We start from the raw sequence: 144179 nt of genomic DNA on the forward strand, positions 1-144179 counted from the left end.
ATCGATGAAAAGAAGACCGTAATGGCTTTTTTTTGGTAGCTTGCCTAGTGCAGTTTGCAACTGGTCTCACAGCATTAGCTAAAGAATTCCCATTAGTATTAATATGCGCTTAAGTTCTAAGTGTCCAGCATTTAAGCATTAATTTGAGGATCAATTCAATTTCATGGGAATTTCCCTATTCCAGGCCAGCCCTGTGGCTTTGTGCGCAGAGAACTTTAGTTGTTGAGACACTGAAGTTTTCACAGTCTTTTGTGGAATAATTGAACACATACACACCCACCACACACATGTCATTAAACTAACATCTTGGATGAAACCAGTTATCAAACAAAGGTAGCTTCTATGGTATGGATGCCCATCAGCTCCACACCTTTCTTCTCTTGAATCCTAGCTTGTCTGCAGACACCATGGCGAATAGGTCATCCAGGAAAATATCAGGGTTAGTCCCTGAAGAGATTTAAGAGACACTTAAGGAATACTTGAGTCCCTATTCCGTCCAGTTGCTGTCTTGGCTTAAGGCATTTCCTCTAGAAGGTCTCTGATAAGACAACAGTTTCTGACCTGGGAGAGTTAACAGGAACTCATTAGCAGGGTTCCCTACATGTAGTAAGAATATATGCTCATTGAATTGAAACAGCACCCATGAGATCACGTCCATGTAATCTGCCCAATCAGTAATAAGCAAAAGCATCACAGGACGGAGCGAGTCCTGAGTGCTGGGGGTGGGGGGGGGGGGGAGAGCAGAAAATAAAAATCCCACCTGAAAATACAGAATTCTTATGTAACTGAAAAAGGTTTAGAAAGAGGCTTCATTGTATACTGAACAAACTATATTCTTGACACAAAAATTATTTTTACTGGTTGTGGGAAAGTTCAGAGAAGTCACCACTATAAGCTTAGGCAGCATTTTATATCTCATTCACTGGAAGTAGAAGAGGCTGAGGAATAAGAACATTGCACCAAGACTGATAGGTTGTGAGACTTCTGAACTTTGACACTAATAAACCCACAAAAACTTCAGCAAGTCTCCTGGCTGATCTTGGAACTTCCTCCTGTTTCATTCTTTTTTTTTTTTTTTTTTTTTTTTTTGTGGTATGCGGGCCTCTCACCGCCGTGGCCTCCCCCGCTGCGGAGCACAGGCTCCGGACACGCAGGCTCAGCGGCCATGGCTCACGGGCCCAGCCGCTCCGCGGCACGTGGGATCCTCCCGGACCGGGGCACGAACCCGCGTCTCCTGCATCGGCAGGCGGACTCCCAACCACTGCGCCACCAGGGAAGCCCCTGTTTCATTCTTTATAGATAATCCTGCTCCAACCTTAGTTTAGCTTCTTAGGACAAACCCTGAACATGATCAGTTATAACAGCCATGCAACATGCATTAAGAAAATGAAATACAAGTTCTTCTACTATAAGATATATATGTGTTTCAAGTGATACTTGCATTTTGCAAAATCACAGGATTTATAGGGGAAAAAAAGTAGCAAACCACTCAAAACTTAAGCGACTTTATAATGAAAACACCAACACAGAGAATAATAAACCTAATAAAAATATTTTCAGTTTTTTTTTTAAAGTCATTAACTTCCTAATTTAAAATACTGCAAACACAGGAATTTTCACCTTTTAAAAAAAAAATGGTGTCTATTTCACCACAATAAAAAGAGAGAGAGACAGGGAGAAAAGACAGCTTGATGGAAGGGATGAAATGAAAGATAGAGGCTACTGATTTGAGAAGACAAGAACCAAATACCCAAAGATCAGAGAGAACCACACACTCAGCACTTCTAAGACAAAGCACATGGCCACACTGTTCACAGGTTGGTCTTCTCTTTAACTTAGTTTGGCTGTAGGTTCTATATTCTCTGTTCTTCTAGCTTGCTGCATCCAGCTGCTGTTGTTTGCTGATGCAAAACATTAATGATCTGAGGAAAATCATGTATGACCAACATGACTTCTGAGTTATACTCGCCTCATTCTCCTAATTACCAGTTGCATAAGAGCTAATTCCTGTTACAGAAACATACTACAGACTCCCCTGGAAAAGCTGTCATCCAAGTGTTGACATGGTACTTTCTGAGAACATAGAAGACATCTGAGAATCCTATGCATTACTTCTTTAACCATCTAAAGGCAGAAGCCTGAACCAAATAACCTCCAAGCCCCATCTAGCTCTTCCATTTTAGGAATATTCAATTTTGGAGGCTCAAGAGCAATTTAATTTTTTAAATGATACATAAATGACAATAACAGTAGATGAAATAGATGTGCATGACAATAAATGTAGATACTAATTGGTAGGAGACCATTGCCCAATATCTTACATGGAAGAGGAATTTTTCATAGTGTAATGATTTTGAAATTCCAACATAACAAGGGAGCTTAGTCAAATGAGAGGACAGTTAATCAAGTCAGCCATCAGGGGTACCCATGCTTTGGGGAAACAAGTGTCCAAGGTCTATCAGAGTTTTAGGTTCAGGAAGGATCACTTTGTTTATAGCCCTTTGAAGACACACTCGTGGAAATCAAAATTTCCACTCTTTGAGATTATTCAACTAATGCATGACCAACAGGCTATACTCTAATCTGTTGCTTTTCACCAGAAGGATTTATCCAGGCCTCTTTTCTTTTCTTTTTTTTTTTAAGTCTTAATTTCAGAGTTTTATTGTATTGCACTAAAGGAACAGCAGGATAGTTATACAATGTTCTCTCTCATTCAGTTTTGAAAATCTAAAGTACTTGCAGACTCTTAACAATATCTTTACCACCAGATTAGAACACTAAGTATAATAACCAATTTCTTAATAAGTAATGTCTCACAAATTAAAACACATTTAAAATAGCTTTAAATGCATTCTTTACAAGTGAGTCAGCATATATTTTTGTATCATGTTCACTTATGCTTAAGAATTAAAGCAAGTATATTACTCTGGTGGAAATATGGGAAATCTCTCATTCATGCAATATACAGGGATAGTATTTCAAGTCAAAGGGAAAAAAATCCCACTCATTTTTTTAATGCATCCATATATAATCACCTACATGATAGATGAGGAAACTCAAAAGTTTCCACAGGTCAGATATATATTTTCAAATCATCAGAAGCACCTGATATCCACAGCTAATTTATAATTAAATGGCATTTCAATAAAACCAAAATGAGCCCTACAACTTCTATAAACAAAAGCTTCCAATGGACTAAGGACAGTCAATAATTAATGCAGTCATTCAAGGGATTATGGCTGTTCTTTAAGGAGTGTAAGTTCAAACCTGTCAACACCAGAGGTATCATTTTATATTAATTTAAATTCCATTTAAATTCTTTATCTGAGTATAACATATGAAAACAGTCTTTCCACAAGCAAAAAATGTGGAAACATTTTTAAAATGAGTCATTTTTTAAAGTAACTGATCAGATTCCATAGGCTACTCTTGGAAACAGGATCTTGCTGGATAGAATCCCTTCGTTTGGTGGCTTTTTGCATGCACTTAACTGGACCAGTTCTTCTGAGTGTGGTTCTAAGAGCTCACCAAAACATAGATCATGCCATATAGGTAGTAAAAAAATGCTAGAAGATAACAAGCTAATTTGTACCATCCTTCTTTCTGACAATATGCTAGAATATCTGCATTCATGATGGTTGTAGGGTCATGGAGTCCTGGTCCACTCATCACTGGTCTACTCATATACCTCCAAATATGATATGCCAAGAGGGGCATATTGAGACCCAGTGGAAGCCACTCTACTACACAAAAAAACATGACACAGAAGAAAGCATGGGTGAGGTACTCTGGAAGGACAAGAGGATTCAGAGTATTACACTGGTCTATAGGATTCTTGTAATCAGCCTTCAGCTCATCAAATGCTATAATATGCCAAATGGCGAAGAAGATGAGTGCGGCAGTGAGCAGCAGTGCCAACATGTAGCAGAAGATGCGAATGTGAATGACATGGCCGGGGCAGGCCTCTTTTCTTTAGGCTCTTCTCGAAGCTAAACAGCTCACCCTTTTAATCTGCTTATTCAGCACAAAATATGAAACACAAAATAAAAACAATGGTTGACTTTCCATAACTGCCTTTTGTTTTACCTTGTTGGCCCCCTTTTGCCCTATTTGAACAGTAGTGTATCTCCTTCACATTCCAGTCTTAATGAGGTGATTTACCTTGCATACCCAATGAGACTATACCTTATATAATAAATTCTCTTCTCTGAGATATATCTGAGAGAGCAGCCTATTTAACTATTAAAAGGATTAACCTTTTTTTTTTTTTTTTTTTTTGCGGTACGCGGGCCTCTCACTGTTGCGGCCTCTCCCATTGCGGAGCACAGGCTCCGGACACACAGGCTCAGCGGCCATGGCACCCGGGCCCAGCCGTTCTGCCGCATGTGGGATCCTCCCAGACCGGGGCACCAACCTGTGACCCCTGCATCGGCAGGTGGACTCTCAACCACTGCACCACCAGGGGAGCCCAAGGATTAACCTTTTAACTGAGAATGATCTTAAGGCTGGACACAATTTTCATGCTGAGCTTTCAATTACTTAAAGATGTCGCCACTGCATACAGAGGTGTTTACATTTACATATACTAGTAGATCAACCTTAAAAATAGCCACTCGTTAACTTGCACAATGGCTTGTTAAGAAAGCTCATTTGTTGCTATGTGTGTATTGCTCTTGCTCACGTGTGTTAATGAAATACATGTGAGCTAAAAATGCAAACTGGGAAGTAAAGAATATCATTTTTAATGCATTAGTATTGCTATCAATTGTATATGCTAACAAAATACATAGAGGGACAATCCATATGGACCCTTCAAATTTCCTTTTAGCCAATAATTGTTTTCTTCCTCATCCAACTTTTTACCATAAGTGATAACATTAATTGCCTTAATTCTTTTCATATTGTCATTCCAGGTGGGGAACAATAGAATTGGCCAGAAGTCTATAAACAGAAAGGGCATGAGGAAAAGCAAACGACTTGGGTAATCCACCATTTGGACAGTAAGTTTGGCTTTACTTCATCGATTGGGGGATGGGGATGGAGATGAGGGGGGAGGCAGTTGGTGGTTGGGGGTTAGGAAAAATAGGAAAAAAAATAGTTACTTATTTAGCTTATCTAGATCATTGCATTCAGGTAATAATAAAAAGAATTTTCATAAATCGATTTTCCTCCAAAATCTACTTGACCTTTGCACTATGGCACATCTCACTCTCAGATTCTCATAAACATTATAACTTAATCTGCTTGATTAAATGTTGTACTGACCTAAAAAGGAACTGTTTATAGTAATGTCCAAGGCACTGGGAGAGCAGCTCTCTTAAGTCAAAACAATGTGGTCTCTATTCTTAGGAAAGGAATAATTGAAAGGAGAATCTCCCCTTGGACATAAACCACCTTGTCCATCTCCCCTGCAAAAGTCCCAGAAAAATCTAGTCTATTTACTAATGTTCTGGGGCTCAAGGATTATTTCTGGAGAACTCAAATATTTATTGATAACCTACCAACTGCTGTGTACTGGGAGTACAGCAGGGAACAAAACTTTCAGAAATTTCTGGCAACATGGATTACTTTGTACAGGGGGAAAGGGTGCAATAAACAAAGATGCAAAATATACACACGTTAGATGGTGATAATACTGTTATTGAATATTAGTGATAATAGAGAAGTTTTAGACAATTTTAACAGAGGAAAAAAGCAGGAAAGGGAATGGAGGGATATTTTAAGGAAGGTGTTGTCAGGTTAGGTAAGGCAAGTTGATATTTGAGTAAAGACCTGGGGATGGGGGATCCAGCTAAGCAAAAATGTTTAAGGCAGAGGGACAATTAAGAGAAAAGGCTCTGAGGCAGGAGTATGGCTGGCACGTTAGAGGAAGGCCAAGGAGGCCAGTGAGGGCAAAGAGAGATGGGATAATAAGAACAGAAACATCAAGCAGGGGGTGAGGGTGGATAGTGTAGGACTTTAAAAGCCATTGCAATGTCTTGGGCTTTTACTCTAAATAATATGGAGAACTGTGAATCTAAACTATGGACTTAAATGTCTGTCAACAGATGAATGGATAAAGAAGATGTGATATATACACAATGGAATATTATCCAAGCATAAAAAGGAAGAAATCCTGCCCTTTACAACAACATGAATGGACTCTGAGGGCATTGTGCTAAGTGAAATAAGCTAGAGAAAGACAAATACTGTATGATATCACTTGTATGTGGAGTCTTAAAAAGATGAACTCAGAGGAATAGAGAGTGGTTGTTACCAGGGATTGGGGGGTGGCGGGAGAAATGGGGAGATATTGGTCAAGGGTTACAAACTTCCAGTTATAAGATTAACAATTTGGGGGATCTAGGACTTCCCTGGTGGTGCAGTGGTTGACAGTCCGCCTGCCGATGCAGGGGACACGGGTTCGTGCCCCAGTCCGGGAAGATCCCACATGCTGCGGAGCGGCTGGGCCCGTGAGCCATGGCCGCTGAGCCTGCGCGTCCGGAGCCTGTGCTCTGCAATGGGAGAGGCCACAACAGTGAGAGTCCCGCGTACCGCAAAAAAAAAAACCAATTTGGGGGGGGATCTAATACACAGCATGGTGGTTGTAGCTAATAATACTGTATCATATACTAGAACACTGCTAAGACAGTAGCTCTGAACTTTCTCTACTGGTAACCATGTGATAGGATATAGGGGTAGCCAATTCTATGGTGGTAACCATTTTACAATTTATAATTATATAAAATCAACACGTTGTACATCTTAAACTTACACAATGTTATGTGTCAGTTATATCTCAATTAACCTGGAAAAAACCCCAACAACAAGAAGAACAAAAAAAGATGAGAAACTATGGGAAGGTTTTTGAGTACAGGAGTCATCATACCCTATGAACAGGCTTACTTTGGCTGCTGCTGGGAATGGATTGTGAAGCAAGTGGATGAGTGCCTGTTACAATAACCCAGAGGAGAGATGAGAGGGTCTGGGGTCTGAAAGAAGAACAGACACAGAGCTCAGGTCTGAACAGCATGGAGTGAGATTAGAGACTGCTCACAGAGACAGCCAACACCTAGGTTACAAATGAATTTATTTTATAAATTCTGATTCATAAAATTTATGTACTGTGAAATCAATCCATCAGTGAGAACACAACTTAGTGGCCTCCAGTGTTAAAATTTGTTATAAAATACATTGTGTGTACATTCTTTAAAGTCACTACACATCTGCATTAGAAGTTGAGTCAAATGTTCGAGGAATGACAGAAGGACCTGTGGAGTCTAGGGGACCTGTGGAGCACAGCATGAAAACTAGAACTCCCTAGGCTGCTAGGAAAGATGCCATATCCTGTGAAAACTGACGGAGGTGGCCTCAGAACACTCTTGGGAGGCATCAGGAGAGCCGGGGGCTGTTGAAGTGACGGGAAGAAATAGGACATACCAGTTCCTCATCACTTTTCTGGGAGGGCCTGAGTCTCACAGCCCTGAACTACTTACTTACTTGCCTTCCCAAACATCTGGCAATAATGTTTGACAGCAACATGTGTTAGTAGAAGTTTGTGTAGAACGCATGTTCTTTGTGAATAGAACCATCACAATGCAGGAATTACACATAAGAATCAAGAGTCATGAAAACTACATGCAAAAGCCATAAAGGACTAGGAGAAAGGTTGATACCAACCCCAAATTCAATAGAAGGACATGCAAAGTACTGGGGATACAGGTGCTGGGTGAGCACAGGATGATCGCAGAGGAGGGATAGGAGAGGAAGGGGAGAGGGGCCAGACAAGGCAGCTGACTAGTGTGAGGACCTTTGTGGGGCCAGTGCCTGTAACCAAAGGTTAAGTAGAGAAAGGCAGCTGGTCATCAATGCCTAGACCTCTAGGTAAAGCCCAAGGGCATGGGAGCTGTGGACAGCAGCAGTCTGTACCCTTCCCTCCCTGGCTTCAGATGAAGACCTAGATGCACAAAGAAATCCAAAATCAAGGTTTGTTCATTTCATTCAAAAATCTTAAATTTCAGAGAAGATAAGCATCTATATGAGGGGCACAGTGTCCTGCTAGAAACAATTCCAATTCAACAAACATGCATGGAGAACGTACTGTTTGCCAAGAACTGTTCTAAGTGGAGAGTTGAAGGTACATAAGAGACAATTAGTCCCTCAGTGAAAGTGCAATCCAGGAAGAAATCTGCATCCTTTGTACAAACCAAACCAGCATTTGACATGTACTCAGAAAAACATTTCAATAGACAAGAAATATTAGATATTTTTCAGTACTTTCAGTAAAAATCTCATTGGAGAGACAAATTTTTTAATGGCACAGAATCAAAGAATTTAGATGTTGGTTTTAGAAATTCACTTAGTACCAAGAATAGAAAGGTAATTTATGTACTGAGCAACTTATAATCACCTTTTCTGCTGTTGTCACAAATCAAGTCAACTCTGTATGGTAGCACAGAAGAGACACAACTAACAGTGAAAGCGGAAAGAATGCGCACTGCTCCTTACTAAGTGGAGGAGGAGCCAGCAAGAAGTACCATATGCTTTTTTAGCTTCTGAAATAATAGTAACATCTCCAATACTGTTTCACAAAATCTGGGCAACCCAAGGAGTGAGTGTCTTACCAAAGGGACTCTTCAAGATTTCCTTCAGAATATTACTATGGTACATTTTTACAGGATATTTTAATCACTTTAAAGTATATAAAGTAAAGAGAGTATTGCTGGTAAAAAGTCAGCTTGAACAAATGGATAAGACTGGAGGCAGTGTGATACAGTGAAACATTTATGGATCAACCTAGGTTCAAATACTGCCTTTCCCACTTAGCAGCTGTATGACCTTACATGCATGACTGAATTTCCTAGAACTTCAGTTTCCTTATCTAAAGAATGGAGATAAATAATTTTCTATTTCAAAGAATTCTTCTAAGGATCAAATGACACTGTGTATATGTCTTACAGCAGGCTGGGTATATATTAAGTATTTAGTCGACTATGGTTTCCCCAGTAGGAAACCAGCACATTAGGGGGGCCTCCAGGTACACTAGCCTACATAAATAGACATTTAAAATAACTACCCATAAAGTAAATATTTCTACAAAATCTTAAATGTATTCTAAATTTACCTATCTAATTTTCTAAATCATGAAATTCATTCTCATCTCTATTACAAATTGCCACAAATTCTCAGTTTGGGAAGCTTGAGTCAGATTTTGCTATGATCGCTATCATATGACAATTCCAGAGCAACCTGCACTAAGATACATTACTGCATACTGTACTGTGATTATTTCTAAATGTTTATCAGAACGCAGATTTAGGAAATTATTTAACCATCCATAGGAAGCAGTCTCGACAACTTGTGAGATTTCCAAAGAAATACATTAAGGGAAGATCAAAGATTATGGTGCTATATTGCATAAAATGAAGCAACTGCTTATTAGAAGACAAAAACCTTTGATTCATTCCTCTTAATTAAAGGAATTAATGAGCTATGTATGCCTATGTGCAAAGAAAGGAAGGTGGAGAAAGTACGTGAATGCACAGGGGCTTTCATAAAAATCTACAGGCTGAGAGTACTTTATTTAAGCTGCTGTAAGAAAAAAATTACTTGAGTTTCTCAGATTCCTTCCTAATTTTTAAGTCCATATTTTTCATAAGGCATTCATTTCTATTCTTTATTCCAAAGTAACAGAGGTCTCTATATTTTTATTTTTTCATTTATTCATTCATTCATTCATTTATGGCTGCATTGGGTCTTCGTTGCTGCGCATAGGCTTTTTCTAGTTGTGGTGCGTGGGCTTCTCATTGCCGTGGCTTCTCTTGCTGTGGAGCACAGGCTCTAGGTGCGCGAGCTTCAGTAGTTGTGGCTCGCAGTCTCTCGAGCGTAGGCTCAGTAGTTGTGGCGCACAGGCTTAGTTGTTCGGTGGCATGTGGGATCTTCCTGGACCAGGGCTTGAACCTGTGTCCCCTGCATTGGCAGTCAGATTCTTAACCACTGCACCACCAGGGGAGTCCCTCTATATTTTTACCACCTAGATAAACTCATTTTTTCTCTGCCTTTTGAAGTTGAACTCTTTCCCAAGACTCTGCATATACGAAAATGTTCTGAATTTGGAAATAACTGAACTATTAATTTGAATTTAGAAATCCTTCTGTAACAGTGATCTGTTGTAGCTCATTATTCTAGATTTTTAATTTTTTACTTTAAAAATTAGACTTGCTAAAAAGTAATGCACATTCTTGATATTCAAAGTACAGGGGGAAAAGGTGAAAAAACAAAGTAACACGTATACTACAACCCAACTATAATTAGTTAAAATTTCTTACATTTTTATAACACTTGTTATATTATATTTTTATAAACTCTTCTCTCTCATATATCTATATACTTGTAGATAGATCTATATTTACATATTTATATAGATATAGATTTATCTCCACATCCTTGTATATGAGAACAGACTATATACACCATGTAACCTCATATCCACTTTTCTCTTAATATTAAATCTTCAGCGTTTTCTCACATTATTAAAAATACTTCAAAAATATTTAAATGCATTATTTAAATACTCACCCACTTCTGAGCATTTTGATCATCTATTTTTTTCACTATCATAAATAATTCTGTGATGAACTTCATTTTACAATGCAACAGGTTTAGACCTACAGGCAAATGTACAAACTCAAACTTGAGGTATATTCTGAAGGAGAAATAGAAGAGGAGATACTAGGGTAAGGAGGGAGACCAGGCATTCAAGCGCTCAGCCTGCGTTTGCCTGAGTGTAAGGGGAAAAAACTCATTACCACTTGACAGCTGCTTCGTGGTTTACAAAAAGTTAAGGGTTCAAACCTCTTCCCAGTGACCAGATGCCCATGGCTTCAGGTGCTACGGAACGGTCAGTAATTGACTCACAATTTTGATGACAGTTCATGTGAGAGAAGCTACAGGAGGCAAGTGGGACCCCACACAGAGCACCTTACTCAGACAGTTTGGTTTAAGAATACAACTGTGTACCTATCAATTTATAAAGCATGTAAGCTAAAAGGACTAAAGACTAAAAGAGAACCTAAGGAAGAGAAAGCAGTTAATGTATTACAATGACAGAATGCAGTGAAATAGCTTCTAAAATTTTTATCATTGTGCTTTAGATTTCTTATATTAAAAACCAAGAGAGAGGGCTTCCCTGGTGGCACAGTGGTTGAGAATCTGCCTGCCAATGAAGGGGACATGGGTTTGAGCCCTGGTCTGGGAAGATCCCACATGCCATGGAGCAACTGGGCCCGTGAGCCACAATTACTGAGCCTGCGCGTCTGGAGCCTGCAACAAGAGAGGCCGCGACGGTGAGAGGCCCGTGCACAGCGATGAAGAGTGGCCCCCGCTCGCCGCAACTAGAGAAAGCCCTCGCACAGAAACGAAGACCCAACACAGCCATAAATAAATAAATAAATAAATTTTATATTAAAAAAAAAAAAAGAGAGAGAAATAGACAAGTATTGGTGAAAAAAACTAATTTTATGACATCATTGCATGAACAGGAAGTTCCTGGGTTGTGGGGAGGGAACAAGTAGGGGGTTGGGGGGGAGGGTGGTGAGACTTTAACATTTATAACATCAAACTCCAGTAAGATCCTTTGGGATTCCTTACAATACCCCTACCTTATTTTCAAAATGCAATCTCACTAATCTCACTAACACTGTCGTTTCAAGCAATTCTCCTGTCTAAAAGTGATCACTGATAAAGCTATCAGCAATCTAAAAACACTCAAGACCCACACACTAAACTATAGTTCCTTTTTTATACTAATTTTGCCACTGCTGTGGCCATTGCTGCTTTGTACCTGGCATATAGCTTCTGGCCATGGGGATAATTTGATGGGTTCTTTAATGCCCAAAGAAAAGGTACTTGAGATTCAATTGTGGTTTTTTTTTAACATCATTAATTTAAATATTACAGTAATGTTAACTGGTATCTTTGATAGTTAGCTATTCTCCTAGAAGAGAGCTACAGAGTTCCTGCCCTACTGACTCACGGCCGGTCCCCTTTGAAAATTAGATGAGAGCTATGTATTCTCTTCATAGAAAAATGTGCATGCACACATATAAAATTCTGCAGAAAATTTCCAGAGGTCCTTGGACTCCCTGAATCCCCGTTAACCTCTATGTCAGAAAGAGAAGAATTTACAGAGAAATAGTAAACAGGCTGAGAGGTGTAAAGGGAGATAAAGGAAGGATGGGAAGCAGACAAGGAAGATTCCCATTCTAGTCCAGACTTGGCCTAGACTTTCCCTATTTACTTTTCACAGCAGCTCTGTGTACTACATATCATTTTCTATGGTCAAGGAAACCAAGGTTCAGAGAGGTTACCTAACTTCCCTACAAGCTCATCCTGCTGAAAAGTGGCAGAGTCAAAATGCAAGCCTGGTCTCCTGACTTTTTAAGTCCCATGTACATTTCACTTAGGACTTACTAAGTCAACTTACTGCTTTTTCATCTTTGACTTCCTAAGATAGAACTGACCTATTAGAATAACCACCTAGTAGACTATGAACTCCCTGAGAGTAGGGTCCATGTCGCAGTCATTTTATATCTCCAGTGCCTGACACACAGAAGGCACTCATCAAAGTAGAAATGAATATCTAAATTAACACCCTGGGGCAACAATCCCTTAGACAGTGGGAGAAGCTACATGCAGCTGTGTGTGATCACAAAGATCCTTATCATCACTAAATATTCCTTTAGATGACCACTGGGCACAGACTTCAATACATTTTAAACTACAAATGGTTAAACTCTTGTACAGAACCAGCATTTAATCCTTTTGAAAAATAACCTATTTATAAAACACAAAGTAGCTTTACAACAAACCTGTCTAATGTTATCATGTCAACAACATCTTTTGATAGTGAACTATTGCATCTTATGAAAACCAAACTCATGTTGAAAATAAGTGCATAAATTAGGACTGTTTTCAAAAGATACTTAACTTTACAAATGTTATAAGAACTTAAATGTATTTTTGTTGTTTTTGCAATAATTGCTCTGAAAATGAAAACGAAAGCACCATTTCAATGTAGTAAAGGTAATTGCTGCATTTACTGCTCATGTCATATTGATGTATGACCATGTTATCAAAGGTCATCCTTCTGTACTCATACATTATCAAATTTGAAAGCACAATATTTGATTCTGGCCAACCTTTAAACTGCCCACAATGTGTGTGAAAAATAGATGGAGTTCTACCTTGGGTTTAAAAAAAAAAAAATGACCCATGTTTCGGAAGCAGAAGGGTCAAGAAGCCAGTGGCGAGGTTAGATATCAGCAGCATGAACCTCGCAGTGTCTTAGCTTATCAGTGAGGTCTAGTACAACGATCACAAGCTAAAATTGCTATACTAATGAAGACAAAGGTCTAAAAACTTAGATAGCACAGGCCCTCTGACAGAGGGCAGTATCTTGTGGACAATTATGCGAGATGAGGACATAAATCACCCTTTAGAGACAATAAAACCTATAATGCACAAATTGAATTGTTTACATGTCTACTGGAGACACTGTTAAAAACAGAAGTGTTGGCTGCCATACCTCTTGTTACTCATCTGCAACACAGTAGCCCTGAATTCCCCTTCTTCATTAGAAGGCAAGTCATCTGCTCCCCTTTTCCTCTTCCTGCTCCAAACACACAACACTGTCCAATTTAGTAGTCCTGTGCCATCCTGACCTAAAAGGAGTGCTGAACATTCATGCTTGCTTCAAACTATTGCTTACAATTGTTTGCTGGGAGGACAAATTGGTTTTATCAGAATCTCCTAAAACCTGAACAGCTGCTGCTCTTGCCTTTGCTGGTTGGGGGAGGGGAGGAGGTGTGGCAGGGTGGGGCATCAGGCAGCAGGGAAGGAAGAATCCCCACTCTTCAGTAAGGATTGTGGCTGTCTTTAAATAAATAAAACGCCATTTAATTCCATCAAGCCCAACTACAGGAGACTGCCTTATTGAAGAGAAGAAAGATCATACAAACATACAAAAAGAATCCAGGTCTTCAAAAACCAAAAGAAAAAAAAAAACATTCTGAAAAGAATATACAACGTCCACCCAAAACACATTTCTAGCATATCAATTTTATTTCAGCCAATTCTCAGGTTAGATTATTTTCTAAAATTCACAACATCCTATACTGAAAACTCATGTATTCTTTGGCTGTATGAACACTCATAATTGAGAATACAAATTCACTCCAAAATTTGATTCCTTCTTGTTCCTAGGAAAAGGGGTTTTTTTAAAGCATACCACTATAATTTAATAAAATATGTCAACACTTGGCAGGTAGGCCAATCCTTTAGAATTCTTGCTATAGACAATAAGGCACAAGTAGCCTTTCTCATTTTCAGAAAAAAATAACATAGCTGACTATAATTCATAAAATATACCACACTAATGCAAGTTTTAATTATACTTGCCATGTACTGTAAACTTTGCCTTTAATGATCTTTTGAGGAAAGTAATCAATTTTAAGGTCTGAATTCCTATAGCTTATATATTGAAAGAGGAAATATAGTGTGTGTGTGCGTGCGTGTGTGTGTCCAGGCTCCATCAATGTCCAAAAAGCAGCAACTTAATCCAGAAAATTCCTAACTTAATGTCAGTTGCAACATTAAATGGTCAGAAATGAGATAATGAATAAAAATAAACATAAAAACACGGCATTTTTAAAAACCCCATTCCACAGGTAAGAAAATATGGGATTGGGGGCGGGGGGAGTATAGGAATCTTCAAGAATGGGAGTTTGCTAAAGAACACAAATTATACATACAATTTAGAAATCATACCCAAATAATGGACTCACATGAGTCAAGGAGGAGCTCTGACACTGTGGTCCCCACCAGCACACCAGTTCTTAGGCCTTCTCCAGGTCTGTTCATTCACAGTTATTGAACATCTATATCAGGCATTAAGAATTCAAAACAAATGAATCCTCCCCACCCTCAGTGTGCTCACAGTTCCCAGTTTCTTATATCTTGAGCCAGTCCTTCTCACTTTCTAGCCCCAATTACTATATTTGTAGGAGTTTCAGATGGAAGTAGCACACCACTAGTGCTGATCAACTCAGGTCTATCACTTATAGGAATCCACTCTCTAAACGTACATGTAACAGAGACCATGCCAGGTTTTAGTTTTTTTTTAATTTGTGCTGTTTTGCTTGAAGAGAAAAAAAGTGAGAAAATAAAAACTGAGAAACATGGCCTTTCTTCAGTGTTTACAATCAAATGAGGGAGGCAAACATCAGGAGACTACAAGTTACACCTGGTATATAAAGTACAATGGGAACAAAAGGCAAGTGACTGCTTAGGAAGGCTGAGGAAATCACTCAGATTAGAGTTAGTTCTTAAAGAAATGAGAGTTGACAAGAGTAGAGTCATGTAAGATCAGTGCAGGGCATCTCTCAGAAGTATGAAAGCAAAGACTCACCTGTGGTCAGAGAGCGAGGGAGAATAGTGGGAGACGAGGCCGGAAAAGTGATTTAGATTCTGAAGGCATGCTTACAAGCCACCTAAGGAGTTGGCCATACACAAAGGAGATTTACAATAATTTTTAAAGTCTGTGTTTTAGAAAACTCCAACAACAATGTGGACAATGTATTAAAAAAAAAAAAAAAGACAAAAGTGTCCGTTGGAATTTTCCTAAATTGTGAGAAACAAGCTTTCTGGCCCTTTCCCTTCTCAATAATTCAAATAATTTGAGATTTGCAAAATTCTTCACACTATAAAATCTGCATTAAGACTGCAGTGGTATTTCCCATTGTGTGTGTGTGTGTACATGCACACATACTACCATTCAACAGATAATTTATTATCTCTTCTATATGCCAGGCACTAGGAATATAATAAGCTAAACCAGACATGTCCCTGCCTTCAAGGAGTTCATAGTCTGGTGCAAAAGATAATATTATGAAAGAATTTCAAGGGGAGGGTGTGTGTAAGTGGAAAGTCTGACAAGTGTTACGCTAAGAAAAGATTGCCCTGAAGAAGTAACAACTGAGTTATCACAGAAATGAGAAACCCAGGAGCCTGGGTATATTTCTTTCAGCTACCAAGGAAAAAGAAGTATAGGGCTCGTAGGTAGTAGCAAAAAGGACAGGACTTAAAGATCCTAGGTTCCAGTTCCATTTAAAATATCCATAAACTAAGTGATCTTGGGAAATTAATTTAATCCCTGCTTGACAGGATTCCATCCTCTCACATAGCTCATAGTCTCACACAGACTGTAAGGGAATGTATATGAAAGTAACCAGAGCACAGAGCCTGACCAAGAATAGGTATTCAAAAAGATGTTCATTTAATTCCCCACTTTCTTTATCCTTCAAAATCAGACTAAGACAGAAATATTTATTTCCACAAAAATAAATGATTTTTCCCAGTTTTCCTAAATCAAGTGCCAGGGATCTGGTAAAAGTCTTTGGCAGTTGAAGATTTGGCCTATTCTCATATAATCCTGGAATAAGAACTTAAAAAACTAATTTATGAGGGAGATTTTTGAGAACTCTTTTTAATCTTCTCAGAGTGCTTCCAGATTCTATCGGTTGTGCTGCCAAAGAAAAAAGGAAGGCATAAATATCTTTTTAAAAAGAGAAAAATGTATAAAGCAGAAACTCTAGGTTTTAGAAAACATTAAATACAGAACTATATAAGTGGATAGTATTTTCTTCTCCTAAAACTACATGAGTGGTATAAATTAAACTACATATAACAGGACCTTTGAAGGAGAAAGAATGGGAAATTAAATGGAATCTAAGTTTCATACAAAGGCAAACCAATAAAGGTAACTGGAGGGATATCTACTATCCAATAAATGCAACCATTTTTTAAAGGAATTTTTAAATAGTATTAAAGTAGAAAATGTAGATTAGTTTCTGAGGAGGAAAGAAATTAGACAAATAAATAGTTTATGGATTGATACAATTTAATAAGGTTTAATTCTGTACTCATTTTAATTTTTATTCTTATGATTATATTCTCATAAATGTACTTTCTATATTTATATGTTTATCTTTCCAAACTCAGAGCCTCAATCTGTGGACATTAACCAAACATTTTAAAGGAGGTCACCAGCAAACTTGTTAACCAGTCTCACTGGCTTCCATCTTTTTTTATGCATAATAAAGTCAACTGACCAAGTGACCATGAACAAAGACTGACTGGGGCTCCTGTTTTTTAGCAGCTGTTCCTCTTCAGCTCTGACCATGTTGTTGTGTGATTATCTCAACTGGTTTTAATCAAGACAGAAACTGAAGCTCTATCACTGAACTGTTTAAAAATAAGACACTAGTTTCTTGTATTAAAATTGTTTGCAACAACAATTGTTGTTGCAACAGCAACAACACAAAATCTGTTTGTTTTATGTCCACATTTTACTTATTAACTTGGTAGAGTTAATATATTTAGGTCTTTAATAACTTTGAAACAAGTCAAATTACAAATTGCAAGATTTAGCAGATCATTGATTCACAACTATCTCTATCTTGGTCTATCTTTACATAAGTACTTTTATTATTTTTAATAGCTCTTTGGGAGTTCACAAACTATATCTTAATCCCTTCTATAATTTTTACAATGAATTGAAGTTATAGTAGATGACTTACCACATTATTTTTCTTTCAATTTTCTAAAGCAGTTCTGTTCTCCGTAACTGTTTCAAAATAGCTACCATAATTCCATAAATTACCCTCATTCTTCGACCCTTCCACTAACTGATCTGCACACAAGCCAATAGGTAATACTGTAAAGTAGTATAAAGAAAAAAATAAGGAAAAAGTTTTAAGATAGTTAAGTAGTTACTGTCAGCTGGAAATAGAAGAAAACATGTTACGTGTTTTAAATAATCTTTAACACCAATATTGATTGTATATAAATGGTGTGTAAAATGTATAAAAATGGTGGTTTAATATAATGCATCCTACATTAAGAGCTGAGATCTGAGTTATGACTTGGCTCAGGTGCTAGCTCTCCCTATGACTTTATATAAATCATTTAGTATTTCCAACACTCAGCATACAATATTTAATGAAAAAAATCATTATATAATTAGAATCTTCCCTCCCACCTCATGAAACGGTAGCTCTCCTGATTCAATTATGTTCACCAAACAATAGTGATTGTGTCTGATGCATACAATGAGAAAGACCAATTACAAGAATAAAGGGCAAAAAAGCTTAATAACAATACTTAGCAAAATTTCTAAACTTGGGTTCTAACTGGAACTATTTCAATTGAATTCAACAACTAATTACCGAGTGTCCCCATATCTATGTGAGTGGGAAGATACCCCAGGCAGAGAAAGAGTACCAGGAGACTGGGGGATTAGAGAAAAAAACACTGCATATGCAAACCACAGAAAATGGTATAGCTACATTAAAAGCGTGGGGGAACAAGGGGAGAGGTACAGTGGCAGCAGTTATGGTGAGAAATGCCAGAGTTAACTAGGAGCAAAATTACACACGCTTTGTGGGCCATATGGGTAAGTTTGGACCCCATTCCAAGAACAATGAGGAATAATTAAAGGGTTTAAGCAATGGCATGACATGATTTGTTTTCCAATTGTGAAAACTCTTTCCGGCTACAGTGCACAGAAGATAGTTGTGGGCAAGACTGGAGATGAGAACACCAGTTAAGAGAGTTTTGAGACGAAGGAGGCTTGAATTAGAAGGCAGTACAACAGTAATAAGAAGTAAGACTTCTGAAGTCATTTGCCTGCATTCAAACCCCAGATTTTCCACTTACCAAGCTGCTTACTCCCTACACCTGTTTTCTCATCTATAATCCAGAGGAAAAAATCCTCACAGGGTTCTTGCCAAAGAATAAATAAAATAATACTCATACAACAGTTGGTATGTTGACTGGCACATAGTTAGAATGCAAATGTTTACTATCATTAAGTAATGTTAATGGGATGGAGAAATGAGAATATAACTGAAAGATGTTTAGGATACAGAAATTGACAGTTAAGGTACAGGAAAAAGGGTAAAGGAATGAGTGAACAGAATCTAGTTTCTGGCTTGAATAGTGGCACTATTTGATGAGATGAGAAACACAGAAAGTTTGAAGGAGAAAATAGTGTTCATTTGTTAATAAATTGATTGAGAAAGACATTCCAATAGGCAGATGAATATATCGTTCTAAAGTGAAGGAAGCAGATCAAGGGTGAAGATCTGAGAATGAGAGAGACAGATGGTAATTAAATCCATTGGGGTTGACCAGAACCTCTAGAGAGAGAATACATAGAGTGAAGAAATGCTGACAAGGTAAAAAGTATGAAACACCAACATTTACAGGATGGGCAGGGGAAGACAAGCCTGTAAAGGACACTGAGAGAAAAGGGCCAGAGGAATAAGAACAATAGTGTGAGAAATCAAAAGCCAAAAGAAAAAAAGTGTTTCAAACTAAAGGAAGTACTCAACAGCGCCAATACTGCCAAGCAGTGGAATAAGTTAAGGACTGAGAGCCTCCACTGGATTTAGCAACAAAGTTATTCATTCACATAATAAATGTGTCAAACATTGTGCTAGGCCCTGGGGAAACAGGTAAATAAGACAAGAGCCTTGCACACACAGACTCTAAGTCTTGAACAGATACAGTAAACTAGTAAACAGATAAAATACTTACACATTATGATAATAAAGTAACATGACAGAGTAAAAGGCAGAGGCCAGCTTTAGATGCGGAGCTTGGGAGGGCACCTCTCTGAAGAAAGAACATTTAAGCTGAGACCTAAGAAGGGAAAGGGTTTAGCTTGGTCAGAGAACTGAAAGAGGCCCTGAGACTACAGCATAATGATGGAAGAGCCAAGGAGAGAGAAGCCAGGTCATGACTAGATTATGCTGAAGGTATAGTGAGAAAAATTTAGATGATGACCTGTTGAGCATTAGTAAGTAGGGAAGTTAAGATCACTCTAACTAACAGCACTTATTAGTTTGCTTTTCCTCATTTATACTAGTCTTAATAATCAGAAATAGGACATTTTACCACTCTTTCAACCATTAGCTGTTTATTACAATGTCAGAATAAACTTTTCTATTTTAAAGGGTACTATATGATTACAGTATGTTACCTGTTGCATTAATTTACCTTTTAACCTTCTTCCATAGATACTTCTCATAATATCTGCTTAATTCTATCATTAAATTATATTTATCTGAGGTACTCCTCATTTTCCAGTAATGTACATCAGAATTTGAATGTTTTATAACAAGACGACTCAGCAAGGTGTTACTAAAGTGTAATGGGCCAATAACGCACAAAAAATCTGATGGGCTTCATCAAAAAAAAAAAAAGAGAGAGAGAGTGTCTATATTCTGTAGTATTATATTCCACAGTTTCAGGTTCCTATTTCCTTAACCTATGCATTTATATTCATGTATATGATAAAGAAAAGCTGATGCAGAAAACTTTGGCTTGATTTTGAACAGCTGAATTATATGTGCATATAATTTATAGGAAGAATTTATAGCCCTTCCATATTTCACAAGGCTATCAATAGTATAAAACGCTACCATTTACTTAATATCTATTAATTATCAGACAGTGAGCTAGGCACACTACACAAATTATTTTTAATTGTCCCCATACCTGAAAAAGTAGGTATTATTCTTCCCATTTTACAGATGAAAAAACAGTCTCAGAGAGATCAGCTGACTTGCCCAAGACTGAAGAGCTGGAATTTAAGCCCAGTCCTGTAATCTTGAAAACTCTGGTCACTATACCATGATGCCTCAGACTATTAACAGATTTAGGTTCCTTAAAAATACCTATCAGATATAAGATATTAAATCATAAAGATGAATTTTAAAATGATAACAAATGGTATTTTATTAAATTTTTAATAAACTGTGTACAACTTAGAAATATTTGCCATATACACCATTCCTATATATTCCTCCCTTTGGCATGACTTGATTTCAATTTTTTTTAATAATAGAGAAGAGAGATAAAAGGAAGAGAGAAAAGATAACAACACTGTACTTAAAGTACAAGAATTACTATTCTGGGTCAAAAAAATTTCCCAGTTAATCCTTAATACACATATTAAATCCAATGAACTACTAGTAATTAACTGTCTATTCTCACAAAACTATGTCTCTCAAAATTAAAAACAATGAATAGCCTAGGGAGTTCATGAATCAGAAAAATCTAACCTCTGATTAGAACCTCTAAATGTCACTATTTCTCTAAATTCGAAAGGCAACAATTCTGAATAAAAAGAGCATAATTTGCTCTTAGCAGAATCTATTGATTTGTTGAATTGTGAGCTTTTCCTCCTAAGACTTTTCAGGTAGCCATGTCAGCCACCAAGATACTGTCTGAAGAAGTCTAGGTATTTAACAAAAAGAAACTGCTGCCAGATCATCTTTATTTTCCTTAACAAAATACACAATAGAGCACAAAATTCACTTACAATATCATTATTTTACAAATATAAATAATGCTCAAAATTCAACTACAGTCAAGTGCAGAGATAGTTCCTATATGTTAATATGTAAACATAAGCTAATTATATATATCAGGTACCTCTGGCCCAGGTGCAAAAAAAGAGACATCAAAAGTAACACTGCACTTGACTGTTCGACTGCATTCTTACTGAGAATTCATACCAATGCCTATATTGTTACTGTAATAACTTTCATACCTCTTAATATAAATGCCTAAATAGACATTTTACCCCCTGGAAAATATCTCAAGAGTTAAAATTCTATCCATTTTAATGATGTAGAATTAAAAATCTTAATTGAGTTTCATTCCTTAAAACAAATGCCATTAGAACTTATTCCTAACCAAAGTTCTTCCTATGTCAAAATGGATAGTATTTACAGGTCACAGATAAAAAACAAAACTGCTATCATATTTGTTTACATTTAGAATGGAAAAAAATACCTAAAAGCTGTCTAAACAGTGTGGTTTTTATACATTAAAAAGGATTTTACTTTACTGATATTACTTGCTTTTAATTTTAATAGCCAGTAGACATAACTTTGACATATTGAAATAGCTAGGCAATCTGAAATTCAGATGACATCAAGCATGTCTTTAGAGGGGAAAAAAAAAAAAGAAAGTACCACCTAAGAAAGCAATAACTGACATCAACAAGACTACAAATATCCAGTTGAAGGCACGTGGAAGCATTTACTACATTGTCGAAGATTCTCCACTTAGTTCAGGATTAGGAATAGCATCAGCTGTGGGAACTGTTGATTTGGCTGTATTCACTGAGGTTTGCTCATTCTCAGTCTCTTCTTGCTTCTCCTCTGGTTTCTCTGTGCCAGATGCTTGTTCAATCACTGGGTCTGTCTGCTCTGTATCCTGTATTTTGTCATCTGTCTGCTCTGTACTGTTATCTAGAACATCTTGTTCTTCTAAAGATTCTGAAAAGATAAAGAGTCAAGACTTTAGGTATACCCAAATGTTAAAACTACTAAATAAGATAAGCACATGCAAACATGGACTAAGAAACAGTAGAATGGTCTAACATTAACCTTAAAATCTTAAAAAATATGTACTTAACTCCCTACAGCATACCATACATGAATTGGTATGAATGAAGGAAAAAAAAAATTGGGGGAAAACAAACCCATAAACATACTTTTACCTAAAGACCCATAGTTCGTGAAATATATGAACTTTCATAACATTTAAGAACTTCAAGATGGATTTGAAAGTTGAATGTCCAAATATATCAAAGTCCCAACAGAATTATGTGCTATAAGACAAAAGCCCAGCAAAAAAAGCAAACGTATTAACTCCCAGATTATGTTTCCTGAAGGAATTGGTCTCCCTTGCTTCCAGGCAACACTGTGACCAATATGTAAATGTGTACCTTTGTGTGTGTGTGATTTCCCACACTGATTTACATCTCTATTATCCATGACTGGGGAGGTCTGGATCCACCTTTTCCAAAGGCATGACAAATCTTCCCTCATCCCTCTGCAAGACAAGTCCTCAGGATTTAAACCTCTGGGTCAGAATATGCTACATATTCTACATATACCTTGAATGCAAGGGAGAGAAAGGGAAGGGTCTTTTGCCTCTGTCTCCATAGCGGAGGCCAAGTAAGGGTCTTGGTTCCTACCTGAAAACTTATTCCCTTCAAACTCTCTTTTGAGTTTCATTAAATTCAAATCTCTTAATAATAATTTAATAATAACAATAATAACTTTAATTCTTTAAAGTTTATAGAAAGAGATAGGAAAGGGAATGACAGGAGCAGAAAGCTTGAGCCACCCAATTTCCAAATCAAAGATAAAAACCTAACTTTGAGGTGTTTCTTTGTTTTGTTTTTGTAATAAACAGCAACTAATATTATTGTTAGGAGAAATATGGTTAAACTACATCGGCTAAGCAAATAAGCCGATTTTCATACCATCACAGAAGATCCCTTGCAATAAACTACAAATGTTACTGATTCAAAAAATCTGGAGGGGGCTTCCCTGGTGGTGCAGTGGTTGAGAGTCCGCCTGCCGATACAGGGGACATGGGTTTGTGCCCCAGTTCGGGAATGCAGCGGATCGGCTGGGCCCGTGAGCCATGGCCGCTGAGCCTGAGCGTCCAGAGCCTGTGCTCCACAACGGGAGAGGCCACAACAGTGAGAGGCCTGTGTACCGCAAAAAAAAAAAAAAAAAAAAAAAAAAAAAATCTGGAGGAAAGGTCAGTCTACACTAGTAAAAAGTTCTAGTTTTGTTCCTTATATAGTACAGGCCAGAATTTTGCTAAATAAAATTAATAGTTTTACAAAGAAATTATGTTCTATATGCACACATATTGACATGGAGGTCTTACAAATTCATGGTTTTATCATATCAGTTTTAATAAATACAAATTATCAATATATCACACACTCTATGCCAAGAGTTGAAAAATATTTTTTAAATTATATTTAAAACAGATATCTTAGAGCCTGGTTTACAGAATTAATTACAATCTTTTTCTCTCTTTTTATATATAGAACAAAAGGCCAAAATTGCATAGTTAGGGACATCCAAGTTAATGAGATTTTACTGTATGAAAATTTCACATGCTCACAAAAAGTAGTGAGGAATGTTCACATCACAAAAATGCTATTTTTATCTTAAAAGGAACTTAAAATGGCACTGCTGCACCACTTGGAATCTTACAAAAATCCAAAGCAGAAAAGCAGTAGGTCATTTGAGTTGTGTTACTTGAATGTTCCAGCGCTCAAAGAAAAAGCAGAAAGTGAAATGAAACTCTATGGACATGTACAGATCATTTCTGCTCTAAGGGCAAGCAAGCTCTTCAGTGGAAAATTTCAGGAGTCACTAACCATTTGTAATTCTACCTTCACATATTCATCCAGAGTAGAATTTTAAGAGTCATGGTTTTCCACAACTCTCTGGCCATAGAGCAATACTTACTTGCCAAGAACTTTACAAGTGGTTATAATTTAGTAAGCCCTCCAATAAAGTCACATGAAATGAAAAAACAAAAAGCTCAAAATTCAGGACTCAACTCATCAATAAACGTGCTTAAGTGAACATAGGCCCACATAGTTTGTCATACTCTATTTGACAGATTGCCTCAGTACTAAACTTAAAACAGCAGAGGTATCAAAGTTCATGATTTATCATATTAAAGCTCTGTGATGTAACTATTTTCAGAAACGGATACATCCCCAGTCAAATCCGATTTAATTTTAAAATTCTGGGATCTTAAAAGTAGTTAATACAAAGAGGAGAACTATAATACTTAATTTTTTAATGTCTATAGAGGTGAATTCTAAGAAATACCATGTGCTGGCATAATTAGAAAATAGCATTATATATAAAACTTGCTTGTCAATACTGCACTGTATTTCAGAAAATATACAGAAGACTAAAAACTGGTGAAATGATGAGTGGGGCTGGAGAATAATCAAAAAGCCTAGTAATGACTACTTTTCTTCCCCCAGGTCAATTTTTAGAAAAGTAATTTTAATACCAGTTAACACTACAAAAATTTGGTATGTGTCATAATATCTATAATGCAGATATCAGCTAGTCTAAACGACATAGATATTCAGTGTCTGGATGCCAATGCCATTTTGTGAGAGGTCATCCCAATAAGTTTGAAGTAAACTAGGTGTGCAAGATTAACAGAGAATTAATTACATGTCAGTTTAATAACTAAACCACAGAGCTTTATAACAAGTTTATTAAACATATTCCAAAAGTACTTACTTTATTTCTGTGGGGGTGTATCATTTGCCTATTCTAATAAAAACAGTGAATTTTTTCTGTGAAGTTTAAAATAGCTTGGTGGTATAAAATACATTACAGTAGATGTCAATATTTGAGCATAAAATACCAAAAGAGAAACCAGCTTTCATGTTCACACTAATAAAACAGGCCTACTCTCCCTGTGCAGCACCAGTTTAAGACTAAAATTGATGCAAGTTACATGAATGACCTAATTCAATCTGTAAGAAAATTTTAAAAATCACCTTTGACATCTGTAATGCCAAGAAAACAACAGATCACAATGTGATAAAACAAAAATTACCCAAGGGATTTCCTCCTTACCTGACTCCTACCCCTGCCCAACTCTCACCCCAATATCCTTGAGAGAGAAGCTTTTTCCACAAAATTGTAACAACTGGCTTCCACTCGTCTGGGCAAAGCTTCTGTTCAGCTAGACAGAGCTCAAACTCGTAAAACTGAGTGTAACTGTACAGTGAATACCACTGCCTCACCTGTAAACCACACACATGCAAAAACATCTAAGAAGATCACCTTACCTTTAGGTTTTTATTCTAGCTCTTAAAAGAATAACTTTCTAAGAAAATTAAAGAATAGTCTAGCAAAACAATTGCATATATCTCCAAAAGAAACACATAGCTTCCACAGCAAAATACATGATTCTATTTAGATTATGCCTTCCAAAAACCCCTCATATTTTAGTGATTTAGATTCTTACTTCTTATTCCTTTTTACAGTAACTTAAAAATTTTTTTTTGCCTTGCTAACACATCAGTACCTACTATATGCATAGACTATAAAACTTACCCAAAGGAAATTTGTTAAATTAAAATGGACAATTTGTCTTTGAACTCACAGATTTTAAACAAACAGTTTTTGCAAGATTTTTCTGCCTTAAGAAAAATGGCCAACTTATATTTAAGGATCAAAGACATGAATTTCATCCCCAAACTCAACTCAATGGTTCAGCGAACAAAATTCAAATAAATGATAACCAACTATGAGAAAACAGCTTATCTTAAACACACAGAATGTTGTGTAATTATTTACCATTGGTGAACAAATCCATTAGATGAGACTTTAGAATGTCATTATTAATAATGTAAAACTATTAGGTGAAGGTGTTTTAGAAAAGGGAATCAAAAGGCTAAAAGATCTATATGTCTAAAACAAACGTGCAAAACCATACTACAGGCAAGTTTACATCTTGAGTAAGCTATACATAGCTAAATATAAATAAAGGTATAAGTTTTTTTAATCTGATACACAGAATTCAATAAATTTATATTATCAAATAGTTCAATTTCCTAGAGCATCATAATAAGCAATACTAAAAATAGAATTTTCCCCAGTTCAACATAACCTAATGGTAACAGTATATTGTTTAAAAGAAAGGAAGAGCAGAAATCAGATTATCAAGATAAATTTCACCTTATATAAATTTTAATCACTATTTTTGATAGTACTGATTAGATGCCATGAGTTTTATTATTAGCAAGTTATTTCCAGTTGAATAAAAGCTATATTCTACTAAAATAATTACATAAGTTCTAGCCAAATATAACTGAACAATGAAAACAATATTAACATTTTTCAAACATGCTAACTCCAAATCACTTTACTAAAATACTAACAGTGTAGATACCCTGTACTCTAATTATTACCATATCTAACAAAAGAATGCTATGTATCAGTTATTTTGGAAAATACATTTTTTTAAAAAAGCAAAACTGATAAACCCACTTTAACATGGCTTAGCAGAGACTCAAATATTACTGTACTATTCATTTCACAGTAAAAGAAGCCGAGGAACCAAAAACCAGTTCATTAGTTTGGCATACCATATCTAGTACGCTTTTAGATAAAATGACAATCCTAGTATCTTGCTTTCTCTAATAGTCTATTACCAAAGCATCTGTATACACAGTTCTAGAAAAAATACTAGGAATTCAAACGAGCAATTAATGGGAGGAATTTCTTCTAGGTCTCCTTCTTTGATGAAAACTTTCCAAGGTTTCATATGTTGTTCTAAAGAGTGGTCCAAAAATTTCAAAAGCCTTGTGCCTCATCCTAAACGTAAAATCTTCCAGTAGCAGGATCAAGACAAAACTTAATTTCAAAGTCTTGCATCATAAATTGGAAAAAAAAAAAAAAAAAAGGTTTCTTCTAGATTTATATAAATTGGTTGTGGAATATTTTTTTTTCAAATGTTTTTCCATTTAAAGATTCTTTTAATAATAGCTCTGGGGAGTAATCGAGGCTTGTACTAGATTAATTCTTTTTAAAATTTTTTTTTAAGATGTTGGGGGTAGGAGTTTATTAATTAATTTATTATTATTTATTTTTGCTGTGTTGGGTCTTCATTTCTGTGCGAGGGCTTTCTCTAGTTGTGGCAAGCGGGGGCCACTCTTCATCGTGGTGCGCGGGCCTCTCACTTATTGCGGCCTCTCTCATTGTGGAGCATAGGCTCCAGACGCGCAGGCTCAGTACTCGTGGCTCACAGGCCCAGCTGCTCCGCGACACGTGGGATCCTCCCAGACCAGGGATCGAACCCGTGTCCCCCTGCATTAGCAGGCAGACTCCCAACCACTGCGCCACCAGGGAAGCCCTGGAATATTTTTTGAAAAAAAATTCACATGGAAGAAAGTTACCTTTGGGTTCCATCTGTAAATTCAGTAATGCAATTTCAAGGAGCTATTTCAATACTTTAAAAAAATATTAATATTAAAACAGGAAAGTTTTTCTTTCAGACCTCAAGTTTCTACGTCAAAAGTGTAGAAATCAGCAATCTAAGCCCTTAATCACATTGGCTGTCAGCAGAGAGAGTAGCTGATTGAGATGATATATATGCTCCTTACTTCATAGTTCAATTTAATCATAAAGGTATGCTACCAGCGTTCGAATAAATGCAGCTTCATTCGTTCATCAGAAACACTTCCTGTTGCTTACTAATAGAATCCAGCTTGGAATTGATAACTGTATATCAACAGTGTTGAGACAGGAGTCTTCAAAAAATTTTTCAGTCTTCTGGAAAGCCAAAGAAGTAAAATGGTGCTCATAATAGCCATTTTGATGAATCCAAACAGAAGAATGAAGAAGTTACTACTCTACAGACTATCTTAACCACATGGAATGGCTTCAGTTTCTAGCACTGTGGAACTATCAGACCCTGCCTCAATGTCTTCACCTATTAACGTTACCTTATTAGGGTTGACTTTGAGCCAGTTAGACTTCATTCTGGAGACTTCTGACAGAAAATGAGACATCTGGGGTATTGCTCCTCCTAGATTAGATGAGAAGGAAAGGTATAGCTGGGTGTTGTTTTGCTAACTGTGCATCTTGACCTTAGCAGAAGATATAAAGTGTGGGACTCATTATCAAGATATCTATTTTGTTGGCTGTTTTTTCTTTTCTTTTGTCCCAACTATTGGCTTTCAAATATTCACTTTAGCTTTCATAAGCAAGGTTACTCATGGAAAGTACTCCAATTTTTCCTCTAGGCATCTTCAGTATGGAATTCTTTAATTTTCAGTTCCAAGAGGCTTGCAATGGCAAAGCAGATGATTTGCATGTGACAGCATGCAGCTCAGAGCATGACTTAAGCAAAAGAAAAAATCTGATATTGTGTTTGGAGTCGATGTTGCAGACTTGGAGAAGACGAATGCACTGATTCAGTGTTGGAAGTACACAGGCCTCTTGTCATGGCTATCTGTATTCAAATTCATTTTGATATTTGTTAGTAAGCCAAAAGCCAAGCCCAAGTCAACACACATATTTTAGGTTCATTCTTTGAAGTTTAAAAAAAAAAAAAGATACTCAAAGTTTCATACTAAACTTTAGATATGTGAAAATTCACTGCCTCATATATTATTCTCAGTTTAAGCACTTTTTCTACTACTCAGTGATTTTATAAAGAAATCAAATACAGGTAACTGATAATTTCAAGAAGTTAAAAAGATGCATACTAACTACTACTTAAACTATGTGAACTAAACTTCCCATATGGATTTTTTTTTCTGTACCAGGTAAAGCACCAAAATATCAGGGCCTTTGTCATAATTTTAGCAATCTTCATAATTCAGAGCTGCTTAACAAGCAGCTCCTCACCCAATATTAATAACAAGAAATAGCTGGCAATTAATAGTCAGATCTTCCATCTCATCTTTTCCATTTTTTCATGAAACTTCCTCAAGAATTCCTAAAACAGAATTAAAAGATAAGTTCTAAAACTCAATGAATCCTGATAACTTCTGTTTCTCTAAAATAAGGTTGTTTTACAACAAAGGCATTCATCAGCAACGTTAAATCTTGTGGACTCAATAAATTGTCTGTTTCAAAGGAACACCAGTCCTAACAACATAGTCTTCCAAAGAATGTAAGGCTGACTTTCCAACTCCAAAGTTTCCGGCTTTCGAGTAACTTCTATTCATTGAAATGGTAGGCACAAACCTATTTTTATCAATGTTAATTACAAAGCTTATAAGAAATTTACCCTTATGAGTAGTAGTTTCATAATTCTCATAATCTGCTTCATTTAAATAAATTAAAAAATAATTCCATGAAAACATTACTAGTTAAATCTCCCGGGCTTCCCTGGTGGTGCAGTGGTTGAGAATCCGCCTGCTGATGCAGGGGACACGGGTTCATGCCCCGGTCTGGGAAGATCCCACGTGCCGTGGAGTGGCTGGGCCCGTGAGCCATGGCCGCTGAGCCTGCGCGTCCAGAGCCTGTGCTCCGCAACGGGAGAGGCCACAACAGTGAGAGGCCCGTATACCGCAAAAAAATAAAAAATTTAAAATATTTAAAAAATAAAAATAAATAAAATAAAATAAAAAATCTCCCAACAGTTATTAAAAGAGGTAACTCCAGAAATAATATTTACCTAGCTATTTCTAGATGCTGCTTAACACAATATAACCTGTATTTTAAAACTGAAACACATCATACCAGTTGCACAGGAGGCCACAGTATCAGAACGACAGCTGATATACACATGCTGCAAAATCTGATCCATTCTTATCTAAAACATTATTAAGAGACAAAACTTTTTAATTAACATATTCATACCTTCAATGATCTGGTTCTCTGATGAAATCACACTTCCTGAGGGCAAGGAACCAACTGTACTTGAGCCTTCCAAAGTCTGCCCCTTCTCAAAACTAAACTCTGGAAGTCTTGGAGCCTGGGGTCTGGTTTTTCTTGCAGGATTCAAGAAAAAACAGTAGGCACAACGAAAAGCTGCAGAGAATTTAAAAAAAACAAAACAAAAATCATAAAACCAAAGAAATTTTAAGGACTAATCAAGTAACTCTCAAGATTACTTTTACAAACAGTCAAAGAACCCTTCAAAAGTTACTTAGCCCTTGTGAAATTACTCGTGGTTGTAATAATATTGTGGCAGGTGTTCTAACCAAAGTTTATTTGAAAGCATACTTTCTAATTATTATTAAAATTACAATATCAATTTAAAGCAGAAAAGATAATAAGTTACATAGCAGGTTAACTAACAGCAAAACAATATTAATAATGATCTAAATGTGTTACAGAAATTACTTTTTTTTTTTTTTTTTTTTGCTGTATGCGGGCCTCTCACTGTTGTGGAGCACAGGCTCCGGACACGCAGGCTCAGCGGCCATGGCTCACGGACCCAGCCACTCCACGGCATGTGGGATCTTCCCGGACCAGGGCACAAACCCATATCCCCTGCATTGGCAGGCGGACTCTCAACCACTGCGCCACCAGGGAAGCCCAGAAATTACATTTCTAGTCACTGGAATCATTAGGTATCTTAAAATCCAGAACTTTGCTCACTTGACCCAAAAAATGTAGTATGTCATATTTGAGAAGCATAATTAATTTAGTTCAATATTTTTAAGTACTAGTAGCTGCACTTAAAAATATTCTGAGGAGCTTTAAAAAATGCTGATTCCTGGACCCCAGATCAATTAAAAGCAGATTATTTGTAGGTGGGACCTGGGCATCACAATTTTTAAAAGCTCTTCATGTGATTCTGATGCACAGTGAAGTTTAAGAACTGGCCTAGGGACTTCCCTGGCAGTCCAGTGGTTAAGACTCTGTGCTTCCAGTGCAGGGGAAGTGGGTTCGATCCCTGGTTGGGGAACTAAGATCTCACATGCCATACCACATGGCAAAAAAAAAAAAAACAAAAAAAAACTGTATACTGTATGAAGAAAAAACCCTGAGTTGTCTTTCCTGCTTTGCTCTGTGTTCTACAATATGCCTGAACAACATATAAAAAGTAGTACCTAAAATAAAATGGCATTACATGGGAATTGGCATAGAATGAAATATTTAAAACATTTAAATCTAACTGCCAAATAATTCTTACCAATGTATTCAAATTCTTCTTTCAAAGCCATGCCATTGTGAGAAAAACACTGCTGACATATAAGGGCATACCTACACCAAAAGGAAAAATGAATAGACCAGTTACAAATGCAGATAAAACCCATGGGAGAGGCTACTTTAGCCATCACAGCTAAAGTACACAGTACATAGCATTTAATATAGCTAAATGTGTCATAGTAGATTAGATATTACTTATAAAACAATAAACAATACTCTTTAAACATGCTAACAGTCAAAATTTCAACTATTTTAAACTATAATTTAAACATCAAATTAAAAATAAACTAAGAAACACTCAAATGAAAATATTCTTACTAAGTAAGCAGAAACATATTTGATAACAGAACACTTAAATTTTAATGTTTTCTAACATATTCCTGGGGATGACAGACCCCAAATCTGTGGTCAGATAAGACTGGAAAAGATGAAACCTCTTAGAGATTCACAGTGAGTATTATTAAAACCTCTGAGATGTCTTGTAGTAAACAAATGAATTTAATTTTGTTTAGTCCAGTCCAAAGGTTAATTTCTGTACATCATGATTCCTGTATCTATCCCAGTTACACTTAAACATCTTCTGCATTTTCTACTTATGTAATCTTTCTGTTCTCTGCATATGTACTTAACAAATACTTGGCCCTATCAAACAACATTCTATCTGTTTTGAATAACATATAATTTTTTACATTAACATTAAATTCTAGTCCCTTGATTAAAACGATAATATTAACCAATAACCTTGTCAAATATCTACTCTAAGAATATCCTAAGAATTACTTAAAAGTCTATACTATGACAATTGCTCTGCTCACATCATATCTATAATCCTAGAGTTATTATAAGGATCAATTAAGATAATAACTGGAAAAGCATTTTGGAACTGTAAGTGCCAAATACATGAAATTATCCTCACTGTTATTAAAATTATCACCATCAAGTCCAGTACTCACATTTATAAAACTCCATTTCTTACAACCTACCAACTTTTCACTATTTACATGCTCTTCAAGTTCAAAGGAGTCAATGAAATGATTCAATTTCTCTAAAAATTACCTTATAGTACGGTTATAACACAGCAGAGTTACAATATTTTTTCTGTTATACATAATACATTTTTAAATGTTTTATCTAGATACTTTAAGCTACTACTGAAAAATAATTGAATATGTACTCTTTTGCAGGGCTATAAAATACTCCATTACATTCTAAAATCAGGAAACAAGAACCACAAAGTTGTAGAACATCTAGTACATGTGCACACACACATACTCTAACCAATAAACTTTTCTTCATTTTCATTTATCTACCACCCTAGTAAATGTTACCTGTTCTGTGGACCATCACCAACTAAATATTCAACAATTCTATCCAGAGCACCTCGTTCTCGGGGCAGAATAGGTCTTGCTAAAGGTGGACCAGGAGGATGAAGACCTAGTAAATAAATAAATATATATATAACTTATATGTATAAAGTACATTTAAACTTTAATTCAGTTGCTATAAACGACCTATGCTTGTCAGAACTTTTAAATGATTTTAACAAAACAAAAATAATATTAACCTCTGTATTCAAATTTTCATTAAAAATATTGCACTACAAAAAATATATTTATACATGTGCTATATTAGAACCAGGAACATAATCTATTAAGGAATAAAGCTATGTTGAGTTCTGTACAAATTAATTTTTAAAATGCTCAGACTCTTAAAAGTTTATGTAATAATAAACTAGGGGACTTCTACTTTGTACCACAATAGGATAACCAGGGTCAGATTTAATCTTCCCACCTAAAACAACTAAAATACTGTGTAAAATATATGATGCAATGGTTTTAAAGACACTGGATATCAGGCAATGTAGGATAAAGATCCCTGAAAGACAAAAAGCAAATAAAATGAGCCCACTGCCAAGTGCCAACAGCCAACTGCCCCCAACCTGTTGCCTGGAGAGAGTTTCCAGGTAGCAACTCAGGCAGGGTAAATCCAGGTGAAGTTCATCAGTCTCCTTGAGTTGAGGAGATAAAGCTGGAACTCTGGGGAGGCCAAGACAGGTTGAGTTCACTGGAAAGAGTACCAGAGAGGAGAGAATGCACAGAGCAAGAACACCAAAATCTGCCCAGGATGCATATGAGGAAGACTACCTGAGGACAGAGAAATAACTGCCCCAAAATACTAAAGCTACCAGTGATCACATGGGATCAAAAATGTCACATGTTCCCACCAGTCAGGGTGGAAAACTTCATAACTCACAGGTCATCAGGTAAGTATTCAGAGGAGCTTTGTATAGGAATATGAAAACATCCTGTACCCAATTAAGATTAAATCTACAATGTCTGACATCAGATAAAAAATTATTAGACATGCAAATTAGCAGGAAAATACAACCCATATGAGAAAAATCAATCAAAAGTGACCCAGAAATGACAAATATGACAGCATTAATAAATAAATATACTAAAACACTTATTATGAATATATTCCATATGCTTGAGAATCCAGAGGAAAGATTTAATATGTTAAGTAGAGACATGAAAAAAATTTTAAAGATCCAAATTGAATCTCTACAGATGAAATCTATAATATCTTGATTAAAAAATCCACAGATGAAATGAACAGCAGTTTGTACATTACAAAAAAAATTAGTAAACTTGAAGACAGAGCAACAGAAACCATACAAAATGAAACACAAAGTCTAAAAAGATTTTTAAATGAACAAATCATCAGCAAGCTGTGGAACAACCTCAAGCACCTAGTATACATATAACTGAAGTTCAGAAGAGGAGAGAGAGGGAAAGAAAAATATATTTGAAGAAATAATGCACAAAAATTTTCCAAATTGGATGAAAACTGTAAACAAACACACAGACCCAAGAATATCAACAAAGCCTAAGCACAAGAAATATAAATAATACTGTGCCAAGGCACAGCATACTCAAATTGCTTAAAACCAGTGATAGAGGGAAAAATTTTAAAAGCAGTCAGAAAAAGATACATTATATACAGAGAAACAGAGATAAGAATGACAGATTTCTCATCAGAATATAAGCAAGCCAGAAGACAGTGAAACAGTATCTTTAAAGTTCTGAAAGAAAAACAATAAAATAGGAACTCTGTATTAATGAAAACATCTTTTAAAAATGAAGGCAAAATGAAGACTTTTTTTGGACATACAAAACTGAAAGAATTCATCACTAGTAGAACTGTACTACAAGAAATGTTAAAAGAAATCCTTCAGGCAGTAGAAAAATGACATGAGACAGAAAGCTGGATCTACACAAAAGAAAGAGGAGTACCTGAAATGGTTACCATGCGGGTAAATATATAAAATTTGTTATTTAAATCACTTTAAAAAATAATCAATGGCTTAAAGAAAAAGTAATACATGATTTCCCTTCCTGTCCAAAATTTCCCATGAAAGCTTTTGTAAGCCAAAATGGCATAAAGTGAAGAAGCAATTACCTTAGGATACATCTTGCTAATGGATGCACAAAATAAATTGAGATAAAACACAGATGTTCACAGACAAAGTTCAAAGCTATGGCGGCTTGATGCTGAGATGCTGAGTGTAGTTTCCAGGGAAGGAGCTTGGTGGTGCCACTCTTGCTGCTCAGGATGTGCGCTGCCTCTATAACAGCTCACTGCAAAACAAACGCTAAACGCTATTTTTGCTTTCCACCTTTTTCTGTAAAAGTGAAAACCCTCTTCCAATTTCTTTCAGTTAGTGAAAACAAGTAATAATGTAGGTCTTTCATAAAAGCAAAGTGGTATAAAGTGAACTTTCAAAATGTGGGGGATATCTGTAATTTCTTCTGTTTATATATGTTTATAATACATATATAAGCAAAATGTATGACAACAATAGCACAAAGGCCAGAAGGAGAGAAACATAAGTACACTGTAGTTTGATTCGTAAACTATGTGACAACTGGTATCATATTACTTGAGATGAACTGTGACAAATTAAAGATACATACTGCAAAGTCTAAAATACCTGCTAAAATAACAAAAACAAAAAAGCACTATAGCCGATAAGGCAACAAAAAAAATTAAATGGAATCATAAAAGACACTCAACCCACAGGAAGGCAGAAAACAGGAGAAAGGTAGCAGAATAGATGGGACAAATAGGAAAAAAAATAGCACAATGAAAGATTTAAACTCAAACTTAAACATACTAATCAATGCATTAAATGTATATGGCCTGAACATCCTCACTATAAGGCAAAGACTGTCAGAATGGATAAAAAAGACCCAATAGATGCTGCTTACAAAAACCCCATTTTAAATATAAGGACACAAACAGGTTAAAAGTAAATGACAGGGGCTTCCCTGGTGGCACAGTGGTTGAGAGTCTGCCTGCCAATGCAGGGGACACGGGTTCATGGCCCGGTCCGGGAAGATCCCACATGCCGTGGAGCGGCTAGGCCTGTGAGCCATGGCCACTGAGCCTGCACGTCTGGAGCCCGTGCTCCACAACGGGAGAGGCCACAAGAGTGAGAGGCTCATGTACCGCAAAAAAAAAAAAAAAGTAAATGACAGGAAAAATATATAAATACCCTAACACTAATCAAAAGAAACCTGGAGCACTTGTATTAATAGCAATCAGAGTAGATTCTGGAGCAAAGAATATAATCAGGGATAAAAAGGGTAATTTCATAATGACAAGGAGTCAATTCATCAAGAAGACCTAATAATCCTAAACATATATGTGCCTCATAACAGAGTTTCAAAAACTAACAGAACTACAAAAAGAAACAAAGACACAATTATAGTCAGAGATTTCAACAGCATTCTCTCAATAATTGACAGAACAAACAAACAGAAAATCATTAATGACATACAATACTATCTACCACCAACCTGACCTAATTGACATTTATAGCCATTCTACCCAACAGGAACAGAATATATATTCCTTTCAAGTGAACATAAAACATACACCAAGACAGATGATAGTATGAGGTATAAAACAACTATCAATACGTTTAAGAAGATTCAATAATACAAAGTATGTTTTCTGATAACAATAGAATTAAATTAGAAATCAGCAACAAAAAGACATCATGAAAATATCCAAATTTTTGGAGACTAAACAATAGACATATAAAAAATCCAGGCTTTAAAGAAAAATCAAAAATGAAATTAGAAAGCATTTTTAACTGAATGAAAACAAACAAAAAAAAACATGTCAAATTTATGACATGCATCTAAAGCAATACTTAGCGGAAAATTTATAACACTAAACACCTACAAAACAGGATAGGCCTAAAATCCATGAATTCAGCTTCCACCTTAAGAATCACAAAGGAAACAGCAAATGAAATTTGAAGTAAACAGAATAAAGGAAATAATAAAGATCAGAGAGGGAATTAATAAAAGAGAAAACACAAAAATAATAGAGAAAAGGTAGTTCTTTCAGAAGACCAACTGAATTGATAAACCTCTAGCCAGACTAATCAGGAGGAAAAAAAAGGAAGATATAAAATACTAATGTTAAGAATGAGAGGGACTTCTCTGGTGGCGCAGTGGTTAAGAATCCATCTGCCAACGCAGGGGCCACAGGTTCGAGCCCTGATCCAGGAAGATCCCATATGCCAAGAAGCAACTAAGCTCGTGAGCCACAACTACTGAGCCTGCGGTCTAGAGCATACGAGCCACAACTACTGAGCCCGTGTGCCACAACTACTGAAGCCCAGGCACCTAAAAGCCCGTGCTCCACAACAAGAAAGACACTGCAGTGAGGAGCCTGCACACTGCAAGGAAGAGCAGCCCCCACTTGCTGCAACTAGAGAAAGCTCGCACAGAGCAACAAAGAACCAATGCAGCCAAAAATAAATAAATGAATAAATAAATAAATTTATAAAAAACAAAATGAGAGAAATGACATAAATTGAGATAGTAAAGATATTAAAAGAATAGAAGTGTATATTATGAATAACTTTATGCCAATAAATTCTATAAGTTAGATGAAATAAATTCCTTGAAATACTACCAAACTACCACAACTCACTCAACAAGAATTAAATAACTATTCAATTTGTTAAAATTTTGTTAAGAATTTTTGCATCCATGTTCATGAGGGATATTAGTCTGTAGTTTTCCCTTTAAAAAGTTGAATTTTTAGTTAAGTAAAAAAAAACCTTCCACAAAGAAAACACCAGGCCCAGGTACTTTAACCTGTAAAATTCTAATTTATTAAGAAATAATACCAGACCACAGGACAGACAGCAGAAGAAAGAAGAATTACAATCCTGTGGCCTGTGGAACAGAAACCACATTCACAGAAAGACAAACAAAATGAAAAGGCAGAGGACTATGTGCCAGATGAAGGAATAAAATAAAACCCCAGAAAAACAATTAAATAAAGTGGAGATAGGCAACCATCCAGAAAAAGAATTCAGAATAATGATAGCAAAGATGATCCAGGACCTCGGAAAAAGAATGGAGGCAAAGACTCAGAAGATGAAAGAAATGTTTAACAAAGACCTAGAAGAATTAAAGAACAAACAAACAGAGATGAACAATACAATAACTGAAATGAAAAATACACTAGAAGGAATCAATAGCAGAATAACTGAGGCAGAAGGGCAGATAAGTGACCTGGAACAGAATGGTGGAATTCACTGCCATGGAACAGAATAAAGAAAAAAAAATGAAATGAAATGAAGACAGCCTAAGAGACCCCTGGGACAACATTAAACACACCAACATTCCCATTATAGGTGTCCCAGAAGAAAAAGAGAGAGAAAGGATGTGAGAAAATATCTGAAGAGATTACAGTTGGAAACTTCGCTAACATGGGAAAGGAAATAGCCACCCATGTCCAGGAAGTGCAGAGAGTCCCATACAGGAAAAACCCAAGGAGAAACATGCCAAGACACACAGTAATCAAACTGACAAAAACTAAAGACAAAGAAAAATTATTAAAAGCAACAAGACAAAAACAACACATAACATACAAGGGAACTCCCATAAGCTTAACAGCTGATTTCTCAGCAGAAACGCTACAAGCCAGAAGGCAGTGGCATGATGTATTTAAAGTGATGACAGGGAAGAACCTACAACAAAGATTATTCTATCTGGCAAGGATCTCATTCAGATTCAACAGAGAAATAAAAAACTTTACAGACAAGCAAAAGCTAAGAGAACTCAGCACCACCAAACCAGAGCTAAAACAAATGCCAGAGGAATTTCCCTAAGTGGGAAACACAAGAGAAGAAAAGGACCTAAAAAAACAAACCCAAAACAATTAAGAAAATGATAATAGGAACATACATCAAAAATTACCTAAACGTGAATGGATTAAATGTTCCAACCAAAACACACAGGCTTGCTGAATGGATACAAAAACAAGACCCATATATATTCTGTCTCCAAGAGACCCACTTCAGACCTAGGGACACATACAGACTGAAAGTGAGGGGATGGAAAAAGATATTCCATGCAAATGGAAACCAAAAGAAAGCTGGAGTAGTGATACTCATATAAGATAAAATAAACTTTAAAATAAAAACTGTTACAACAGACTAGGAAGGACACAATGAAATGATCAAGGGATCAATCCAAGAAGATATAACAATTATAAATACGTATGCACCCAACATAGGAGCACCACAATACATAAGGCAAATGCTAACAGATCTAAGAGAGGAAATCGACAGTAACACAATAATAGTGGGGGACTTTAACACCTCACTTACACAAAAGGAAAGATCATCCAGACAGAAAATTAATAAGGAAACACAGCTTTAAATGACACAATAGACCAGATAGAGTTAATTGATATTTATAGGACATTCCATCCCCAAACAGCAGATTACACTTTCTTCTCAAATGCACATGGAACATTCTGTAGGATAGGTCATATCTTGGGTAACAAATCAAGCCTTGGTAAATTTAAGAAAATTGGAATTATATCAAGCATCTTTTCTGACCACAACACTATGAGATTACAAATCAATTAAAGGGAAAAAAGTAAAAAACACAAACACATGGAGGATAAACAATACGTTACAAAACAACCAAGAGATCACTGAAGAAATCAAAGAGAAAATCAAAAGATACCTAGAGACAAATAACACCGAAAACACAATGATCCAAAACCTAAGGCATGCAGCAAAAGCAGTTCTAAGAGGGAAGGTTATAGAAATACAATGCTACCTCAAAAAACAAGAAAAATCTCAAATAAACAATCTAACCTTACACCTAAAGTAACTAGAGAAAGAAGAACAAACAAAACCCACAGTTACTACAAGGAAAGAAATCATAAATATCAGAGCAGAAATAAATGAAATAGAAACAAAGAAAAGAACAGCAAAGATCAATAAAACAAAAAGCTTGTTCCTTGAGAAGATAAACAAAAATGATAAACCTTTAGCCAGACTCATCAAGAAAAAGAGGGAGAGGACTCAAATCAATAAAATTAGAAATGAAAAAGGAGAAGTTACAACAGACACCGCAGAAATACAAAGCATCCTAAGAGACTACTACAAGCAACTCTGTGACAATTAAATGGACAACTTGGAAGAAATGGACAAATTCTTAGAAAGGTATAACCTTCCAACACTGAACCAGGAAGAAATAGAAAATATGAACAGACCAATCACAAGTAATGAAATTGAAACTGTGATTTAAAATCTTCCAACAAACAAAAGTCAAGGACCAGATGGCTTCACAGGTGAATTCTATCAAACATTTAGAGAAGAGCTAACACCCATCCTTCTCAAACTCTTCCAAAAATTTGCAGAGGAAGGAACACTCCCAAACTCATTCTATGAGGCCACCATCTCCCTGATACAAAAACCAGACAAAGATGTCACAAGGAAAGAAAACTACAGGCCAATATCACCGATGAACATAGATGCAAAAACCCTCAACAAAATACTAGCAAACAGGGCTTCCCTGGTGGTGCAGTGGTTAAGAATCCGCCTGCCGCTGCAGGGGACACGGGTTCGTGCCCCGGTCCGGGAAGATCCCACATGCCGTGGAGTGGCTGGGCCCGTGAGCCATGGCCGCTGAGCCTGCGCGTCCGGAGCCTGTGCTTCGCAACGGGAGAGGCCACAACAGTGAGAGGCCCGCATATCACAAAAAAAAAAAAAAAAAATACTAGCAAACAGAATCCAACAGCACATTAAAAAGATCATACACCATGATCAAGTGGGGTTTACCCAAGGAATGCAAGGATTCTTCAATATATGCAAATCAATCAATGTGACACACCATATTAACACATTGAAGAATAAAAACCATATGATCATCGCAATAGATACAGAAAAAGCTTTTGACAAAATTCAACACCCATTTATGATAAAAACTCTCCAGAAAGTGGGCATAGAGGGAACTTACCTCAACATAATAAAGGTCGTATATGACAAACCCACAGCAAACATCATTCTCAACAATGAAAAACGGAAAGCATTTCCTCTAAGATCAGGAACAAGACAAGGATGTCCACTCTCACCACTATCATTCAACATAGTTTTGGAAGACCTAGCTACAGAAATCAGAAAAGAAAAAGAAATAAAAGAAATACAAATTGGAAAAGAATAAGTAAAACTGTCACTCTTTACAGATGACATGATACTATACCTAGAGAATCCTAAAGATGCTACCAGAAAACTACTAGAGCTATTCAATGAATTTGGTAAAGTAGCAGGATACAGAATTAATGCACAGAAATCTTTTGCATTCCTATACACTAATGATGAAAAATCTGAAAGGGAAATTAAAGAAACACTGCCATTTACCACTGCAACAAAAAGAATAAAGTACCTAGGAATAAACCTACCTAGGGAAACAAAAGACCTGTATGCAGAAAACTATAAGACACTGATGAAAGAAATTAAAGATGATACCAACAGATGGAGAGATATACTATGTTCTTGGAATGGAAGAATCAATATTGTGAAAATGACTATACTACCCAAAGCAATCTACAGATTCAATGCAATCCCTATCAAATCACCAATGGCATTTCTTACAGAACTTGAACAAATCATCTTAAAATTTGTATGGAGACACAAAAGACCCCAAATAGCCAAAGCAATCTTGAGAGAAACAAACGGAGCTGGAGGAATCAGACTCCCTGACTTCAGACTATAGAAAGCTACAGTAATCAAGAGAGTATGGTACTGGCACAAAAACAGAAGCATAGATCAATGGAACAAGATAGAAAGCCCAGAGATAAACCCCACACACATATGGTCACCTTATTTTTGATAAAGGAGTCAGGAATAACAATGGAGAAAAGACAGTCTCTTCAATAAGTGGTGCTGGGAAAACTCCACAGCTACATGTAAAAGAATGAAATTAGAACACTCCTTAACACCATACACAAAAATAAACTCAAAATGGATTAGAGACCTAAATGTAAGACCGGACACTATAAAACTCTTAGAGGAAAACATAGGAAGAACACTCTTTGACATAAATCACAGCAAGATCTTTTTTTGATCTGCCTCCTAGAGTAATGGAAATAAAAACAAAAATAAACAAATGGGACCTAATGAAACTTAAAAGTTTTTACACAGCAAAGGAAGCTACAAACAAGACAAAAAGACAACCTTCAGAATGGGAGAAAATATTTGAAAACAAATCAACAAAGGATTAATCTCAAAATATATAAACAGCTCATGCAGCTCAATATTTAAAAAAACAAACAACCCAATCAAAAAATGGGCAAAAGACCAGATAGACATTTCTCCAAAGAAGACATACAAATGGCCAAGTAGCACATGAAAAGCTGCTCAACATCACTAATTATTAGAGAAATGCAAATCAAAACTACAACGAGGTATCACCTCACACCAGTTAGAATGGGCATCATCAGAAAATCTACAAACAACAAATGCTGGACAGGGTGTGGAGAAAAGGGAACCCTCTTGCACTGCTGGTGGGAATGTAAATTGATACATCCACTATGGAGAACAGTATGGAGGTTCCTTAAAAAACTAAAAATAGAATTACCATATGACCCAGCAATCCCACTACTGGGCATATACCCAGAGGAAACCGTAATTCAAAAAGACACATGCACCCCAATGTTCATTGCAGCACTATTTACAATAGCCAGGACATGGAAGTACCTAAATGCCCACTGACAGACAAATGGATAAAGAAGATGTGGTAGATATATAGAATGGAATATCAGCCATAAAAAGGAACGAAATTGGGTCATTTGTAGAGACGTGGATGGACCTAGAGACTGTTATACAGAGTGAAGTAAGTCAGAAAGAGAAAAACAAATATCATATATTAACATATATATGTGGAATCCAGCAAAATGGTACAGATGAATCAGTTTGCATGGCAGAAGTAGAGACACAGATGTACAGATCAAATGTATGGACACCAAGGGGGGAAAGCGGGTGGGGGGTGTGTGATTAATTGGGAGATTGGGATTGACATGTATACACTAATATGTATAAAACAGATAACTAATAGAACCCACTGTATTAAAAAATAAAATAAAATTTGAAGAAAGAAATAATACCAATTCTACACAAACTTGTCCATAAAATTAAAGTTGAGAAAATACCTTCTCATAGTGAGGCCAGCATTACTCTGATACCAAAACCAGAAAAAAAAAATTACAAGGAAAAACAAAAAAGAAAAACAAAACTACAGACCAATATCCCTAAGAAAAATTGATGTAAATATTTCTAATGAAATTTTAGCAAATTGAACCCAACAATATATATAAAATAATAAAACATCATGACCAAGTGAAATTTACCTCAGGAAAACTAGGTGGTTTAACATCTAAAAATCAATGTTAAAAAAAACCAATCAGGGACTTCTCTGGTGGAGCAGTGATTAAGGATCCGCCTGCCAATGGAGGGGACACATGCCGCAGAGCAACTAAGCCCGTGTGCCACAACTACTGAGTCTGCACTCTAGAGCCCGCATGCCACAACTACTAAAGCCCCTGTGCCTAGAGCCTGCGCTCCGCAGCAAGAGAAACCACCACAATGAGAAGTCCATACACTGCAACAAAGAGTAGCCCCACTTGCCGCAACTATAGAAAGCCCACGCACAGCAACAAAAACCCTATACAGCCAAAAATAAATAAATAAATTTATTTTTTAAAAAATCAATCAGTGTATTTCACCATATGAAATAGTGATGTTAAAACAAAAAAACAAACTAAAACCCAACATGAGCATCTCAATAGACTTGGAAAAAGCATTTGACAAAATCCATCATCTTTTACTGATAAAAACCTTTGTAACTAGGAATGGCAGGGTACTTTCTCAATCTGACAAAGGCTATCTATTAAAAAAAAACAAAAAACTATAGCTTACATCAGGCTGAATGAAGAAAAAGTAAATGCTCTCCTCCTAAGATCAACAATAAGGCAAGGATGTCTGCTCTCACCACTTTTATTTAACACTGCACTAAAGGTTCTAGCTAGTATAATAAGGCAAGAAAAAGAAATGAAAGGAATCCAGATTTTAAAAGAAGAAGTAAAATTGTCCTTACTTACAATCTGACAGCCTATGTAGAAAATACTATGGAATCTATAAGAAAAAAAAACTATCAGAACTAACAAGTGAGTTTAGCAATATTACAGGATACAAGATCAATATACAAAAATCAACTCTATTTCTATATATGTTAGCAATGAACAATGGAAATAGTTAATAAAATCTCATTTAAAATAGGATAAAAACATGAAAAATTTAGTTGTACATTTAACCCCCAAAAGGTGCAAAACCTATATACTGAACACTGCAAAACACTGTTGAGAGAAACTAGAGATCTAAATAGAGAGATACATTGTGTTCATATAATGAATTAGCCAGTATCAGAGGAGATGAATGGAGAATGGGGAGTGGAAGAATAACCCAGTATTTAGTTAATGATTACATCATATAAAAACAGTAGCAACAAAAACAAAGAGTTGCACATTCAAACTTTATGAATTGTAACTCCACAGTCTCTGAAAACTGAAACAGAACTGTGTGCAGGAGATACTTTGAACTGAGAGACTACACAGAAGGCACTGAGAAGTGAGAGAATAAAATAAATAAGATGTGATGTTTGCCTTTGTAAAACAAGGCCAGATAAGAGTAAGACAGGCAGCAATGGAGGTTACGTGGAGACCTTGTAGAAGACTTTGAAACAAAATGCGGTCTTGTTGGAATAAGCCTTGCAATACATGGATAAAAGGTTTTCAAAATGACTGTGACAAAAACTTAAAAGCATTAAAAAATGGCTTTAGGGCAGCAATATGATATTAATATGTTAAAAGATAAGAAAGAGATTTCCTTTGTAAATAATCACAAATCAAAGGTTGTTACCATCTTTAAAAAGGTAAATGATGTAGAATTATAGCTAGTAAATGAAATTTAGGTTCTAGAATAAGTTTTTAGAATTACAAATCAAGTACATTTTTCATATTTCATCAGTTATTGGTATAGTCGTACTAATAACATTCAATCATTATCATCAAAACATTAGCTTGAATGCAGACACTAAGTGTCATCCCTCATTACCAAATTTTCAACTTGAATAAACATGCCAAATTAGATTTTGAAAGCATTTAAGCCAACTTAACTTTTGCTGGAGTATTTTACTTTTACATGTTTAAAATGAAAATATCCAGAAAGGAATCTGGATAAATAAAACAACAGATTTCATAAAACTATCTTAACTCCCTTGCATATTAATAACTTTTAAAATAACACATCTTTGTATTCATGCTGTTACGGGTAACAGTAATTAATAAAAACATCAAGAGCAATCATTGTAGGAATACTGGTCATTTTTACACAGCTTGGCAAATTATCAAGTACCTGCTGGTTATTAATTTCCAAACATATGGGAGCCCTGTGGTAATACACATTAAATTGATTCTCTTCCACAAATATGGCATAATGAAAATATGAATTATTAATCTTCTCTGTAAGAAGTCACTTAACTCATTCATACTTTTGGCAATGTACAACTTAAATACAAAATCTTTTACACAGAAACTAATTAAAAACTTCAGTGAAATATGTTATATTTACATGATCATGAAATGGTAGGCCATTGCTCCTGCTATAATCCTGTTCTTACATGTGCTAGTATATAATTTTTATTTTTATATAAATTGCTAAACTTTAATTTCTTTAAAACTAGTTACACAAATGTATATAACTCATGCATTCTCACAAAAAAAGTTCTTTCATTAAACAACTAAGAGCGTTACTTTACAAATATGGGTATCTTGAATCAGCTAGATAACAAATGAAAGATGAATAATTTTCAATCACTTTAATTTACTCAACTTCACAAAATATATGGCTGCTTTGAGTGACATCATTATATGTCAAGTTTAAAAGTATTTTTTCAATAACCAATAATTAAAAGTTATGTTTTATATTCATTTCATTTGTAGCTAGCTTTCTTAATGTATTTATAAATTAATAGTTTTCTAGTTTTCTAAAATCTTATGCTGCTTTTTTTGAAGAAAAAGCAGGAAAAATAGTCTACTGCAAAAAAAAAAAAGTCTACTGCATTAGTAACATTTAGATTGCTTACTGATTTTATTACATAAGTGCCCTGAATACCTTATATCAACTACTAACTGGCCTCAAAATCATTATAAATTATATGTAATTAGTCACGAAATATGAAAGTAATCTAAATTAAAATTAAATATTCTAAAATAAGATAAATAATTTACTATCATATTCAATAATTGGACATGGAAATCTACATAAACTAATGTGATCTGCTGATGAGTGGACTTCCATGTCCCAATCACACTCCAAAAGAAAGTTGCAGGGTAATATAATCTATTACACACCAAAAATAGGATCTTCCCCTAGAGATCTACAGCACTGAAAAAAGAGATTCCAAAGAAATGAAATAGTAAAGGCAGTATGTTATTAATTCAATAGAACTTTATGTTAAAGTCTCTGTCAGAAAATACTAAGGTTCTATGGTTTAAAAAAAGAAAAATCTACCAAGCCCACATTAACATTAGTAGTATTATACACCACAACACATGAATATTCTTCCTGAAATATGTTAAGTAATTGTCATATTTAAAAATATATATGAAGGGGCTAGCAAAAAGCACGAATATATTCCAAAAATGTTCTCTTCTATCCTCATTTTATATAAATCTGGGACCATTCTAAAGCTGAATATAAAAAGATATGCTATACTGTTGACTACAGAATACTACAAAGTTTTATTGCCATTTAAACAAAGAAGCCATAACAGTTAAATGAGCTCAAGAAATAGGTTTCAGTATCACAAGGTGCCAGCTGTAAAGAGTTATGGCTAATTGAATATGGAACTCCTGCTTAATCAGATAACTGCTCTGCTATTTCCAAATGAAATGCCATTTCCATACTGTCTGAAAATGGTCCGTTTTATTGGTAACCAGAGAAAACAATATAAACTGTAAATAACATTAAGTGCTCTGTTTACCCATTCCAGGCACTGAAGTAGCAGGAGATCCAAAACGTCTTGGTAACACATTTGACGATAGGGCTGGAATAACAGTTCTTTCTGGGGGTCCACCAGGGGCCGAAGAGTCCTTTGGTGGTCCAGGAGATACTGGAACTTTTGGGGGAGAGCCCTGGCTAGAGCCTGCTGGTGCTGGAGAAAGGTTTCTTTGAGCTACAGGTCGCTGACGAATCTCTGAGAATAAGAATAAAAAGTATATATTAGGTTCAACATCCAACATACCACCATTAGTCAATATCACAAATGACTTACATTTAATAATGTTTTGTGGCACTAGAAAGCATCTGTAGGGTCAAAACTACTTATAATAAGAAATCTATAAAATGTGACACTGAAGGCTGACTGTAGAGTACTCCATTTCTGAACCTACAATTCAACTACATGTATATATTTATGCAACAAGCCTTGATCTAAGTCTACCTGCTGATATTATTTTTCAAAATAAATTCAAATAAAATAAAATCATCACCCAGTTATGCATATCTTTTTACAATAATCCTTCCCAAGTTATGATAAAGGAAGTTTATCAGAATTAGTTAAAACGCCAGTGAAAACTATAGAACTGTTTTTACAAGATGAAAAAATGGTAATGCTAAGAAATGAGTAAATAAGTATACTCTGTAATTATCAAGTATTTATGAAGTAATTAATCAAAGTAGTCATAGAAATGCTGAAAAAGTATTCTTTACTATTAGGTACCATTAGCTTCCCATTCTCCTTTATACTACTGCTATCTTTTTGGGTAAACTTTTTTTGCCAATACAGCTTACAAAGGAAAACTTCCACTCTGCATAAACAATATATTATCATAAACAAATCTTATCTTTTTCTTGCAAAAATTACAAGAAGTGGGCAAATGTGCCAAATCCAGGCTGCTGCCTCTTTTTGAAACACAATAACGCTGTTGTTTACATACTGTCTATGGCTACTTTAGAAGAGTTGAGTAGTGAAAACAGAGACCATATGGCTCTCAAAGCCATTTACTATATTTACTATCTGGTGCTATACAGAAAGTTTCACGATACCCTGCCTACTCGATAACATAAAATTCAATTCTGTCATTCCCCATACCCATTAATATCTTACTTGAATGTCGATGGTAAGATCTCAAATAAAGATGCACTTCTAGCTTTTTAATACTACATATCACCTTAAATTATCACTAATGCTGAAACTGTAGGCTAAAATTAAAGAAGTTACATTTTAATTGGCATGACTGGTAAAAAACGCATACTTCCAGAAGCAAAATAGTTTAGATTTGGACTCTATTTGACAGTTAAAGATTTCCATGAAAAGTTCATTGCAATCAAGAGTACAGCTTGAGCATCAGATTTCAGTTTACTATAATCTAGTCTACTAGTTAAGAACCTTGGCCCTGCGGTCAAAAAGGTTTGGTTAGAATCCTGGCTACAGCTACAAGACCTCAGATGGGCTAACTTCACTAAGTCTCTGTCTCTTTATCTGTAAAATTAGGATAATAATATCCTAGCTCAGAATTGTTATGAGAATTAAATAAGATAATATCTGTAAGTTGATAGCTCACATTTATTGAATACATATTTCAGATGACAGTGTTTTCATACAGCTAAGTATTTCAAATCACCATTTATCTGTAATTAGTGGGACCAACTAATTTTCCATTGGTTCTTAATTTAATCTCTAACCTAGCCACTGCAATAATAAATTACAAGCATGTCATCATTATATAAATGGAACTGCCCTTATATTTGGCTATTTTCCTTACAGTTTATAGAAAACTTCAGATTTTACCTAGACTAAGTGTATCTTAATAGCTCCTGCAAATTAGCTGGTCACTTAATTATCTTTTATTCACAAGGAACAGCTTAAATGATGGTTACACATAAGGAAAGCCATTAAATGCTGCAAAAGGTACTGAGATCAATGAAATCATAAGAAGATCTGGTCACTGGAATTAATTTTAAAAAACAAGGCATCAAATATTGTAAATCATTCCTTTAGCAGATTTTTAGGTAAAACATAACTCAAAAATTACATTTTTCTTCCAGATAAATAAATGCTTAACATATATTAGACTATCTTAAAAGTTACTATTATCCTTTCACTTCTTGAACAAAGACTTGAGACTGCTTCCTCTGAGTGTGCATTTACCCAGCGAAAATTAACTAAGGTGCTCTTTTTTTTTTTTAACATCACCCATATGCTACTGAAAGGTAAGGTCTATAACTAACTATTTAACAAAGAACACCATATATAGCATTCCATAAAAGAGATGTGGCTTAATAATTTCTAAATCTAAAATTAGGCAAACAAAAGGGAAAACTGATACAGAAGAGTCAGGAAAGGGAGAAAAAGTTTCAATGTTTACAAAGGAAAAGCAGGTAACAAAGAGTTACCATGACAATGGTTGAAAATAGCTAGCAATACAATACCAAATCTATATTTGGTAAAGTGTTATGGAATATTCTGGTAGTCTCAATTTAAAATATCTAAGATTTATCTACTTTTAGTTACATGGCACTTACAAATGCTTTGTATTATAATTCTCTTAAAAAGTTTCTAGTACTCAACAAAGTAGTCATATCAGTTAAATTGAACATTTCCCACATTTAAATGTAAAATACCATCCCCCGAAAAGATTTACCTAGCATTCTACGTCAGTCTGGTTAAGTATAAGGACTGTCCCATCAAGCCACCTCTTGGCCAGAGGATGTTTTAACATCCTTATCAATGATCAATCAACTATTCAATAAAAATCATACTAAATATGAGGACATGTCTATAATTTTAAATTTAAAATGAAGCAGACTCAAAATGAGATTAAAAACTACTATTTTATGATAAACAAAAGGAAGAAAACAAAGTTTAAAATAATAAGACAGTTGTTAAAAGCATAGATTCTGAAATCAAACTGTCTTTATTTAAATTTTAGCTCCACCCTGTTTATTAGATGTGCATGCAGCCTTTTCCAAGTTGACATCTCTCAGTTCAGCTTCCTCACATAATGAGGATACTTACCTCCATGGTTGTTACAAAGAAAAAGGGCCTCATTTTTACTTGACCCTTTGCAGAATATGACAATGGATATCATCCCTACTTACACTTCAGCTTTTTAGATGCCAGTTTAGTTCGGCTTTTAACTTTGATCATTCTTTCTTTTTCCTGGGTTCCTCTTTCTCCATCTACACTTAAGTGTTAATATTCTTATACAGGGGTCCCTAACCACAGGGCCGCAGACCAGTATCGGTCCACGGCCTGTTAGGAACCGGGCCGCACAGCAGGAGGTGAGTGGCGAGCAAGAGAGTGAAGCTTCATCTGCCACTCCCCATTGCTCACATTACCACCTGAACCATACCCCCACCCCCTACCCCACCCCGGTCTGTGGAAAAATTGCCTTCCACGAAACCTGCCCGTGGTGCCAAAAAGGTTGGGGATAGCTGTTCTTATAGGTCCTTTTACTCTATTTTCTCTCCCTGGGCAATTTCACTCGATCCCATGGTTTCAATAAATATACCTGTACTTCCCAATGACTCCTAATCTGTATCTATAACCTCAACTTTTTTCTAAGCTCCATTTGAAATAATTAACTACCTATAAACCATATCACCTGGATTTAACTCCCACTCAACAGATCCAAAATCAAATTCATTATCTTCAACACAAACCTACTACTCTGATTCTTATGTTCCTTATCTTGCTTAAAACACTAACATCTAACCAGTTGCTCAAGCTAAAAATCTTTACTCCTCCTTCGACTCCACACTTTCCAAATCTAATAGCCATCAAGTCCTATCAATCTATTCTTAAATCTGAATTATCTCTTAAATCTCTTCCCTTTTCAACTTCTTTGCAATAATCTATCTAGTGTAGGCCCTTATCTCTTACCTATATTAGTTGGTATCCTAATTGATTTCCATGTGTTCAGCCTTGCTCTCTCCAATCCATTCTCCATGTTACAAAAAAGAAAAAAACAAAACCAAACAAAAGCGTTCTTTCTAAAATGCAAAGCCTCCAGTGGTTCCCATGTCGCATATAAGATAAAGTCCCAAACTCTGTAATGCTGCATACAAAATCCTTTGTAATTATCCCTCCCTCACATAAACCTTTTTCAGGCATATGGCAGTATTTGCAGTTCCTCAAGGTACCAAGGTCTCTTCTTGGTACCTTAGAGTAGACCTATAGAGTCCTTTCCCACCATGTTCTCAAAGCAAATTGCTATTAAAACATGTGCATTGTGATTTGTGACGAACTTCACCGTGGTCCTTGGTATGTTAAGATTTACATGTGCATAACTTTCTTAACCAAGAGCTAATAGACAGGAACTGCATCTTTATAGCCCCAGGATGTGGCAAGGTACCGGCACAGAGTATGAGCTTAATAAAGTCTATGAAACAAATTTATGTTCCTCCTGCACTTTAATAACGAACTTCCAACTGCCTATTACCCAACTTACGTGGTATAGTAGGCAGAATAAAGGCCTCCCAAACACATCCATGTCCTTATCCCCAGAAAATATAAATGTTATGTTACATGCAAGAATAAGTAAGGCTGTACATGGAATAAGACTGTTAATCAACTGAATTTTTGTTGCCTGCTACATTGAGAATTTTAGCCTAATTTCAGGAGACCATACAAAAAAGCTATCTTCAAGCAGAAAATTTTCTAATAATATATACCACTTGCCAGCCTTTAGTTGAGTTTATTTTGTTGCTCTGCTTTTTAAAGAACTATTAAGCAAAATGTACTCTTAATTTATCGAAACAGTTATTTTTTTTCATCACCTTGATGGTTTATTTCTACTCTAGTTTGTCTCCAACCTCTCTCAATTTTAAACAACTTGCACCTTGCAGTTCACCAAGGTCTCATTTGGTTAATCACTTTTTTACAACATTTAAACAAAATTTATGAATTCTTTAAAAAAGTTTCCTTTTATTTCCTTTGACAACACACTTATTAAGCAACCACTATGAGTAAAGCACTACTGAATGGAATTCAGAGTTGCAATATAAAGGTGGCAAGCAAAGATAACACAAAATTATAACATACACTAATGCAAGGTAAGTGCCACAAAAAAAGGAAACAACAAAGTACCATGAAGGGTTCAGGAAGGGGGAAATTAAAATCAGTGATGGGATGAAGAAAGGTTTCATGGTAATGTTGGCATTTAAGATGAACACAGAAAAATGATGGGGATAGAAATGCCTTTGTTACCTGTATTAAGGCATACGTGGCCGTTTTAAAATAAGAGTCCAAAATTATTTGAGTCACCTCCATTTAAATAGGAGAAGGAGAATGCCTATGTCCCCTCCCTTGAATCTGTACTACTGCTGCTTGACCAAGAGAATACAGGTGTGCCAGCTTTCAAAACTACTTTCTGTCTTTTCGGTGGCTTGCTTTTAGAACCCAGCACCATATTAGACGCAAGTCCAAGTGGCTCCATTAAAGAGGTCCATGTGGAGAGGAACCAGTGGCCAGCACCAATTTGTCTGTCATGTGAGTAGCCATCCTGGTAGTAGATCCTCCATCCCCAATCAGGTAGCTCCAACCCATATGGGGCAGAGATGAGATGTTTCTACCAAACTCTGCCGAAATTGTAAATTCATGAGCAAAACAAATGAATGCTGTCTTAAGACACTAAGTTTTGGAGTGGTTTGTAATATAATAGATAACTACAACAGTATAGCTGTAACACGTAAGAACACCCAAAAAAGTGCATTTGCTATTTTGTTTTCACAGATTTTCTTTATCAAATGTACATCCCCCAAAACAGCAAAGTATGAAGTATCACTCCATTTACTATTAATAGCAAAAAAGATTCATGACTTTTACTTTAATCTTCCATATATGCCATGGAACACAAGTGAGTAAACTCTAAAAGCCTACTTAAATAAGTCGTAATCCACTTGCTAGGACCATTAACTTTTTTTCAATGCTTTTCGATTTCAAACTTAGCTGTGGCAGGATATAACTGACTTTCCTTTTGTTAAACTTCCCTAGTACAAGATGCACTTGTACACTAAATCCCATCCCCTCTTGCCTCCTCATGGATGGTTCTCCATCAACTGTCCCCACTCTCTCCATCATCAATTATTCCATGTCTTCTAGGCCATTCCCAGTAGCACATAAACATGCACATGCTATCATTTCTTTCATACATCATGCTCACTCATACACACAAAATGCTTCCCCCTCCAGCTACCCATTTTTTCAATTCCCTTTACTCAAAAGAACTGCCTCTTCTCATTGTCTACAACTTCTCTACTCCCTTACTTTCTTAAATCTACTCTAAACAGGCTTTTACTCCACTCCTCTACCAAAACTATTCTTCTCAAGGTCACCAAGTTCCTCAACATTGCTAAAAACTATGGTCAATTTTCCACCCTCAACTTACTTGGCAGCAATATGTGTCACAGATGATCATGACCCAGAAACTTCAATTAGTGTCCAGGACACCACACACTCTTGGGATTTCATCTCACTGACCACTTCTTCTCACTTTCTTTTTCTGGTTCTTCTTCATTACTCTGAATATCTTAATGTTAGAGTACCCTAGGGTGGCCTTGGTCCTTTTCTCTTCTTTCTCCACATTTACATCATTGATAATCTCATCTGGTTTCATGATTTTAATAGATACCATCCAAATACTGATGACACCCAAATTTATATCTCCAACCCACATAATTCCTGTTTGCCAGACTCATATTCAACTACTTCCTTAGAATCCCCACTTGGACATCTGTCTAATAGGCATCTCAAACATACATATCCAAAATCAAACCCTGTTCTTCACCACCTCACCTGAAACCCCATCCAAAAAGTGCTCCTCTTGTAATTTCTACCATCTCAGTAAATGGAAACTCTATCTTCCCAGTTACTCAGGCCAAAATCCCGAAGGTCACCTCTGACTCCTCTGTCTCTGACCCAATATCCAATCCATCAGGAAATCTTTTCGGTTCCAACTTTAAAATATATGCAGAATCTTAAACCACCTCTTATGTTACTAAACAAAGGTTCAAGCCACCATCACTGCCTTCCTAGATAACTGCAAGAGCTTCCTAAGTACTTTCCCTGCTTCCACCTTTGCTTCCTTTGCAGCCTCAACACAGTCACCTTCCTTTTAAAACATAATTTAAATCATGTCAATCCTCTGCTCAAAATAAAAAACAAAATTTTTTTAAAATTGAAAACTGAAGTTCTTACAGTGGTCTACATTCTACAAGACCCTACATGATATGTCCCTTTGCTACTTCTCTTACTGCCTCTCCTACTATTCTCCCCATTGTTCAATCCAGTCCAGCCATATTGGCCTCCATGCTATTTCTAGAGTAATCTAGGCATGCTTTCTACTCAATCTCTGCACTTACTGATCCTTCTGTCTGGAATGTACTTCCCTCAGATATCTGCATGACTCATTCCCTCACCTCTTTCATGACTTTGATCAAATGTCACCTTATCAATGTGGCCTTCCCTGACAACCCTATTTAATGCTTCAACCCACCCTCACTGAAGACAGTCCCTATACATCATCCTTTCTTCATTTTCCTCCACCTAACACTATACAGATAAACAGATAGATAAAATTGTCTAACCCTAGAACATGCACAAAAGGAAAATTTTTTTTCTTTTGTTTACTACTATGACCTCAGGGCCTAAAACAATGCCTGACAGCACACACTCAATAAACATTTACTGGAAAAAACGAAAACAAATGAATAAATCAGAAATTAGTATATACAAGTCAAATTTATTCCCATATACCAATTAAAACCTTAAAAAGGGGGCTTCCCTGGTGGCACAGTGGTTGGGAGTCCGCCTGCCAATGCAGGGGACACAGGTTCGTGCCCCGGTCCGGGAGGATCCCACATGCCATGGAGCGGCTGGGCCCGTGAGCCATGGCCGCTGAGCCTGTGCGTCCAGAGCCTGTGCTCCGCAAAGGGAGAAGCCACAACAGTGAGAGGCCCGCGTACCGCAAACAAAACAAAACAAAACAAAACAAAAAAACAAGAAAACCTTAAAAAGGAGGTCCTCCCCAAGGACTGAGGAGTCCGATCCCCACACTGGGCTCTGCAGCCCAGTGGTCCTGCACCAAGATGAGCCCCCAAAATGTCTGACTTTGAAAACCAGCAGGGTTCACATTTTGGAGAGCCAGAGGGCTGTAGGAAACTGAGACTGCTCTTAAAGGATGCAGGCAAAAACTCACTCAATCTGAATTCAAGCAGAAAGGCAGCAATGTGAAAGGTGCCAGGGTCAGACCTACTTGCCGATCTTAGAAAGCCTCCTGCTAGGACTCCCCCTAGGAACTGGATGTTGGCAGCAACCACTTATGTGATCTCATATTACCTAGATGACACCAGAACTGGCAGGCATGCTCTGGAATCCTTCCTCGAGCCTATTAGCACCAGGGGCCTGCCTCGCCTACCAGTGTGCTCACATCAGTTGCCTGCCACCAGGCCTCACAGCCAGATGTGCTGGGGGGCCTGCACTGCCCACCAATGTATCCCCTGTAATAGCACAAAGCAGGTCCTCTCAGCCAGCTGGCCCAGGGGCCAGCCCCGCATACCAGCAAACCCACAGCAGTTAGCCCCACAACAAGAGAAAGGTGCACACAGCCCACATAGGATACACCCCTGAAGCATCTGGCTCTGGTGGACAGAAGAGAGCATGTGCCTGGGCCCCACAGGACACCTCCTACATAAGACCACTTCTCCAAGATCAGGAAATGTAACGGGTCTACCTAATACAAAGAAATAAACACAGAGAATTAGGCAAAGTGAGAAGACAGAGAAGTATGTTCCAAATGAAAGAACAAGACCAATCTCAGAAATTAAATGAAATGGAGATAAACAATCTATCTATCTATCAAGGTAATGATCATAAAGATGCTCACGAAACTCAGTGGATGACCACAGTGAGAACTTTAGCAGAGTAAGAAAATACTTTAAAAAATCAGAGCTGAAGAATACAATAACTGAGATGAAAAACACACTAGAGGGAATCAATGGAAAATTAGATGATACAAAAGAATAGACTAGTGATCCGAAAGACAGAGTAGTGGAAATCACCCAAACTGAACAGAAAAAAAAAAAAAAAAGAACTCAGAAATATGAGAATAGTTTAAGGGACTTCTGGGACAACATCAAGCATACCAACAATCACATTACATGAATTCCAGAAGGAAGAGAGAGAGAGAAAGGGGCAGAGAAATTATCTGAAGAAATAATAGCTGAAAACTTCCCCAATGTGAGGAAGGAAACAGACATCCAGGCCCTGGAAGCACAGACAGTCCCAAACAAGATGAACTCAAAGAGGTCCACACCAAGACACATTATACTTAAAATGTCAAAAGAGAAAGACAATGAGAGAATCTTAAAAGCATCAGAGAAAAACAACTAGTTATACGTAAGAGAGCCCCCATAGGACTATCAGCTGACTTGTCAGCAGAAACTTTGCAGGCCAGAAGGGAGTGGCATAATATATTCAAAGTACTGGAGAAAAAAAGAAACAACCAAGAATACTCTACCCAGCAAAGTTATCATTCAGAATTGAAGGAGAGGTAGAGTTTTATAGACAGCAAAAGCTAGAGGAGTTCATCACCACTAAACCGACCTTATGAGAAACATTAAAGGGACTTCTCTAAGTGGAAAAGAAAAAGTCACATTAGAAATAAGAAAATTCTGAAAGAAAAATCTCACCACTAAAGACAAACATATAGTGAAAAGTAGTGGATCAATCACTTATAAAGCTAGTAGAAATGATGAAAGGCAAAAGTAGTAAAATCATCTATATCTATGTAGTTAAGGGATACACAAAATAAAAGATGTAAATTCAAAACATAAAACATGATGGGGGGCTAAAAGTGTAGGACTTTTAGAAAGTGTTTGAACTTAAAACAGGATCATCAACTTAAAATAGACAGCTATATACATAGGTCATTATATATGAACCTCATGGTACCTAAAACCAAAACACAAAAACAAAACAAAGGAATCCAAACATAACATTAAGGATATTCATCAAATCACAAGGGAAGAAAGTAAGAGAAGAAGAAAGAAACAAAGAAGAACTATAAAAACAACCAAAAAACAATAAACAGAATGGCATTAAGTACATACCGATCAATAATTACTTTAAATGTAAATGGACAAAGTGCTCTAATCAAAAGACAATGGATGGCTGAATGGATCAAAAAATCAAGACCAGGACTTCCCTGGTGGCGCAGTGGTTAAGAATGCACCTGCCAATGCAGGGGACACAGGTTCAATCTCTTGTCCGGGAAGGTCCCACATGCCATGGAGCAACTAAGCCCGTGTGCCACAACTACTGAGCCTGTGCTCCAGAGCCATGAGCCACAACTACTGGCCCATGCGCCACAACTACTGAAGCCCATGCACCTAGAGCCCATGCTCTGCAACAAGAGAAGCCACTGTACTGAAAAGCCCATGCACCACAACGAAGAGTAACCCCCACTCAACGCAACTAGAGAAAGCCTGCACGCAGCAAAGACCCAATGCAGTCAAAAATAATTATTTAAAAAAAGAACACTAGCAACCAAATTGAACAATATATTAGAAGGATCATAAACCATGATCAAGTGGGGTTTAAACCAAGGATGCAAGGAAGGTTCAATATCCACAAATCAATTAATCTGACACACCACGTTAACAAAACAAAAGATAAAAATTCTGATTATCTCAATACATGTAGAAAAAGCATTTGACAAAACCCAACATCCATTTATGATAAAAACTCTCAACAAAGTGGGTATAGTGGGAACATACCTCAATATGATAAATTCCATATATGACAAACCCAGACCTAAGACTCAACAGAGAAAGCTGAAAGCATTGCCTCTAAGATCAGGAATAAGACAAAAATGCCCACTCTCATCACGTTTATTCAACATGTATTGAAAGTCCTAGCCACAGCAAGCAGACAAGAGAAAGAAATAAAAAGCATCCAGGCTGCTGCCAGTGTCCCTGTCCTCACAGTGAGACACAGCCACCTCCCGTCTCTGTGGGAGACCCTCCAACACTAGCATGGTGTTATAGACTGGAAAAGTCTGGGTTTAAAATTAAAGAGATTAGGAGAGGACAGACAGCAGAAGCAAGAAGAACTACAATCCTGCAGCCTGTGGAACAAAAACCACATTCACAGAAAGACAGACAAGGTGAAAAGGCAGAGGGCTACGTACCAGATGAAGGAACAAGATAAAACCCCAGAAAAACAACTAAATGAAGTGGAGATAGGCAACCTTCCAGAAAAAGAATTCAGAATAATGATAGTGATGATGATCCAGGACCTCGGAAAAAGAATGGAGGCAAAGACTCAGAAGATGAAAGAAATGTTTAACAAAGTCCTAGAAGAATTAAAGAACAGAGATGAACAATAAAATAACTGAAATGAAAAATACACTAGAAGGAATCAATAGCAGAATAACTGAGGCAGAAGAACAGATAAATGACCTGGAAGACAGAATGGTGGAATTCACTGCTGTGGAACAGAATAAAGAAAAAAGAATGAAAAGAAATGAAGACAGCCTAAGAGACCTCTGGGACAACATTAAACCAACAACATTCACATTATACGGGTCTCAGAAGGAGAAGAGAGAGAGAAAAGACACGAGAAAATATTTGAAGAGATAATAGTCGAAAACTTCCCTAACATGGGAAAGGAAATAGCCACCCATGTCCAGGAAGCGCAGAGAGTCCCATACAGGATAAACCCAAGGAGACACATGCCAAGACACACAGTAATCAAATTGGCAAAAATTAAAGACAAAGAAAAGTTATTGAAAGCAACAAGGGAAAAACAACAAATAACATACAAGGGAACTCCCATAAGGTTAACAGTTAATTACTCAGCAGAAACTCTACAAGCCATAAGGGAGTGGACATGACATATTTAAAGTGATGAAAGGGAAGAACCTACAGCCATATTACTCTACCCTGCAAGGATCTCATTCAGATTCGATGGAGAAATCAAAAGCTTTCCAGACAAATAAAAGCTAAGAGAATTCAGCACCACCAAAGCACCTCTACAATAAATGCTAAAAGAACTTCTCTAAGTGGGAAACACAAGAGAAGAAAAGGACCTACAAAACCTAACCCAAGGGCTTCCCTGGTGGCACAGTGGTTGCAACTCCACCTGCTGATGCAGGGGACGCGGGTTCGTGCCCCAGTCCGAGAGGATCCCAAATGCCGCAGAGCGGCTAGGCCCGTGAGCAATGGCCACTGAGCCTGTGTGTCCAGAGCCTGTGCTCCGCAATGGGAGAGACCACAACAGTGAGAGGCCTGCGTACCGCAAAAAACAAACAAACAAACAAACCCAGAACAATTAACAAAATGGTAATAGGAACATACATATCAATAATTACCTTAAATGTGAATGGATTAAATGCTCCAACCAAAAGACACAGGCTCACTGAATGGATACAAAAACAAGACCCATATATATGCTGTCTCCAAGAGACCCACTTCAGACCTAGGGACACATACAAACTGAAACTGAGGGGATGGAAAAAGGTATTCCATGCAAATGGAAATCAAAAGAAAGCTGGAGTAGCGATACTCATATCAGATAAAATAGACTTTAAAATAAAAACTGTTAAAAGAGACAAGGAAGGACACTACATAATGATCAAGGGATCAATCCAAGAAGAAGATATAACAATTATAAATATATATGCATCCAACATAGGAGCACCTCAATACATAAGACAACTGCTAACAGCTATAAAAGAGGAAATCGACAGTAACACAATAATAGTGGGGGACTTTAACACCTCACTTACATCAATGGACAGATCATCCAAACAGAAAATTACTAAGGAAACACAAGCTTTAAATGATACAAGAGACCAGATAGATTTAATTGATATTTATAGGACATTCCATCCAAAAACAGCAGATTACACTTTTTTCTCAAGTACGCATGGAACATTCTCCAGGATAGATCACATCTTGGGTCATAAACCAAGCCTCAGTAAATTTAAGAAAACTGAAATCATATTAAGCATCTTTTCTGAACACAATGCTTTGAAATTAGAAATCAGTTATAGGGAAAAAAACATAAAAATCACAAACACATGGAGGCTAAACAATACGTTACTAAATAACTAAGAGATCACTGAAGAAATCCGAAAGGAAATCAAAAAATAACTAGAGACAAATGACAATGGAAACACGATGATCCAAAACCTATGGCATGCAGCAAAAGCAGTTCTAAGAGGAAAGTTTATAACAATACAATCCTACTTCAAGAAACAACAAATATTTCAAATAAACAATCTAACCTTACACCTAAAAGAACTAGAAAAAGAAGAACAAACAAAACCCAAACTTAGTAGAAGGAAAGAAATCATAAAGATCAAAGCAGAAATAAATGAAATAGAAACCAAGAAAACAATAGCAAAGATCAATAAAACTAAAAGCTTGTTCCTTGAGAAGATAAACAAAAATGATAAACCTTTAGCCAGACTCATCAAGAAAAAGAGGGAGAGGACTCAAATCAATTAGAAACGAGAAAGAAGTTACAACAGACACCACAGAAATACAAAGCATCCTAAGAGACCACTACAAGCAACTCTATGCCAATAAAATGGACAACCTGAAATAAATGGACAAATTCTTAGAAAGGTATATAACCTTCTAAGACTGAACCAGGAAGAAATAGAAAATATGAACAGACCAATCACAAGTAATGAAATTGAAAGTGATTAAAAATCTTCCAACAAACAAAAGTCCAGGACCAGATGGCTTCACAGGTGAATTCTATCAAACATTTAGAGAAGAGCTAACACCCATCCTTCTCAAACTCTTCCAAAAATTTGCAGAGGAAGGAACACTCCCAAACTCATTCTATGAGGCCACCATCACCCTGATACCAAAACCAGACAAAGATACTACAAAAAAAGAAAATTACAGACCAATATCACTGATGAACACAGATGCAAAAATCCTCAACAAAATATTAGCAAACAGAATCCAACAACACATTAAAAGGATCATACACCGTGATCAAGTGGGATTTATCCCAGGGATGCAAGGATTCTTCAATATACACAAATCAATCAATGTGATACACCATATTAACAAATTGAAGATAAAAAACCGTATGATCATCTCAATAGATGCAGAAAACGCTTTTGACAAAATTCAACACCCATTTATGATAAAAACTCTCCAGAAAGTGGGCATAGAGGAACTTACCTCAACATAATAAAGGCCATATATGACAAACCCACAGCAAACATCATTCTCAATGGTGAAAAACTGAAAGCATTTCCTCTAAGATCAGGAAAAAAACAAGAATGTCCACTCTCACCACTATTATTCAACATAGTTTTGGAAATCCTAGCCATGGCAATCAGAGAAGAAAAATAAATAAAAGGAATACAAATTGGAAAAGAAGTAAAACTGTTACTCTTTGCAGATGACATGATACTACACCCAGAGAATCCTAAAGATGCCACCAGAAAACTACTAGAGCTAATCAATGAATTTGGTAAAGTACCAGGATAGAAAATTAATGCACAGAAATCTCTTGCATTCCTATACACTAATGATGAAAAATCTGAAAGGGAAATTAAGGAAACACTGCCATTTACCATTGCACCAAAAACAATAAAATACCTAGGAATAAACCTACCTAGGGAGACAAAGACCTGTATGCAGAAAACTATAAGACACTGATGAAAGAAATTAAAGATGAAATAAATAGATGGAGAGATATACCATGTTCTTGGATTGGAAGAATCAATACTGTGAAAATGACTACACTACCCAATGCAATCTACAGATTCAATGCAATCCCTATCAAATCACCAGTGGCATTTTTTACAGAACTAGAACAAAAAATCTTAAAATTTGTATGGAGAAACAAAAGACCCCAAATAGCCAAAGCCATCTTGAGGGAAAAAAAAACGGAGCTGGAGGAATCAGGCTCCTGGACTTCAGACTATACTACAAAGCTACAGTAATCAAGACAGTATGGTATGGGCACAAAAACATAAATATAGATCAATGAAACAAGATAGAAAGCCCAGAGATAACCCCACACACATATGGTCACCTTATTTTTGATAAAGGAAGCAAGAATATGCAATGGAGAAAAAACAGTCTCTTCAATAAGTGGTGCTGGGATAACTCCACAGCTACATGTAAATTAATGAAATTAGAAGACTCTTTAACACCATATACAAAAATAAACTCGAAATGGATTAGTGACCTAAATGTAAGACTGGACACTATAAAACTCTTAGAGGAAAACATAGGAAGAACACTCTTTGACATAAATCACAGCAAGACATTTTCTGATCCACCTCCTAGAGTAATGGAAATAAAAACAAAAATAAACAAATGGGACCTAATGAAACTTAAAAGTTTTTACACAGCAAAGGAAGCTACAAACAAGACAAAAGGACAACCCTCAGAATGGGAGAAAATATTTGAAAACAAATCAATGGACAAAGGATTAATCTCCAAAATATATAAACAGCTCATGCAGCTCAATATTAAAAAAACAAACAACCCAATCAAAAAATGGGCAGAAGACCTAACCAGACATTTCTTCAAAGACATACAGATGGCCAAGAAGCACATGAAAAGCTGCTTAACATCACTAATTATTAAAGAAATGCAAATCAAAACTACAATGAGGTATCACCTCACACCAGTTAGAATAGGCATCACCAGAAAATCTATAAACAACAAATGCTGGAGAGGGTGTAGAGAAAAGGGAACCCTCTTGTACTGTTGGTGGGAATGTAAATTGATACAGTCACTATGGAGAACAGTATGGAGGTTCCTTAAAAAACTAAAAATAGAATTACCATATGACCCAGCAATCCCATTACTGGGCATATACCCAGGGAAAACCGTAATTCAAAAAGACACATGCAGGGCTTCCCTGGTGGCGCAGTGGTTGAGAATCCGCCTGCCGATGCAGGGGTCACGGGTTCGTGCCCTGGTCCGGGAAGATCCCACATGCCGCGGAGCAACTAAGCCCGTGAGCCATGGCCGCTAGGCCTGCGCGTCCGGAGCCTGTGCTCCGCAACGGGAGAGGCCACAGCAGTGAGAGGCCCGCATACCACCAAAAAAAAAAAAAAAGACACATGCACCCCAATGTTCATTGCAGCACTATTTATAATAGCCAGGACATGGAAGCAACCTAAATGCCCATCAACAGATGAATGGATAAAGAAGATGTGGTACATATATACAATGGAATATTACTCAGCCATTAAAAGGAACGAAATTGGGTCATTTGTAGAGACGTGGATGGACCTAGAGACTGTTATACAGAGTGAAGTAAGTCAGAAAGAGAAAAACAAATATCGTATATTAACGCATATATGTGGAACCCAGAAAAATGGTACAGATGAACCGGTTTGCAGGGCAGAAATTGAGACACAGATGCAGAGAACAAACGTATGGACACCAAGGGGGGGAAAGTGGCTGGGAGTGTGTGTGATGAATTCGGAGATTGGGATTGACATGTATACACTGATGTGTATAAAACTGATGACTAATAAGAAACTGCTGCATAAAAAAATAAATTAAGTTCAAAAAAATAATAATAAATAAAAATAAAGAGATTAGGAGCAGTTGCTCTACTGACTTGCTCTATTTAAAAAAAAAGCATTCAAATTGGATAGGAAGAAGTCACTGTCACTATTTGCAGATAACATATTGTATATACAAAACCCTAAAGACATCACCAAAAAACTTTTAGAACTCATTAATGAATTCCGGAAAGTTGAAGGATACATAATTAATATACAGAAATCTGTTTCATTTCTATTCACTAATAATGAACTAGCAGAAAGGGATAAAAAGAGAAAACAATCCCATTTATAATTGCATCAAAAAGAATAAAATAGCTAGGAATAAATTTAACCAAGAAGGTGAAAGACCTATACTCTGAAAACTATAAGACACCGATGAAAGAAATTGATAATGACACAAATAAATGGAAAGATATACCATGACCATGGGTTGAAAGAAGTGATACTGTTAAAATGTCCATACTATCTGAAGCAATCTACAAATTCAGTGCAATCCCTATCAAAATACCAAGGGCGTTTTTCACAGAACTAGAACAAATAATCCTAAAACTGGTAGGAACCACAAAAGACTCCAAATAGCCAAAGAAGAACAAAGCCAGAGTTACTGTGCTCCCAGAGTTCAAACTATACTACAAAGCTATAGTAATCAGAATAGTATTGTACTAGCACAAAAACAGTCACATTGATCAATGGAACAGAACAAAACCTAGAAATAAGCCCATGCTTATAGTCAATTAATCTACGACAAAGGAGGCAAAAATATAAAGTGGAGAAAGACCGTCTCTTCAATAAATAGTGTTGGGAAAATTGGACAGCTACATGCAAAAGTATCAAATACCATATACAAAAATAAACTCGAAATGGATTAAAGATGTAAGTATAAAATCTGAAACTATAAAACCCCTAGAAGAAAACATATGCAATAAACCCTTGACATCAGTTTTAGCAATGTCTTTTTGGATCTATCTCCTCAGGCAAAAGAAACAAAAGCAAGAATAAACAAATGGAACTAATCAAACTAAAAAGCTTTTGCACAGATAAGGAAACCAACAACAAAACACAAAGGTAACCTACTGAGTGGGAATAGATATTTGCAAATGATATATCGAATAAGGGATTAATATTCAAAATATCCAAAGAACATACACAACTCAATATCAAAAAACCAAGCAATCTGATTAAACAATAGGCAGAGAACTTGAACAGACATTTTTCCAAAGAAGACATACAGATGACGAACAGACACATGAAAAGATGCTCAATATCACTATCAGGAAAAAGCAAATCAAAATCACAATGAGATATCACCTCACACCTGTCAGAATGGCCATTACCAAAAAGACAACAAATAACAAGTATTGGCAAGGAGGAAAAAGGAACCCTGATACATTGTTGGTGGGAATGTAAATTGGTGTGGCCACGATGGAAAACAGTATGGAGCTGGCTCAAATAATAAAAATAGAAATACCAGAAGATCCAGCAATTCCACTCCTGGGTTTCTATCTGAAGAAAACAAAAATACTAATTTGAAAAGATATATGCACCTCTGTGTTCATTTCAGCATTATTTACAATAGCAAGTGTCCACCCATAGATAGGTAAAGAAGATGTGGTATGTATTTATGTATACAATGGAATATTACTCAGCCATAGAACAGAATGAAATCTTGCCATATACAACAACATGGATGGATCTAGGGGGTATTTTGCTAAGTGAAATAAGTCAGGCAAAGAAAGACAAAAACCAAATGATTTCACTTATATGTGTAATCTAAAAACCAAAACAAAGGAACAAACAAAACAAAACAGAAAGAGACTCACAGATACAGAGAACAAACTGGTAGCTGCCAGAGGGGAGGGGAGTTGGGGAATGGATGAAATAGGTGAAGGGGATTAAAAGGTACAAACTTCCAGTGACACAATAAATAAGTTGAGGGGATATAATATAGTGTACAGCATGGGGAATATAGTCAATAATATTATAACTCTGTATGGTGACAAATGGTTACTATACTTATTGTGGAGATCATTTTGTAATGCATGTAAATGTTGAATCACTATGTTGTACACCTGAAACCAATACTGTATGTCAACTATACTTCAATAATTAAAAAAAATAAATAAAAACACAAGAGATAAAAAATATGGTGGGGGGGCTGTGAGAGGCTGGCAGTCAGGTTAGTATTACGTTCAGTAAATATTATACTCCTTTTAGTGCTAAATCTAAGCAAATCAAAGAATACTATTCTCAAATTTTATAATGATTCTTAGTGTAATATATATCATTAACACCTAAATAATAAAAAAATAAAAGAAAGCTATCTACTACACATGAATCCAAGTTCTGGTTCAGAAAACATGCAAGAGAGCTAGTAAAATAAGGACACCACAATTAGATTCAGTTTGGAGAGCCACATATGTACATACATACATCCTTTAGTATTTTTTTCCCTTTTCTATTATTTAAGTTCAGAAATAGGTGAAAGAAACAAAAAGGAAAGAAAGGGGGAGGGAGAGAAGAAGGTGTTGGGGAGAAAGGAAGTGAGGAAGGAAGGAAGGAAGGGAGGGAGGGACTGACTGACTAACAATGTTTCAAAGCAAAGAAAGACAATTTTATGGGCTTCCCTGGTGGCACGGTGGTTAAGAATCCGCCTGTCAATGCAGGGGACACAGGCTCGAGCTCTGGTCCGTGAAGATTCCCACATGCCGCGGGGCAACTAAGCCCGTGCGTCACAACTACTGAGGCTAGAACTACTGAGGCTCTAGAGCCCGTGCTCTGCAACAAAAGAAGTCACCACAATGAGAAGCCCGCGCACTGCAAGGAAGAGTAGCCCCTGCTTGCCACCACTAGAGAAAGCCCGCATGCAGCAACGAAGACCCAACACAGCCAAAAATAAATAAATAAATAAATTTTTTTAAAAAATTAAAAAATAATAATAATAAAGACAATTTTAAACTCACAGAAACACAGAACTTAAACATAAATAAAATGTATGACGAAGTCACCTATAATAACAAGATAAAATTAAACAAGGAACTAAATTATAATTCTCAAAAAGTAGAATAAAGTTGAGACACAGTTTAGAAATTTTTTTAAATAGGGAAAAAAGTTCCAAATAGCAATTAATATCTACAGACCCAGAAAAGTTAGGAATACTAGAATAGTGTACCCCAGAATAAATATTTTTTTAAAAATAGGTTATAAGCTTCTTAAGGTCAAAAACCATATTACATTCATCTCTTTATTCCCCATGATATCTACACATAAGAGTTACTTAATACTTTCTTTGAAGTGAATGATGCATTTATATTATAGCTAAATTAGGAAGAATAGTTAATTCTCCCTAAAAGAATATCCAAAAGCAGTGCTGCAGGAATCCAAAGTAGAGAGACCAGAAATGGTTTTTCTATAGTTACAATATGACAGCAGAAGAAAAAAATTGGGGCTTCAAAAGTTTCTAAGGAAAGATAAGTTTAGATTCTTAAAGGAACTAATGTTGCCTAATATTAATAAATGCTTAAGAATGTCAATAAAGGGCATCATACATCTGTTCTTTTCTAATAAGAAAGAACAGATTTTTGTTAAAGTAACAGCAACAGCTTTCTGCAAAATATCACATTTTAAAAATATACTCACTAAGGTTATTCAAGAAGCACTTTTGGAAAGTTACTACCAGTCATACAAGTAAAAAGTATAGAAACCTGGTCTGCAGGCCAAAAAAAATTTTATAATTACTAGTAAGAAGTATAAATTATAGAAAAATTTAAACTGATTATGAAAGTGGGTGTTACATTGCAAGTATCTATGACTAATTTTCTTTTTTTCGGTAGCACAGTGCGGCCTGTGGGATCTTAGTTCTCCAACCAGGTGTTGAACTTGCACCCACTGCAGCTGGAAGGGCAGAGTTCTAATCACTGGACGTCCAGGGAATTCTCTATGATTAATTTATTTTAATCATATTTAAACTTTTATATAACTTTTGACAGACTTTTACATTTATCAAAAGAGCAGGCTAATATTTCTATAAATCAGAATCCTACTTATAAAAGATGGGAAACAGTGGGATTCTTCCCACATACCTCTGCCAATTAGAATACCTAAAATTATTATGGCTTATTTAGTACCCACGGTCTTTGTGGATATTTATAAAAGAACTGACTTCTCGAAGTTCTAAATGTCACCCTAACTTTATAAGCCAGGCTCCAATTCTGATGATTTATAAGAGTAGAAGTTAAATTTTTGTAGTAGTATATTCCATATACCAACAAAAGCCTTACAAACTACAGGCATACCTCGTTTTACCATGCTTCATTTTATTGTACTTTGGGAATACTGAGTTTTTTCAGAAAATGAATTTTACAAATTGAAGGTTTATGGAAACCCTGCATTGTCAGATGATGGTTAGCATTTTTTAGCAATAAAGTATTTTTTAATCAAGGTATGTACATTTTTTAGACATAATGCTATTACACACTTAATAGACTACAGTATAGTGTAAACATAACTTTAATACACACTGGGAAACCAAAAAGTGTGTGTGACTCACTTTATTGCAATATTCACTTTATTGGGGTGGTCTGGAACCAAACCTGTAATATCTGAGGTATGCCTCTTATTTTATTATACTCTAGAGTAGAGAACAAAAAAGGAAGCCAATGCAAACTCAAAAATATCTTTTCACATGCCAGTCTTGGGAATACTTTATGTAACCACTTAAAATAATAACATAATAGTAATGGTTTTACTAGTAATCTGGCAATATAACCTCAAAAAGAAGGAGTTAATGTTATTATATAGCAGTAATTCAATATTTTTTCTCATTTCTAAATTATTTTTTTCTCTTCCTAACAAAGTGTTACTTTAGAAGGAACTCAAGTTTGACAAAAATCTTCATTAAATTCCTCAAAAAATAAATCATAAAAATGTAGGAATTTTCATAATAGCAGATATTCCAGGAGACTCTTATTTAAAGGGGGGAAAAACCTTACAAAATATTGGTGAAATCACTTAAATTTCAAAAGATTAAAACTAATTATATATTTAATCTCAACAGATAATAACATCTTTACTCATCAACATATTTCTATAAAATCAAAATGAAATAAACTTATTGCCATCTATTTTAAGTCATATCCCAAATTACCAAATACAAATTAACATAAAAGCATACTACATAAGTTTTTCACACCTGTATCACGCTTTTGAACTCACTTGGGTAAATATGGATCTTTCCAACAGCAGCAGGAGTTTCTACAAAGTTATTTACCTTGTCCAGGTCTTGCAGTTAAAGTTGCTCCAGCAGATGGTGGCTCCAACTCCTGTCAAATACAATAATGTTATTACAGTGACCTACTACAATGTGCGATTTATAATAAAATAGTAGTGATATACAGCCTTACCTTTGCTTTCTTTGAGTCCGGATCAAACCTTTCAAGAATTAATTTAGCCGTTTTATAAGTTTCTTTTTCCATGACTTCTTCAAGCTGCAAACAAAAATTTCCAAAAGTTGTCACATTTTAAAACACACATACACTACTTACTTTTATAAGTCCTATTCAAAAAGTATTCAAGTACAAGGCTTAAAATAAACAGCACATAATATATCCAGATAGCATGAAAGACTTCCATATTCAAATAATTAAAAGCCAGATTTTAAAATGGCTTCTAACCTCTAATATGTTACTTGTATTTAACAGCTTTACTGTAAGGAAATACCAAATATTGCTAATTGTTTACATATAATGAGGAGAATAATTACATGCACCAACTTCAATAATGGAATGTGCAAAAATCTATCAGCCATCATTATTGGAAGTTATTAGACATGACAAGCGAATGACAGGCAATTCCTCAGATTTATTTCCTCCTAGCACTTAATGCTATTAATTTAAAGAAGGTCGTTAGCCAAGAGCTTTACAAAGTAAAATCTCTGTGCCAATTAACTGCTGTCAGCATCGATTTTAGATTATTTATTAGCAGAAGCAATTAGCTTGCTGCAAAATGCAGTGAAAACTCACTTAACTGGGAGAACAGCCATGCTCTCTCATGGAATTTGCTCAAATGACTTTAAAAGCTGAAGCTCCCCCTTTTTTACTTAGATTCAAACAACTTTAGAGAGAAAAAACTGAACATAATAAGAATTTAAGTAAAGATTTTACTGAGTTCTATGCTCACACTAGGGGCTGTAATTAAAGCACTTCATTATTACAGAATTTTATTTACAATGCACTCAAGTCACTTCATGGCTTAATATGTGGGTTTAATTTAAAAAGTAATCACTAGTAAAGTATTATTTTAGCAGTTACAGCCAAATATCAGAAAAAGTTTAGTACAAGACAGTCATAGTTATGACAAATAGCTAATATATAGAATAAAAATGCTTTTGCAAAACTTGGAAGAGGACCTTTTCCTTCTCAGTGACCATGGAGAGCCACTTAGATTCATTAAATGTCATGTTTATTCCAAAGGACATTTATTTTAGAATGCAAAGCAGAGAACATTTACCAAATTAAAATACAATTTAAAATATGCTGCCACAATAGTTAATAGATTCCTCATTAAAAACTCAATATAATACTTAAGAAGTGCTTAGATGAATGATTTATTAACCTTGGTTTAGTGAAACTAAAATATTTTTCTAATCATTTCAAAATAATGATAAATTCTCAAAACAAGCAAGTTTAAATTTCTGATGTAAAGAAAATGTTTGTAACATTACTACTTTAGGGTTGGGGAAAAACTTGGGATGGGGACAGAGAGAGGGCATGATAGAATCTATCCCCAAATCAACATAATCTACGTGAAATAGCAAAGAACTGAATCCCTGATCTCTACAAATTAATTTTTGATGGTCCAGACCAGTGCTGTAACAATAGAACTACATGTAATGATGGAAGTGGTTTATATCTGCACAATAGAGTAGCTACAATGCCATATGTGATAAATGATCACTTAAAATATTGCTTGTGCAACTGAGGTATGTCTATGTACATGTAAAGTATTTTAAATAAAAACATTTTAAAAAGCAAAAGATACAAATCCATTCTCTTTTTCTTTTGCATTTACTTTGAAAAATTCTTTTTTCACATAATAGCTTAATTAAAACATATATTCCTACTACATTTTAAGTGAATAATTTGTTTTATAAATAGGAAGACATCTGATCAGTGGGAAGAATACAAACTTGAAACCATGACATCAGAAAAGATCTGGGTTCAAAGTACATCTCCATTCTTAATTAGCTGTAGAAAGACTGAGCAAGTCTGTTAGCCTCAGTTTCTCCTTTTGTAGAGCAGAAACATTAACACCTTCTCGTAGCACTGTTATGCAATTTAAATAATGTAGAAGAGTCTATAACAGTACCTAACACAAAAACGCATAATCTTCAATGATACCTCAGCTATTCAGAGTGGATCTGAAACAAGCAGTGTTTTCAAATACCCACAGTATTAATATCAGGATTCAGGAATGAGAGACTGAATTCTCAGAATTCCCTAAATTACAAATTACTCTGTATTCCTCCTAATATTTTACATATTTCAAATAATAATGAATAATGTAACAAAGAGTGAATTGTTTTTCTGTGATATGAGTATACTAAAAGTTTCAAAGTTTTTTATTTAAAAAAGAGAATAGGTTTCCCTGGTGGCACAGTGGTTGGGAGTCTGCCTGCCAATGCAGGGGACACGGGTTCGTGCCCCAGTCCGAGAGGATCCCACATGCCACCGAGCAGCTGGGCCCGTGAACCATGGCCGCTGAGCCTGTGCATCCAGAACCTGTGCTCCGCAACGGGAGAGGCCACAACAGTGAGGCCCACGTACCACAAAAAAATTTTTAAAAAAGAAAATAATAGGGGCTTCCCTAGTGGTGCAGTGGTTAAGAACCCGCCTGCCAATGCAGGGGACACAGGTTCGAGCCCTGGTCCAGGAAGATCCCACATGCTGCAGAGCAACTAAGCCCACACGCCATAACTACTGAGCCTGAGCTCTAGAGCCCGCATGTCACAACTACTGAGCCCGCATGCTGCAACTACTGAAGCCCGCATGCCTAGAGCCCGTGCTCTGCAACAAGAGAAGCCACAGAAATGAGAAGCCTGTGCACCACAAGAGTAGCCCCTGCTCGCCGCAACTAGAGAAAGCCAGCATGCAGCAACTAACACCCAACACAGCCAAAAATTTAAAAATAAAATAAATAAATTAAAATTGAAGACATAAAAATAAAAAAGAGAATAATAAACACATGGTTGCTTATTTATTATGAATCAACATTGTTTTGGCAAGATTATATAGTTTGAGATCATATAAAAATTATTTCTACCTGATATAGAATTTCATCATAGAGATACTAAAAGAAGGGAACACTAACACAAAATACATGTCAATTTTTTTAATTTTGAAAGATAATTATACAATATTTAAATTATAACTCTTGAAATAAAATTTTAAAACACACAAAGCATTAATTGCCCTATCCAATATTCTTGATTCTTGTTTCATAACAAATATTCCAGGTGTAGAAAAATGTCTTCTGTTTTGTACTGACTTTGGTCAAATTATTAAAAGCATCTTCAATTCACAGCTTTAGGGTACATGTTGCATTATTTAAACTCATATTTTTAAAATGAGGAAAATACTGTCTGCTTATCCTGATTTTGTTTTGCTGTTGAAATCAATATTGTTTTTACTAATTCAGATTTTAAATCATTTTCTGATTTCATATAGGAGTATGCTACAATAACACTAACATCTCTCTCAGCATTTCTTCTGTTAAAGTATTTACAAAGATCTGTAGCCTACAGTGAATATTCAAACACTGGAAAACACCAGCAGATATTACTGGGTAATATAAAAATGTAACATATGAAACTTCTAGTGAGGTTAACAGCCCCACACAGAATCACATGCTAAAATTGCCAATTTAAGGACTTATTTTGCTTCCAAAATTTATTTCATGCAATATCACTCACAGGATTTTGTATAGAGTATTCTATATATATAAACTTATTAACATTTATTTGTAAGAATAAGTCACCATTAATAAGAGACAGGGCCCATAAAACAGACTTATGGCCACAAAAGCAAGACTGACTAATTAGACTGTGCCACTTCTCTATGTGCTCCTGTCCTGTTGCCTGAAATGTCCACATTAACCTACAGCTCAGCATGTCAGCATTTCTTGCTCTTGCTTTCAACTGACACTAGTGGATTCTTTTCAACCAGTAACATCTGTAGTGATTGTTAAGTTTTAATTCTCAGAGAATCATAATACTTCTTTCCCAGGTTCTCAATTTCTCAACAAATTTTCCTCAGGACTTGGAAAAATATAAATTGCCTGAGAAATGCCAGAAAGGAATTACCACATAGAAACACCTGTACTATTCTGAAAAAAAGCACAGCATTTTCATGAAGCCACTTAAAGAGGTCTTTTTTTTTTTTTTTTTTTTTTTGCGGTACGCGGGCCTCTCACTGTTGTGGCCTCTCCCATTGCAGAGCACAGGCTCCGGACGCACAGGCTTAGCGGCCATGGCTCACGGGCCTAGCCGCGGTCCGTGGCATATGGGATCTTCCCGGACTGGGGCACGAACCCGTGTCCCCTTCATTGGCAGGCGGACTCTCAATCACTGAGCCACCAGGGAAGCCCATGAGGTCATTTTGACTCGAGTTTTGATGGATTTTGATTTTGAACTGTTTTGATGGGATGCTCATGGATACAAATCGATTATCTATTGAATATAGTGATATTTTTAAAACTAAAAGTTAAAAAAAAATGTGAGTAGCAAAATGTACACAACCAGACTTGGGAGGATTTTTGGTAACTAAAGATTAATTCCTAGCTTTATTTTAGTAAGTAAATACTTACATTAAGTTCTTAGATTTAAAACATTGTTTTAAAACATTTAAAACATTGTTGTCACTCATTTTCCTTTCTAAGTAATTTAACTTTTTAATCAATTGATAATTCATGTTTATTGTTACAAATTACACTTTGACAAATTACAAATCTATCCAGATTAAAGAGATGCATCCCTGAGGAAACCACCTTTAATAACATGTCAAGTAGTAAATACAATTTACACTCATTTTTTTAGTGAAAGAGAAGGGTTAGGAGTTGGGTAATTTTAAACTAATGGCTATTTTTCCTGCCGGCATTTTTAAAGTTATAAATGTAGAGTTAAACATCAAGGAACAAGACCAGTTTTGATTACATTTTGCTTTTGCTCAAAAGTAATGTCCCTTCTTTTTCCTCTCATTACCAGTACAATCATTAGCTAGCATTGTACTGCTTACAAATTCACCCTTAACACATTGTTTTAAACAAAGTATAAGGCTACTACTCAAACAAAGCATCTCTGTTAAGGGCTTGAGGCAATAAAGGCAAAGGACTAGTTCCCAACAGCAACAGTATTGAAACCAGAAACAATCAAGTCAATGCAAATTGTGTTCCCTAGTTAACAAAATGAGTTAAAGCAGCCAAGTTATTTTTCTTTAATCATACACTGCAAGAGAAATGCCATACTGAAGTATTCTGTAATATTGATGTCTCATGAACCATTTAGATATACAAAACTACTGAACCTTGAACTGAGTTTCCCAACTGTCAGACCTCGATGGAGCAGCGTTTATGTTGTGATTCCATCAAGGGCTATTAAAGAAGTAAATAGCTTGGTTTGCCCTGTCAGAGAATTTTCTAAGTCTGCTCTGTTACTCTACTGAGAGTTCTTCACCAATCATATGTTCTCTAAGATTCTGTTTTCTGTTCATGTGATGCCACTGACATTGAATCAGCTTCTCATCACTTAGAATTTTTTAATTTTCTTCTGTTTTTTCTCTCTCTTTTCTTTTGTCTTCCTCCTTGTCTTTTCTACTTTAATCAATATTTCTCCATTTTGGTACAAGTAAGGCTTGACTCTGATCAACACTACCAGCTCTTCTTTTTTTATACATCAGCAAACCAATCATATCACAACTTCTATATTATTGAGAACCATCAGTATTTCCTCACTTTGAATTTCTGGCTGTTCCATAATGTGTAGAATGCCAGAAATATAATAAGATACAATGGAAATATTTCTACGTTTCAATTTAGGACCATCAAAAATATCAATGCAATTTTGATAAATACCTCACAGAACACTGAAGAGGCATCAAATAAAAAAGATAAGGAACCCTTTCAGAATTAAGGTTTCTTTATTTTTCAGGTACTTCAATCCCTCAGGACCAGTGTCTTTTCTTACCAATTCACATAATCTTAACCTTCATAATTTTTATTAGTTTCATCCATAATTGTTACTTATTATGTTAGACTAAAATACATTAAATTGATTTTGCATCCGATTAAATTTCATTAAGTTTCCATATAACATGATACTCCTATCAATTATCATTTTTATACTTCAAAAATAATTATATGAAAAAAGTATATGTAAATTCAAGCCAAACACCAAGTTCAACCCACTTATTAAAGACTATTACATATCAACCTCTAAACATCTAGAGTCCTTCCTCTCTCTTGATCCTCCTCTTTCCAACCCATCTGAAGGATGCAACCCATCTGAAGGACGCAACCCATCTGTTACCCCACAACAGATACCCATGTGATCGGAACTGCTGATAGAAAATGAAAGAAATCAAAGAAAAAATACTCATTCTCTCTCCCCAGTTTTCTTTGGCCTTTTTTTTGGCATGTTAAATTTGTTTTTTACAACCAATCTTCTTGAGTCCCTCTCTCCTGGCCTTATTATGTCAAGAAAATCTGAGAACTGACATATGATGTTTGGTCTTTTTTTGGCCCTAATAATAAATCTGGATACCCACACCTTTTTACCACTCTGCCTCATTTAGTCCTCCAAAATGATTCATTTACTTACTTCTCAGCTTCCAATTGACATAGACACTCAGACTCTCAAAAGTTCATCTAACTACTTTTTCCTGTCGATCATTATTAACTAGCAAAAATATTCATAACTTAGCTTCACCACTAAACTGTTATCTAAAAACATACTTGTTCCTTGGAGAGTCATTATTTACAACATATAAACATTAATTATTCAGTTCTTAATTTATTAGTTTTATATAAATTAAATAAAAGTTAACTTACTATTTTTTTCTTCTGGGATTTTAAATCATCCAATGCTTCATCTAGAAAACAAGATTTAAACCAAAACTAAATCAGATATTAAGATACCTAAGATACAAGAAAAAAAATCATGTCAAATGATATACATTAAGCAACTGCAAGAAAACAGTCTCATTTTAGAATTTCTCACAGATGTGTACAGACAGAAGTCATCTCAATTTTTACCCATATATATTTTATATGTTTGCTTATATTATATATTACAACCTCAGGAGGGGAAAAATGGACTTTACATAGAATAAAACACATTTCCAAATTTTAAAAGATATATATTTTAAAAATGTTTTCAGAAATATGACTTTTTATTATTTCTCCTTCCTTTCAACATCCCACCCATGTTGATTTACAAAATTAAAACCAATTCTCCTTTTATACATTGGTAATAAAAATGTTCTCTTTATTTATGAGGAAAGAAGTACATATTTTATTAAGTTATTTGATCTTCAAGATATTGAGCACTAATAAAGAAAACCTTTGAAAATCTATAGTATTATATACCTGAGGAGGGACTTGGAAAGGAAGAGGATACTAATTACTTTTCAAAATTAAACTTTTCCAAGATTTGCTTGTTTAGTTAGGTTGCATTGGTGGAACATAAAGAATCATTTCAAAGGATATAATTTATGAATGTCAATATCTGCTTTACAAATTTATTTTAGGTTTCTAGTTTTTTCTAGAAATACTGAACTAGTATAAATAAGAATACTATTCCAGCTGGAAAGAAAACTTATAACTTGATTTAAACATTTTACCAAATAGAATTTAAATAATTGTTCTTAATATTTAATTAAATTTACAAATAAAATTATTATCTTTTCATTGAAGTTCTGGAGTAGCAAACATCTGAATATCCAATTCAAATAATACTATTTACATAAAAATCCAAAGAAATACAAACTTATGAAAAGATGATTTTACTATATATTTTTTTCAAAGTGTTCTAGCAGATTTATTACTGAAAGGGGAAAAAAACTGCTGACATCTTTAAAGAGAATAGTCATCTTTAGTTAGATAAGACCAAGCCAAATATCTAACCTTTAATGCAGAGATCAGCAAACTTTTTCTATAAAGGGCCAGACAGTAAATATTTTAGGCTTTATGGGCCAAAAGGCAAAATTAGGTGAGCACTTTTAAATGCGTAAACAAATTTCTACAAAACTTTCATTTACATAATTCAAATATAGTAATAATTGAGTTCAATTTTTTGTAACATAGATCTACCAATGAAAAGAGTGGAATCTGGGGGTGGGTGGGTAGGGGATAATATTTCACTTAATTGAGATTCAAAATTAGTGTCCCCCATTCTCAAAATTGATCACAAATGTCAATCTGTTAGTTTATCTGTAATGAGATTTCACACATTTTATTTTTGAAAATTTTTTTTCACACAGATAGGTGCTGCTAAATATTGAAATCAATCCACAATCACATGATTTTAATTGAGCATATTCATTGTGTGAAAGGCATTTATAAAATTCTTTAGATTCTTCTCTTCATATCTGTCTTTTATCATGTCATTGCAAATTAATCACTTCCAGTTAAATGGATTTTGAAAATACGAAAATTTCCTTTGTACTTGCATGAGGTCTGAGAAACACTGCTGGAATCGCAGTTTGAGCTCAGATAATGTATCTGCTACAAATCGGGGTGGGAATGGAGATCTTGTTTCTTAACTTCTCATAGCACTTTTAAAAAAATTACCTTTTGTCATTAAATTGTTATTTACTTTTCTAAACCACTTTATAGCAGTATAGGTTTCACATATAAGGGCTGTTTTGTCTTATACTCTTAGGTTAAATTCATTAAGAACCATTATCAAGTCTGCAGCAAAATCTAATTTCCAAAGTCTGTTCATTCATAATGGTTGAAGGTGGTTCTTCTCATTCAGAAACATTTTAGTCTTGGCTCTGAGCTCAAAACATCACAATAAAACTTTACTACTACTACTAATCCATCCAACTGCTTGTATTTCTGATAAAAGTTCACATAACTGATGATTAAGTCCATGAGAGCAAATGAAGTTCCCCATTGACAATACTCGTTCAGGAACACAACAGGTTCAAATATGCTCTGCAAGTACCTGCTGTTGAATAACACAGTGGATAACCACAGAATTTAAACACCTTACAGTTTCATGAGCTTTGTAAATTAATCCACTAAGCCTCTTTCTGCTTCACACATATTTTTACCACCAATAGTTGTAAATACATCTCAGTAGATTCCACTTCAGGTTGTACTAAATTAATGTTTTTTCAACTTCTTTAAAAATATTCTCTCCCAGAGTGTTCTACACAGACTGTTCACAGAGGCTAATTCTTTAGTCACTTCAAGTTCAGTATTGACTCCTGAAATAAATTACAATTGAGCTGTATCAGTAACATCTGTCAACTCATCAAGAGTCAATGACAGGGAATTCCCTGGCACTCCAGTGGTTAGGACTCGGCACTTTCACTGTAGTGGCCTGTGTTCAATCCCTGGTCAGGGAACTAAGATCCTGCAAGCCTCGCAGCATGGCCAAAAAACAAAAAAAAAAAGAGCCAATGACAATCACTTGAAATAATATTTTTTAAATGATCTTGTTTTTAAGTTAACTATGTTGCTTCCAGTGTTCTTAATTCTTCAAGCAATTGTTCTTGCTAAAAAGGCTACTAGCCAAGCAAGCATTTTCTCTAAACACATTTTTTCAGCTGTTGCAATTACACAATTTAATTAACTCACCATTGGTAAATAGCTTTCTTTGCTTCACAAATAAGCCACTCAGAAACTTTGAAGTTCCATTTTCACTTTTTATTTTTATGAAGAAATTCTGCTATGATGAGGTATTCCATTTTAAATGTTCTAATTTTTCTAACATTGCTTTTCTGTGCATTGGGAGTATCATGATGAGTACTTAGCATGATAGTCCAATGTATGTGTATTCTTTTAGTACATTTATAATGGCATTGCATAATAAGCACAATGCTTTGTGATTTGATAATAAAATAGTCCACAATCCATTGTGCCTTAAAAGTACAACATTCAAAGTCCAATTTTTTCCTCTTGTTTTTACATAATGAGTGTACACTGGTAATAATAAATAAAGTAGTTGCAATACAGCAATATACATGGCACGTGAAATGCTGTCAAGTTATAACAGTGTCAGTGTGATTTGTTGTGCATCCTACAATAAGCTGAAATGTTGAGAGCACCATACAGTCTGTCACAACTACTCAATTCTGCCATCATTGAATGAAAGCAGCTACAGATAACATATAAATGAATGGACGTGGCAATGTTCCAATAAAACAGAAATTTGAACTTCATTCAAATTTAACATGTCACAAAATATTGCTCTTTGAATTTTTTCAATAATTTAAAAATGTAAAAGCCATTGTTAGCTCATGAGATGTACAAGGTGGTGGGCAGGACTTGGCTCACAGGCTGTAGTTTGTCAATCCTTACTTGAATCTATACTAGGTCCAACTTGTAAAACAAAGGAAATACAACTAACAGAGAACAAAAAGCAAGACATAATCAGTAGTTTCAGACTTAAAAAAAAAAATATATATATATATATATATATACACACACATATATATATACATATGGTACCTAACTTTATGCTAAAAAGAAGTGTAAGACTGCAAGACAATCTTATAAAGTCTATTTTATCTACATGCAATACCTACACAAATGAATTCATACAATTTTTTTAAATGAAAGGATCCATAAAATTTTAAAGCAAAAAAACTCCTTTATATAATAAGCGTGTCCTAATATGCCTACTTCCAAGTCAAAATATTCACACATTTTCCTTAGAGAAGTGTTTCCAAGGGCTCTTTTAAAATAAATTTTCTTATATTTTTCACTATTTTGTTAGTTCCATGAGGTCAAAGATCATATTTGTTTTAAACTTCTTCCTGTCTTCCCGGCATCTACTATATTACTAAATATCACTGGAAACAATGCCATAAACTTAATTTCTCTAATCTGATTAAAAATATCAATATTTTTTTCAAACCACAGCAAACATCATACTTAATGGTAAAAATTAAAAGCTTTTCCACCAAAATCAGGTGCTAGACAAAGATACCTGCTATTCCCACTTCAACTCAATATTATACTGGGTCCTAAACCATTAAACAAGGCAAGAAAGATTTTAAAGGCAAGAAAAATAAAAAGTAATAGGAATTGGAAAAGAAAAATCAGTACCATCAGCCCACATGTATGTAACACTTTACAATTTTCATATGTTTTCACACATAATATTATCAGTTAAAACTCATAACAGTCTTGCCAAAACAAATATTTGTTTCTAGTTTATAAACTAGCAAACTGAGGTTCAGAGGACTTAAACTTATTTGTAGGACAAAAAGATGGCTAGTGTGGCTGGAGCAAAGATGAAAAAAGGAGAGTGGGAAGAGATGAAGTTAGAGAAATAGACATAAGCCAGAAAGTTGGGGTTAAGGTCAGATTTTACTCTGGTTGCAATGGGAAGCCACTAGAAGAATTTAAGTAGAAGAGATACAAGATCTGATTTATACCTTAAAAATAGACTAGTTAGGAAACCACTGCAATAGTGCCAGCAACAGACAATGATGACCTGAATCAGAATTGTAGTAGTAGTAAAGAAAGTTAGAAGTGGTCATATTCAAGATAATTTTGGAGGTAAAAATGAGAGAACTTTGAAGGGGAGGGAGAAATGCATTGTAAATTAAAGGGAATATGGAGTCAGGATGGGATTTTTTCCCCCAGATGATTGTACTGAGACAGGATTATATGCTACATAGGGACAAACCAATACAAATAGATAATGCAAAAGAGATGCAGGTAGGGATAACTATAAGAGCAAAGTTCATGAGATGGTCAGGGTATCTAGAATCCAGAGCATAAATGAAAGGCTTAGCCAGAGATGGGATCAAGGTCAGTGTTCCAAATTACCATGATGGATGACAGCATACTGAGTAACAGATGGAGCTAACTTTATGTTTTTGGTGGTGGAGACAGTGCTCACTTGTTTACATCTATTTTCTTCATGAAGTGAGGCTGTCAGGTGAGAGTGGCCAGGTAGATTTTGTGAAGTTTTGTTTATTTGTGGCTTCTGAATTTTTATTTGCTTGGTTGGTTTTATTTTGGTTTGGTTTTGGGGTTTTGGTATGGTTGTGGGTATTAGTGATTTGAGGAGAAATACAGTGTCAAATAATACTCTCAAAGAGAAAAAAGTAAATTTACTAGGGAACTATAATAGGGTTGTGTAGCAGTGTTGAGTATACATTTGATATCTGCAATCATAGATGTAAAGTGAGTCTAGTCAGCATGTTGTATGATTTTCCTCTAACAAATTTAGCTTTCCTGATGCAAATATAGACTAGGCATATAAATGTTTTTAACCAGGATATGGTTTTGCCAGTCACAGATTAAGCATATAACTGTATTTAAACAAGGTATGGTTTGCCAGACAAGTAGAATGGGAAAGAGAGGCAAAGGAGTCAAGGGTGTCTAAAAGGGATGGTCATTGGTCTAGATCACAGAACCTTAACTGGGTCAAAGATAAGTCATACATGAGGAGGGCAGTTTGAAAGTCATGTATCTGTGTGAACCTTGTTTGGATCCCGAGTCAAACAGACAAAATATTTTTTAAAGCAAATGACATTTGTAAGATAACTAGAAATTTATTATTTTTATATTTAATATTTTGTAATTTTAAGAATTCTTTTTAAAGTATAATAATGTACATTGTTTACACATTTTTTAAGTGCATTATGGATAGATATATCTGGGATATACTTCAAAATAACAGAGATGGAGAAGTGGGTGGGGGTAAAAATGAAATAAGATTGACCAGGAGTTGATGATTGTCTAGGTTGTATGATAGATAATATGAGTGTTCATTACACTATTCCGTCTATTTTTGTATATGCTTGAAATATTCTATAATGAAAAGTTAAAACAAGAAAATAAATCACATGTAAAGTTCATTTAAAATTAAATTTGCATATCTTGGGTTAATTATAACTCATAGTTTTAAGATCTGAATATCTTTAAAATCTGCACATATACCGAATACAGGAAAATTGTCATAATTTACATACTTCAATAAAAACAAAACCCTAGGGGCTGTGAGCCTGAAGAGAATGATGCAATTAATAGAATAAATCAAAAGATGTTTAACTATATTTTACTCCATAATAACACATTTTCTATAAAGATAATTTAATAAATATAATTTCTCTTCATTTAAAGAAATGAATTGTTTTGTGTACTCTGTAAAAAAAAATTCTAAATGGACAAGACAGAAATAACACAACTGAAAAACAGAATCAGTTTGATCATTCATAACCTTTCTTATACTTTACAGTAAACAACTCTTCAATATTTACCATGTTATCATTTCAATATACCATTTCACAACCCGTTATTCAATGACAATAACACCATGAAATAGGTTTTTTAATGTATTTATAAAAACTTTGAAATTAAACTTACTATTTCTTTCTGTTCTCTTGGAAAAGAAGAAAATAAGCACCGTTCTTATGCTCCAGATGCTATAGAACAAGCAAAATTCAGAAACAAAAACATCGTTAGAATACATGAATTAGAAGCCACATAAAATGAAAACAAACACACATTTCCAATTAGGGTTAGGGACATTACATCCCTTTGTATTTTGAAAATCAAAAAGCACTCCTTTCTTTCAGAAGCCACCAGAAGTCTACCTGTGCTTTCAAAGGAGGAGTTCTCAATCTAAAATCCATGGACCTCCTGAGGGTCCCTCCAAATTGTGAAATTGCCTTTGTGTGCATAAGTGCATTTCTCTGGAGAGACCATTACCCTCATCATTCTCAAATAAGTCTATGAATCCTCCAAAAGATTAAGAACAAATTATAAAATTCCTTCTTACTAGGTAAGCATCAACTCTAAAACTTTATCTATTCACATACGTTAGGGAAAAACACGTTTTACAAATCCAAACCATTATACAAATGTAAGTTGCTACTCCTTCCCTGTTATTTAATATTAGAGGGATCTTCTCTACTAAATAGGATAAGCTATCTGGAGAAAAAATAAAATCTTACCATCAAGTAAATAACTGATAAGTAATTTTAGCTAAACATCACCTTTCAAAGATTTTATGAAGGTAATTCTTTAGGCCTTGCATTAGTAAGTCGTCAAATGATACTAAAAGAATTCAAAGAAAATCAAAGAATGATCCTAATCACAAACTTGTCCAGGTCATCTCTTAAATTCAATGTAAATAAAACAAAAATCCCTTCTCCATAGAACATGGCCAAATAAGTATACAAACATTATCCATCATTTTATAAAAGAAATACATTGTATATAAATGCAAATTCAGATAATATGTATGAAAATTAGTTCTTCACTCTGAAATATATCATTGCTATTCTTAGGAATTAGCCTGCAAGGTCATCACCAGTGAACCCTGTCTCCTGGTATTCATAACTTTGTATAGTTCTCTCTCACCAGTGTTGGTTTGTGTGACCAATAGCATGTCACTTCAAGATTAGGTTATAAAAATATGCAGTTTCCATCTCAGGCCTCTTCTTCCGCTTGCTTTCTTTCCCTCTCTTGGATTACTCACTCTGAGAGAAGTCAGCTGCTATGACATGAGGACATTCAGGGAACTCTATAGAAAAGCCCATTTGGTGAGGAACAGAGGTCTCTGGAAAACAGCCAGTGAGGAGCTGAAGCCTGCCAACAACTGCATGTGTGAGCTTAGAAGTAAATTCTCCAGTCTTAGGTAAGCCTTGAGATGCCTATAGACCCAGCCAATAGCTTAACTGCAATTTATATATGAAAAAAGACCCTGGGCCAGAACCATCAGCTAAGCTGCTCCCATATTCTGTCCCTGAAGAACTGTGAGAGAGAATAAACATTTGTTGTTTTAAGCTACTAAGCTCTGGGACAACTTGTTACATAGCAACAGATAACTTGTACATGTTTTGGGGGTTGTTTGTTTGTTTGTTTGTTTACTCATTTATTTATTTTTGGCTGCACTGGGTCTTCATTGCTTCACACGGGCCTTCTCTAGTTGTGGTAAGTGGGGGCTACTCTTTGTCGTGGTGCGCGGGCTTCTCATTGCAGTGGCTGCTCTTGCTGTGGAGTATAGTATCTAGGCACACGGGCTTCAGTAGTTGTGGTGCATGGGCTCAGTAGTTGTGGATCGTGGGTTCTAGACTGCAGGCTCAGTAGTTGTGGCGCACGAGCTTAGTTGCTCCTTGGCATGTGGGATCTTCCTGGACAAGGGCTCCAACCCGTGTCCCCTGCATTGGCAGGCAGATTCTTAACCACTACGCCACCAGGGAAGCCCCTACATGTTTTTTACATGGTGATGATTTATTTTTATGATATGAAAATACCAAAATAACCAGTACCACATTCCTACAAGGTACTTGGACAACTATCTAAGGACTAAAAAAAAGACATTGGGCTTGTCCTTATCAAGGGAAGGGAGATGAGAAAAGAGGTTAAACATACAGCTCATAACCCTAAATGATCCTACAACAGTAGAAAAGTCCTGTAATATTTCCCCACTGCAAACCCCCTAAAACACTGGCAAGCTGAGAGAGAGATGATTTAGGAAAAAAAGTATAGGGAAAGAAAACAGAGAACACAAGAGAAGGAGTTGCAGAGATAATGACTAAAATTCTGAAGAAAATCAGTAAATTTTCTTAAATGGTAGATTTTTTTAAAGCATATATAATTTTCAAAGTGTAAAAAGTACAAGAATGGAAATATACTCCCTTACTTCACAATAAAACTCACTAATTTCCCTTTGTGGACAACAAATTCTTCTTTTGGTCTTTATCAGAACTACTGGTGGAGAAAATGAGCTATCAAATAATACACATTTCTAAGTGTCAAGCCTTCAAGACTTGAAAAGGTAAAATATAATAGAGTTAGTTATTCCTTAAGGCTAAATTAAATGAAATTCTTTTACATAATACTTTTTTAAAAACATCTTTATTGGAGTATAACTGTTTCACAATAGTGTGTTAGTTTTCCCTTTACAACAAAGTGAATCAGTTATACACATACATATGTTCCCATATCTCTTCCCTCTTGCGTCACCCTCTCTCCCACCCTCCCTATCCCACCCCTCTAGGTGGTCACAAAGCACAGAGGTGATCTCCTTGTGCTATGCGGCAGCTTCCCACTAGCTATCTAATTTACATTTGGTAGTGTATATATGTCCCTGCCACTCTCTCACTTCATCACAGCTTACCCTTCCCCCTTCCTAAATAAAATTTAGGAAAAGAATTAAAGTACTTCAGGAATATGTGTTCTACTTATCCCAACAAAGATGTTGTTCTCCCAATAATTAAATATAATTTATGAAAATACAGCAACATGTTTTGAGAAGATATTAAAGATATTACTATTGACTCCTACTTTAAGAATACTGGCATAATCTCCATTTCTCCCTTCTCTTCTTAGAAATCATCCAAACAGCAAGGAGACAAAAACAAAAACACAAATTCCTTTTCTGATAAAATTAAGATAAGCTAAAACTCAACCCTCAAAATATGTGGAAGTGTTCCCCAAAACAATGGAGATCATGCAGGGGCTCAAAAGAATAAAAGCAGAGAAGGAAAACTGCTTATCTCACTAAAAGGTAGGAAGATAAACTTCTCAAAGCCTAAAGCCTAAAACTCATGTTTATTACAGTGAGAATAAGATACACATGCTACAGGCAGAAACTCCTAAGTTTGTTTCCAACAATGAAACAGAAAAGGCAGGGCTTAAAGAGAAATCACTCAGAAATGCCCTATTTACAAAGAATATTCTGTTTCTAAGGCAGCAGGGGAGAAAACTTCTGTACTATGAAAAATTTTATACACAGTTGCCTAACCCTGTTGGCTGGAGAAGGATAAAAGCTGAACAAACTAACACACTAAATCCTGGATCGTAAGGAAAATTCTAGATAGCCTAAATGTAGGAAGACTTGCCTCTATACTCTCACATAAACCTCTTACAAATAACTGGGCCAAAGCAAACATACCACATAGCTAGAGATTTTCTATTTAAGGTATAAAAACCAAAAGCAAAATAGAAAATTAGTTTCAAAACTTAGACCAACATCTTTCATCTCAATGAATGTAAATGAGCTAAACTCACTAGAGCAAAAGAAAAAGACTTTCAGACTGGATCGGGAAATAAAAACCAACCCTATAATGTAAACTGACACCTAAAACTGTTTTTGAAGGTTGAAAATAAAACAATGGGCAAAAAATATAGTAGGCAAATACACACAAAATAAGTGTTGTGATCTTAATATGCCACAAGACTGAATTCAAGACTACACCCCCACCAAAAAAAGCTTTAAACTAGAAAAAGAAGGTCATTTTATAGCATTAAAAAGGATGCAGTTTCTTTCCAACAAATAGCGCTGGAGCAACTGCACATCCACAGGCAGAAGAAAGAAAGAAAGAGAGACAGAGAGGGAGGGAGGGAGGGAGGGAGGAAGGAAGGAAGGAAGGACGAATCTCAATGTGAACCTCACATCTTATATAAAAAATTGGCTCAAAATGGCTTATGAACTTAAATGTAAAATGTTAGAAGGAAAAAAGCATAGCAAAAAAATAACAAAGAAAGTCTTCAGGACCTATAGATACAGAGGGGTTCCTAACAACAAAAGCACAATCCATAAAGGGAAAATTTTTAAAAATAAATTTGGCTCTGTGAAAAACCCTTTATAAGAATGAAAAGACAAATTACAGACTGAAAAAAAATATCTGCCAAGCCATATATCCAGCAAAGAACTTGTATCTACAATATATAAAGAACTCTCAAAACTCAACAGTAAAAAGACTAATTATCCAATTAAAAAATCAGACAGCAGACCTGAACAGACATTTCAATGAACAAAAGATACAGATGGAAAATAAGCACATGAAAAGATGTTCAGCATGACAGCCATCAGGGAAATGTAAATTAAAACCACAATGAGCTATCAATACACACCTATCAGAATGATCAAATCAGAAAATAGTGATAATACCAAACGCTGCCAAGGATGCAGAGAAACAAGATCACTCAAACATCACTAGTGGAAATATAAAATGGTACCTCTACTCTGAAAAAAAGTTTAGCAGTTTCTTATAAAAGTAAACATGTACCTACAAGCATCTCAGAAATTACACTCTTGGGGATATACCCCAGAGAAATAAAAACTTACATTCAGACAAAAACCTATACACGAATATTTATGGCAGTCTCATCTGTTACAGCCAGAAACTGGAAAGCATCCTAATGTCCTTTAACAGGTGTATGGCTAAACAAACTGTGCTACATTAAGGCCATGAAATACTACTCAGCAATAAAAAGTAATTACTGTTACATCTTGGATGGATCTCAAGAATATGTTGAGTTTAAAAAGCCAATTTCAAAAGGTTACATACTGTGATCCCATTTTATAACATTCTTGAAATAAAATTATAGAGATGGAAAACAGATGGGGTGGAAGGGGTTAGGAATGGGGCATGTGGAAGAGGGTTGGCATGACTGCAAAGGGGTAGCAAAAAGGAACTGTGTGAACAATTCTGGATCTAAATGGTGGGGTACTTACATGAAGCTACACATACGATAAAACTGCAAAGAAATATAAAACACATACACACAAATGAGTGTATGTAAAACTAATGAAATCTGAACATGCTCTATGAATTGACACAGTGTCGATTTCCTATTGAGATATTTAACTGTAGTCATGCAAGATGTTACCACTGGGGAAGGCTAGGTGAATGCAAGATGTTACCACTGGGGAAGGCTAGGTGAAGGGTACACAGGACCTGCTTTTACATCTGTTTTTTCCGATTTCCTGTGAATCTATAATTATTTCAAAATAAAAAGTATTTTTTAAAGTATGTGCCTACAATGAAGATATAACAAGAATATTTACTCATCAAATAGAGAAGCATAACATTCATAAAGGAAATATAGGGAGAAGTAGAAATATACTGTTATTAGGATACAGAAGACCTATATAACACAGTAAGGTAGTTTTCAATGATAATATTAAACTCTGAAAAAAAAAAATATATATATATATATATATCTTCAAGTGTTCATGAAACACAGCAACTGATCAAATAGCATGCCACCAAAACAGGTCTCAATAAAATCAAAGAAGTAGAAATATTATTAAACAACATTCTCTGAAAGCAATATAATAAAACTAGAAATAGTAATTAAGCCAAAAAACAAACATACAAACACACAGTGCCACCTGGAAATAACTCTTAGATTATAAAAACTTTAAAAAAAATTAAAAAAAAAACTTTTAAAAAATGTAATGAAGTCTTAAAAATAACCAAAGTAAATACATATCACTACCTATCAAGACCTGTGGGATAAAACTAAAGCACTCAGAAAAATACCATGGCCTCAAATACATGTGTGGTGTATTGTGTTAAGAAATAAGAATGAGGGCTTCCCTGGTGGCGTAGTGGTTGAGAGTCCACCTGCCAATGCAGGGGACACGGGTTCGTGCCCCGGTCTGGGAAGATTCCACATGCCGTGGAGCGGCTAGGCCCGTGAGTCATGACCGCTGAGTCTGCGCGTCCACGTCCAGAGCCTGTGCTCCGCAATGGGAGAGGCCACAACAGTGAGAGGCCCGCGTACCGCAAAAAAAAAAAAGAAAGAAAGAATAATGAAAATAAATACATTAAAGCATCCATTTTGAGTTACAGGAATAAAGTAAGTCTATGGAAAAAAAAGAATTAATAAAAAGAAGTAATTTTTTAAGCTGCTTCTTCGGAAGAAACAGCTAATAAAAACAATCAAAAAAGAATTACAAATATACAAAATAAGAAATAAAAGGAAGCTATAATCATAGCTACAAAGAAAATTTTAAAAATCAATGAGATGGCTCTGGCAGGTCTGGACTCTGACCTCACTCCGAGCCTCTGCATCGCCCACTCCCGCTCACAGCAATGGCAGAGGTGGCGCCACGCAGGGCCGGGAGCACCGCGCAATTGAGCTCCCTCACTCCACTCGCCACCTCCCTTCCTGCCGCTCCCACGGGTTAACTGCGCACGGGGACATGGGTTCGAGCCCTGGTCTGGGAAGATCCCACATGCTGCGGAGCAACTAAGCCCGTGCGCCACAACTACTGAGCCTGTGCTCTAGAGTCCACAAGCCACAGCTACTGAGTCCTTGTGCCACAATTACTGAAGTCCGCATGCGTAGAGCCCATGCTCCGCAACAAGAGAACCCACCTCAATGAGAAGCCCATGCACCGCAACAAAGAGTAGCCCCCCACTCACCGCAACTAGAGAAAGCCCGTGTGCAGCAACGAAGACCCAACGCAGCCAGAAACAAATAAATAAATCGATGGATACATTAAAGAAATAAAAAATGTTTAAGAAAAAAAATCAATGAGACAATGATTACTGCTATTACAACACTATGCAAATACACTTTAAAACTGTAGAATGGTTAACAAAACTAACCTTGGAAGAGAGAGAAAGCCTAAAAAATTAACTACTATTGAATTTTAAAAGTTATTAAGAGCTACCCTCTATAAAAAACACCAAGCCCAAAAGATTTCAAATGGAATACTACTAACCCTGTAAAGGACAGATAATGCTAGTACTATTTAAACTGTTCCAGAGCATTAAAAAAGAAAGAAAAGCTTCCTGATGTTCTTATAAAATGACTAAAACTAAGAAAGTAGAAAGTTTCCTAGAATTCAAGATTTCAATATTTAATATAATCTATCATTATCAAGAGATGTAAGATGAAAAATCACATGAGTATCTCCATAGATGATGAAACAGCATTTAACAAAATTCAACAATCTTTCTTGATTTTAAATAAAAACTAAATAAAATATAAATAGCTAGAAGATTCCTTAACATAAAATATATCTGTCTCAATCCAAAAGTCAGGATAATGCCCAATGGGGAAACTTTAGAAGTATTCCCAAGGAACAAGTTAAGGATGTTGACTATTTTCTCTGTAACTTAACATTGTCCTGAAAGTATTAGCCAATACAATTACCAAAGAGAAAAAAAAAATCTGAAAGGAATCAAAAAGTCTGAAAGGAGGTGGTAAAATTATTGCTATTTACAAATAATATGATTGCATACTTGGAAACTCTCAAAGAATCAACTAAAAAACTTATTAGAAACAATAAGAATTATTATAGTTGAATACAAAATTAGTATAGAAAATCAATAAGTTCATATATACTATCAGTTCTAAGACATACTAAGTACCCTAACTCACGTTCATGAAATCATTCTTGTTGTTCTTTTCTGAATGAAACTGATGCTATTTGAAATGTAAGTACAGCATGAATTTCTGTTAAATATTATCCAGTGACTTGCACTATAAAATTATAAAGGTGTTCTAACAGGAATAACTGGAGCCTCAATAAAACAGAATCATACTTTAGATTCAGTAAACATTTTAAACCCTTAATACTAAGTGTTTTTACTGTAGTAAAGTTAAAAATGCTAAAAGTTAAAATGTAGCAGAATACCTAAAACTCAATCAATATAATAAAAGCTTCCTCACTTTTACTAAAGGATTAACATTCCATAAACCTCTGATGATTTTTCACCAACCTTCATATAAAAAGGAATTTTTACTTATTTCATCCTTTCTGCCAAATTTAAGTGCTTTCTTTCCAACAACTATGCAAGCCCAATACAATTTACTGAAATGTTTTTAAAATGAGCTTAACAATATATAAAGCTAAAAATTAAAAGATACAGGTCTCAATATTTATAACTATGTTGACAATTTTGTCAGTTTATTTAACCATCAAAGGCTTTAGGGAGGATTACCTTCACATTTAGACAAGTAACAATTATTTATTTTGGTATAAGGAACAAGATTTATTTTTATTATTTGAGGGGGGGAGAAATATAACTCAACACTGTTTCCCCCCAATGATTTGAAATGCTATCTTTATCATATATAAAAACCATATATAATAAAAATTCCTTTTGGGATTTATTTCTGGATTCTTATATCTCTTCCTTTGGTCTGTGTCTCTATTTAGACACTATCAAACTTTTAATTAATGAAGTTTTACAATGCATTTGATGCCTGGTAGACCTCTGCTTCTCATTCTGCTCCTTTTTTAGACTTTTCAAGACTATTCTTATGTGCTTATTTTTCCATTAAAAATTATGGAATAAGTGTGCCAAGAATTTTAAAGTATTGTTAGCATTTTTATTGTGATCATACATTTTTAGATTAATTTAGGGAGAACCAATCTCAGAATAGGATTTGTCTCTTAATTATATCTCAGTACATAATTTTTAAAGTACAGAATTATATGAAGTGAATATATATATATATATTTTTTTTTTTTTTTTTTTTTTTGCAGTACGCGGGCCTCTCACCACCGCGGCCCCTCCCATTGCGGAGCACAGACTCCGGACGCGCAGGCCCAGCGGCCATGGCCCACGGGCCCAACCGCTCCGCAGCACATGGGATCCTCCCAGACCTGGGCAAGAACCCGCGCCGCCCACGTTGGCAGGCGGACTCCCAACCACTGCGCCACCAGGGAAGCCCAAGTGAATATATTTTAATATCAGTATTATAAAAGGAATGTTTGCAAAATGATTTTCTTACCTACAAAAACTAAGAGTAAATATTCCCTGTGAGTAAATATCAAGAGATGTTCAGATACCTTCTCCTTTAAGAGCCAACTATAGTTGATGAGAGATACTTTGTTATTACTATTAGAGTGCCATGAAACAAACTTTTAACTTTCCTGAAAAGGCTACAAATTATGTCTGTTAGCTGCCTAGCTGGATTGAGGAAATATATACCACAAACTGGTTGGGAAGAAGGGAAGTGGGAAGGAGGCATTCCTTGACAGTCCAGTGGTTACGACTCCGCCTTCCAAAGCAGGGGGCCCGGGTTCAATCCCTGGTCAGGAACTAAGATACCACATGCTGCATAGTACAGAAAAAAAAAAAAAAAAAAAATTGTATAAAATCAAAGCTCTAACCTCAAATGGCTTTCAATTCAAGTAGAAAAGCAAGAAAACAAAAAACAGGAGGAAGGAAACAGGAGACAAAACCACCTTCCTCAGTTCCTTTGCTTAAATTTTTTCCCCTCAAATCTCATTTTAAGAGGAAAACACACATACACACGGAAAGAAAATATGGCCAAATCCTCTGGGAAGGTTAACATTTTATGCTAATTGGTCTCTGAAATGACCTTATAGAGAATGGAATTTCTAGAAAGTTATTATTTGTAAGAATAAGGAATGCAGGAATAAAAGTTTGTAAGATTGCTTGGAGAGTCAGTTAAGGGTAGAGACGAAGTTTAGGGCTGTTCATTCTTAGAAAATGAGCCAACTCCCAAGATAATGCCTATCTGCCAGCATAATGCAGAAATACAAAAATTTATAAACCAAACCTTCCCTCACTATCAAGCACAATTTTAATAATTCCTATGAAATCAGTTCACCATAATTTCAGTTTCAGTAACAGCTGAAAAGATCAGAGAGATATAAATATATTACCTAATCTGAAAAGCAGAAAACCAATAGACTAGAATCTCACCAAGTTCCTCCCTATTACATCCTAAAAAGAAGACAAAATAAAATCTCAAAGCTTCTTAGGTATTCATAGTCTACCATAAAAGATTATTTGGGAATAGTTATGATTGGCAATAAATGCTCAGTCCTGAATCCATGACCTCTCTGCCAGTAAAAGCATTTGGGAAACTTGGAATGCAGAGACAACAGTCAGTCGCTTTTTGCCGTCATCAGGTAGATTTCTAAGCTTTATAATTAATGTAGACAGTGATGAGTAAAGCAGTACCTTTTATTGCTCCTTCTGCCTCCATTTCTTTAAGCCAACCCTGGTCTAGACCTCAAAACTTTGTTTCCAAAGAAAAAAAGTCCAGGGGTAAGCTTGGGCGAGAGCTCACATTACACACAAAAGGCAATGTCCTGTGGTAAGTCTTCTTTCTGTTCACCACAACATCCACTCTCATGTTGTTGTATTCTATTTCATGCTTTCTTGATTGTCATCAATCAGAAGGACAATTCTATTCTTTGTTGGATAACTGGTCTATGCTTCCAAAAGTGAACAACAGCTCACTGAAATAGAAGCTGCAGCAGTTGAGAACCAGGTCACAGATGTGAATGAGACAAAGTGAGAAATGGCTCTGAAGCTTAACAAGCCAGGAAATACTAGATGCAGGTGATGCAGAACAGGCAGAAGGATACAGTAAGGATAACAAAGCTTCATACTCAAAAGAGTGGAAAGATCAAACTGAAGAAATAACAAACATTTTTAAAGAAACTAATCTTTTTTACTTTTAAAAACAATTAGTATATGATTTATGTGCAAAAAACAAACAAACAAAATCTGAGTCACAATAGCCAATCACAGTCTGTGCATAGGTATTAGAATTAGCACAGAGAGTTCAGAGAGTTCCCTGTCAGGTATTCTTTTACAACTAGATAAAAATCTTTTATAATCAGAAAATCAATTTTTATATGGAAATGGATGTCAAATGGAGTTTTTTTAAAGTATTTAAAGACATTTAAATCAACTAAACATCTCACACTTATTCCCTTTCTAAATTTTTCTCCCTTCTTTTCATAAAAAAAAAAAAAAATAGAAGGTTAACAAGGGAAAGGGGCTCAGCATTATGAAATCTGAGACTACACCTGGGATAAGAAGCATTCCAAAAGATTTCAAAAGAGAAGAAACCTTTTTTAAATGGCAGAGACAATTATTTTGTAATATGCATGTACTCAATTTTTGGCTCTTTACCTACATACAAAGCTAAAATTGTATCAGCACCAGGAGTTCCTAAAGACTAAACCAAAAATGTTTACTATAGGAGTCCCAAAGAAAAAGATCCTACCCCACCCACCAATGTCAAACCAAAAAACCTAAGTATCACCCTGATTCCTCCTCCTTTTCCCTTACCTTCCATTTCCTCCCATCAAGTTGTCTCAGTTTTACTTCCAAAATATTTCCAAATCATCTGTTCATCTTTACTGCCACTGGGCAGTCCAATCCGTCTTCATTTTTTATTAAACTTCTATAACAGCCTCCTAGCTGATCTCCCGGTTTCTATTTTTGTCCTCCTCTTACTCCATCTCCATAAAATATCACACATGATCTTCTTAGATCTCATCATGCCATTCTTCTACTAAAACCTTTACACTCTTTCCATTTCACCCAAAATAAAATTCAGACTCCTCTCTGTGACCCTCCATGACCTAGATTGTGCAAGCTTACCTTGCATCACTCTTCCTCTCCATCACACACTCCAGATATACCTATGTTTTTGACCCTCGCGTTAAGTCACGCTCTCTCCTACTTCACAGACTTTGCATTTTCCATTCTTTCTTCTTGGAATTTTTTTTTTTTAATTTGAAGAACACATTGATGTAAAAAATTCTAACAATACCAAAAAAAAGCATGTGGAAAGAAACAACTACTTAAAATTCCAACACCTGAGAAAATTACCATTATTATTTTGAGGATAATCCTTTCCTATATCTATGGATATATGTGCTATTACACACTGTATATATAAATACTCTTCCATATATTCCAACTCTTTCCATACTGGTTCTTTCTTGTACTTTAGTTCTCAATTCAAATACCTCCTCAAAAGAGGCCTTCCAGGACCATCCTAAAGTATCCCATTCTTCTCTATCACATCACCTGTTTATTTTCTTCATTGCACTTATCTCTCTCTAAATTGACTATGTTTGTTTACTTGCCTCATTTTTTGTCTGTCCAATCCCAACTGAATGTAAGCTCCCTACTTTCTCAATCACAACGGGCTAACCCAAAACTTAACACATTGCAGGTGCCAAATATTTACTGAATGAACAGATGATGGCTTTGACTAATATTTATAAGCTGCCAAATCCTAAATTTACATCTCCCATTCAAATTTCTCTCCTGAGCTTCATAGTCATACTTAACCATCCCACTTGGCAGCTCTATCTGGATAGACCATAGGTATTTTGGTCTCAGTGGGTCAACTACCTGCTCCTCCTCATGTTGTTCCCTATTTAGATGAATGATGCTACCATCAACCAAATTTCCCAAGCCATGAACTTGAATTTTATCCTTGATGCAATTCTTCCTCTTCACCCCACATCTAACCAATCACCAAGAGCCTCTCCATATTACCTCAATTCTACCTCCTAAATTTCTTCAACCCATCCACTTCATTCAGCCCATCTGTTTCTCTTCAACGCTGCTACCCCGACTCAAGTGCAAATCACCATCAATTGTTTCTCCCCTAGACAACTACAATAACCTTCTAACTTGCTGCTCCGATCCATTCTTACTCCCCTCTAATTTACCCTCCATGCTGTAGCCTCAATGGTATCTTCAAGATAATGATATGATCATGTCATAGTCCTTAAAAATCTTCAGTGGCTTCCCACTATTCTTAGATTAAAACCTAAAATCCTTATCATGGACTATAAGGCCCACAAGAAATATCCTTCATCTAACTATCCAGACTTTTCTCCATAACCCAGTCTTTGGCCTTCTTTCAATTCATTTAACCTACCATGCTCTATCCTCCTTCAGGGTCTTCAAATATGCTCTTCCTTCTGCTTAAAACACTACCTACCATGTCACACCACCCTTGCTACACATACTCATCCTTCAGGTCTCAAACTCAAACATCACTTCCTCAGGAAGGCTGTGGTAGGCAGAATTCTAAAGATATCCCCCCTCTCTCCCCAAGATTTCCATTCTCTGGTTATATTATCAAACAGTAATCTAGGTACTACCATGAAGGGACTTTGCAGATATAATTATTACTCAGTTGATTTTAAGATAGGGAGATTAACCTAGATTATCCTGGTGGGTCTAATACCATCAGTTAAGCCCTTAAAAACAGAGGTTTCTCTCAGCCAAGGGCAAAATAGGAAATCAAAGAGATAAAGCAGAAGTCAGCCAACACCCTGTTTGAGCCTGGAAGCAGATTCTCCGCCCCCAGAGACTCCAGGCCAGCTGATAACTATGATTTAAGCCTGCAAGACCTTAAGCAAAAACCCCAAACTACCTGGACTTCTGACCTACACACCTGTGATATAATAAATGGGTGTTAAGTCACTAAATTTGTGGCAACCGTAGTAAAGAATACAAAGGCCCTTCCCTGACCCCCATGTCCACTCCAGACTGTATTAGGGATCCATTATAATATTTATTATACTTATTACTTAATTTAATGTATGCAGTCTAAGATCTACAGTCAAAGGTTCTGTATTTTTGTGTACCATTCACCATTATAATCCAACATGCACACAATTGGTACCTGTAAATGTTTGTTGATTGAATGAACAAATTTTTCATTCAACTTTCTCTCAAAATTTTCAATCATTCTCATCTCAATTCACACCTCCTGTAAAGTACTGTATTACAAAATATTTCTGTAATAAGGGTCAATTGCTTTATAGCAGTTACTAAAAAGAGGGGAAGGGTGGGATGAATGGAATACATTCAACATGGGGCAGTTGTTCTTTTTGTTTTACAAGTCCTTCATCACTTGCCACTACCCACAATCTGAAATGCCTACTCCATGCCCAATACTCCTAGGGAGCATGAACATGTATTAGAGAATCACAAAAGATTACCATACAGAGCCATTATTACTAATGTCACTGGGTCATATTCTGCAAGTATGTTGGATTGTAAATAAAGGTTTAAAACAATTGTTCTACTTTTTAAAGAAACAGTTTTCAAACTGCAAAAAAATGCAAATTTATTCAATCTGCAACATTATAATTTCATAATAAAAAGAAACTGACTATATTAAAACTATCTAGTCAGGAAGAGGAAAAGTCAACAAAAAGAACATTTTACTTACATTAATGGGAAAGCAAAAAATGGGAGTGTCATGGCAAGTCTTGCTGTAAATTCATCGGGAAGGTACCATAAGTATACAATTAAACATGTAAACAGATAGAGAATTGAAGAGTAGAGAATTAATCTTCCAACCCATAATTTTTGTAATCTCTGATTTTTTTCCCTAAATTCTTCCAATGCTTGAATTTCCTGTGAAGAGAAAGTTATTATGTATTATTAAATCTCAAATTCAAAAAAAAATTAAAATGGTAAAAAAAATTTTAACATGATAGAGCAGTTATAAAGAACTCGTAAAAATTCAATGAAACATAATACCTTAATATTTTAAACAGAACATAATATGAAAAGGAAAATTAAAAATGAAGTTAAAACATGAAAAATGTCTATTATGATTTGACAAATCTTTTTTAATTCAAAATTAAGATATTTAAAAATAATATTTGATAACCTATCAAATTAGCAATGATCAGAGGTATAAAATTAGCATCAATAAATAGTCTTTGTTAAATCAAACAAGTAATAATTCTCCCTGTATAAGGCCTAAAAAAAAAAACTCTGACTATAAAAAGAATTAATAAAAATTGAAACACTGACCCATACTAGATTCTTTCAATCCATTCATCACTCTCAATATTCTCAAAGAATAACCATTTTTTAATGATAGCAAGTATACAAAGCTGTGAAGTTTGCAAACTGATACAAATAGTTGCAGACTATTTTAGAATCTACTTTGTCCTATCTGTAACATTGATTTACACCATGCTGTAGATCAAATTTCACCCTAACATTCACTATTATCTGACACAGACTTCTTAGGTCACTGATAGACTTTGGATTTTAACATTAAATTCTCAGGCTTACTCTATATCACCTCTAAATTCCCATACCAGATCTAGTCTCCAAAGTAATATGTACTAAAATAATATTTATGTAACACCTAAAATGAATTAAAACACCCCAGAGCCAAAGAACATACCTTATCTATATTTTCCAGAACCTCTACAGTTGAAGGTTTTGTCTGTTATAGAAACAGAAATAAGAGACAGCATTAAAACTTGTTATCGCTAACTTAGAAACACTTTGACTTATATAATCATAAAAGAACATTTTAATCCAAAATTAAGTTTTTTCAATGTTATCAAGCAATATATGTATTCCTGGTTTTTTTTACAAATGAGATTTAGACTTAAATAAAAATTATAACTATAAACAAAATTACACAAGACTAAAGAAATAAGATGTACCTACTTAACTTATTTTTAGTCCTAGAAGTACTTTCAACTCTGATAGCTCAATTTTTACCATCCTTAATCAACCCCAATAAAACATACTTTTATTGAGAGAAAATTTGTTTAAATTTTCCTCCAAGAAAAATTTTCTTAGATATGATTATTCAAAATAATTCTATTAAGTTATTACAAATTATTAATTCCATAATAATTCTATTAAATTATTATTATTATAAATTCTATTTTAAAATTCAAGACTAAAGATGGTCTGATTTACTATTGCTAAAAGTTCACTTAGGACTCTGGAGGTTGAAAATCAATAGGCTACCTTCATTCTGAATTCCTAAAGTACTTTTCTGAAGATCAGATTTTTAAAGGGCGTCTAAGAATACTTCACTATTGCAGAGCTTGTTTGTCAAAGGTATTTTTTATATTACCTAGAATAAAAACCAGCCAAAATGGCTCATACAACATTTGAAAAAAGTAATTACCAATTATATACTCAACCATCTAAGAGGGTAATGATTATCAATTCATTGTAGCGCCCACAGGAGTTGTTAATATTAGGTTGAACCATATGAAGTTGCTGTTTATGTAGTCAAAACTGGCAGATTCATATGGTTCAACCTAACAAGAAAGACAAAGGAAGAATAGATAAATTTGATTCTCAGGCAGAACTGTAATAAGGTTTTAAAGGGGGGTGGAGGGTGTCAATGTAATGCCAATCCAAAACAAAGCACCTCCAGCAATAGTCCAAAAACTATATTGTGTACCAAGTATTGCTAGACTCCATTGTTATGGTAAAAAGGAGTCAAAAAATAAGCAAAGTAGTTGTCCTAGACTACATTACCTCCTCTTATACTAGAGAAGAGCATTGACCAGAATATTTTATATTTTATATCTCTAAATTTGAGATACTTCCTCTAAAGACTTAGCCAATAAAATCAAACTATATTTTAAATTTTGTTTAACCTATTAATTCCTAAAAGTATACCTAGTGTGACTTTAGTAAATATTTGTGACAAGCTTTAAGCAAAAAGATACAGCCTATAAAAACATAACTATTGTATAGAATACTTAAATTTCAACTATCTTTCAAGTAGGAGGCAGTATGAAAACAAGAAAAGATAAACATTTGTACCCAAATGTATAAACAGAGAAATAAAAATAATTCATAGGTTAACGTGAAATAATTCTGTTAAACAGAGACATCAGACACCTATAGAGCAAGTAGAACCATTAAAGTCCAAATAAAAAACTAATTCATAAGAGAAGAAAGAAAAAAAATTAAATAGAGTTAGGGATAATATTAAACTACTACTCAAGTCTACACCACAAAGGAGACCCTCACAAATAGCTTTATGTGACACTTTTATATTAGAATAAGAACTGGCCGTAAAGAAAAGTAACTTACCCTCCAACGAGAAAATAATCCACCCATTTTTTTATTTGTAGAAACTGGGCACAATGATAAATATCATCAGTTGTCCAAAGGAATTCACAGCTAGAAATAAAGCAATTATTTTTAAAATTTAAGTTCAACATACAGCATATTCACTATAAAATTTAGATGTTGCAATACTATCCAAAAATACTATAAAATATTAATTTATTTGGACTCCACTTATGTGGAATTTTAATTCAGACAGTCTTGCAGAGAGTCCACCTTTTAAAAATTCCTTTCTTCCAAGCTAAAACATATTTAAAAGTGAAAATAAAGCTGGAAAGACTTTTTAAGTAGCAAGGCATTTTAAAAGTGTATATTCATACCAGTTTGCAATTTTCCGTTCCTTAAAGTAGGTTCCCTATATTGTTCTTCTAAGAAAAATTATGCTGTACTACTTTCATTCTACATTCTCAGATACAGTCATTTCTATCATTCAGCTGTCTCCCAACTAAACTAGTTATTTGGAATTAGGGGTGCTCTACAATGTTTAGATAACATCACCTTACAATAATAGAAAGCCAACAGGATTTTGAGTAAGAAAATAAGGGTTATAAGGCTACCTGTGACAGTGAGCATATCACTTAATGTTTCTGAGCCATAATTTTCTTTTCTGTATATTAAAGTTAATAATACTACCTCTTTTCACAGGATAGCCTTTATTTTTACCATTTTACAGACAAGAAAATTAAGTGGAAAGAAGTTTCGTGATTCACCCAATAGCTCAGAAGAAACATTACCCAAAGCCACTCTATCTTCAGACTTCTGGTCTGTTCACTACCGCTCAACACCCAAATAAACATTTCTTTCTGAAACTGTGTCTAAGTCCCTCAAGTTAAACTGTCATGTCAGCTAGTTGTATCTCATATCCCCTTTTTTTAGTTGTTTTTCTATGACTCTCAAATGTATTAAATATTACCATACATATAAAAACTTACCAGCAATATTATATCCTAAATCAATTTACCAGTCAATAGTTATATAATTTTTAATTCTTTTAAACTGAAATAGTGAAAGTATATTTTCAAACTTACATATTTTTACCAGGTTATAGTTATATACTACCAATGTATAAAACTGCTTCATTCCCACCTAAAAAAAGTTAGGCCATAATTCTTACATTTTTTTAAACCCATAAATATAATCACAAAATAATGCCAGTACAAAGTAAGTACATTCACTCTGCAATACTATTTTTAGGTTGGAATTAGCATCAGGCATGCCTATCTTGAACTTTCTTGGTTAGAAAAGTAACAAAAAGCCTAATTATGAAACACACAAACTGATTTTTACCAACAGAAATACCTATAATCTGTCCTGAAAACTTCTTAAGTTTATAAATGTAATCAATGTTATAAGCCACATTTAAGTCGCAATCTAAATATTATTAATCCTTCAACAGTATATCAGTATTCAAATTTCTAAAGTGTGGTTGTAGGAAATCCAAGAACTTTAATGAATAAAAGTATAAATTTCTGAGTTAAGACATTAAATAGATCTTAAAACCTTAAGATGCTAAAAATCACCAAGAAAGGTGGCTGGGAAGGGAAGATTCAGATGAACCACTTAACTTGTGTATTTTCAAAGTATACATTATGCCATGTATACGTTGAATGCATGTGCTATACACCACTATGTATGGTATACAGCACAGTGTTTTGTACACAACTGACCTACACATTTTGGTTTGAAACAGTTTATAGCTATCACAAATCAGAATTTTTTATTTTTTTATTTTTATTTTTTTGCGGTATGGGGGCCTCTCTCTGTTGTGGCCTCTCCCGTTGCGGAGCCTGAGCTCCGGACGCGCAGGCTCAGCGGCCATGGCTCACGGGCCCAGCCGCTCCGCGGCATGTGGGATCTTCCCAGACCGGGGCACGAACCCGTATCCCCTGCATTGGCAGGTGGACTCTCAACCACTGCGCCACCAGGGAAGCCCACAAATCAGAATTTTTAATATTTGAAAGTAATGACAACAATAATATCATTTAAACACTTGGTAAGGACTTAATCTTCTAGCAGGCCCTAAAACAAATGCTTTGCATGAACTTTATCATTTAGATACTACCATCACTCTATTTTACAAATGACAAAACTGAGTCTACAGAAGTGAAGTAATTTGCTAAGTTCCCAAAGACAGTAAGCAGCAGAGCCAGACCCAGTATTTTAGTTTTGATTTTTTTAAAAAGCAACAAGTTAGGGGTAGTGGCTTAAGAGATACAAAGTACTATGTATAAAATAAGTTACAAGGATATACTGTACAACACAGGGAATATAGCCAACTTTTATAACTATAAATGGAGTATAATCTTTAAAAATTGTAAATCACTATGTTATACACCCGAAACTTATATGATATTGTAAATCAATTATAGCTCAATTAAAAAGGCCAAAAAAAGCAACAAGTTACTTCTAATAACTCAAAATCAGAAATTAAGTCTTTCTGCAGATTAGATTGGAATATTTATATATAAAACATATAAAAGCACCTCAGACATTCTCAAATAGCTGGTAAACAGAGCTACTGAAGTGGAAAGTTATAAACATAAGACACAGGGTTAGTACAGTGTATCATGTAGCTCAATTCCTTCATTTGATTAAATCTGAATGCTTAAATCTGCATGGAAGAGAAGCTAAATGACGTGCCAAAATCATGCAGCTCCAGCTTGGGGCAGAACTGGTGCTAGAAGTCTGCAAATACTGCCTCTACTTGTTTACTGCACATCACTTTTAAAATACATGTAATATGAAATGTATGCATAATATTACAATTAATACCAACTTTGACATCAATTATTTGCTTGGAGAATTGTTTTGGTGTTAATGAAACAAACTACATAAGATCCCTTTAAGATCCCTGAAGCAGAGAACTGTGCTTCTAAATTTGTCCTCTAGAACAACACACTATGGTAATAGTCATTAAATGCCATATTCATCCTTTCAGGTTCATAATCAAAGAGCCAATCAACCCTCATTGTCCCAACATTTTTTCTATCAAATTCTGGTATTTGTTACGGAAGCCTGATTTACTATAATACACATGTATAAGTAGTACTTTCCAACAGATATGAAAGCATAACAAAATTAAATAAATTATTTCTCTACAACTTTAATTTCATACCTCTTCTATTTCCAAACACTTTTTCCCTCCTTGCCACCTGAACATCTTAACTCCAATTCCTGTGGCCCATTACTATGAAACCTTGGGCAAATAAAAAACTTAACCTCTCAGTTACTCCTTATCTTCATCTGCAAAAGAGCGATAGTTAAGAACCCTCTCAAATGTTGAAAAGCTTAAACAACATAATGTATTCTAAAGTACTTACAACAGTGCCTGACACATACTAATTTCTCGATACAAATTGTTTTTACTGCTGTGGTTGCTGCCCTTTTCTAGTCCATCTCTGCTTCCTTTCAATACAGGGAAAATACATGGGAATCAAATAACTAGCATTTCTTTCTGAAGCATAAATCAATTTGCTTGTGCTTGAGTGGACAGATGGTTCAATTTCAAGTGGCCTGTCCCAAGAAATCTTCCATGAACGTGTATAAAGAGTCTCTTTCCACTACGATATCACAATGGGACCTGACAATGACCTTAAGAGCTGGGTGTATCTAATGTGTTTTTCAATAAATAACACCCACCATATTATTTGAATGTTTTCTGTTAACTGCTATTCACACTCAGGTTTAGATGTCAGAATTTGAAATCCTGGGATGTGTTATTCTTAAATTTTTAGCTTACTTCAAGTCATATTGAAATAATGGAATAAAAAAGGTCTTGATTCAAAATATGACTCAACCACATACTAGCTACATGATCTTGTATAAACGAAACTCTCTAAGCCTCAGTTCAGCATTTGTAAAGTGGTGAAAATATCTACATCTACGCTTCACAAAATTGTTGCATGAGTTAAATGAAATTATGTATCACTTGGTAATGAAATAATAAGTGTATAATAAATTATAGACATTATTACTACTATTACCAGAAAGCACATGTAGTACGGCAATACTTCTCATATGGAACACATTTCTTTCTAACTTCTTGTAAATAAACTTTCATAATTTTAAAATTGGAAAATAAAGTTACTTTGTATTTTAACTGAAATTGTATTGCTCTCATTTTCTCCAGTATAAAAAATAAAACAAAATACTCTGAAGACTCGTACATTAAAATAACCTTTAACAGCAAAGGAAGTTTAGTTTTATGTTTATCAAGTTCCAAACTTAGGTAGAAACTATTGTTAAGTAGAAACTACTGTCACCATCAACAGTACCTCTATAACACACTGGACTATTCAATTTGAGATTAAAAGTGTTTGTTCTAGAACTCTAACTTTCAAATATCCTAATGGAAAAGACAATTCTGAAATATCCCAAACCACCATATTTATTGCTCAAAAATAAAATTACTGAAAAGAAGTACATCTCTAAAAGCACTTTTATTATATAATGATTAAGTTCTGGTCTTCATGGTAAGTCAATGCTCATTCTGAACTAAATACTACCAAAAAATGACTATTTGATTGTAAAGATTTCTCCTATAAATCATACCTGTCATAAGCCATATAATTTCTTCCTTTTTTTTGTTCTTTCAAGTTAATAATATGTAAACACTAAGGTTTTTAACAGCAATGGATTGATGCCAGTAGATGACGGAGAAACTTGAAATTCTAATTTTAAATGTTTAAAAAAAATGTGTTGAAAATCAACTTAGTCCTCCTAAAATGAAACTACAGGGGCTGTTGAAGACAAGAGATTAGCATTCCCTGCCAGTTTGAACATATGCCTAAAACCAAGTTTACTCACATCCACACAAACTGCTGTTGAATTTTGTGTGGTGACAATTTTGTCAGTGGTGACACCCAGGCCACTGAGAAAGGAGAATAAAGTCGACACAAGGCACCACAAACCAGAAGCCTACTGGGAAAAGCGGAATATGGAAAATTCAGTGAGTCACAAATTTTACTTAGGAGGGCACCATCAGCAAAACTGAGTGCACCAATCCCAACTGTCTCTCAATCCCCTTACTCTGCATTCAAGAATTAAAACTATGATGTAGTTTAGATTTGCTCTTCTCCTTCTGCCATGCGTATATCACCCACGCAATCTCGCCCTTCCCTCCACCCCACCATTGCTCAAAAAAGGACTACAGTCGAAGAGAGGCTTCTCTAAGCAGCATACAATCCACGCCCACACTCCTGGGCCGAACAGCGTGACACTGACAGTTTTCGGTCCCTCCCGATCTCACCAACTCGTGGCGTCTCCGCACAACTCAGCAAAAGACAGGGTAGAACCCACTCAAAGCGATGGCTTAGTGTAGGACCTTCTGACCCTTCGACCGAACAGGGAGGTGGGCCAAAGAGACGATGCTCAGCTCAACCCAGTCACTGCCCCCCTTACCCGCCCCGAATCTCCGAGAAAAGGCTGGGGAACCAACTGCCCTCGGGGAACAGAAAGGGGTCTCCAGCACTCCAGAGCCACCCCTGCCACTGTGCTGGGAAACAAAGGGGATCAGGGGGCGAGACAGGATCAGCACGCAGCCGGGCAGGAGCTCGACTAGCCGCCGCCGCAGAGCTCGTAGGCCACTCGGCATGGGGAGGAGGCGCCCGGGAGAGGCAAGCGGGGAAACCCGAAGCGTATTTCCCAGGGAAAAGCTCAGCGCACCTCCCCTCTGCCGAACGCTTCCAACGGCCCTCATTTTGACCCCTCTACCTTCAAGTAGAAGCGGGAAAAGCCCGGCTCTGGCTTCCAGCTCTGCCAGCTTCGGCCGCCACAGCGCAGCCCACCTCCGGAGCAGGCAGCAGCCGCCACTGATAGAGCGATGGCCTCAGCCAACTTCCCATCAAACCCCGCGCTCCCGCCGCCGGCCAATCGGCGCCGCAGCCGGCGCGCGGCGCTCCCCCGTTACGTAACCTTGACCGGGGCGGGCAGTTGGGGGACGAGGCCGGCGGTGGGCCAGAGGAGTTCTGTCCCTGTGGCTTCCGAGGCAAAATAGGGTGCTCGTCGTCGCGTCTCACAGGTGGACTGTCATTTATTATGACTCTTACCAGTACAGTTACTTCTTACTCCTCCTCTGACTCCTTTTCTTTTAGAGCCTGTTCTGCCAAGTCTTACCGGCGAAAGAAAACCCCGAAATTGGTCCTGATGGTCCTAGACCGCCGCGGGAAAGAAGAGTGCCCTTGGGTGGAGATGGATGCACCTGGAAAGGAGTCCGCCGTGAAGAGTGCCCGACCAGCTGTCATCCAACCGGCAGCAGAGCAAGTTAATGCTACACCGCTTAGAAGAGACGGGTTCCCAAACAAGCCAGTGGAGAAATTCAGCCTAGACTCCAGGAGTGCTTGAAGCTTTTTATGACTCTTGGACGCCAAAAAGGGTCATTTGATATCTGGGCGCTTACCATTGTGTGGTAAACGTCGAATGCCCAAGGTGTTGATTTCAAACTTGTGGATGACCAACATAAGCTGAGTTTTCTATCTCTTACCTTAAGAACACTCCTTTCACACGTCCTGGTACTAGGCCCACGAATAAACCACCTAGGTTTTATTTGCCTCAGATTTGAAACTTTGGCTAAAGAGTGTTAAATCTCCTAGTCAACTGGGAATGACAAGTCTAAATAACAAATGGCACTTGAACCACACAAGGTAATGTTGGAGAAGCATAGAGAAACCTCAGCAAAAGCTTTTGTCACATTTTACCCCTGTGTGCAAACATTTTTCATGGGATTTTTCTATTTTATTTAGTTACATACACATTTTAAAATAATGAAAAGTGTCCATAGTTTTTAAAGAGTATAATCGTTTTAATATACTACATTTAAACTTTGACAACCAAACAGGTAAAGTAAGAAAAAAAAGTAAGCATAGGGCTTCCCTGGTGGCGCAGTTGTTGAGAATCCGCCTGCCGATGCAGGGGACACGGGTTCGTGCCCCAGTCCGGGAAGATCCCACATACCGCAGAGCGGCTGGGCCTGTGAGCCATGGCCGCTGAGCCTGCGCGTCCGGAGCCTGTGCTCCGCAACGGGAGAGGCCGCAACAGTGAGAGGCCCGCGTACCACAAAAAAAAAAAAAAAGTAAGCATAGTATCTAGTTGGTAAGAATAATTTATTATACTGGAAGCTACCAGATAATTCACTGTAGAGTTGCTTAACTGCTAAAATCTTTAGTTATAGCTTTGTAAACTTGAAAAGAAGGGAAGGAAACCAAAGTTTTTTCTCGTACTCTGGGTCAGACACTTTACAAATCTAAGAGAAAATGTAAAGAAACATTTCACCTATTCTGGTATGGAAATTTAATCATTTTGTTTTTTCAGCCTTTGCTTTTTCAAAATGGTTTTTTTAAAAATAAATAAATAAATGAAAGGCCTGTGCAAGACTTAGAGGCCATACTAATGGTTACCAGGGGGAAGGGTGGGGGGGAGGAGGGATAGCTAGGGAGTTTGGGATTGATATGTACACACTACTATATTTAAAATGGATAACCAACAAGGACCTACTGTATAGCACAGGGAACTCTGCTCAATATTATGTAACAACCTAAATGGGAAAAGAATTGGAAAAAGAATAGATACATGTATATGTTAAAAAAATAAAAAAGGCCTGTGCAGTTTTGCAAATGAATCTCCTCACCTCAGGACAATCTCTTTTCCTAAGAGAACAAGGAAGAAATGTTTTCTACTTGCTAATGATTTGTTCTTTAGTTTTTTTGGGTTTTAAATATTTATTTGGTTGCACCAGATCTTAGCTGTGGCTCACAGCCTCCTTAGTTGCAGCTCACAGCCTCCTTAGTTGCGGCTCACAGCCTCCTTAGTTGCAGCATGCATGAGAGATCTAGTTCCCTGAGCAGGGATCGAACCCAGGCCCCCTGCATTAGGAGTGCAGTCTTATCCACTGCACCACCAGGGAAGTCCCTGTTCTCTAGTTTTAATTGAGCCATCAAGATCTACTGTAAAGGGGACAAAAACAGGAGAGGGAAACAGAAAAGAGCTAACTGGGTGCAAGAGATTCCATAAGCCTAATCCTGAGACAAAATTCCCTAGGTAATTGATCTACAAGAGAAGAGATTTGTCCTGGCAAGGGAAGAGAGAAGATCATTAAATAATTAACTTTTTAAAATCCTCCCAGCAACGTTTTAAGGTATCAGTATTCAAATGAAACTGAAAAGTAGAAAAATTATACATATATCATTGAAGGTAATGCTAACACTACCTCTATCAAGTGGTAAGAGTTTGTAGGCACAGTGAGGGAAGACATTAGAAGCAGAGAAATAAGCATATGCACTATGTGGCTGTACTACAAGCTACAACAGTCATTCCAAATATTTACTGAGGACAAGACCCTGTGTTAAGTGCTAGGGATACAGAGATAAGTAAAACAGCTGTCCTAAAGCAACTGATGCTAGTGAGAGAAGCCTTCAAGAAAACAACAACAACAGAATACAATATAAGGTAAATAAGTGTTGTGGTAGAGGCAAATTTCAAAAGATTGGAAAATGATTAGGCAACAAGAGCCAGAGGGGATGTGGGAAAGCCAATGAAGGTGGTTCTTCAGTTGAGTCCGAATATTCATCCTAAAAGTTGTTCTGGAATAGGTTCTAAGGAAGTGAAATCAAACAAGAGAGAAGATGAGCAAGGAAACAAACTATTCTAGGCAAAGGAATTCAAAAATGTCTAATTCAACAAATAAGTGAGCCACATTTATTTAGATAAATAAATGAAAGTTGCAAGAGATAGGTGCTCTGAGAGCTTACATTAGGGTCATTCACTGATGTGGTCAGAAAAGTTAGGTAAGGCATGCTTGAGGAGGTCTCCTGGAAGAGAAATCTGAAGGATGAGAGACTGAAGAAAGGAGAAAAGGAAACAGGGAACATCGTATCTTTTGTCAGGAGTGAACAGTGCAAACCTGAGGGACTGAAAGGAAGCCATTGTGGCTAGAGCATAGTTTGCAAGGAGACCAAACTAAGCAGAACTTGGTTGGCCATACTGAGAACCTTCATCTTTTTCTTCAGAGCAAAGTGGAGAAGGGATATGACCTGATCAGATCTGTGTTTTGAAAAGATCATTCCAGATGCAATGTGGGAACATGAACAGGATCAGCCTTGGACCAGTTAGGATCTATGGGTCATGGTTAGCGTTGGTAGTAAGTAATTCAAGTGGACTGGGATGGGCACAAGGAGATGGAGACAAGTGCAGAAAATGGAACGATTTAGGAAGTGAAATAGAAGGTCTTGGGAATGGATTCAGATAAGGCAGAGTGGAATGAATGGGGATTGAGGGAGAGGAAGGAGTCAGAAACGATGGGATTTCTGGCAGGCCCAGTGGGTGGATAACAATGCTCACTGAGGTGTGGGGCACACTGAAAGAGAGTCGGATTTGGGGGAAGATGGTGATATCAATTCGAACATGTTGAGTCTCAGGTGTTTTCAGGACTTCAAGGAGAGATGTCATGTAAACAGATCTATGGGTCTGCAGCACTGAGAAGTCTGGGCTGGAGAAAAAGTATTTTACGGTTTGTAATATGTTCTTTTCCACAGGTACTTATTTTTTCAAAATGCAAATATTACAAATATTGTGGAAAAATGAAATAAAAAGTAGAAGTCTCTAGAGCTGTTTCCCAAACTTCCTTTCAAATTACCTGGGAACTTCATTTTGAAGAAAACAAGTTCTCAGGCTTCTACCCTATAGATTCTGATTATACATGTCCAGTATAAAGCCTCAAAATTCGGATTTTTAACAAGTGCCACTGGTGATTCTTCCTCTCAGTGATTTTCTCTGAGCGATGGTACTCCAGTGCCAGAGGCCCCCTGCATGAGAGTTATCATAAGTGCTTATTAAAATATAGACTCTTGGGCCCTGCAGACTAAAATCTCTAGGGATGGGAGGACTGGAGAAAGGCAGATGGTACAGTACCAGGTTGTCCAAGATTTCACCATCTATGGCAGAGGTGTCCTAGGCCCTCCACCAGGCAGTTCAGAGGAGAGCTGGTGTCCTTTGTTGTATGATGCAAATGTAGGCAGCAGGCAGCCCTGGCAGGCTGGTATGATAACAGCTTTCCTGGCTCCTAGCCCAGGCCTCCCGCCCTGTCCATTGAAATGGTGCTTATCCTATTCCGATGCTCTCTTTTTCTGCCACTCCTATCAAACCTCGTCCTTCCCTCCCAGGGGAAGGTGTTATGGGTGTTATGCTCCGTATACTCCTCCCAGTTCAGAGGCTTCTTTTAGCTAATCTGGCCAGGGTTGGGAGAGAAATAGGTTCAAATGCTACGTTTCACTCTCAGCAAAGTTTTTTTTATTCTCAAGAACCTACTTTGTAAGCGTTTTGTTTTTAAAGACTGAATTGTTAGTGTCACTGTAACATCTCTATTTCTCTATGAGGTACTGTAGATGTAGAGGAAGAATCAGAAAGTATTGGGGGGGGGGGAAGAGAAGATTAGAATTTTTTTTTTTGGCTGTGCCACGCAGCATGCAGGATATTAGTTCCCTTACCAGGGATCAAACCCACACTCCACACTCTCTGCAGTGGAAGTGTGGAGCCTCAACCACTGGACCGCCAGGGAAGCCTCTAGAATTATTTTTTGTGATGGAAAATACAGCAAACACACAGAATAGTTCATTAAACAGATGTGTACTGCTTAAAGACTATAACCCAAACACTCATGTAACCCCCACTGGGTCAGAAAGTAGAACATTATCAACATCCCAAAAGGCCCCAAAGTTCCCCTTCCTTTATAACCCCCAAGTACCTAGGGTTAATAACCACTGTCATGATTATTAACATATTCACTTTCTTGTTTTTCTTTATAGTTTTATTGACTAGTTACTCAAACAATATAGCTTATGCCTGTCTTTCAACTCTATGTAAATAGAATCATAGAGTAAGTTTTTTTTCACATCTTGAATGTTTTTAATCAAAGTTATATCTTTAAGATTCATCCATGTGGGGCTTCCCTGGTGGCGCAGCGGTTGAGAGTCAGCCTGCTGATGCAGGGGACGCGGGTTCATGCCCCGGTCCGGGAAGATCCCACATGCCGTGGAGCGGCCGGGCCCGTGAGCCATGGCCGCTGAGCCTGAGCGTCCAGAGCCTGTGCTCCGCAACGGGAGGGGCCACAACAGTGAGAGGCCCGCGTACCGCCAAAAAAAAAAAAAAAGATTCATCCATGTGGATGTGGCTATAGATTTTTATTAAAATTTTTTTAACTGTATGTATTAATTTCAGGGAGAATAATATCCTTCCACATGAGCCTTCCCTTTCTGGAATGTGGTACAACTCTACATTTGTTCAAGTGTCCTCATGTATTTTCCCAAAAAAATTTCATTTTCATCATATGAGTCTCGTATGTTATAATAGGTAGAATTCTAAAGATGGCCCTCCAAGATTCCCATCCCCTGGTTAGCCAATAAAACAATAGTCCTGCTGTGAAGGCCTTTTACGAATGTAAAAGAGGCAACCCTGAGCTCCAGGGACTGGGCCTTGAAGGACATGTTCAGGTTGGAGGGCACACATGTGGACCAGGAGGCGACCAGGCTCCGCTCCAGAACCAGCCTCTAGAGTGACCTTTCTAGCCCCAGGCTGTGCTTGTGCATCCTTGGGGGACGCAGGAGGCAGATACTGCCGTGCCTGGGCCCCGCACCAGGCTAACCACATGCCGTTACTCGAAATGAGCTACAACATGCCTGGATTTCTGATCTACAGAACTGCGGTATAATAAATCAGTGTTGTTTAAGATGCGAGTGTTGCAGTAATGTGTTATGGCAGCAAAAGAAAATTAATACACACCTTTCTTATTAAGCAAAAATCTTTTTGGCTCATCAAGTAGGCCTTTACTTGAAGTAGGATGATACCAGGGAGGTCACACGACTCAAGTCCTATAGCTGAGATCACTTCACCTTTTATAATCCAGACTAAAAATGCACGTATAGCTACTGAAGGTGGCACTTGAAGCTACTCTCAGTTGCCTCTGAAGCTGGGTTTGGTAGATCGATAGTGCTTGGGAGGAGAGGGACGACAAGTCGGGGAAAGCACAGCAACAAAAGCCAAGAGCTTGCGGTGCAGCAGAAGGAGCACTGCGGCTCCTCAACCTGTTTGCTCACTTCACATTTAGATTCATCCAGCCCATGCTCTGGAAGCAAATGCATGCTAAATGTAGTTCCCATGTTCCAATAAGGAAAGTGAAGAAAGAAATAAAGGCTAGATTGCTGTGAAATAACTGAAAATAAAGCTGGACATTTATCAAGTCTAACATTAAAGATTCATCTATTATCATAAATAGTGAGTAATTCCAGAGACCATTTGTGTCTGAAAGGCATAATTGAAAATTAGAACACAAAGTGTCCTGGCATGTAGATAGTTACATGTGAGCTCAATCTAGTTACTGAAAAAGAAAGGAACATGTCCCTCTTAAAATGAAAAATAAAACAAAAAACTTTGCTTGTTCTGGAAAAATATATATGTAAACTAAGCTAAAATAAATTATTGGCTTCCTGTCCAGTAATTCTACAAGATGGTTCTAATGCTACCTGAAAAATAATGATACACATGACAAATCAGGGAGCTAGTGAAACTTGAGTCTTCACTTGTATGCATGTAAAGCTTACACATAAAACAAGAAAGATGTAGCTTTAGCTAATTCATACTGAGATTTATTGTTAATAGGAGTCATAAGAGTACATGGGATTTTACAAAGCATAAAATATGGAAGACAAATTTTCTGCCCTGAGGAGCTTAGTAAAACGTATAGGCAGTAGCTAACACGAAAAATATTAAGTCATGATGATTTACAAGTGATCACCAATGGGAGACTGGGTATAAAAAAAAAAGGTGTCATAAAAACAGAGAATTGGGAAATGCCAGGGATTTGATAAAAGATTGCAAAAGCTTGAAGGAAGAATGAAAAAGAGATGTGAGAAATGAAAGACAAAGCTCTGAGAAATGAGGAAGGAGAAAAAACTGAAGGTAAAGATAGAAGAAAAGACTTGCCACTGTGAGGCATGAACCAATAAATGAGAAAAAACGTAGGATTGATTTGCTTGACAAACCTCTGAAATTAGACAACTGATAATCCTAACTATACAACTCATTTCTTATAAAGTTTAAGAGCTAATTTTCCCAAACAGTAGACACCAAACCAAACTTCTTGTTCAAGCCAAATTATTCCATCTATAACATATGTATATATAAATAAGATTCTGTACAACTCTTTATGCAGCTGAATTGTGAACAACTTAAAGCTTAAGAATACTTTTTAGCTATAATGTAAAAGGAACTTCACTTTAGACTATATATTCAAAAGCAGTAGTGGGCTTCCCTGGTGGCACAGTGGTTGAGAGTCCGCCTGCCGATGCAGGGGACAGTGTCGGGTTTGTGCCCCGGTTGGGGAAGATCCCACAAGCCGCGGAGCGGCTGGGCCCGTGAGCCATGGCCGCTGAGCCTGCGCATCCGGAGCCTGTGCATCCGGAGCCTGTGCTCCGCAACGGAAGAGGCCACAACAGTGAGAGGCCCGCGTACCGAAAAAAAAAAAAAAAAAAAAGCAGTAGTATTCTTTATATATACACATATGTTCTAGGAAAGTCCCAATGCTATGGCAATACTGAAATCAGACCCAATATTTCTCTCCAACATAAAGGCCAACTTTCTGTGCAGTGTATTCAGGGCCCACACCATCTTCATGTGCTACCTTTGTGGACACAGCAGGTGTACAGTTTTCTCTTTATTCACCAAATAGGTCATACTCAGGAAACTGTTCAAAAAATTTGCGCATCTTTAAATGACATTGTCTTTTTTTTTTTTTTGTGGTATGCAGGCCTCTCACTGTTGTGGCCTCTCCCGTTGCGGAGCACAGGCTCCGGACGCGCAGGCCCATCGGCCATGGCTCACCGGCCCAGCCGCTCCGCGGTACGTGGGATCTTCCCGGACTGGGGCACGAACCCGTGTCCCCTGCATCGGCAGGCAGACTCTCAACCACTGCACCACTAGGGAAGCCACTAGGGAAGCCCCTAGGGAAGCCCTTAGGGAAGTCCCTAGAATGACAGTCTTTTTAATGGCTGTGTTATATTCAATTGAAAGGATGTAGCATTCTTCATCATCATTATTTAGGTTGCTTCTGATCTTTTAACAATCACAAGCAATGCAAAAAAGCCCGTAACCTTTTACATGTGCCGTTTCTTTCTATATCAATATACATCTGTAAGAATTTCTAGAAGCAGCTGCTTTGAAGCCTGAGCAACTAAACTCGGCAGCCACAACCCAACTCGGCTGAACTCAGCTTCACCAAACCCTATCCGAGACGTTCTACGCCCTGGGCTTGCAACAGCTCCCTGATCCTTCCTAGCATCCTCTTCAATTTCAGCTAGAATGCTGTGGCAGGCGCTTTGAAGATTTGGTCAAAAGCTGGCATGCAGACATACACTGGAGACAGGCATGGCTGAGACTCGCCCTGCCAAATGCCTGACCACTCTGGATTTAGTGGCCCTAGGTGTGGACAGCACATTGGGTGCAGGGCAGCACATTGGGTGCAGGGCAGCACATTGGGTGCAGGCGTGTATGTCCTGGCTGACGAGGTGGCCAAAGATAAAGGAGGACCATCCATTGTGATCTGCTTTCTAGTGGCTGCCCTATATCTTCTATGTTGGCTGGGCTGTGCTATGCGGAGTTTGATGCTCAGGTTCCCCATTCTGGTTCTGCATATCTCTACAGCCATGTCACTGTGGATGAACTCTGGGATGGAACCTCATCCTCTCCTATGTCATCGGTACAGCCAGTGTGGCCTGGGCCTGGAGCTCAGCTTTTGACAACCTGATTGGGAACCACATCTCTCAGAGCCTGCAGCGGACCATCTCACTGCATGTTCCCCATGTTCTCGCAGAATATCCAGACTTTTTTGCTATGGGCCTTGTGTTGTTGCTCACTGGATTGCTGGCTCTGGGGGCTAGTGAGTTGGCCCGGGTTACCAAAGTGTTCACAGTGGTGAATCTTTTGATGCTCAGTTTTGTCATCATCTCTGGCTTCATTATGGGAGATCTGCATAACTGGAAGCTCACAGAAGAGGACTACAAACTGGCCATGGCTGGACTCAATGACACCTATAGCTTGGGCCCTCTGGGCTCTGGAGGGTTTGTGCCTTTCAGCTTCTAGGGGATTCTCCTTGGAGCAGCGACCTGTTTCCATGCATTTGTTGGTTTTGACTGTATTGCTACCACTGGGGAAGAGGCCCAGAATCCCCAGTGTTCCCTCCCCACAGGCATTGTGATTTCACTCTTCGTCTGCTTTTTGGCCTATTTTGCTGTCTCTTTGGCACTCACGCTCATAATGCCTTACTATCAGCTTCAACCCGAGAGCCCCTTGCCTGAGGCCTTTCTCTATACTGGATGGGCCCCTGCCCGCTATGTTGTAGCCATCAGATCCCTCTGTGCTCTTTCTACCAGCCTCTGGGCTCTATGTTCTCCACGCCTCGGGTGATCTACGCAATGGCAGAGGATGGCTTCCTATTTCGTGTCCTTGCCGGGAACCACACCGGCACACACACCCTCATCGTGGCCACTGTGGTCTCTGGCATTATCACAGGATTCATGGCATTCCTCTTTGAACTTACTGATCTGGTGGACCTCATGTCAATTGGGACCCTGCTTGCTTACTCCCTGGTGGCTATTTGTGTTCTCATCCTCAGGTATCAGCCTGACCAGGAGATGAAGTGGAGTTGCAGGAGGAGGAGATCCATGAAGCAGAGAAGCTGACCCTACAGGGACTATTTTGTCCACTCAACTCCATCCCCACTCCACTCTCTGGCGAAGTTGTCTATGTTTGTTCCTCACTGCTTGCTCTACTGCTGAGTGTCCTTTGCCTGGTGCTGGCCCAGTGGTCCACTTCACTTTAAGGTACCTGCTTTGCCTCTCCTCCCACTAATGAGCATCTTTGTGAATATCTACCTTATGATGCAGGTGACAGCTGGCACCTGGGCCCGATTTGGGGTCTGGATGCTGATTGGGTTTGCTATCTACTTTGGCTATGGGATGCAGCACAGCCTGGAAGAGGTGAAGAGTGACCAACCCCCACTCGAGTCTAGGGCCAAAACTGTAGACCTGGATTTCAGCAGTGCCTGTATACATTTGATCTGACATAATCACACCTGAGTGCTCTCTGGTCTCCCCACACAATAATGGAGAGTACTCTTGACCACACGGAGAGCTAGGCTTCCCATGGGATGTTGGTGGTGGAACACAGATAGAACTCTGTAGTTATTGTGGAGCGAAGAATGTGTCTTTGCTGTTTCTTATCTTTCTTTTTTTCACTTGTCTACTTTTTAATTGTATCTGTAGCTGATTACTGGCTTTTAAAAATTATTATTAAAAGAAACTAGAAATTAAAAAAAGAATTTCTAGAAGTAGAATTGCTGGGCTAAAGGATCTATACAACTACAGTTTCAACAGATATTGCCAAATTATCCTCCACAGAGGTTGTACTAAGTTACATTCCCACCAGAAATGCCTTTTTCCCCACCCTGGACAGCACAGTGTATGATCACATTTAAAAAATTTTTGACAGCATGATAGTTTTAAAAAATGGTATCTCACAACATTGTAAATCAACTATACTTCAATTTTTTAAAATGGTATCTCATCATAGCTTTGTATTTTTTCTAATTATGAGGGAGGTGGATCATCACTTCATGTGTTTAAGAGCAACATTTACTTTCAAGGCTCATTATGTAAAGAGTAGTCAATATTTCGTTCCAAATTTGACTAGATTTTTTTCCTTTCAATGAAAAAAAAAACCCTCCTACTGAGTTGTAGCTTTATAACAGCTACCATTAAAATAAATAGATAGATAGATAAATAAATAAATAAAAACATTACAACACTTTAGAATATAAAAGCAGAGTTTTTCAACCTTTTCTGGAAGAATTTAAAAGTTTATCTTTGGATTGTAACAAAGATGTGAAATTTCACTGAGATTATCTATTAGTAAAGTTGGAAATCCCCACAGTATATAAATGCTCAATTTGAATTGCTTTTCACAATTCCATGCCAAAATGCAAAAAAAAACCCCAAAAACCAATAAAAAATGTTTTCCTTCAAAACAGTAGCTGTGATATTATTCAGTAATAAAAAGTTAAACTTCTAAGACTTAGAAAATCCCTCTTCTAATGAAAGCTTGTCTTTAGGGACCTTCTAACATGATTATTGATGAGTAACCTAAGTATAGTATAAATTTTAATGCAGTATCCATAAATAACATTCTTACATTGTTGCTAAAGTTGTAACACCAATGTAAATAAACATTATAAATGAATGTCAATAGTAATGTTTCCCTCTGTTCTATGTCATTTCACTGTTGGCATTAAACCATTCACTTTCTTTTTTTAATTTTTTAAAATTTTTATTGGAGTATAGTTGATTTACAATGTTGTGTTAGTTTCTGCTGTATAGCAAAGTGAACCAGTTATATGTATATACATATATCCACCCTTTTTAAGATTATTTTCCCATATAGGACATTAAAGAGTATTGAGTAGAGTTCCCTGTGCTATACAGTAGGTCTTTATTAGTTATCTATTTTATATAGAGTAGTATACCATTATCTTTTACTCATTGTTATAAAAGTTAGTCTTACTAAATAAAATCTAGCACTTGAAATGTATCAAAAATCTTAGAACTTTTCTAGTTATTTTGTATTGATAGTATGGAAATACTTAATATTTTTAATATATTTTTAGGGGGGGGCAATCAGTCTTCTCACTCCCTACTTTCCACCTGATCATCCTCATCCAGAGAAACAGCTCTCTCAAGTTACAGATAAGAGATGCCAATTAATCAATCCGGCTGGTCACTGGAGTGAAAGATGTCACTGCCAGATCCCCTGATAACCTGTATAGTGGCACAGACTCCTGGAATTGAAAAGGAGCCAGCTTGCGGAGTCATTTAATCCAGACCTCTCTCTTCCTGCAAGGCTCTGCCTGAAATGTCTAAGACAGATGGTTTGTCCTTAAAATTCACCAGGGACAGAGATTCTACAGTATTACTCTGGAGCCTTTTCTAATGTTTAATCACTATTACTGTCAGGTTAGCTTAAGCTCTTTCCTGCTAGTTTTTCCTCTGCAGACATGGAAAACAGTTGGTCAGCAACCTCTTTATAATCACCTTTCCAATAGGCAAAGACAGTTACCAAGGTGCCCTTCAGCCTTGTTTTTTCAAGTTTACACAATTTATCTTCTATCCATTTTTAATATACCAATATTTAATCTCTATATAACTATTTTATCTCATTAAACATTTGGATTACTTTTCATTAAACTCTTTTTTAAAAAATTTTATTTTTAAAAATTTTTGGCTGCATTGGGTCTTTGTTGCTGCACGTGGGCTTTCTCTAGTTGCGGCGAGCAGGGGCTACTCTTCCTTGCGGTGTGTGGGCTTGTCATTGTGTTGGCTTCTCTTGTTGTGGAACACGGGGTCTAGGCACGCAGGCTTCAGTAGTTGTGGCACGTGGGCTCACATTGTGACTGGCAGGCTCTAGAACACAGGCTCAGTAGTTGTGGTGCACAAGGCTTAGTTGCTCCATGGCATGGGGGATCTTCCTGGACCAGGGCTCAAACCCGTGTCCCCTGCATCAGCAGGCGGATTCTTAACCACTGCACCACCAGGGAAGCCCATCATTAAACTTTTTCCATTTGTTCTATATCACCCCTAATTTAACATTACAGTAAGTTCTTTAATTGTAATGTGGTTTTTAAATTTTTAAGTATTGTAGGATAAGGTAATAACACTTTTGTTTATTCACTAAATAAGTACTTATTGAGTATTTTGTGCCAGCAAGAAAAAGATAGGCAGATCTCCTGCTCTCGTATAATATATATTCTAATAGAAGAAATCAAGAATAAGCAATTAAAAATGGATCTATAATATAATATAATATAATGTTATGATAAGAATAAAGTACCTTGTATGAATTAGAGAAAAGCTAGGCTGCTGTGATAGAGAACCAACAATAATTCAGTGGTTTGAAGAAGAGGTTTGTTTCTTACCTAACGGTCCACGCTGACTGGTCTGTCATCAAGAAGTTCTGCTCCATAAAGCCATTCAGGGATGCCAGTCCTTCCATCATGTTGCATCATCAAACCTTAGGTCATTGTCACTATCTTTATAGTATAAGCCGGGTGACCCAGAGTTCCAGCCAGCAGAGAGGAGAAAGACAGTATGGATGAAGCTATCCCAGGCCCAGAAATGGCACACATCACTTGCACTCCTTTCCAATGAAGAGAACACAGTTACAGGGCCACACTTGGCAAGAGAGACCAACTAGCCATGTTCCCATGAAGAAGAGGAGAATGGACCTTGGGGGGCCCAGATAGGGAGTTGCAAACACTATCAACGTTGGGACTTCCCTGGTGGTCCAGTGGTTAAGAATCCACCTTCCAATGCAGGAGATGCGAGTTCGATCTCTGGTCGGGGAACTGAGACCCCACATGCCATGGGGCAACTAAGCTCACGTGCTGCAACTACCGAGGGCTGCAACTATTGAGCCCACCCACTCTGGAGCCCTTGCACCACAACTAAAGAGAAGCCCATGCGCCACAATGAAGAGCCTGCTCAATTCAACAAAAGATCCCACATGACGCAGTGAAGACCTGATGCAGCCAAATAAATAAATAAATATTTTTAAAATGTAGATTTGGGGCTTCCATGGTGGCGCAGTGGTTGAGAATCCGCCTGCCGATGCAGGGGACACGGGTTCGTGCCCCGGTCCGGGAAGATCCCACATGCCGCGGAGCGGCTGGGCCCGTGAGCCATGGCCGCTGAGCCTGTGCTCCACAACGGGAGAGGCCACAACAGTGAGAGGCCCGCGTACCACAAAAACCAAAAAAAAAAAAAAAAAATGTAGATTTGGTTTTTTTTAAGAATATAAAGAATTTTTTATTCTCCAGGACAAAGAGAAAAAGAAAATATTTTCAAATTTTCATTGAGTTGTAACACATTCAAAAATAAAAAATCAATTAAAATGGAAAAATTGCCTATCAATGTGATGCATATACATGACTATATTTAATAAAAAATATTCCAAGGCAAATATATATATATATATTTTATATTGGAGTATAGCCGATTAACAATGTTGTGATAGTTTCAGGTGCACAGCAAAGCGACTCAGCCATACATGTACATGTATCCATAGTCCCCCAGACTCCCCTCCCATCCAGGCTGCCACATAACATTGAGCAGAGTTCCCTGTGCTATACAGTAGGTCCTTGTTGGTTATCCTTTTTAAATATAGCAATGTGTACATGTCAATCCCAAACTCCATAACTACCCCTTCCTTCCATGATGTTTCTCCCCAGTAGCCTCAGATCCCGTTTTACCTCTTTATGTGTTTCTGCTTCCAATGTCAAACACTGGACTGTTTCTCAGAAGATGCTCTAGGAGCACTGGAAAGTCCTAGGAATTTACCTCCCCCCACTCTACCTCACCCAGGGGGGACTGATGAGTGCAGGAGTATGAAAGACCAGCCCCCTTACCCTCTGCTGTCAGGATGATTCTGAGGCATAACTTACATTTCAGAGTTCCCATGTAAGCACAGGCTGAAGCTACTCTCTATGGGAGTTGGCCTGAGATTCATCCTTGCTTGGATGTCTTCTCTTTCCTTTCCTGCTTTCCACATCCCCTTCATGGTTTCCCCCAAGAGTACCTTCTTAATAAATCACTTGCACATGAATCCTCATCTGATGGTCTGCTTCTAGGAAACCTAATCTAAGACACAAGGTAAAGCGTTAAAGGTGCTGGATCATTTTCATTGGCTTCACACATACAATCAAAAAGAGTATTTGGACAAGTATGAATGACTTAGCTAGCAGCTATCACCACTACTGTGGGAAAAAAACAAACAAACAAACGAAAATGAGTATTTCTGTTGCTAGGGGTACATTCATATACATAAATTTAGCTTTTGTGATGTGGATATCTACAATTTGTTCAAAAAGTGAATGCATTTGTATCTTGTATATTATCAAATTAAGCTTCATAAAACCAGTCTTCTAATTGGATCTTTGAAGATAAAGGGAATACAGTTAAGTTAATAGAGAGAATGGGCAACGAAAGTGCTCAGTGACACCTCAGCACTGGGTAACCCACAGGTACTTAGAGCCTTTCCAAATACAAGATATCATGGATTCTAAAGCACCGAAGAGTGACATCTTTTGGGGGCCCAAATATACTGCATGTAATTGTTCTGAACAAGGCTACTGGTTGCTGAACCACAGGGAAAACCGTGCGGGCCTTTGGGTATGAGGAGTCAGAAGGACTGCAGAAGAAGCAACTGGCAAAAGATTAGCTGATTTAGTTTTGACTTTACGAATTGTAACCATCTGTGATTCTCTTCTATAATCCTAATTAATAAATTAACACAGAAGTTTATGTTGCACAGTATTTTTTACAATAATATTAAAGTATGTAAATATGAGACTTATTTGTGTGTTGCAGAATTACTAGGTTTTGTATGAGTAATTAACACAGCAAGATAGAATTTTTTTAATAGGTTTCTAAGTTAAAATATCGCCTTTGATAAATACAAAAATCAGGAACTAGAGATGCTAAAGTAAAATTCTACAAATTTTACCCTCTTGGAGCCCTGCAGACTCTTCTGAGACACTGTGGCTTTACTCACAGTTACAATTGTACCTTTATTTTTGTGCTTATTTGATTAATGGCTGTCTTCTACACTAAACTATAGATCTGTGAGGGCTACTTTTGATCACTGTTGTATATCTCCAGCATCAAATGCAATACCTAACACATAATAGGTACTCAAAAAAATTTTGTTGACCAAAAAAGATTCATGAATGTATAAATACAGAATAATTTATATTAAATTTCAAATAGTAAAATCTTTACCATCTAAAGTACATGGTGCGGGCTTCCCTGGTGGCACAGTTGTTGAGAGTCCGCCAGCCAATGCAGGGGACACGGGTTCGTGCCCCGGTCCGGGAAGATCCCACATGCTGCGGAGCGGCTGGGCCCGTGAGCCATGGCCGCTGAGCCTGCGTGTCCGGAGCCTGTGCTCCGCAACGAGAGAGGCCACAACAGTGAGAAGCCCGCGTACCGCAAGAATAAAAAATTTAAAAAAAAACCAAAGTACATGGTGCAAGTATTCTAATACACTACTCTGTAAATTATAGAAAATGGATAATACAAATGATTCTTGTCCTTAGAAATGCAAATAAATTATATCCAGTAGAATGCAGTTGATTATTGCTCTACACATAGATCAGTTTTGAATCATTTGTAAATGTATTTTAGCTTTCCATACTGCCCACATGTATGTGGTTCTTTGAATTCGCCTTTGAAATGCATATAACATTCTACTGGTTCCCTCATTAATCAATGCATTAAATTAGATATTTGATATGTGTTTACATTTGTATGAGTAATGACTACCTTATTTTAGAAAATATGCTTTAATACCTTAAAAACATCTTAAATAATACTCGTAGTTTATTTATGTAGTCAAAGATGTATTGAGAATGAACTACATGAACACTGTGCTATGCCTGAGCAGGAACTGAATACACATCTTTAAAGAATTTTACTAGTCAAGCTGCAAAGAGATTACTAAAAAAAACTATTCTTACATATTTTGCTTTTTATCACTATTGTTAGTTCATGTAACAAAGTACTAGCACTTCACTGTATCATTCAGACCCTTCCCCAGCTTCTTAGGATTTGCATACTAGGAAACTATTTTACAGAGACCATCCATACAAGTATTTCAAAATGTCTGCAGTTAAATTCATTCTTTTATTTTCTGTTTTCTTTTGTTGTTGTTATTTTGTTCCATTTTATGTGATTTATAACCTAAGAATTACTCAAAGTTGGAAAAAGAGACAGCTCAAGCACTGGAATTTCAACTCCATACATATTTTGAAGAGTGCAAGAGGTTGTATTACGGACGGGAGGGGAGACGGCGGGGGTGGGGGGGGCGCTAAATTACATATGATTTTTTTCAAACAAATGCCAAGACCTATATCTGCTAATAAGTTTTACCCAGCTTGGAAACCAAACTCAGCCACATAGTATGAGAATACCAGATATACGACAATAAATATGTTTGGCGTAGTTTCAAAGCTACATAATGCCAGACATAGACATGTAAAAGTAATGGCAAAAACTACAAAGATTATAAAAGAAATAAAGTCACAGTTCGTAATTCATATGATTATGTTCAATAGCAGGTTTAGACAGCTTTTCACATAATAAGATCCACATGTAAAAGCATCAGCTTATTTTACTCAGAAAAAGATAACAAATATTTAAATGGCTTTTAAAAGTAAAATTTTATTGAGAGATTGTAAATGTATTTTTGTAAGCTGAAGGAGAGTAACTTAAATTGTCTTTTTGTTTCTATTTAGATACCCAACTTCTGCTTCCCTTTTTGTCACATAGAAAAGTTAAATAAGAAAAGAAAATGCAGTTTCAAAGATTGGGCCATCTCTGAATTACTGTCACTGTAGTCTGTATATTAAAACTGGAAAACACCATTGCCCTAAAATTAAATAAATTGTGCATTGCATTTAGAGAAAGGATGAAGGAAATATAGTTGTCAGATGTTCAAACCCTGATTTGACTACTGGGTACAGATTGTGGGGCTCAAAGCCAAAGTTAATAAAATAGTCTGAAGCAATTCCATTATATCCTCCATTGCAAGGTGAGTATCTCAGGCTGGTTATTTTTGTTTGTTTGTTTTTTTAATTAATTTATTTTTGGCTGCGTTAGGTCTTTATTGCTGTGCGCGGGCTTTCTCTAGTTGCAGAGAGTGGGGGCTACTCTTCCTTGCTGTGCACGGGCTTCTCATCGTGGTGGCTTCTCTTGTGGCGGAGAACAGGCTCTAGGTGTGTGGGCTTCAGTAGTTGTGGCACGTGGGCTCAGTAGTTGTGGCTCGCGGGCTCCAGAGTGCAGGCTCAGTAGTTGTGGCACACGGGCTTAGTTGCTCTGCAGCACACGTGGGATCTTCCCGGACCAGGGCTTGAACCTGTGTCCCCTGAATTGTCAAGTGGATTCTCACCCGCTGCGCCACCAGGGAAGCCCCAGTCTCAGGCTAGTTTTTAAGTGCAGGTATTCTAGCAACATTTTGTGCTACTTGGAATATTTTATTTTGGACCTAAAGACCTCAAACTAAATTGCATTTGTGATGGGTTTGATTTCCAGAGATAAAAGAAGCATACTCTTGTGTTTTCCTTCTGCTTAATTTATAGATTAGAAATGATCAGCCATCAGGGTGGGCTAATGAAAAGCAAGACTAAGGGGAAATGCTAGTGAAAGAAGGATGGAAGAAACTGTAGAATCTGAGATAAACTGTCAGTCCCTTAGGCAAGATAAGCCAGAACACCACAGTGCCAAGAACAACTAGCTCAGATTTCAGTTCTCAGTCACAAGCAACACTGCGAATTGAGGTTTAGTTTTTAAAAAAGGAATTTTACCAGGATGGAAAATAATAATTTAGTAGGTGAACTGAAAATAGTCACATTTTAAGATTTCATAGTAGGTGCAATAAAATATTTGTTAGCACTATATGTCTATATTGTATTGATTTTTTTATTTTGTTGGATAAAATATAAAAAATGTTTTTGTTTCTGATCAACCCAGTGAAAACTTATAATGTAGGATAAGTTATGTGGCATCTCTATCAACTATTATAATAGGGAAAAATAATGTTTTGCAAACACATATTTTCCTTAGTTCCAAGTTTTGCAAATTTTTAAATATCCCTCTAGTGATGCATTATTTGTATTGAATACATGTGTAATGCATTGGTGGGTGAAAATGTTTGTTACAAAAAGACACTTTCAGATTGACTTCTATCCCCATTTACACATGGATCGCTTTAATGGATGTTGAGAGTCTCAATTTAGAACTTTTAATAGGCTCGTTTACATTTTGCAAATCTCTACCTTTGAAATAAAAATGTAGTGATCCACCCATCTGCAGACAATTAGGACCAGCAGCCAAGTATAAAAGGGTGGAGAACTTTTAATAGGTGTTTATAGATTGGAAGCACCGACCCCCTTTTAAATGAAAGAGGCCTAAGAAGAAATAGTAAGTGTTAAGGATAACCATGAAATTCATTTAACCCCCCAAGCAGAAGATCTGTTATCAAAGAATTGACAGAAGTCTACACCTTCTAACTTAAGGTTCTTAGCTTGAGTACTTAGCAAATGTACTTAGAAAGAAATATCTTATTTAGAAGTGTTTTGATTACAAATTCTTAGCCACTTTACTTTTGCACAGCAAAGGAAACCATAAACAAGACCAAAAGACAACCCTCAGAATGGGAGAAAATATTTGCAAATGAAGCAACTGACAAAGGATTATTCTCCAAGATTTAATTACAAGCAGCTCATGCACCTCGATAACAAAAAAACAAACAACCCAATCTAAAAATGGGCAGAAGACTGAAATAGACATTTCTCCAAAGAAGATATACAGATTGCCAACAAACACATGAAAGAATGCTCAACATCATTAATCATTAGAGAAATGCAAATCAAAACTACAATGAGACATCATCTCACACCAGTCAGAATGGCCATCATCAAAAAATCTAGAAACAATAAATGCTGGAGAGGGTGTGGAGAAAAGGGAACGCTCTTGCACTGCTGGTGGGAATGTAAATTGATACAGCCACTATGGAGAACAGTATTGAGGTTCCTTAAAAAACTAAAAATAGAACTACCATACGACCCAGCAATCCCACTACTGGGCATATACCCTGAGAAAACCATAATTCAAAATGGTCATGTACCACAATGTTCATTGCAGCTCTATTTACAATAGCCAGGACATGGAAGCAACCTAAGTGTCCATCATTGGATGAATGGATAAAGAAGATGTGGCACATATATACAACAGAATATTACTCAGCCATAAAAAGAAACGAAATTGAGATATTTGTAGTGAGGTGGATGGACCTACAGTCTGTCATACAGAGTGGAGTAAGTCAAAAAGAGAAAAACAAATACCGTATGCTAACACATATATATGGAATCTAAGGGGAAAAAAAGGTCATGAAGAACCTAGGGGTTAAGACGGGAATAAAGACACAGACCTACTAGAGAATGGACTTGGGAATATGGGGAGGGGGAAGGGTAAGCTATAACAAAGTGAGAGAGTGGCACGGACATAATATACACTACCAAACGTAAAATAGATAGCTAGTGGGAAGCAGCCGCATAGCACAGGGAGATCAGCTCAGTGCTTTGTGACCAGCTAGAAGGGTGGGATAGGGAGGGTGGGAGGGAGGGAGATGCAAGAGGGAAGAGATATGGGAACATATGTATATGTATAACTGATTCACTTTGTTATAAAGCAGAAACTAACACACCATTGTAAAGCAATTATACTCCAGTAAAGATGTTAAAAAAAAGAAATACAATAAAAATAAAATAAAAACAATATATCTTTTAAAAAATAATAATAATTAATAAATAAGTAAAAATAATAAATTCTTAGCCACTTTAAGGTCAAAACACAAGCCCACAGGAAGACTAACAGTAAGGTATGTGATGTAAAAACAAATATTTCCATAAAACCTTTGCCCTAGCAAAAAGGGAAATTCTTAGTAGGTTCAAGGTGGGAATTAAGGGAATAGTATTTTTTTACAGAAAATACTGGTTAGGCGTTTTATATAGGGGGTTCTGCATTTGTGAAGGGATAATTTGCTCTAAAATATGTGGGCAACCAGCCTAAATTCTCTAATTGAGTAGTTTGCTCATAACCTCAGGCCATTAGGTGAACGTAAACTGTTAGAGGCTTAGTAAGAAAATAGTCCCATTAGGGTTTTTGTATTTGTATGTGGTTGTGGGTTAGAGTAACTGTTTCCAAAATCATGGATTAATGAAAAGCTCTTTTTTCTGAGTTTGCAAATACCAGCTTTGAAATGCTCAAACTCAAATTAAGCCAAGGATTCCTTTGTTGTTGTGGTGGTGGTTTTACAGTTTAAATTTTTTTTACAAGATCAAGTCACAGCTATAAGTTCCATTGTAAGTTATCTAAGGAAAGTTAGAGATATTTAATTGACTGGTCATTAATAAAGGAAAGCACCCAAATTTTCTGTGATACTGTCATTCAAATACTTTGCTCACATCCTAAAATTCCCCTCATTGGCCATTGCCAAGGACCTTGAGGCACAGAAAATGAGTATGACTTTTAAAAACTAAAGACTAGAGCACAAATTCAAGAAATGTCGTGTGCATGTGTTTCATTTAGTACATGTGCGGCGGGTAAGCTCGTATTTCTGTGAAGGAGAAGACAACTTTATGTGCTGCTTCTTGCATCCAGTCTTGGGCTCCTCTCATAATGGATCCCTCCAGTTAAACAGTCTACTTCCTTTCCTGTTGCATGATTCCTGTTAACTCATCACATTGTTTCTTACCGAGCACAGTATACTAGTACAGCAGGGCAAAGCAGGAACCCAAAATAGACTGTGTAATACTCCTTTCAATCAGTAACTGTAAAATGCAGAAGAAATTCAGTCAAAGGAGGAAAATATCTGACCAAATATATCAGATAAATTATATAGACATTCAAATTGAGATAATCCATGTCTTTTGTGTGTCTCTATTTTCCCACTGTAATTGGTTCTAGTACTAATAAGGTTGTGGATACTAGTATTACATCAAACCTTCTTTTAAAAACTGAATTACGCAAGACTTTTTCTTCACAATTAAATAAATAACAAAATCACAGAGTCCAATACCAATCTCTTAGGGCACCTGGAGCAGTGCTAGGTGTTTTCATAGTCTGTTTAACTTTTCACTCTGTCAAGTTTCCACTTAAAAATTTCCTTTTTCAAATCATTGTAACAGTACAGCAATACCATAAATATATATTTGCCTAAACCATTTAGTTGAGAAAATCAGAATGATGTGATATGGGAGGAAATATAAACATAAAAAGAAATTCTAAAAAGAAGATACTAAAGCAGAATTGTTCTGAAATGACTTGTAAGAAGTGAAAAATTAAACTCATATACACAGGAGGATGTGAAGAAAGAAGGGATTTTTAAGAGGGCCCTGCTCTACCGTGAAAGTATGTGGAAACTCCATACCTTGAAAGAATGTACTAAAGATTTCTAGAATAGTTGGATAGTTTTGAATAGCTTTCTTAAAAACTTTCTAAGAGATATAACAAAGAGATTGTATTTATTATCTTCTTTGGATTGAGACTGAAGCTTGAATACTTACATAATAAATTTTGGACAAGCTGAGAGATGAGATTTGCTGAAAGAACCGAAGATAAAGGAAATACAAATTGACTCTAGTAACAACGAAATGGAGAGAAAGGACTTATCTTCAAAATTCTTCCCTTAATTTATCATTTTCAAAAGTAATAAAATAATACTATAGAGAGGAAAGGCAGTGATTCATCAGATTTTTTCACATACTGGTTTACCAATATTTTTAATACTAGCATAGCTATGAATTGTGTTAAGAGCAAAGTGAAAATATGTATGTAGATATTTTCATGGAGAACAATCCCACTTGGAGTGCCCAAAAGACAGTAGAATGCTAATGAGGGCTGAGACCTAACAGAGAAAAAAAAAATCCATAAATATAAATATAAAATTAGAAACTATCTGCATATAAAGATGCTTCAAGAGGATCCTAGATGATTTTTTAGAAGAGAAATAGGTGGAATTTTAAAAGGAATAAATGCCCCATCCTTCTTAGTTTCATCTTGCACATAGAATACTTTTAACAAATATTTTTTTAGATGAATTAGAAAGAAAGAAGAAACGCAAGCCTATTACGACACAATATCTATTTTGTGAGAAAGAAAATACTGTAAGTCTAAATATTTGCTCTTTCAGGTTTACTAAAATATGGCTTAAAATAGGTTCCTGGTAGCTAACTGTTGAAGTCAGGTGAGGGGGTTTCATTTTCTCTCTTATATAGATTTGAAATGTTCCATAATAAATATTTAAAAAAATGAAAAAGTGTATTCCTTAGGGTCTGTAGAGTAGATAAAGTGGCATTTGCAAAATTCATAGTTAGTAATCAAAACTTGGAGATTATTGTGGAATTTCGCCTCTCGGAAAGACTTGTTGGGGGAAGGGATAACAACATGGGACCTGCTCTGTCCAGTGACAGTGAAACAAGTAGGTGGAATGAGGCAGAAAGGGAAGTCAGAGGGAGGGGCAAGGCAGCGGTTTTAAGCCTGGTGGCTATTTCAATGTTACAGGACTTTGTTCTTCTGAGGCTTCACCACCTCATTAACCTATGTGTCGTTCTGAAGTCTTTTGCCATGCTCTCATGATGAGAGACTAGCTCGCTAACAACACAACATTTTAAATGCAAGCTCTTCCCTGGCGTCGCGGTGAATTAATTTTCAATTAGCTTTCATTAATGAACATCATTTTTATGGGTCTAATTGCTGTCCCAGCGTCAGGAAATTCAGCAAGTACTTTGGTGGTATGCGAGGGGCCAGCTGTAGGAGTCAGGAATATCCTGGGCCCTTTGCAGAAGACCTTACTTCAGTCATCAACCAAAACAAAATTGGTCTAAATTATACATCAAACGTGTACCAGTAGAATCCATGAATATTTTCTGGGGTCTGTAGAGATAAGTTATATTGCTAGCTTCACCCGGTGTTTATTTTATATCCCAAAACCAGACTCAAGAAGGGAAAAAAATTGAATTTAAATAGAAAAATGCTCTGGGCTCTGGCACTCATCTTTCTATATCTTCACTTCCTCTCATGGAAAAAGGTTTAGTCCAGATTGTCTAGATCCAAATAATATGTGCCTATAATAGGTGGCAAATGATCGCAAATAAATCTAACACAGAAAGACAAACTACATAGTGAAACCAACATTCTTGGGTTGCTAATGAAGGACTAGTAGCCTGGATAACACGCCCACACACCAAAACTCTAGCAGCTTCTCAGGAAGAGTGTGATACTCTTGTGCCCAAAGACTGTAAGTTTTCTATGCTCTTTCCACTTCCATTAAAAAAACCGGCAAGGGAGAGCCGTGATCTACTTCCACCCTGTAGCCTAAGACTTTGCCTTAATAAAATTTAATAAACATTTTTCTTTCTCATGATTTTTCCATGAGAATGCTAAGTCTGTTGATAAATTAATCCTTTGGTGTTTGCTGTTAAGGAGGCACACGTTTTTTAAAGTATACTGGGATTTTAGAATTATAAAAATGTATTAATTCCATCTTATTTCTTTGACTCAGAAATAAATAAATCCTGTTTCTTAGTTAATGGAGTTAATTCTTCCCTTCACACATAAATGATTAAGCATTCTTTTAGTAGGCATTTATTGAGTGCTAATTTATTCATAATACCAAGATCTTCAGGATCATAATCTAAAAAACAAAAACAAAAACCTAGAAGATGTTCCAGTGAAAATATAACGTAGTGAGATGACAAAAGAGGAGTGTATGAAACTGTAGAACAGTGACAAAGTGACTGATGAATCAGTGCAAAATAATGCAGTAGAAATTTCAAGGGGAAGTACCCAGGGATGATGCTGTAAAACTTAACTGCTGTTTTATTATTTTTATTTACTTTCTTCATCACAAGCAGTTTCTCTGCATTACTGATCATTTTATTGTGAAAACAAACTCAGATTTTAATACTTTTTAAATGAGTAGTATCTTATAGACAGAAGCATCTCCTAACATTTAGTTCCTTACCACAGAAGGGTGTAAGAATAAAAATGAGGATCTAGTGTAATGATGTAAAGAAAATGACTCCCCCCAAAATCAGCAAGAAACTAGAAATGTGAAATACTTTATAATGTAAGTCACTTTTAAAGATCTGGAACATCACAGTACAGATTCCAATCTAATCCTGGAAAATATAAAAGGAACAATAGATCATAAAACTGAATTAGTGACGTACAGGAACAAAACTAACCCTCAGAAGAAATAGGTGGCCCATCTGTTAATGCAATGAATAAAAGACAATTTGTCAAAGCCCTGAGAGGTGTTTAATCTTTAATAAATTTATGCATTTTAAACAAAATATTGTCTAACTATGTAACTGGTTATGAACTTAAGATCTGGAGTCTGATGATAGCATAATAGAAAGAGCTCAGATTTTAGACTCAGACAGACCTGAATTAATACCATTTCTGACATTTATGAACAGGTTCTTGGGCAAGTTTCTTAGCTTCTCTGAGTCTCAGTTTCATTATTGGTAAAGTACAAATAATAATATTGCCGACATTATAAGGATTTTTGTGAGGATTAAATGGGAAAACTCACGTAAAATGTTTTGCATGTGGTAAGCACTCAATAAAAATGAACTATTGCTATTATATATAGTCAGCTAAACATTTGGAACCAAGCAAGATTCTCTAGGCAGATAAGGAGTTATCTTACAAAATCATCTCATTAGTGGAGTCTATAGAATATTTTTATTAAAAACCACTAATAAATTTGGAGACATAACCAAATGAGAATTATGTGACTGCCATTACTTAGGCTGCCTGGTGGTCAATTTAAAAAAATTGATGAGATGTCATCAGTTTCCAAATCTCAACTTCTGGCACAAAAAAAACAAGTATTTAATATTATTTTGCCTTCACAATTCCACAGAAACATCAGATTATTGGGTTCTACCTTTTGTCCTAAACTCCAGGTTAAATCAACAATAATGTACATGTCCTGTGTCTTCCCATGAATAAAACATAAGTGGATATATATGGTTTTATTAGGTCAGCTGGGAAAATAAACTCCCCTGCAGCCATCTACCTGTTTTCTACATATTCCAATTCAGAAAATGTCAAATTTCTTTGAAAGAACCACTGTGAAACTGGCCTCTGAGTACATTTTTCTAAACTCAACATAATAATGCTTTTTTAACATAATACTTTTTTTTTAAACATTAAAGGACTTTTTCAGGATTCTCTAATCTGAGTCACAATGTTCTCATAAGATGAATGATTTTTACTACTTTTTAAAGAAATAGCCATACTTAATAGCTGAAAGTCTAACAGTAATACCAGAAAATAGCAATGAGAGAGAACGGAGAAAAATTATAATTCTGACTCTGCAAGGTACTTCATTTTAGGTGTAAATAAACTTATTCACAAAACAGAAATAGAGTGACAGATGTAAAAAACAAACTTATGGTTACCAGGGGGCAAAGGGAGAGGGAGGGATAAATTGGGAGACTGGGATTGACATATACACAACACTATATATAAAATAGATAACTAATAAGGACCTACTGTATAGCACAGGGAACTCTACTCAATACTCTGTAATGACCTATATGGGAAAAGAATCTAAAAACGAGTGGATATATGTATAACTGATTCACTTTGCTGTACACCTGAAACTAACACAACATTGTAAATCAACTATAAAAAGGCCAAAAAAAAAAGCCATTTTACCTGCACTACAATAATAGAATATTATTGCCCCTATTCTAGCCTAATAAAATATTAATTGTTTTATTTTCTTTTTTTGAAACAGTCATACATGTACATAGTTTCAAAAATTGAAAAGTTCAAAAGGATATGCTCCCTCACTGATCTCCCAATTAAACTTATTTCTTAAATTGGGGCATTATGCTGTTATGCACATTACAAATGTAATTTTCCATTGATTTTCCTGATAGATAAAAACTTTTACTTCTGACTTAATATATGTAGTATATATATTTTATACTTTAATATTAGTTGATAATGTAGTATATTAAATCAGAAGTAAATTAACAAATAGGACTTAAGTTACTGCAAGTCTTTCATGACTTTTAGTTTTGAAGAAAACATCTAACATAAGAAGTAGTCTATTGTACTGTAAAAAGACCATTAAGAAAAGTTTTAAAAAACATTTTACTTAAGGTTTTATTTATATGAAGTCAAAAGGAGAATTGAAGCAAATTCCATAAGCTCCTATCTAGCCAGACTGAAATAACCAGAGTTCTTTGTAGTCATAGGCAATAATTCATGTTCCTATAGATGGCCCTACAACTCCATAAGATGAAAGTGCCTTCTGAAGCACAACGCAGTACAGTTCTGTTTGACTTAGTCTCAGTATTCAAGTCATCTTATTATTTCCTTGAAATGTATGATCCAGGATTAAAAGTTTCATATGTGTGGCAATGTCTTCATTACTCAGAATATTAAATTAATCATAATATTTCATTATCCTCAAGTTCTTTTAAAAAGGAATTTCCTTTGAGTTTAATGTGGAAATAAGAGGACCTGTGGAGAGAAGGGAAGACAATCTTCTCCTACACCACGTTATGAGTAAGACCTCTGTTTGTCCTTATTCTTGAGTTCAGTAGTATTAATATTGCCTTAAAGTGTGCTAAGCAATTTCATCTTTTTTATTCAGTTTTTCCTAATAAATAAATTACATATATAATCAAACATTCAGATGTTTTCTTAATAGATTTTGATTCCACAAACACAACATTTTAAATGCATATAAATGTATTTTAAATGATTAAAGTGCAGCTCTTCAGATATTTTCTGCAAGGACAAGTACTTTCCGTAAATACAGGTTATTGTGCTAAGATATCTTAAATGTACATTTAACATTTATGGTACTCAGTTTTACAAGTTAACGATTTAATGCCATTTACTGGGTTTTTTACATAATTTAACTCATTTCTTCAGAGCTAGTTACTTCTATTTTTTACATCCATTTTAATAATTATGCATTGTACGTGGTTTGAATAACCACCTTAAAAACCTCTCTCCCTGAATCTAATTTAGAAGATAAATTATTAACACAGAAAACTGTTTTTAAAGTTTCCTATGGAAAAATTTTAAAATATTTTATGTATGCTTTGCTTCGAGTTTTAAAAATGTTTGGAGCAGACTAAATTGTTCCATTATTAACCATTAAATTTTTATATTTATATGCATAACATTAGAATACTTCTATTTTGACAGACAGAAACGAAAGGAAGCAAGGAAATGCACAATTACACCAGAAAGATACTGGGTCATCCAACACCGCAGGGTACTCTAAGAGAGCCATTAAAACAGCATTCTGCTGTGTTCCAATGACATAAGGTAGGCTTCCAAAATTAACAGAGTATTTTGCTGCCTACTGGCTTATATCACAGTCTTAATAGTTTGGGGGTGGGGCGGTGTTTTTTCTTTTTGCAGAGTTGGGCATTTAAAATGTCTTCTGTGTCTTGATAAGTACTTCTGAGAGTTTATGAAGCATTAGTCTCTTTAGGTATGTGATTCTGGTTAAGAAAACAAAAATCACACTTCCGTTTTCTTTACAGTTCTCTCTCCCCCACTCCGTGCCTCTCTCTCCTCCTTGTGCATTGAGGTAGTCTCTCTGTTCTCTTCCTCTCAGCCAAACTGCATTTTTTAAAAGAAATTTTAAAAATAGACTAGGAAAGATGCAGATTTGCTCGGCTGTGCTATGTTTCTCATGCCTGACCTAATAGGTTGTGAATTCCCCTTGACCTTTCACACGTGCAGCAGCATCTCCAATTTTGTTCAAGACATACAGGGTTAGCTCTGCCTCAGCACACCCTTGACATCCATGACTGGAGTCACTCTTACTTAACTTCAGCTTGGTAAAATATTCAGTTTATGCCCCAGAATGTGTTCACTATATAAATCAGATTTCAATAGGATTCCAAAACAAAAATGTATTTCTAAGCCATAGGGAAAAGTGTAGAATCTCATCTCAAACTACACATAGTCAGGTCACTCTGTGGCACTGACTGTTTTCAAAATGAAATGAAGGTTTTCAGAGTCATATAAACTCAACCTCCATGTCCAAGTATACACTTTCTAAATATTAATTAGGAGACTCTGTGTCTTCGGTAAACTGTAGTGGGGTCTCCTTCTCCAAATTTCCAACCACCGCCACCTGGATCTGAAGCATCCATTGGCCATTTGTTCTGCCAAGTGTCCAATTTCTTTTTTAAAGTGTTATATTGAGATTTCTGAAAGAGATGGCAGTATTACTTAGCTCTCTGTTCCTCACTTACTCCCAGAGGGATCAAAGGGCAGTACATATTTTGAGGTCAATTACTCTGTCTCTTTGGTTTAGAAGGATCTTAGTTATGCAATCTTCAAGATGCAAAAGGCAAAGGAGTTTCTCTGCACCCAAAATTACTGACACCACATGGTGAGAGATTCCAGCCCTGCCAAATTCTTCTTCTGTGGTGTAACACAACACAGCACAGACATGGGTTCACAAGGCAGAGGATAGCTGGGGTGCTGTTAGTTGCCTTTAGCTGATGTTCTGCTCCTGGAACCAGGGGGAAGACTCAGACGTAGCATGTTTAAAACACAGGCACTGGGTTTAGATGGCCTGGATTCAAATTCCACACATTGCTAGCTGTGTGACTTTGGACTAGTTAATTAAGCTCCCTTCTCCTCTATAAAATAGAGTTAATAACATCATCTACTGGGCTTCGGTGTGATAATGTGTGTAAAGTGCCTAGCCCCCATGGTGAGCATTCAGTAAGTGTTGGTTATTATTATTTCATTCATTCATTCAACAAACACTGAGCACCTCTACAAAGCATTTTACAGATGAAGAAACGGAGACACGGAAATCTTGGGCAGTCATCCCAAGCTCCTGTTGAAATAGGACTGGGATACAAGCTGGCCTACTGTCTATTTTCACCTCACCAGGGTGAGCTGGTTTCCTTAGTGGGATATTAAAAACCCAACTTAGATTGGGAAACAGCCAGGAGCTTCTCAAAAAATGAAATATTTCATAGAAAAGCCTATTTCCTGTTTTAGTTTTGTGAAGGGTGTAATGATTTCAAACATGTCTAAAATGTTTTCAAGAGCAGAACAAAATAAGCCTGTGATGTAAATGTAAAAAGAAAATGCCAATAGACCCTGAAGCCACATAAAAATACATCTTACCTGTGTCTTGCATGATCTAACAAATATGCCTTGTTGTCAAGTGAGGGCCTTTTAGTTCTTTAATTGTACATATTTTCTTTATTTCTTCATATAATGAGGTTCTTATAAGTTTTAATCAATATCATATATAATATAAGAAATAACCAATAGTCAATAAGGGCAAATAATGGGTGAAGGGGAGGAGGAGATGATTTGAATTGACAATTTATTTTCTCAAATGAGTGCTATGCCCAGAGATTGCCTAACAAAGTAAAGTTTTTATACTAAATAGATTAGCCCACATCCACCCTACCAAATGCTGACTTTAGATTTCCTATGGAACAAATACTACTTAAATCTTTAATTTCCATATTACTACTACTGAGTTGAAAATTTCACACCCTATAAACCCAGAATAAGTTAAGAATGGATAAAAGACTATGATGAAATCAAATTAAATATAAATTTCTTCACATATTCTAATAGGAGTCTAAACATACGATACTTTGGTTGTTTCTGCATAACAATGCAAAAATATGTTTATGTTAAAAAGTGATAAAATCAATAACTAGTTAGTGTGGTCATGAAAACACTTCAGTGTTTATTCAGGACCAAAACAACTATGAGACTTCCCACTGAAAGCAGAGAAAATAGTAATGTTAAGGCTGTCCAATTAATTTGACCAAATTTAAGAAATGCTCTATAGGTGGATTTTCCAAACATCTTTAACCAGATGCTGAGGTTTGATAGATAGAGTAGACCTACACTTCATGAAATGAATATTTCAAAGTGTTGAAACTTGATTTTTCCTAAATCCCTCTAATTGAAAACTGTACCAAAATTAATATGAAAATAAATTTTGAAACAGCCAGGAGTCAAAATGTATATTTTGAATGACAGCAGTTCTACTGGCTTATAATCATTTCTTTAGCACATATAAAAGCCTCTTTATAGCCCCAGTTCCATGATTGTGCATTTCTTTCTTTCTTTTTAATTTTATTTTTGGCTGCATTGGGTCTCCATTGCCGCGTGCAGGCTTTCTCTAGTTGCGGGAAGTGAGGGTTACTCTTCGTTGCAGCGTGCGGGCTTCTCATTGTGGTGGCTTCTCTTGTTGCAGAGCACAGGCTCTAGGTGCGTGGGCTTCAGTAGTTATGGCACGCGGTCTCAGTAGTTGTGGCTCGCGGGCTCTACAGCGCAGGCCCAGTAGTTGTGGCATGCGGGCTTAGTTGCTCTGCGGCATGTGGGATCTTCCCGGACCAGGGCTCGAACCTGTGTCCCCTGCATTGGCAGGAGGATCCTTAACCACTGTGCCACCAGGGAAGCCCTGATTGTGCATTTCTGATGCAGATAATTTATTAAAAGAAAAGAAAGATAGTTCTGGTCTGTGTAAGTGCATTTAAAATTTGCTCTGCTGTGAGATATAACCTTGATTATAAAAGAAAGTAGGAATGAATATTATTACAAATGACAAGACCTTTTATGCAAAACTGGCATTTGACAGTGTCATTTACAATAACAGTGAGTCTTTTAAACCATGTAATTCTTGGAATACCTTATCTGTTGCAGATGATACTTACCAGTTTTCGATCACATTGTAACAAAGCTCTGAGCTTAATTTCACTTTTATGTTCCCCCTGCCTGTACAATAGCAATTTTGAAGCTGATCAAAGGAAGATTTCTCCTTATTGAATAGGAGTTGAGATGAATTCATTCATTCCCTTCACACTTTTTCAGAGTGCCTATTATGTGCCAGCCAGGGACCTGTGCTAAGAAAAATTCAAGGTCCCTGCTCTCATATAGCTTAGAGTCTAGTGGAGGAACCAGACTTTTAACAAATAAATGCACAAATAGGTGTATCACTTAAAGGTGATAAGTTTTATGAAAATGAGAGGGGTCCATGCGTTAGATGAGGAAGATTCTAATTTAGTTTGAGAGATCAGGGAAAGCCTCTCTGCAAACCCTACATTTAAGGTAAGAACTAAAGAAAGAGTATGAGTCAGCTAGGTAATCTAGTGGAGCAATGTAGTAGACTTTGTGATTGCTTCTCTCCATACCCCTCACCCCGCATACCCCTACACACATAGTACACTAGCCACAGGTTTGGGCTGGTATAGAGCCCTCCCCCATCTCAAGGACTGGGCCCAGATTGGTCCAGTCAAATCTTGCCATAGTGATTGGTTCAGAGTTGGACTGACTTAAGCCAAGCAGTTCATGCCAGACTTCATTCAGGTTGAAGTAATTGGTTCATCATGGGCATGTGACCCAAGTTGGATTACTCTGAATGAAAGTCAGGGCTTCTGTTTGAAGGTGAAAGGGAAAGACCTCTTTTCTCTTCCTGAATGTAAACAAGAACATGTAGCCTGGGAGCTAGTGGCAGCCGTCTCTCTACCATGAGAAAAGCCAGCTTGAAAATAAAGCCAACACACAGGAGAAGGAAGAACCAGAATTATCACAGTGAAACAGAGCCCTGATAGTATTATGAACTGAAGACCAAACCAGCTTCTGGTCCATTCATCTTGGGTTTTTTATTAATAGCGACCAAAAGCACTCTGTTATAGGTAAAGAGGATTCCTGACAGAGAAAATAGCCCATGTGAAAACCCTGAAGCAGGAAAGAAGGTGATACAAAGGTGATACAATGTTAGACACTTCCGGTTTCCAACATATATCCATTCATTTTCCCCCTAAGAACACTAGGCTCCTGGTCAACTGAAAGTTACACTCATATTGTTTTCTCTGTCCCTGGTGTTTTTTCCCCCTGCAGTCTGCCTAGGAAGTACTTCCTCCTTCTCCACAAATTCTTCTCTAACCATTGTTACCCACAATGATACTATTTATCCTAACTGATCCTAGCCAACTTCTTTCCAATTCCAATTTCAGCATCTGTTGTATCACTCAACCTCCCCTTCCAACCTGTTCTCCAATGCACTTCTGCACCTTCATGCCTTTGCCCAACATATATTTCCTCAACCTGGACTGATCTTTCTCTTACGCTGTTGAAATCCTATATATTCTTCAAACATCTATAATTCCACCTCTCTTGGAAAGCCTTCTCTAATCCCCTAGTAAGACATGAGCATGTCTATTTCTCTCACTAGATTGTCCTTCCTTAAAGACAGGGACCATCTTTTATTCAACTTTGAGTTCCCACTGCATTATTACAACAGAATAGACACTAGAGACACATGTGCATTGAATGAATAGTGGATGACTAGATGGATGGATGAATAGATGGATAGATTCCTCTAAATATATATAAGTATATGTATAAAAGTTCTTAGAAAAAAGAACCACAGCTAATGTTTACTCTTCTCAGAACATAGCAGAATATACATGCATACTATAGGATCTAAATATATATTTGAATGAAAATAACTTATATATGAGGTGCTAGAATTTAAAATAATCAGAAGTATAAGAATTTAAGCAAATCTGTGTTTGATGTTTTTCTCTTTTTTTTAAACTAGAAGCTACAGAATGTCATTTAGCCACTTTTCCTTTAATGCCAAGAGTTACGCACATTCTTTACTTATGAGCTATATCATCAGAGCCATTACTAAAGTCACTATATAAAAGGATAGGGAGCTAAAAGAAAACAGAAGTGTTGTTCATGTGGTAAGCACTAAATTTTGGTGAATTGCATTTAAATAGCAAATAGCTTCAGCTGTAAATACTAGACTAAAAGAATAAAGACAAATGTTTACTTCCTTCTTTTTTTTTTTTTTTTGTGGTATGTGGGCCTCTCACTGTTGTGGCCTCTCCCGTTGCGCAGCACCGGCTCCGGACGCGCAGGCTCAGCCGCCATGGCTCACGGGCCCAGCCGCTCCGCGGCATGTGGGATCTTCCCGGACCGGGTCACGAACCCGCATCCCCTGCATCGGCAGGCGGACTCTCAACCACTGCGCCACCAGGGAATCCCACAGAGGATTTTTTAAATACCATCTAAAGTTCCACTTCTGCTTAAGATCTATAAAGCTTTAAGAGAACATCACTCTTATCCTGAGAACAAGAAAAAGCCAGATAATCTACAAAATAATAATATTTTGAATCCATTAGAGACCTGAGGACACAAGGCAACTAAGTGAACTAAATTCCAAAGAGTTAAAAAGCCCTCCAAGGAAAAAAGAGAACATATAAAATTAACCTTTGGCACAGCATGGAAGGAAGGATTGGCCACCATTAAGGTAGGTAAGAAGAAAACAGCTAAACTTTTAACAAATTCTTAAAGGCCAAATGTGGGCTGGTGTATCAGTTTAGTATAAATGGGAACCCCAGACTTCTTCGAGGAACATTGCACTTTTTCCCAAGCTCTTATCCACCAGGGGATCACAAGAAAGATTGGGGGAAGAGCAGGAGGAAGGAGAGAGTCCCCTTTGGGGGCTCAGGTATTCTAGGTGATGATCGTCTCCCACTGATCACAGCCCACTTCCCCACAACCGTCTCTCATAAAAAGCAAAGGCTTTGAGAAGCTAAGGGGCAGAAAGAGAGTAGTAAAGCCTCCCATGCAGGGACCCAGGCAAAGATCCACCACTTCTGGGAAAAGGGTAGAAATAAAAGCCCCTTGCCCTAGGCGAGAGCTATGAAAACCTATGGGCCTGAGATCCTGCACGAATACAAAGAAGGGGTTCTCTCCTCATAGGGGAAGAACAGGAAACTTATCTGCTCAAGACTCAGTACAAATGCCCTTGAGATCCACCCATAAATTTCATACTTTTTAAAGAAATAACTTACTTAAATTACTAAAATTATCTCTTCTATTAAGGATCATTATTCTCTACATGAAGTAATCAGATGATAGTGGAGAATTTTGCAAGTAATCAGAAACAACTAGTGAGTGATCCTCCAAATCAAGCCTGAGAGGATATATTCTCTTCATTTTCAAAGAGGAGCTATAAAACTGATGGTGATTACATTCTAAGGTTGGGAAGACTGCGTCTACTAATATGAATTTTTTCCAAACAGTGTTCTCCTGTAAATATGGTGTCTTGGCTTATTGCAGACAGCTTGATGCAGGAAAAACATGAGCTGTGGTATCTCCAAGGCCTTTAGCTGTGGGACCATGCACAAAATGCTGAGCATCAGTTTCCTCATTTGTAAAACAGGAAGTAGGGAAAAGTAATGCTTACTCATGCAGTTGCCTGTGAAAATCAAATGAGTACAGTATACAGCCATTAAAGAGAATGAAATAATGCCAATTGCAGCAACATGATGGATCTAGAGATTATCATACTAAGCAAAATAAGTCAGAAAGAGAAAGACAAACCATGTGATATCACTTATATGTGGAATCTAAAATGTGACACAAATGAACCTATCTATAAAACAGAAACAGACTCACAGACATAGAGAACAGACTGTGGTTGCCAAAGGGGGGGGATGTGGAAAGGAAGGATTGGGAGTTTGGGGTTAGCAGATGTAAACTATTATATATAGGATGGATAAACAACAAGATCCTACCGTATAGCATAGAGAACTATATTCACTATACTGTGATAAACCATAATGGAAAAGAATATGAAAAAATATATATGTGTATGTGTGTGTGTGTGTGTGTGTGTGTGTGTATATATATATATATAACTGAGTCACTTTACTGTACAGTAGAAACTAAACAACACACTGTAAATCAACTATACTTCAATTAAAAAAAATTTTTTAATGAGTTCAATGTAAAACAACCAGTCCTGCACACTACAAATGCTCGGTACCTTTTCTTCTCATCCCAACACTACCCTATTGCTGCATATTTTGTCTTATGGATTTAGCCATTGTTTGCAGATCTTCTTGCTATATACCACTCTTAGACAAAGACTTTGATCTAGAAAGCCATTTTCCTTGTTCCTTTGCACCTGGTTGACCTGTGAACTGCTCTATGTCTTATTTTCTTGCCCTTCTGCCTCAAGGCTCCAAGACATTTCTTCATCCCCGCTTCAGCTCCTATCATAACTGTGTATGTACGTTTGCTGATACTATTTTAAAATCTTATTATAACAATTGTCATTAAGCTGAAGTTACTTCTCTGTCATAGTGAATAAATGACACATGGGAATATTTCTAGGCAACAAATTGCCCTGAACTTAGACATTTTCTACATCCTAATTCTTGATCAATTCATCTTCCTTCTTAAAAACAACACTGTATCCAAGCTAGAAAAGAAGTTAAAGGACATCTAGCTCATCTCCCAAGAGAGGCCAGTCAGCCAGTTAATGACAGGGCCAAAATTGAAACCGAAGTCTCCTGCCTCACCCCATCATTATAAAAGCAAATCAGCTAAGTGATTTTAAAAATCAAGTAACTGTGCTCTATATCATAATTAAAGATCTCTAAAATGTGTAAAAATCCCATGGTGAAGGTTTTTATGGGTGAAAGCACTTCAAGACCTCAGGAGAAAAGAAGCCATATTAATCCAAAGTTGTAGCAGCATTCATTATTATTGTTATTGCTATTCAAACAATTGAATGTTTTAGTTAATTTTAATACTGTACTCTGTTGGATTAAAGATGGCCACACATTTTTTGCTAGCCCTCCCCTGGAATATGGGCTGACTTCGATGGCCTGTGTGACCTATAAAATACAGCAGAAGTGAAGTCTTAGGACTTCTAAAGCTAAGTCATAGGAAGTCTTGCAGCTTCCACCTGGGTCTCTTAGTATCCTCTTTCTGAACACCATGAGCTGGCATGTAAGAAGTCCAAATATACAACTTAAAAACAAAAGCAAAATAACTCAATTTAAAAGTGGGCAAAAGACTTGAATAAACATTTCTCCAAAGAAGAGACACAAATGGCCAATAAGCATATCAAAAAATGTTCATCACTAGTCATTAAGAAAATGTACATCAAAACCACAATGAAATACCACTTCACACCCATTAGGATAATTACTGTTTTTAAAAGCAGAAAATAAAATATGTTGGTGAAGATGTGTAGAAATTGGGACACTCATGCACTGCTTATGGGGACATAAAATTGGTGTAGCCACTATGGAGAACAGTTTGATGGCTCTTTAAAAAGCTAAACATAGAGTTACCAAATGGTCCAGCAATTCCACTCCTAGGTATATATGCAAAGGAATTGAAAGCAGGGACTTGAACAGATATTTGTACAGTCATGTTTACAGCCACATTATTCACAATAGCCAAAAGGTGGAAACCACCCGAATGACGATCAACAGATGAACGGATATACAAAATGTGGCATGTATACAATGGAATAGTAATCATCCATAAAAAGAAATGAGGTTCTGACACATACTGCAACATGGATGAACCTTGAAGACATTATGTTAAGTGAGCTAAGCCAGACACAAAGAATGAATATTGTATGATTCCACTTCTATGATGTTCCTAGAATAGGTAAATTCATAGAGGCAGAAAGTAGAGGGGTTGAGGGAAAGGAGGAATGGGGAATGGGGAGTTATTGCTTAGTAGGTGCAGGGTTTCTGTTTGAGGCAGTGAAAAAATTTTGGAAAAAGACAGATGATTGTACTAAATTGTGAATGTACGTAATGAAACTTTAAAATGGTTAAAAAGGTAAATTTTATGGTTATGTATATTTTACCATAAAAAAAACCAAGAAAAATGGCAAATGATGTCATATATTAAAAAAGAAAAGAATAGGAAAAGGCAGAGGAATAAGAAGGAGGAGGGGAGGAGGCTGTCCTAGCCCTAATGCCTTGAGACCCTCACAGGAGAGGCCATATGTAGGTGCTCTGGTTGACAGACCTGGCTGATCCTGACTGTCCAAGAATCCCTGCAGGAGCCAGACATGTGAGTGAGTCTGTCTTTGATCCTCCAGAGTAGCCTAACCTCCAGCTGATTACCTCTGAGTGACCTCAAGCAATGTCGCTTGGAACTGAGGAATTCCCCAGCTGAGCCCTGCCCTGCTCCTCAGAATCACAGACATGATAAATCAGTTGCCGTTTTAAGCTGCCAGTTTTCTGGGTAATTACACACATGTAATTCTTTAATTGCATGAGAATCTTTGTGGGTAGGACTCAGTCCTCAGGAGTTTTTAAAACTCCCCAGTACTTTCCAATATGAAGTCAAGGTTGAAAACCACTGAAATGGAGGAATGAGGCATGGAGAAATCTTTTAAATTTCCATCCAGCTCTAAAAATTTTATACCTTAGCTATTTTATCAGTGCACTGGAAGAAGGCGGTCCTCTTTTCATGCCATGGACCTTGGTCCCAAGAAACATCTGAAGAGTGTAGCAGCTCCAAAGCATTGGATGGTAGATAAACTGGTCAGTGTGTTTGCTCCTTGTCCATCTACAAGTCCCCACAAGCTGAGAAAATGTCTCCTTCTCATCATTTTCCTAAGGAACAGGTTTAAGTATGCCCTAACAGGAGATGAAGTAAAGATCTGCATGCAGCAGTTCATTAAGATTGATGGCAAGGTCCAAAATGATATAACCTACTCTGCTGAATTTATGAACGTCATCAGCATTGACTAGACTGAGAGAATTTCCATCTGATCTATGACACCAAGGGTGGCTTAGCTGTTCATCGTATTACACTTAAGAAGGCCAAGTACAAGTTGTGCAAAGTGAGAAAGATCTTTGTGGGCACAAAAGGAATCCCTCATCTGGTTACCCATAATGCTTGCACAATCTGCTACCCTGATTCCCTCATCAAAGTGAACAACACCATTCAGATTGGTTTGGAAAGTGGCAAACCACCAACTTCTTCCAAGTTTGACACTGGTACCCTGTGTCTGGTGACCAGAGGTGCTAACCTGGGAAGAACTGGTATGATCACCAACAGCAAAAGACACACTGGTTCTTTGGATGTGGTTCCTGTGAAAGTTGCCACAACAACTTTGCCACCTGGCTCTCCAACATTTTTGTTATTGGCAAAGGCAACAAAATATGGATTTCTCTTCCCCAAGGAAAAGATATCCACCTCATCATTGCTGAAGAGAGAGACAAGAGACTGGTGGCCCAGTGGGTGGGTGGGTGAGCAGTGGGTGAAATGATCTCTAAGTGACATGATTGGAAAAGTCTTTGTACTTAAGTAAAGATAATATGGCATGAATATTGAGTGAATAAATATTGTATAACCTGATACCCCCAAATGCTATCATTCCTTTAATAAATATTTATCACACGCTGTGTTCCAGGCATTCTGCT

The 144179-nt window shown here is 36.4% G+C and overlaps 1 protein-coding gene and 3 pseudogenes across 2 annotated transcripts; 2 read left to right on the plus strand and 2 right to left on the minus strand.

Moving 5' to 3' along the window:
* Positions 1-3389: 3389 nt before the first annotated feature.
* Positions 3390-3950, minus strand: LOC131751483 (protein cornichon homolog 1 pseudogene; annotated as a pseudogene).
* Positions 3951-19993: 16043 nt separating this feature from the next.
* On the minus strand, positions 19994-105135 carry LNPK (lunapark, ER junction formation factor). Of its 2 annotated transcripts, XM_059055316.2 has the most exons (14): positions 104945-105086; positions 99197-99286; positions 97530-97571; positions 96555-96742; positions 82188-82246; positions 75684-75724; positions 68987-69070; positions 68854-68905; positions 47006-47218; positions 32906-33011; positions 31561-31631; positions 30279-30449; positions 28412-28494; positions 20005-22388 (listed from the first exon to the last, which is right to left on the minus strand). In XM_059055316.2, exons 2-14 carry the CDS (start codon positions 99221-99223, stop codon positions 22380-22382), a joined length of 1146 nt encoding a protein of 381 aa, XP_058911299.1. In that variant the 5' UTR covers positions 99224-99286; positions 104945-105086; the 3' UTR covers positions 20005-22379. The 2 variants fall into 2 exon arrangements, with proteins under 2 accessions (XP_058911298.1, XP_058911299.1); XM_059055315.2 differs by lacking the exon at positions 28412-28494 and having other exon boundaries at positions 19994-22388; positions 104945-105135.
* Positions 105136-113575: 8440 nt separating this feature from the next.
* LOC131751465 (cationic amino acid transporter 3-like) lies at positions 113576-115335 on the plus strand (annotated as a pseudogene).
* A 27890-nt stretch (positions 115336-143225) lies between these two features.
* On the plus strand, positions 143226-144009 carry LOC131751481 (small ribosomal subunit protein eS4-like; annotated as a pseudogene).
* The last annotated feature ends 170 nt before the right edge of the window (positions 144010-144179 follow it).

The sequence above is a fragment of the Kogia breviceps genome, chromosome 2 (assembly GCF_026419965.1).
Source record: "Kogia breviceps isolate mKogBre1 chromosome 2, mKogBre1 haplotype 1, whole genome shotgun sequence".
Classification (NCBI taxonomy): domain Eukaryota; kingdom Metazoa; phylum Chordata; class Mammalia; order Artiodactyla; family Physeteridae; genus Kogia; species Kogia breviceps.

Excerpts from the sequence above, each read along its gene's own strand:
- LNPK (XM_059055315.2), bottom strand. The coding sequence starts at position 99,223 with ATGGGTGGATTATTTTCTCGTTGGAGG. Across the intron at positions 68,906-68,986 it reads CGGACTCAAAGAAAGCAAAG|GAGTTGGAGCCACCATCTGC; the intron begins GTAAGGCTGTAT and ends TGTATTTGACAG. Across the intron at positions 47,219-68,853 it reads AACTGCAAGACCTGGACAAG|AGATTCGTCAGCGACCTGTA; the intron begins GTAAATAACTTT and ends TCTTATTCTCAG.